The sequence below is a fragment of the Cervus elaphus genome, chromosome 22 (assembly GCF_910594005.1).
Source record: "Cervus elaphus chromosome 22, mCerEla1.1, whole genome shotgun sequence".
Taxonomy (NCBI): domain Eukaryota; kingdom Metazoa; phylum Chordata; class Mammalia; order Artiodactyla; family Cervidae; genus Cervus; species Cervus elaphus.
Window position 1 is genome coordinate 220,456 of NC_057836.1, and position 140,279 is coordinate 360,734.

Consider the following 140,279-nt stretch of genomic DNA (forward strand, 5'->3'; position numbering starts at 1 on the left):
GCATTGTTCTATATCTATATAGAAAACTTCATCTTAAAAAAATTCAAACTTTTTTAAGGTAGAAAAAGAAAACACACAAGAAATGCTAACTCTATTCCTTTAGGCCATGGTGACCTGGGCTGGTATCACATCCCTGGAGCCAGAGCAGGCTTTGGTACCAAGGCTAGAGTGGAGCTGAGGAAGCTGGGAGGATGAGGCAGGCAATGTGTCCTCATGATGGACCTGGAGTGCTTCTTACTTTGAGACTGAGTCCCCAGTCTCTGGATCCAGGCGGGCCCTCTGGCAGAGAAACCAAGCCTACTGCATCCAAAGAACGGTGGAGCCTCTGGGCTGGAAGAGCTTTGAAAAGTTCCCTGGGATCCATGTGCCCTCTGGGCTGGGGATCCCCCCGCCAGCCCCCTTCCTTATGGTCGCCCCACCTACGGTGATAGCACCCTCCACAGAGTGGTGTTCCAGGAACTGGGATGTGCTTTGGGGAATAAAGGGGAAGGGGAAGAAAGAATGAGATGAGACACAAGCCTTGAGCGTGTCTTCCGTCGCGCTGCCCTCCACACGATCGGGCCACAGGATCTTCCTTAAGGCTCTGCCTGCGAGAGGAGCCAGTTGGGCATGAAGAAATGCTGCCGCCTAGTGGCCACTCTTTGTAACAACTTTAAAATCTCGATGAAAGTGAAAGGAGTGAAAAAACTGGCTTAAAACTCAACATTCAGAAAATGAGTATCATGGCATCCGGTCCCATCACTTCATGGTAAATAGATGGGGAAACGATGGAAACAGTGACAGACTTAATTTTCTTGGGCTCCAAAATCACTGCGAACGGTGACTGCAGCCATGAAATTGAGACACTTGCTCCTTGGAAAAAAAGCTGTGACCAACATAGTGTATTAAAAAGCAGAGACATTACTTTGCCCACAAAGGTCTGTCTAGTCAAAGCTATGGTTTTTCCAGTAGTCATGTATGGATGTGAGAGTTGGACCATAAAGAAAGCTGAGCGCCAAAGAACTCATACTTTTGAACTCTGGTGTTGGAGAAGACTCTTGAGAGTCTCTTGGACAGCAAGGAAATCAACTCTGAATATTCATTGGAAGGGCTGAAGCTGAAGCTGAAACTCCAATACTTTGGCCACCTGATGCAAAGAACTGACTCATTGGAAAAGACCCTGATACTGGGAAAGATTGAGGGCAAGAGAAGAAGGGGACGACAGAGGGTGAGATGATGGACATGAGGTTGAGCAAGCTCTGGGAGTTGGTGATGGACAGGGAAGCCTGGCGTGCTGCAGTCCATGGAATCACAAAGAGCTGGACATGACTGAGTGACTGAACAACAAGCCACGCAGTCAATGGTATTTTGTTACAGCAGCCTCAACAGTCTCTGACACCCCAAAGAATTGAAAACTGCTCATATAAGCACCAATGAGTATATATGCACATGTATAAGCATGTTCATAGCAGCATTATATACAATAGCTAAAAGATGGACACCACAAATATCCATCAACAGATGAATGGACAAAAAACCTTTGTTACATAATACAATGGAACACTATTCTGCCATAAAAAGGAGTGAAAGAATAAGACAGATACAAAAGGTCACATCATGTTTTATTCCATTTATATAAAATATCCAGAATAGATAAAATCCATAGATACAGAATGTAGATAGTATTTGCAAGGGGCTGAGGGGAGGGAATATTGGAAACTACTTACTGAGGAAGGTGTTTTAATTCAGAGTGATGGAAATGTTTTAGAATTAGAGAGAAGTGATGGTTGGGCTCCAAAATCACTGCAGATGGTGATTGCAGCCACGAAATTAAAAGACACTTACTCCTTGGAAGGAAAGTTATGACCAACCTAGAGAGCATATTAAAAAGCAGAGACATTACTTTGCCAACAAAGGTCCGTTTAGTCAAGGCTATGGTTTTTCCAGTGGTCATGTATGGATGTGAGAGTTGGACTGTGAAGAAAGCTGAGCACCGAAAAATTGATGCTTTTGAACTGTGGTGTTGGAGAAGACTCTTGAGAGTATCTTGGACTGCAAGGAGATCCAACCAGTCCATCCTGGGGGAGATCAGTCCTGGGTGTTCATTGGAAGAACTGATGCTGAAACTGAAACTCCAATACTTTGGCCACCTCATGCGAAGAGTTGAGTCATTGGAAAAGACCCTGATGCTGGGAGGGATTGGGGGCAGGAAGAGAAGGGGATGACAGAGGATGAGATGGCTGGGTGGCATCACCAACTCAATGAACTTGAGTTTGAATAAACTCTGGGAGTTGGTGATGGACAGGGAGGCCTGGTGTGCTGCGATTCATGGGGTCGCAAAGAGTCGGACACGACTGAGCAGCTGAACTGAACTGATGGTCGCCCAACAATGTAACTGTTCTAAATGGCACTGCCTTGTGTACTTTAACAGATAACTTTGTTATGTAAGTTTCAGTTCAGTAACATATTAAAGAAGATTCAAGGGTGGTGTTCCTGTGTGTCATAATGAAATGACCTTTAAGAGGCAGGTGGATCTGAGCAATGTGGGGCTATGTGGCCATGGATGTTGTTGACACCCCACCTGAACACTTTTCCCCTACCTGCTTTGAGTGTTGAACTCATAGCTGCCTTTTCCCCAGAGACCTGCCCTTGCTAAAACAGGAGCCACTTTGAGCTAGACACCACACCTCATCCCTTCTACCTGTTCCTCTTCACACACTGTGCTAACTGGCACAAAAATCCCCCCGGTCTCAAAGTGGGATCAACCCTGCGGAACAGTCTGCCCTCAGAGTTCCCTCAGGGAGACGCAGGCTGAAGCTGGTCCCTAGCAGAGACAGAGAACTGCCCCAATAATTCATCTAACCAAGATTTGTCGTCTTCTCAGGCTTTGCTTCTATGAGAACTGACTCAAAATGGTTATGTAAGCGCAATACTCATGGTGAATCTTATGGTATTTGAATCATATCTCAACGAAGCCATTATTTTCTAAACACATTATTCATTTATAATAAAGGTTTTTTTTGTTGTTGTCCTTGTTTTTAAAAGCCCATCTCACCAGGGTAACACATTCCTGAATTCAGGTTACATTTCTTAAGTTGAAATTGTAAGCATCAATAATTTAAAAATGTTTGTTCTTGATCCCCAAACAAATACCCATTCTTTTAAAACCCTAAATTCCACTGAAATGATCTCTGTGTCAATAAACACAGTGAACCTGGTCACCCCTGCTTGACAAACACAGCTGTCTCCCCCATCAATGCGGCTGTTGGTCCACTCATTCCTTTGTGACTTTTTGCTTAAAAAAAGAATCCATACCCACAAAGCAGGCACATTGACTCAATGTTTCTGTAATTCAATCTTTACTGTAAAAAAAATTTTTAATGAAAACGATGTACAAGATGATCATAAAAGCATTCTAGTGAGCGACAAGTCCTGGAGATAAATGGAAAAGGCAGCACAACAGTTCTCAGCAGCCCTTGCCACCCAAGGAGGTTCAGTGCCCACACTAGTCCTCAGAAAAATTAAAAGCCTATGTTGAAATGTGGATTTTAAAAGCTTCCAAGTCAATTTCTTATCATGCATGCCTTGTGATGTGGCTGTATTGACCCTTGATGCTCACAACAATGATGTTTGTGTTACTGTGTGGCCAGACCGGTAACCTGCTTTCACTTGATGTTAACAGCAAACTTGGGCCTGTGATCTTAGCCTCACTGTTCATCAAAGTACTGGCCATATCCAGAAGAGCTCTAGAAAAACTTATGGAACAAACAGCTCTCTGCTCAAAATCATTCTTAAAATGACTTGTTTAGCTGGGAGCCTAAAGAGGAGAAAAGTCAGGAATTAGAAATCATCCTCTTGGTGGAAATGCAATGAATAGGCCCTGACATCAGCTCTTGAGGAGGGGGCAGGGGGAGACACCTAAATATCCTTGATGAGACAGACAGAGAATATTCCGATTCTCTTTACTGTCCCATATGACCTGGAGGGTCCATCCCTAATTTGGCTTCAGGGTCTGGTATGGGCCTTACACCTGTTAGTGGCATGTATTGAAGGATCAGGTTTCCCGGGCCATGGTTGGAGGGTGCAAATGGGACAGCTGGGTTTGTAGGTGTAGCAGGGGACGGCCTGGGAGAGTGCCTCCACTGAGAGTTGAAGGGCTGCCAAGGGAGGTGGGCCGTGGAGAGGCCTCCCGTGGTCAGGAGGGAGACGGGCTCTGGATGCGGCCAGGCTGCTCTTTGTCCGGTATCTCCTCCTCCTCCTCCTGCTTCAAGTCGATGTTCTGTGAACAAGGCGGCAGATGAGGCCTGGCCTTGCATGTGCCCAGCTGAGGCTCTGACACCTCTAGGGACCGTGCCCACGAGAATGTGCTGCCTGCCAAGTCGGGTCTACTGGGTTAGCTCTGCACCCCTATGGAGAGAACCCGTTTTCTCAATGCCACCTACCAGATGCCACCTCGATGCCAGACCTACCTCAAGCTCCTGCAAAACCTCATCCATGAAGTCCCGGGAGTTCTGTTTGTAAGATACAGCTAATCGAATTGCATCATTGAAGAGCTGGGGTGGTGGGAAGGAAAACAGGGCTATGGGCACCGGTGGCTGGGCCTCTGCCTGCCCTGCACCACTGGCCCATCAGCATCACGTGTCCACACAGTACTCCACCCTAGAATCATCACCTCCCCGTCCCCTGACCCCACGCTGGTCAATATGCCTTTTCTTCACCAAGCCCAAACCATCACCTCCCCTACCGTCAGCACTCACAATGACCCCTTCCTGTTCACCAGGGTCCCCAGCAATGCTGTCCTCACCAACAGCCCTGCAGCCAGCCCTTCCCTCCACCACTTCCCCAGAAACGTCAGGCCTTCCCCACCTCACTAGACCATCTCTGCAGTCTCCTATTACCTTCACAACGTTGGTACCATCAGCAGCTGAGACAAAGTACAGAGGCAAGGAGAACTTCCTGGCAAAATTGAAACTTTTTTGGGTCATCTTCATGTCTGCTGTAGAGAGAAGGTAGGACATTGGCCTGTCTACCAAGGAAAAAGGAGAGTTTTGAAGGGTAGGTCACTGGAGGTCCCCATTCCAGGAAGTGGGACAAGCAGGGACAATCAGCAGACAAGTCATAGAAACAGCTCATTCAACTGGGATCTGTGTCTCAAGGAGGAAGGTTGGCTCACGTGGATATTACTGGAAGGGGAGTGATGGCAAGCTGCCAAAGGATCTATTTTGGGAGGAACAGATCACTGATGGTTTGATGGCCCACGAAAGGAGGACGACACGTGTGATGGTGGGTTCCCCCATGATTTGCTGGCACCCAGATGTAGGGGTGGCCTCACCATCGATTTTATTGGCCACCACAATGCACGGAATCTCTGGCCTGAACTCCCGAAGCTCTGTATACCAGGTGCTGAGGTTCTTGTACGTGATTTTCCTCTGCACGTCAAATACCTGAATCAGCAGAGGAAAGAAGACCGCCCAAGTGCATCGACGTCTCTTCACACCCCCCCACCCCCAGGTGACACACATACAAGCAAGCACACACAGGCTTGGGAACTCAGACCACGAACCACTCTGAGCTGCGGCCCCTCTAACCACAAGCCTCACCCACACTTCTGAGCATCCCTCCAGAACCTTCAGCTTCTCACCTAATTTACCTGTTTTAACCAGAGTATCATTTTACTTATTGTACCATTGATAAATCTGTGAACATTTAAAGTTTTTTGGTTTTTTTCTTAGTCTAATTACTGCCTATCCATTTTTTTAAAACTCCTTTATGATAATCTTAAATGTTTGTAGAATACCCTTTCAGTTGTTTTACCTTTAATTATAAACTTTTAATTTTATATTTTAAACTTTTAAAAAGTAACTTTTATCTATTATTTTGCAGCTTATCATTTTATGAACTGTTCATAATTTATACTGCTTACCTATTAAAATATCAGCAAGACGCATGAACACTGACTCGCTCTAAGGACGAGCAGGCCAGAAGCCCTAAGATGCTTCAAGATGCCGCTACAAGCATCCTTCCAGCTCCTCAGAGGAACTCCCCAGAGGTCAGCTGCTTGCCGCTAAGCCATCTCCCAGGACAGACTCGCAGGTCCAAACTGCCCCAGCACAACAGTGGGTTGAGAGGGATGGCCATGTACCCTGCTGCAACGGCAAGTCTTACTTCAAGACAACGCAGCCCTTTGTGGGAGCAGCTGTGGCCAGGACAGGGGCTCCCCCTGCACAGCTGCGGGCTCCAGTCAGCAGCTGACCCGCCTGAGGCAGCAGCAGGTCTACTGAGAGGCTCTTGTGTGGTATTCCCCAGGCCCAACTTCAATAAATGACCATGTTTTATTGAATGCCCAAAAAAGACTTCTTCTAAAATATGCTTGCAGTGAAACCTTTGGAATCTGCTTCACTCCTGCCATGATCACCATCAGACCTTTTACCCAGGTCTAGTTTCCTGAGCTTCCTTTTCTTGTTTTGAGCTGAGGAGGAGCTGGTTAGGCTGAGCAGCACAGCCTTCGCTGTTTCAAAGTAGCGGGCAGACGACCTCCCTCCGGGGCGATCAGGTCCCCACGTGGCCAAGGCCCCTACAGCAGGCTGGGGCTGGTGAGAGGCGCAGGCAGACACAGGTTCGTGGGCAGGCTGACAGGACAGAAGAGGGCCACAGGGGCTGACAGATGCGCGTCACAGGCCAGAGGCCACGCCCGCGGGCGCCAGCCCGCCCTGTCTGCCTCACCCTCACCCTTCCATTTCATTTCGTCCATGTACAGTTTGTTGCTGTTTAGTCACGAATCATGTCTGACTCCTTTGCGATCCCATGGACTGTAGCCCAACAGGCACCTCTGTCCATGAGATTTCCCAAGCAAAAAGACTGGATTAGGTTGCCATTTCCTTCTCCAGGGAACCTTTCCGACCCAGGGATCAAACCTGAACCTCTTACACTACCACTGGGCCACCAGGGAAGCCCCCCTGTATAGGTACTAGCATTAAATTCTGGAAGGTTTGATGAGACTTTGTACCTTAAGCACAAGGGCAGGACAGGAGCACCTGAAAATGCAGTCCGTGGCTCCACTAGGGAGGGGCAGTGTTTGGCTCTGAGACGGCTGACGGGCCCTGAACCTGCTCCTCCTGAAGGAATGGAGGCGCCACAAACCCCCTTCACCCTCACCCCAGATGAGACGCTGGCCCGGGCAGGCTCTCACGCAGAACCTCTGCAGTCTGAAGCCTGCCCTGATCCTTCCCCCGGCACCCAGCCCTGGTCAGGAGGGCTCAGGCCCCCATCCCTTCACCCCTCAGGCCAGACCTGCGCAGAGCCTCTGCCTCCCGGCTGGTTTCATACCATGATGCAGGCGTGGGCCTTGTGGTAGTAGGAGGCGTGCATGCTCTGGAACCGCTCTTGGCCTGCTGTGTCCCAAAAGTCTGCAACATGAACACAGCTCTGACTGCCTGACGGGGGCGGAGAGGCAGAGAGCCCGGACACTGAGCATCTCTGCAGCGGCGGGGAGGACGGCCGAGGGAGACGGGGGCCAGGAGGAAGGAGAACGCAGGCAGGAGACCCCACGAGGGAGAGGTTCAGCGCCCGGCCTCCCCCACCCAATAAGATGCAGGACCCTCCGAGGTCAAAACCAGACCCAATTCCCATGAGTGCTGGGCACAGAGACAGATGCGTGGCCTGGCCAAGGAAAAGGCCGTAACCCCACTTAAAGCCAAACCTTTGTGAAAGACAACATTTGGACAACACCTGTTATTTTCCTGACTGAAGAGAACTGGAATAGAGCCCTGCGTGCTTCTTTCCACCTACCCTTGCTTCTCGGCTGTGGGTTGCACCTACCACCCCTCACCTGAGCCTGACTCTCCCCCCAGCCCCTCTCCTCCCGCTCGTGCGCCGCTGCAGCTCAGCGCTGTGCTGCTCACCCACAAGGACGGTCTTGCCATCCACCACGGCCGTGTGCTTGTACAGGGTCAGGGCGTATGTGGACAGCTGCTGGGGCTGACTGCATTTGGGTTAAGGAAAACAATGAATAAAAAGAAGCATAAAAAAGGTGCTAGGGGGTGGTTGCTGGTATGACGGAATGGAGACTCTCTCTCCTTCTTTAGAAAGTTATTCAGATTTTAAATTGAATGAGTGTTGCAGACAGAGGACCAACCTCAACCTCAAACATCACAGGCACAATCTCCACGGAAAGTGAGGGGCAGGAGAGGCTGGGATTATGTCCTGGCCACCTGAGTACAAGGGAAAACGTGGAATGGACTTTTACAGAGCAGCTGTCCGAAGCAGCATCACGTAGTCGGCAAATACCACTGTGGTTGCCCCAGCTCTTTATGGATGGGGCTCTTGCAGACATAGAGCAAACCCAGTCATAAGAAGCAACATAACAGTTCCAGGGAAAACAAGCCTCCTTCTTAAGACAGCTAGCTGACAAGCTGTTTATGAACTGCAGTTTGTCTGTGTATGAAACCATAACAAAAAGCATGGGGAATACGACTTTCTGAAGTTGCAAGTTGTCAGAGTTGGGACAACACAGGTGGGTGAGTGCAAAGAACTGAGGAGAAGGTGAAGAAAGTTAGACTCTGCGTGGCAGGCTGAGGCCCAGGGCTCTGCTGACCCATAGTTCTCAATGGACTCACCTGGGAAGATTTTTACAAATCATCCCAGTTGTCTCATTCCAAACCTGCGTAGCAACGACAATTCAGGAAAGGAGGGTGGGGCTGGCAGATCCTTCTTCAGAAAGTTGATGCAAACCAGAGAATTTTTAAATTGTAGAGAGTTCAAGCTCTGAGGTCAGAGATGTTAAGTGACTTAGCCACTGCCAGAGCTACTAAGGAGGAGGTGAGGTGTCAGTCCAGGCATTGGACGAGGTACGGTTAGCCATTCCACTGCCTTCCTAATATAAGGCAAATCCAGATGTGAGTAACCTTCAGAATATACTGCAGCATGCCATGTGGGTCAGCTGGTAAGAAACCAGCATGAATGAACCGTCTGCGCGCGCTCAGCTGCCCCTCCCTGGACCCCTAGAGCAAAGCAGGGGCAGGGGCGCTGAGTTGGCATGGGAGTGGAAAGGGCCACAAGGAGCATTTCAAATTTGAAGGATACAATCCATCCATGAGGAACCTCTCCATGAGTCTGTAGGGAGAACATGCAAGGTGGTCAGCCGCATCCCTGAGCACTCCTGCTTCTTCCTCGCCCTGCTGAGCCACCCAGGGGTGGGACACTCGGAAGCCAGCTGTGGCTACCCCTCTAGTTCCTTCCTCAGCTACAAGCTTCCTTTCAAAGACAATGCCCAGGGACCACCCATCCACTCTCCTCATGACTCGGGGTAAGTTCTTGACACCCTTTGGCTGTAACACTGACCAGCACCCACAGGTGCCTTTCCTGTGAGCAGGGACCCCAGTTTACTCCTTTTAGGGAATAAACAAACTGTGGTAGTCTACTACAGGAACTACCACCCAGCAATGAAAAGGAACAAATTACTGATCTACCCAACAGTTTAAATGAATCATAAGGGTATTAGCTGAGTGAAAAAGGTCACATGTTATATAACTCCTTTTATACAGTGTTGCCAAGATGACACCACTACACACATGGAGGATGTTAGCGGAGGCAGGGCTGGGCTGGTAGAGGACGAGGTGGGATAGGCGTGGCTACAAACGCGCAGCACGACCTCGGCCCCCGCTGTGCGGGGACAGCTGTGTATCTCGACTCCAGTGATGCTACACAGGTCTACACATGATGAAGTGACACAGAATTATACACAGGCATTGAACAAACGCTGATTTCCTGCACTTGATCTTGTACTCTGGTTATTTAAGAGAGAACCAATGGGGACACACAGGAGGTGAGGGATACACAGGCCCTCTCTGTATTCTCTTTGCAACATCCTGTAAATCTGTTATTTCAAAATGAAAAGTTAAAGAAAAAACAAACAAACAAACAGAAAAATCCCCTCACAGACTGGGAGAAGCCATGGGCAATGCCAATCACTGACAAAGAATCAGTATACAGAGATCATGAACAGCTCTGATACATAAAAGAACACACATACAACCTGGTTCTAAGAATATGAATAGGCAATTCAGATGAACAGCTAACAAACATGAAAAGATGTTCAATCTTATAATGATTTTATGCAAATTAAATAAAATGAAGTAGCACACTCATCCGTTAGAGTAACAAAATTGAAAAAGTCACATGATAGGCATAAAGTTAGGGACTTTGTGAAGCAACAGAAATTCCTATACTGTGCTGTAGGAGTGAGAATCTACCATACTACTTTGGAGAGAAAACGGGATAACTCAAAATTTGAGCTAATGCTAAAACTGGGCAGTTTCACCTCAGCTCTTAATAGAATTTGTGCCCAAGATGATAGGCATAAAATATTCACTGCAGTACTGTATCTAATATCATAAAAATGATAATTTTCATAACTGTTCTTCAACAGGACAGATAGTTTAGTACAAAAAAGTAAAAAAAAATTACTGAGTGCTTGCCATATGCTAGATGCTAGGCTAGGCACCAGGATATAACACTGAACAAAACAGATGAAAATTCCTGTCTTTGTGAAGCTTACATTCTAGTGGGGAAGACAGACAGACAATAAACACACTCTTAAAATATGTATAGCCACATGTATGGTCAATGGATTTAGACCAAAAGCATTACTGCAATTCAGTGGGGCAAAGGATTGTTTTTGAAGAAAGAAATGGCAACCCACTCCAGTATTCCTGTCTGGATAATTCCATGGACAGAGGAGCCTGGTGAGCTACAGTCCATGGAGCTGCAGAGTCGGACATGACTGAACAACTGAGTGCATGGACACACACAAAGGACTGCTTTATCAACAAATGGTGTGGAGACAACGGAATACCTGTGTATGGAAAAAATGGACCTTGAGGACATTACACAAAATGGTGGGGTAGGAAGTTCAAGGGGTCACTCCCTCAACTGGTAACTGGGAAAAATGATCAGAATCAACCATTTCAGAGCTCTGGAACCTGACTGGACTCAACAACCAGGAGAGCGCTAGATGAAAGGAGAGTGTTGGCCTTGTGCAGAAGAACACCACACACAAACCAGCAACAGCTACACACACCACAGGCCCACCGAAGCCATACAGTGAGCGGTGTTCCCCATGTCTGGAGGGCAGTGGAGACACTGTCCTCAGAAAGTTTGTCTTGCAATTTGTGATCAGCTGGTAGATCCCCAAGGAGCCAGATCTGAGCTCTCTCAGGCTTCAAAGGCTTCCCCTGCAACTACTGGAAATTTAACAGGATAGGACTATCCCTTTTTTTCTTTCCCATTTTGGAGCCAAATATTGAAAGAAATTTTTATCAGGTCACTGTCTGACCACAGATGATGGAATAGAAATATCAATGACCACACACAAGGAGGAATAAGCACTTTGTAAAAAGTATGGAAAAGTTACAAGTAGACACTCCAGCCCTAAACAGGCAGAAATCAGCCATACCCAAGGAATGGGAATATCTGAGTTCCAAAGTCACCACTGCAGAAGGAAATGGCAACCCACTCCAATATTCTTGCCTGAGAATCCCATAGACAGAAGAGCCTGGAGGGCTACAGTCCACGGGATTGCAAAGAGGTGGACACGACTGACTGACTGACACACACAAAGTCACCGCAGTAAAACACTCAGAACGTCTAATTCTAAACCAGAAAATCACAAAGCATACAAAGAAAACAGGAAGGTATAGCCTATTCACACGATAAAAAAGAACTCAACAGAAATAATACCTGAAGAAATCCAGATACTTGACTAGTCAAAGATGTTAGATCAATTATCTTAAATATGCTCAAAAAGCTAAGGGAAACCAAGGCCAAAGAACTAAAGGAAATTAGAAAGCAACACATAAACAGAATGAGAGTATTAATAAAGAGACAGGAAATATGTAAAGAAACAGATATTCTGGAGCTGAAAAGTACAATAATTTAGGTGAAAAACTCACTAGAGGGTTTCAACACCACTTGAGAAGGCAAAAAACAGTTTATCTTCAGCAAACTTGAAGTTAAGGCAACCGAAATCATCCAGTCTGAGAAGCAGAAAGAAAAGCAAGTGAAAATGACCAGTGCCTAAGGATCCACGAGACAGCATTAATCATCCTGACACAGGCATCATAGATAGAAGACAGGAGGGGGCAGAGAGGTTATTTGAAGTAATAACGGCTAAAAACTTCCCAAACCTGATGCAGGACATGAATATACACACCTGAGAAGCTGAACAACCTCAGGCAGGATAAACTCACACTGTTCCACATTACAGGCAAATTGCAGGAACTGAAAGACAAAATCCTCAGTAAAATAAACAGCCGATTTCTCATCAGATGCCACTGAGATCAGAAGGCAGTGGAAATATATTTGAAGCTGAGGGGAAAAAAACTGACAACAAAGAATTCTATGCACAGCAAACTATCCTTCCAGAATGAAGGCAAAATTGGGACAACTCCCAGATAAACATAAGCTGATGTGGCTCATAAGCAGATCTGTCCTAGAAGAAACAGTGCAATGAGTCCTCCAGGTTGAAATGAAAGGGCTAAACAGTAATTTGAAGCCATATAAAGAAATAAAGATCTTCAGTAAAGGTAGTTACATAGGCAAATATAAAAATAGTACTCTCATACTTTCAGTTTATAACTCCTCTTTTTTCTCCTATGTGATTCAAAACACATAAAATTATGGCTATAAATCTATGTTAATGAACAATTAATGTATAAAGATGCAATATGTGACAAAACAATATAAAGGGAAGGGACAGAGTGTTTGTATACTATTATAATTAAATTGATATTCAAATACGCTGTTATAAATTTTAGATATTAATTATAATCTTCAAGGTAACTATTAATAAAAAATTTTTAAAATTATACATGAAAGGAAGAGACTCAAAACAGTATACTACCAAAAATCAACTTAAAAAAAAATGTAATGGAGTAACTGAGAAATAAAACAGGAGACATATAAAACAAATAGTTAAATGGCAGAAGTAAATTCTTCTTTATCAGTAATAACTTTAATTACTGTTGTTGTAAATGGGAATAGATAAAACTCTCCAATTAAAAGTGAGAGACTGGCAGAGTATATTTAAAAAATATGTACCAAGTATGTGCTAACTGTAAGACACTTGCTTTAGATACAAGGTCAAAAAGAGGCTGAAAAACAAAAGGATGATAAAAGATATTCCATGCAAACAGTATTCAAGAGAGAACTAGGATGGCTATACTACAACCAGAGAAAACAAACTTTTAAGTGACAGATGTTACAAGAAATGAAGGACATTATATATCGATGAAAAGTTCAATCTGTCAAGAAAATAGAAAAGTTAAAACATATATGTGAAGAACAAAAGAGTTGTTCCAAAACATATGAAGTTGTTCGAAAATATATGAAGTCAACATTGACACAACTAAAGGAAGAAATAAACAGTTGCACAGTAATACATGAAGACTTCAACATCCCACTTTCAGTAATGAATAGAACAATGAAACAGAGGACTTGAACTACACTATAAACCAAACAGACCTAACAAACATATACAGAATACTCTATCTAACAACAGTAGAATACATATTCTTCTCAAGTGAACTCAGCTTAGGCTACAAAAAAAAGTCAATAAGATTTAAAAGACTGAGATTATACAAAGTATCTTCACAAATAAAATGGAATGCAACTAGAATAACAAAAGGAAAACCAGAAAATTCACAAAACAGTGCAAATTAAATAAACAACGTAACTGTACATTTTAAAGTAGTAGATATGAAAGACCAAACTAAACTCAAAGGTAGCAGAAGGAAAGAAACAATACAGATTAGAGTGGAGATTAGCAGAATATGGAATAGAAAGACAACAGAGAGTATCAGTGTAACCAGAAATTAGTTCTTTGAAGAGATCAACAACGTCAACAAACCTTTAGCTAGACTAAGAAAAGAGAGAGGACACAAATGATCAAAATCAGAACTGAAAGCTGGGAGAGTAACATCAGTCTTATAGAAACAAAACAATTACCAGTGAACACCATGAACTACTGCACACCAATAAGCTGGATAACCTAGAGGAAGTGCACAAATTCCTAGAAACACATGAACTACCAGATTCAAAATGAAATAGAAAATCTGAGTAGACCTATACCAAGTAAGGAGATTACATCAGCATTGAAACACTCCCTGTAACTAAAGGTCCGGGACTGAATTACTTCCCTAGTGAATTCTACCAACCATTTCATAAACAAATACCAGTTCTTCTCAAACTCTTCCCAAAAACTGAGGGGGGAGCACTTTATAATTCTTTCTATTATTTCTACCACAGGCCAGTGGTACCCTGATTCCAAGACCAGATGACACTATCAGAAAAGAAAACTACAGGCCAATATTCCTCATGACTTTAGTTGTAAAAATCCCCCCAAAATCCACTAGCAGACTTCCCTGGTGGTCCAGTGGTTCAGAATCCACCTGCCCATGCAGAGAACACAGGTTTGATCCCTGGTCCGGGAAGATTCCACATGCTGTGGGACAACTAAGCCTGTGCACCACAATGAGCCTGCATTCTAGACCCCATGCTACATAACAAGAGAAGCCACCGCAAGCAGAAGCCCGTATACCTCAACTAGAGAGTAGCCCCTGCTCGCTGCACTAGAGAAAGCCCATGCACAGCAACTAAGACCCAGAACAGCGCCAAAAAAAAAAAAAAAAACCCACTAGCAAACCAAATCATATTAAAGGGACTATACATCATCACCAAGGGAGATTTATTCTCAGAATATAAAGGTGGTACAACTTAAGAAAATTAATCAAACATATATAAATAGAATGAAGGAAAAATTCCACATATTCATCTCAATAAATGCAAACAAAGCAACTGACAAAAACCAAACACCATCTCATGACAAAAACACTCTATAAGAAGAGAAGGCAATCACCTCTAGGATAAAGGCCACATATGAAAACCCCAATGCTGTAAAGAACAATACTGCCTAGGAACCTGGAATGTCAGGTCCATGAATCAAGGTAAACTGGAAGTGGTCAAACAGGAGATGGCAAGAGTGAACATTGACATTAGGAATCAGTGGATTAAAATGGACTGGAATGGGCGAATTTAATTCAGATGACCATTATATCTACTACTGTGGGCAAAATCCCTGAGAAGAAATCGCATAGCCCTCATAGTCAACAAAAGAGCCCAAAATGCAGTACTTGACTGCAATCTCAAAACCGACAGAAAGATCTCTGTTCGTTTCCAAGGCAAACCATCATCACAGTAATCCAAGTCTATGCCCCAACCACTAACGCCGAAAAAGCTGAAGTTGAATGGCTCTGTGAAGACCTACAAGTCCTTCTAGAACTAACACCAAAAAAAGAAGTCCTTTTCATCATAGGGAACTGGAATGCAAAAGTAGGAAGTCAAGAGACACCTGCAGTAACAGGCAAGTTTGACCTTGGAGTATAAAATGAAGCAGGGCAAAGGCTAACAGAGTTTTGCCAAGAAAACGCACTGGTCATAGCAAACACCCTCTTCCAAAAACACAAGAGAAGACTCTACACATGGACATCACCAGATGGTCAATATCGAAATCAGATTGACTATATTCTTTGCAGCCAAATATGGAGAAGCTCTATACAGTAGCTGACTGTGGCTCAGATCATGACCTCCTTATTGTCAAATTTAGACTTAAATTGAAGAAAGTAGGGAAAACCACTAGACCATTCAGGTATGACCTAAATGAAATCCCTTACAATTATACAGCATAAGTAACAAATAGATTCAAGGGATTAGATCTGATAGACAGAGTGCCTGAAGAACTATGGACAGGGGTTAGTGACAATGTACAGAAGGCAGTGATCAAGACCATCCCCAAGAAAAAGAAATGCAAAAAGGCAAATGGTTGTCTGACGAAGCCTTATAAATAGCTGAGAAAAGAAGAGAAACTAAAGGCCAAGGGAGAAAAGGAAAGATATGCTCATTTGAATAGAGAGTTCCAAAGAACAGCAAGGAGAGATAAGAAAGCCTTCCTCAGTGATCAATGCAAAGAAATAGAGGAAACCAAGACAATGGGAAAGACTAGAGATCGCTTCAAGAAAATTAGAGATACCAAGGGAACATTTCATGCAAAGATGGAACAATAAAGTACAGAATTGGTATGGACCTAACAGACGATATTAAGAAGAGGTGGCAAAAACACACAGAAAAACTACACAAAAAAGATCTTCATGACCCAGATAACCACGATGGTGTGATCACTCACCTAGAGCCAGACATCCTGGAATGTAAAGTCAAGTGGGCCTTAGGAAGCATCACTACGAACAAAGCTAGTGGAGGTGATGGAATTCCTGTTGAGCTATTTCAAATCCTAAAAGATGATGCCATGAAAGTGCTGCACTCAATATGCCAACTCAGCAGTTTGGAAAACTCAGCAGTGGCCACAGGACTGGAAAAGGTCAGTTCTCATTTCAATCCCAAAGAAAGGCAATGCCAAAGAATGTTCACACTACTGCACAATTGCACTCATCTCACATGCCAGCAAAGTAATGCTCAAAATTCTCCAAGCCAGCCTTCAACAGTATGTGAACCGTGAACTTCCAGATGTTCAAGTTGGATTTAGAAAAGGCAGAGGGACAAATTGCCAGCATCCGTTGGATCACTGAAAAAGCAAGAGAGTTCCAGAAAAATATCTACTTCTGCTTTATTGACTATGCCAAAGCTGTTGACTCTGTGGATCACAACAAACTGTGGAAAATTCTTAGAGATAAGAATACCAGACCACCTCACCTGTCCCCTGAGAAATCTGTATGCAGGTCAAATAGCAACAGTTAGAACCAGACATGGAACAATGGACTGGTTCCAAATTGGGAAAGGAGTACGTCAAGGCTGTATATTGTCACCGTGATCGTCTAACTTCTTTGCAGAGTACATCATGCGAAATGCTGGGCTGGATGAAGCACAAGCTGAAACCAAGACTGCTTGAAGAAATATCAATAACTTCAGATCCGCAGATGACACACCCTTATGGCAGAAAGCGAAGAACTAAAGAGCCTCTTGATGAAAATGAAAGAAAAGAGTGAAAATGTTGGCTTAAAGCTCAACATTCAGAAAACTAAGATCATGGCATTTGGTCCTATCACTTCATGGCAAATAGATGGGGAAACAATGAGAGACTTTATTTTCTTGGGCTCCAAAACCACTGCAGATGGTGACTGCAGCCATGACATTAAGATGCTTGCTCCTTGGAAGAAAAGCTATGACAAACCTAGACAGCATGTTAAAAAACAGAGAAACATTACTTTGCTGACAAAGGTCCATCTGGTCAAAGCTAGTTGGACCATAAAGAAAGCTGAATGCCGAAGAATTGGTGCTTTTGAACTATGGTGTTGGAGAAGACTCTTGAGAGTCCCTTGGACTGCAGGAAGATCAAACCAGTCCATCCTAAAGGAAATCAGTCCTGGATATTCATTAGAAGGACAGATGCTGAAGCTGAAACTCCAATACTTTGGCCACCTGATGCAAAGAACTGACTCACTGGAAAAGACCCTGATGCTGGGAAAGACTGAAGGCAGGAGGAGAAGGGGACAACAAAGGATGAGAAGGTTGGATGGCATCACCGACTCAATGGCCATGAGTTTGAGCAAGCTCCAGGAGTTAGCGATGGACAGGAAAGCCTGGCATGCTGCAGTCCGTGGGAGTCACAAAAAGTCGGACATGACTGAGTGATTGAACTGAACTGAACTGATGAAAACCCCAGAGTTAGCACCATACTCAGTTGTGAAAGACTAAAAGCTTCCCCTCAAGGTGAGAAATAAGAGGATGCCTGCTTTTGCCACTTCTATTCAACACAGCACTGAGAGTTCCAGCCAGAGCCCTGTGATGAGAAAATCGTTAGTTTGAGTTCCTTCCTAGGCATTTTACAGTGACAGCCCTGCTCCCACCTAAAGTCTGGGCACTGAGATGAGGCTTAAGTTTAGGACTCCTGCTACAAGTTTCTGCTTTGCTTTTCCCAGGGCATCTTTTAAAATAAACAGAGTTGAGGTTGAGAAAAGTTAAGTTACCACTGTGCCAACCAGCAAAGCCCCTAGGGAATTATTCACAGCTCCCTGATTCCAAGGATATGTTAATAAAAGATAAAAGTGGAAAAGAAGGTGGAACTGGGGCTCCTGGGATATAAGACTAAACAAGGTATCTGGTCAGGGGCAGAAATGGATGAGTGCCCCACAGCCCCAGAAACTGACAAACAGGCTCACACCTTGTGGAGATAGGCTGCTGCACTGCAGAGCCTCCCTTAGAGTCTCAGGGGAGTCCCACCTGTGCACAGAGGCACTGCAGTTATGATCGAGCCAATCTTTATGCTGATTACAGTCAGTCATCATTTCTATCCACTCTTCTCAGTGAGTTCTTTGAAGAAAGTTTCCTCACCACCTTTCTTCAACATGCTGCTGGTTGTGCTAGTCACTTTTCACACCTTCCTTTCCCCGTTCCCACTGTCTGCACCTTGAAATCCCAGCCCACACACCACACACAGGAAAACACAGCTTTCACCTCACCAGAACTGCTCCAGCAGTCTCTGCCAGGACTCACATGTAAAGCTCACCTCTCTCAGTCCTGACTCAGCCCTCTCTGACCCTCCTCCCCAGACACACACAGCTGCTGATGGGAGGCTCCCTTGTTCCCCCACACCTGGGCTCCCTCACCACACCCACAGAAGCCATGCTCCTCTGTGCCTCTGGAGGGTTTCTCTAAGACCCCAGATCTGTTCTGGGCCTGGCTTTGCTCCCCTAATCCTCCAACATACTTGGACTTGCCCACAGCACTGTCTCCCAGGCAGATGATTTTCACATTGTCATCAGCATCGTATTTCTCCTGGTCCAGCTCACAGGGTTTGGCTTTGTCCCTAGCCATTGGCTTCTGGCTATAGAAACGGCATCAGCTCAGGGGAGGGGGGATCTTGTCACTGCAAAGATCAAGAAGAGGCTGTTGGTAAAGAGATGAGAAGTGCCCTCAACCAAACTCCCTTCCTCTTCCTGGACAGGGGAGACTGACCTGATGAGAGAGGAGCCCCAGGAAACACTGATATCCTATTCTATTCACTACCAACCTGGCTAGCACTTGCTGAACCACAGCGTTGTAATCTTGTCCCCAACAAGATCTTCTTAGAGTGGTTTACCCTGCGTCACCTCTTTACTACAGCTATGCTCAGGACCACAACTCCCACTCCCATCTGGAGAGACTATTCTAAAACCATGTTGAAGTTTTACAAGTTTATGTGCAAACATTTGCTCACTTGTAAAGCAGGGGCAAAAATCAGTGCTTATACCACATAATCAATTTGAGACATTGTGTGGGCCTGAATTCTCACCGCTGAATGATAGACCACACAACCAAAGATGTCTCTTCCCAATCCTCTACCTCATGCTTCTCACCTCCACCTCATTTTCCATCCTACTGAAATCAGTAGCTGTTTTTTCCTTTCCCAAACCTGACATTCCCAGGCCCTCTTCTCTAGGCCCTCTTCTCTAGGGTACTTTCAACCTCTACTAGTTTCAAGGATCTCCTAAATGCTGATGATGCCAAATCTGCATCTCCACAGAGACCGCGCAGCCTTCAAGTATGCAATTGCCTACCAGGTTTTGACTAGCAAACTACTGCACACAGGCAAAAATGACCTGTGAAACCTAAGCCCCGCCCACTCCAAACTCACTCTTCACATCCCTTGTCTGTACAAGACATCACCAGACACCCAATGCCAGCATCGAAGTATAACATAATCTTTAGATCTATTCCACTATCCTCACGTCATCACGCTCAAATATATTAATAACTTCACAAACATTACTGAGAATGTGCCACAGTCCACACACTGAGCTCAACGATGCAACAATGCAGCAGCAGAGCCCGCACTTACTGAGCCTTAAGTACGGGCAGATCTTGCACCAGGACACAAGACACGAAGGAAAACTCTGCTGTTGCAAGAGCTATGACAGAGATGCACACAAGGGTGGAAAATACCAACAGGACCCCTGAGTTTCCCTGGCCGCAATGCTATTGCTTCTGCTCAGGAAGGGAATCAGCCTTATTCACCGAGGCACCCTCAGCCTCAAGAGCAGTGACCGGGAAGTGGCAGATGCTTGCTAAGCATAATAAGGGGCTGCCCCTTCCACCTCCACCCTGCAGCTGGAGCCAAATCTATTCTCGAAGACCTTCAAGGCTTGTCGATAGTCTCGCGACCCACTGGATAAGCTCTCTTTCACTCAAGTAGTTTTCGAGCACCTCAACCTCTTTGCCAGAATGGGCTGCCTTCACCTCCCTCCTCCCACCGTTGCCAGAACCACTGTCTCGTTCTTTCCCCCCACCGGGCCCTCCGTCCAGCTGAGGGCCCGAGGACAGCCTTGAAGGGGCGCTTCCCACAGGCGAGGCCGCCACTCGCGCGGTTTCGTCATCTCGGCTGTTACCGAGCGAGGACTGGAGACTAGCGGCGCCGCAGGTCGGTCCGCCCATGGCCAGCCGCCCTCAGGGCCCCCAGTCGCCCTCAGGGTCCCCAGCCGCCCTCGGAACCCGCCAGTCCCGGATTCCCTCCAGTGTCGGACCCCGACAGTCAGCCCAAGGCCCACCGCCCCTCAGTCGGCGTCCAGCTCTGCCCGCGTCCCCGCAGCTGCTACGCAACCGCTCAAGGACCTCAGGAGGGCTGCCCGGCCGAAGGCCTGAAGGACCTCGGGAGGCTGGCTCGTGCGATGCCGGGCCGGGGTACCGCCGGTGAACGAGCATCCGGATCAGGCCGGCCTGGGGTTTCCAACTGCCAGAGTCTGCGTGGGCTTCGCCTGGGGACTGAGCCAGGATCCAGGCGGCTTAAGATCCCGGGAAGTTGCTGGAAAGCGGGAGTCTGGAGTCTGGGGAAGTGGGCCTGAGGCGCGGGGCGGGGCCTGAGTCGTGGGGCGGGGCCTGGGGCGCGGCGCGGCGCGGCGCGGGGGCCAATCGTTGGCCCCTGGTAGGCGGCTGAGGTTAACAACCGGAGTCTCCTGCCTTGCAGGAGGACTCTTTACCACCTGAGTTATCAGGGAAGCACTAAACAACCCTAGAATCTCTATATCCGTATAGAGATGACATCTCATATACATAGAGGACTGATTACACAATGGATAATGCAAGAGACAATCTTATAAAATGGGCAAAATAAATGATACAGATCAAAACAATGATTAGTATAGCTAGTTGTCATCCGGTCGAAATAAACCATCAAGTCCACAGGAGAGCCAACTGGAGAATCCAAATTCTGGAAGGATCAGGTAGTTAGAAAAACGTTTCATCTTTGTTTTCGAAAATATACTGTAGCGATTTGTTGATACCTACTTAAGTATGTATTAGCCTATACATACTCATGTGCAGGGGTCTAGCCTATTTCAAGTCCAATCATTCCAAGCATAACCCTCCAGTTTGCTGCAATTCTATCTAGTCATTTGTCTCAGTTTTATAGCAAAAGGACAGAAGCCCTAGTGCATTCATATAGACCAGTCAAAGATGCTAGGATGGCTCAGTCTAATGGGTTAAAAGTACTTATTTTGTCCAAATTTCACAAAATTTTATGCCAGTGTCCATTATTTGTTTTCATATCTTATTCAAGATTCCGTATTGTATTTAGTTGCATTGAGTAGCCTCAGCTGCATGCAACAAGTTCTGATAAATGCTTTTTTCATTTTTATTCTGTTACAAATATTTTCTAATTTTCCTTGTTATGGCATCTTAGATACACCCATCATTTAACAGTGGACATTTAATTTCCAAATACATGGGGTCATTTTGGTATTTATTTCTCATTTAACTTCTTTCTTCTCTGCAGTCACTCTCTGTGTTTTTTTAGTCTTTTAACTTTATTGAGACTTTCAATGGCTGAGTCAAAGATCTCTCTTGGTAAATGTCACCTTGCACTTGAAAATATGTGGGTTGTTTTCAAATATCTTTTGACATTAATTTATAACATAATTGCACCATGATAATAGAACAGACTTTATATGATTTCAATACCTTTAGACCATGAAATTTTTGCGCCCGACTTTATGTCCCTGTACGTTCCAGCGTCTCCTGGTTTATAGTCTTTGGGAACTTGAATAGAGTTTGTATCCTGCTGTTGTATGCATGCATGCTAAGTCGCTTCAGTCATGTCCAACTCTTTGCAACCCTATGGCCTGTAGTCCGGCAGGCTCCTCTGCCCGTGGGATTCTCCAGGCAAGAATATTGGAGAGGGTTGCCATGCCCTCCTCCAAGGGATCTTCCTGACCCAGGGATCAAACTCCTGCATTGGTAGATGGACTCTTTACCACTAGCACCACCTGGGAAGCCTGAAAATTTATCTGTCTGGGTGCATCAGGTCTTAGATACAACATGTGGGATCTTTAGTTGCAGCATGCGAACTTTTAATTGCGGCATGTGGGATCTAGTTCCCTGACCAAGGATTGAACCCAGGCACCCTGCATTGAAAGCAAGGAGTCTTACCACTGGACCTATAAATCTTAATTATGTTGAATTGGTTCATAGTGCTTTTCAGGTCTATTGTATCCTTCTACTTTTCTGTCCATGCATTCTGTTAAATTTTGAGAGTTTGATATTGAAACTCCAAATAATTATCTACTTTAAAAATAATTTTAATATACTATGGAATTGTGTGTAACTTTGTTCTGTATGTTCCAAGTCTCCTGTAAATGTGTTTCATAATTTAAAACATTTAAAAAATACATTTACCAAAAAAAAGCAATTGAAAAGTGGGCAGAAGAACGCAATAGACATTTTTCCAAGGACAAAACGCACATTTAAAAACTGCCATCAGGCATGTAAAAAGATGTTCAACATCACTAATGCGGGAAATGCAAATCACAACCAGAGTGAGAAATCACCTCACACAAATCAGAATGACTATCATCAAAAAGAACACAAATAACAAATGTTGGTGAGAATGTGGAGAAAAAGGAACTCTTATACACGTAGGTGGGAATGTAAAATTGGTGCAGCCACTGTGGAAGACAGTATAGATCTAAAAAACCAAAAATAAACCATATGACCTAATGTTTTTTCTTTTATGAGCCTTCTCTGTTTAGCAGCACAGTCTATGCAAGGACATACATTCTTGGTTTTACCGTGAGAATGGTAGGTCTCATCTCAAATTAGTGACTTGCCTTTACAACTATACTTATATTTATTTTATTTCCATATAAGGCACTTTAAAAATGACCTTTCTAGTGATATATTTTAGAAAATTTTGAAAGAGATTTTAATATAATACACTAAAATTTTTTATTTTTAAAGATAAAGTCTTTTTAATAATAGCTCATGATGAATTTAACTTGACAGTTGAAGCATGATGTGGTAACTACATTATACTGTTTAATTCACAGATTTAGGAAAATGTTTGATTTAAAAAAATATAACTAAGGTGAAAATAAAATTAAATATAACCAGGTGAGATTCATAGTTATGAGCAGTAAAATACTAGGAAACAGTGACTGAAAACATAAAATTATCTCTCACTGGTGGTCATTCATTATTTTGCTTTCAGAAGCCTAGAAGAAATTGTCTTCATTGTTTCACATCTAGTCTGGTAAATCTCGGCATTTCTTAGCTTACTCAGTATAACCTTGAATTGCTGAAATAAGTGAATCTAAAGAGCCAAAGGAAAAAAATAAATAAATAAATAAAGAGCCAAAGGTTTTTTCCTGTCTGAGACAGCCAAAGATGAACATATTGAGGATTTCCCCATAGAAGTCTACCTTGATAGACTATCAGGTATGCCTGAAATCAGTTTCCATGGGCATTTTATATTCTTGTAATATGAGTTCCAACCTATGCTCACCACTGTCTAATGGACATCTCGACTTCCAACACTGGTCCAATACTGACAAATGTCAGTAGATACATAAGAATGCTGCTTGTTTAGGAAGGTTAACTGTGGAGATGCCTAGCTACCTGGGGCTGCAACCAAAGTCCCACTCTACTTAACCATGGCAGAAATATGACAAGCACCTCAGAACACCTCCTGCTCAGTGCTGGGGCCCTGTCCCACATTCCAGACTAACCCGGGGACACATTGTGTGGAGCTTGGCCACGAAACCAAGCCAGCAGTGCCAGTAACAAGCCGGTCTTGTACTTTTCTGCCCCTGCTTTTCTCCATTCCTGCATTCTTTTGGATTTAGCTGATTTTTTTGTACTATAATTTTTTTTCACTTTTTAAATGTTAAAATGTATATAACAAAATTAACCATTTTAACTCATTTCTAAGTGTGCAATTCAGTGACATTAGGAACATTCATATGTAACCTTCACCACTGTCAATTCCAGAATTTTTTGTGATCCCAAATAGAAACCCTAACCATTAAGCAATCGTTCCCCATTCTGCCCTCCCCTAAGCACTGGTAATGCTAAAAAAGTAATGTTCAAAATCCTTCAAGCCAGGCTTCAGCAGTATGCGAACAGGGAACTCGCAGATGTACAGGCTGGATTTGGAAAAGGCAGACGAATCAGAGATCAAATTGCCAATTTGATCAACTGGACCATAGAGAAAGCTAGAGAATATCAGAAAAACATCTGCTTCTGCTTCACTGACTACACTAAAGCCTTTGACTGTGTAGATCACAACAAACTGTGGAAAATTCTTAAAGAGATGGGAATACCAGACCATCTTACCTGCCTCCTAAGAAACCTGTATGCAGGTCAAGAAGCAACAGTTAGAACTGGACATGAAACAATAGATTGGTTCCAAATTGGGAAAGCAGTATGTCAAGGCTGTATATCATCACCCTGCTTATTTAACTTCTAGGCAGAGTACATCATGCGAAATGGCAGGCTGGATGAAGCACAAACTGGAATCAAGATTGCCAGGAGAAATATCAATAACCTCAGATATGCAGATGACGTTACTTTATGGCAGAAAGCAAAGAGGAATTAAAGAGCCTCTTGATGAAGGTGAAAGTGGACAGTGAAAAAGCTGGCTTAAACCTCAACATTCAAAAAGCAAAGATCATGGCATCTGGTCCCACCACTTCAAGGCAAACAGATGGGGAAAAAATGGAAACAGTGAAAGACTTTATTTTCTTGGGCTCCAAAATCACTGCAGATGGTGACTGCAGCCATGAAAATAAAAGACTCTTGCTGCTGGGAAGAAAAGTTATGACAAACGTAGACAGTGTATTAAAAAGCAGAGACATTGCTTTGCCTACAAAGGTCCATGCAGTCAAAGTTATGGTTTCTCCAATAAGTTCAGTTCAGTCGCTTACTCGTGTCCGACTCTTTGCGACAACATGGACTGCAGCATGCCAGGCCTCCCTGTCCATCACCTACTCCCAGAGTTTACTCAAACTCATGTCCCTCGAGACGGTGATGCCATCCCACCATCTCATCCTCTGTCATCCCCTTCTCCTCCTGCCTTCAATCTTTCCCAGCATCAGGGTCTTTTCCAAAGAGTCAGTTCTTCGCATCAGGTGGCCAAAGCATTGGAGTTTCAGCTTCAGCATCAGTCCTTCAGTAAATATTCAGGACTGATTTCCTTTAAGAAATCTCCTTGATGTCCAAGGGACTCTCAAGAGTCTTCTCCAACACCACAGTTCAAAAGCATCAATTCTTCAGCACTTAGCTTTCTTTATGGTCCACCTCTCGCATCGATACATGACTACTGAAAAAAACTATAGCCTTGACTAGACAGACCTTTGTTGGCAAAGTAATGTCTCTGATTTTTAATATGCTGTCTAGGTTGGTCATAACTTTTCTTCCAAGGAGCAAGCATCTTTTAATTTCATGGCTGCAGTCACCATCTGCAGTGATTTTGGAGCGCAGAAAAATTAAGTCTGTCACTGTTTCCACTGTTTCCCCATCTATTTGCCATGAAGTGATGGGACCAGATGCCATGGTCTTAGTTTACTGAATGTTGAGCTTTAAGCCAACTTTTTCACTCTCCTCTTTCACTTTCATCAAGAGGCTCTTTAGTTCTTTGCTTTCTGCCATAAGGGTGGTGTCATCTGCATGTCTGAGGCTACTGATATTTCTCCCGGCAATCTTGATTCCAGCTTGTGCTTCATCCAGTCCAGCATTTCTCATGATGTACTCTGCATATAAGTTAAATAAGCAGGGTGACAATATACAGCCTTGACATACTCCTTTTCCTATTTGGAACCAGTCTGTTGTTCCATGTCCAGTTCTAACTGTTGCTTCTTGACCTGCATACAGGTTTCTCAGGAGACAGGTCAGGTATTCCCATCTCTTTAAGAATTTTCCATAGTTTGTTGTGATCCACACAGTCAGAGGCTTTGGCATAGTCAATAAAGCAGAAGTCGATGTTTTTCTGGAACCCTCTTGCTTTTTTGATGATCCAGCGGATGTTGGCAATTTGCTCTCTCATTCCTCTGCCTTTTCTAAACCAAGTTCAAACATCTGGAAGTTCACAGTTCATGTATTGTTGAACCCTGGCTTGGAGAATTTTGAGCATTACTTTACTAGCGGTGAGATGAGTGCAATTGTGTAGTAGTTTGAACATTCTTTGGCATTGTCTTTCTTTGGGATTAGAATGAAAACTGACCTTTTCCAGTCCTGTGGTCACTGCTGAGTTTTCCAAATTTGCTGGTATACTGAGTGCAGCATTTTCACAGCATCATCTTTTAGGATTTGAAATAGCTCAACAGGAATTCCATCACCTCCACTAGCTTTGTTCGTAGTGATGCTTCCTAAGGCCCCCACTTGACTTCTCATTCCAGGATGTCTGGCTCTAGGTGAGTGATCACACCATCATGATTATCTGGGTCGTGAAGATCTTTTTTGCATAGTTCTTCTGTGTATTCTTGCCACCTCTTCTTAATATCTTTTGCTTCTATTGGATCCATACCATTTGTGTCCTTTATTGAGCCCAGCTTTCCATGAAATATTCCCTTGTATCTCTAATTTTATTGAAGAGATCTCAAGAAAATGACCTTACAGTAAAACAATCAACACAGAGGATGCACAAATACCTTGAGAGATGCTGAGAAACTTTTTCTTTGACTGTTGGAGTCAAGTAACTAGCAGTTGCAGCAGTCAGAGACTTCCTAAGCCCACTGCTGCAGACTTGCTTGCTAAAGATGTTCCTGTGTACCTTTTTTCAAAATAACTTCCTACACCTCTTATATACCTTATGCAGTCCAGGAGCTCAAAGCAGTTGGAGGTGTGATGATTACTGCCTTTCACAACTGCAAGGAAGACAATAGACAAAGGGTATTGGGAAACTGGTGTTTAGATCACATCTCGTGATAATGTGTGAGTGCTCACTGTGTCCGACTCTTTGGACCCCATGGATTGTAGCCTGCCAGGCTCCTTCATCCATGGATTTTTCCAGGCAAGAATACTGGAGTGGGTTGCCATTTCCTTCTCCACCTCGTGATAAAGAAAGTCCAAAATGTGTAGGGGATTGTTTGGAGCCCTGGAATGGTTCTTGGAATGATAACTTGGTGGATGCCAGCTTACTAGAGAGAGACCCTCTACAAGACATTTAGAAGAGACAAATGGGAGATCTGAAAAACGATGATTTTTCACAGGGAATCAAACTCAAAGACCACCTTGAAATTTTCACATATATCATTTCATCCGTCAGACATGACTATTTGCAGTTGACTTTGCAAGTGTTTGGTTTAAAGTCTTCAGTTCCATGACCAGAACAAAAGATCCTGATTCTAAATTTTCTACCACTTAATGCCCAAATAGGAAGAAGGAGGATCTGTGCTGGAAATTTCTCTGAGACTGGCAGAGAAAAAAAATGCTCAGATATGCTATCCACAGCTTCTGATGCAGACCAGCTGGCAGAGGCAGAACGTCGGGAGGATGGTCAATGGAAAGTTTTCACAGGAAATGAGTTAGCAACTTTCTTTGGGGGAAAGGGTGAATATTTGGTTGCTGGAGGAAAAATCAATCAAGAATCTCTGATGTGAATAATTATATATTAGCCACCACAGTCACCTCCAAAATTTTGAATTCAATTGCACTTTTTAAAAAATTTATTATGAAAAAACATTACCAGATTTTAAATGGATTAGAAGTAGGATAAATGAGCTAGAAAATGGGAAAGAAATCATTTTTTAACTTTAAGAGTCTTCTGGTTTTCTGTGTGGAACTTCAGTTTTCAATAAAAATGGAGTGAGTACAGCTGTTGTTGTTGCTGAGATGTTATATTAACTGGAAACCATAGCCATAACATTGAGCCAGTAACCGACTAAGGTTTGCGAAAGATAGTCATATTTCCAAAACTTCATATTTCTTGTGTTATGCTCTGACTACCAACAAAAGTATATTTGAAAGTCTTCACAATATTGATTCTCCAAAAGAATATCTACTATATTGCATACATGGGACATTATTTCTTAATATGACAGCAGCCAGACTAGTAAGAAATCTGTGCCGCCTGGGAATAAAAATAACCAAATGATTACATTTGTTACCAAACTCAGGTTCGGCCATTCAATGTTCAAAAGACAATAATCAAGAAGCCAGTGTCAGCAGACAAGGTGTTTTAAAGAAAAACCAGCAATTGCGGAGAAGATCTGCAGAGTGGACTCATGTCCCAAGACCAAATCCCAAGATTCTACTTGGCCATGACAGCCTTTAAAGGGAAAGGATAGTCTTTCCTGAAGGGGAAATAATCTCAGTGAGTCACTGAGGCAGGAGGCTGGGCTCCACAGTACTGAGTGCGGGCTGACTGACTCTGCCTTCAGCTCTTGTCTTGCCCACCTGATCTACCTGCAGGATTGCTCACGGAGTTTTTGGAGGTAGAGTTAGTCATTCTTTAACTACTTAATTCTTTATTCTTACTTCTCTTTATCTAGGAAAAGAATAAACAGGTTAATTAAGTGCTTTGCAGGTTAGAGGGGAACAGAAATGGGCAAAAGAACTGCTTTCACATTTGCTTTTCAAATGTCTTCAGACAAGGAGGAGAAAACCAAACGTTTCTGTGCAGAGAGGCGCACATCACCCAACCAGAGTGGCATTGCCTTACTGAAAGAAGTATTGGAGAAACTCATGGAGGCGCTTCAATTAGTTACTCAAGTAATCAATAGAAAGGGACAATTTTACTTGAGCCAATTTCAGGATTATAACCCAGGAGAGAGTCTTTCAGAAAGCTCAGAAAACTATTCTGCCTATTCGAGGTCAAAGAACAGTTATATACATTTTTGAGACTAAGGGTTATATATCAGATGATGTGTTCATAGTTTACACAATCCAGATCTGCCTGTACAAGGCAGTAGTGGGTCATCGTTACTCAGCCAAGGCCTGGTTAATGCAGGTGCACAGCACACACTAAAGGGGAAGAAGATGCCCAGACTGGGAGAAATTTTAACTTTTTTTCTTGTCTTACACCAAAATGTGAATTTTATTTCATCACTCTGATTAAAGATCTATTGAACCCAGTGAGAATAAACCAGCCTGGCACCCCTTTTAGGTGTGAACAGTTAGTCGCTGCTTTCACTGGCACAGGGGCCAGAGCAACAGAGACGCCTGGACCTCGGGTCAGCATTCTGTCTCTCTCTCATCTGGCTGAGTGTCTTTTTTCATGTTATTTTATTCTGTTTTGGTCAACTAACCAAACAAACTGTGTAAATTTGAAATGAAATGATCTGGAGGGAAATTATTTAAACTTTTCATAATCTTGAACAAGAGTCACTACATTTGAAGTATCATAATAGCATGTTGTTCTTCCTTTAATAAAAACGTAACAATACAAAAGTGAGTTACTAATTAAAGTATGATTAAGCTTAGTTTCAGTCATGTAATTGTGTATAGCACACTTTAAAAGAGGTATGTGTTATGTATTTATTTATTTTTATTTTTATTCTTTTTTGAATCTTGTAGCTTTTATTTCAGTGATTAAAAGATGCAGTAAATGGAAACTGCACTGATTTACATTAGGCATGCACCTCGACCTGATACTGCTGTTAGTTTCTGACGGGCCCAAATCTTAATTTTTTTCATTGAGGCACATCGTTAAATTTTTTTGAACTCTGATACACAGGGTAAGTTAACTTCTTCTCTGTGGCAGTTTAGTATGAAAATTACGTTCACTGGCTAGATTCCTTTAACTAAAGGCCTCTAGACTCTCAGGCAACCTGTACTAGCTCGAGATCATATGTCATATAGATATTTAAGTGAATCATGGTATAAGGGAGACAGAGAATCTAGAAAGTTGAAATATATTTTTTCCAGCACTGATAATTAAACACTAGATAAGGAGGCCTACAGTTGAGTACCAAATTACTCTTCCCCTACTGCTGCCATTTCTGAGAGACACAAAGATGTATACTGATCTCCCCCAAAATCTGAAATGAATCCACACAAATAACAGATTATTACCTATCTGGTCCCAGTATCAAATTATACAGCAATTCCACTATTAAAATTATAGGAAGCAGTTAATGGGACTACAAGAAAAGCATCATCCCACAAACAGTAATATGCATCTAGTAGAGTTTTTCATTCACCTGTCAATTGTTTTCACAAGATTAGCATTAAAAAAACACAACCCCAAATACATCTGACCCTCAAATCCCCCACATCAAAAATTGGTCTTTGTTCATTCTCAGATGACAGGATGTCCCAAGAGTGACAAAGGTGGGGGCCAATTCCCCCATAGCCTTTTCTTCAACTATCCCATCAACCGCTCTTCATCTCTTGAACTACCTTCCTTTTCCAAAGAGGTAATGCTGAGGTCAGTCAGAAAGGCTTTCTGAGAAGACTGGCTTGGATTTCTGCATCTGTTCCAGTCGATTCAAGATGAATTGGCTTGTGTCAATGAAGCGCTCAACGCAGTTCACAAAACAGGCCTCAGCCCGACTGTCCAACTTTGGCCCAGGCTTGTCCATGCACTTTTCCCAACAAAGTTCCGTCATCTGGTGCACCAGCTGCTGGAAGCGCTGCTTCTGAGTCTCCACCTCAATGAAATGCTGCAGCTGCGGGTCTACTGAGCCCAAACCCGCCGCGGAGGAAGAGGAAGAATCCATCCCAGCGCGGTCACGCGTGCGGAGACGAACTCCACAGCGACTCACCGACCTTCACGTGTGTTATGTATTTAATTGCAGAGTTAGTTAAGGAAATTAATCCAATTGGCAATTGATGCTTTTGAACTGTGGTGTTGGAGAAGACTTTTGAGAGTCACTTGGACTGCAAGGAGATCAAACCAGTCCATCCTAAAGGAAATCAGTCCTGAATATATCATTGGAAGGACTTGATGCTAAAGCTTAAGCACCAAAACTTTGGCCACCTGATGCGAAGAACTTACTCATTGCAAAAAATCCTGATACTGGAAAAGATTGAAGGCAGGAGGAGAAGGGGACGACAGAGGATGAGATGGTAGGATGGCATCACCAACTCGTTGAACATGACTTAGAGCAAGCTCCGGGAGTTGGTGATAGAGAGTGAAGCCTGGCATGCTGCAGTCCATGGGGTCACAAAGAATCGGACAGGACTGAGCGACTGAACTGACTGACTGGCAAGAAAATAGCACTGTTCCCAGATCACTGTGGAAGGGTGTTAATGTTACATCATAGGTATTTATTTACAAACGAGAATATCTACAATAGGGCATTTAGCATTTCTCTGTGTGGTTTCAGCACCATACAGCACCGATACAAAGCTGTATATTGTCACCCTGCTTATTTAACTGATATGCAGAGTACATCATGTGAAATGCCAGGCTGGATGAAACACAAGCTCTAATCAAGATTGCCAGGAGAAATATCAATAATTTCAGGTACGCAAAGGACACCACCCTTATGGCAGAAAGTGAAGAGGAACTGAGCAGCCTCCTAATGAAAGTGAAAGAGGAGAGTAAAAAACCTGGCTTAAAACTCAACATTCAAAAAACGAAGATCATGGCATCCTGCTCCATCACTTCATGGCAAATAGATGGGGAAACAATGGAAACAGTGACAGACTTTATTTTCTTGGGCTCCAAAATCCCTACAGATGGTGGCTGCAGCCATGAAATTAAAAGATGATTCTTGAAAGAAAAGTTATGACCAACCTAGACCACATATTAAAAAGCAGAGACATTACTTTGCCAACAAAGGTCTATCTAGTCAAAGCTATGGTTTTTCCAGTAGTCATGTATGGATGTGAGAGTTGGACCATAAAGAAAGCTGAGTGCCGAAGAATTGATGTTTTTGAACTGTGGTGTTGGAGAAGACTCTTGAGAGTCCCTTGGACATCAAGGAGATCCAACCAGTCAATAGTAAAGTCCTGAATATTCATTGGAAGAACTGATGCTGAAGCTGAAACTCCAATACTTTGGCCACCTGATGCGAAGAACTGACTCACTGGAAGAGACTCTGATGCTGGAAAAGATTGAAGGCAGGAGGAGAAGGGGATGACAGAGGATCAGATGGTTGGATGGCATCACGGACTCAATGGCCGTGAGTTTGAGCAAGCGCCGGGAGTTGGCGATGGACAGGGAAGCCTGGCATGCTGCAGTCCATGGGGTCACAAAGAGTCGGACATTACTGAGTGACTGAACCAACTGACTGAAGAGAATTTATTTCCTAAAATAATAATTTAAAAAATATAAAGTTTGACCTGGTTAGACTACTCCTTAAATCATGGTTTGGTTTGTTGCAGTTATCAGTTAATATTTGGTAGTATGCATATAACCCAAATATAATTTTCAAATTATTATCTTGCCACTATTGTTAGTTTTTTCCTCATAGTTGTATCTTGTATGAATCAGAAAATAGGAAGCTAGCCAAACATAAAACATAACTTGTCTAGTTTGTTTTCAAAGGCTTTGCACTGAAGAAGAAATATGTAGAATTTTTTGTTTTGTTTGCTTTTAAGAATGTAGACTGTCATTTAGGAAATGGCCTCCATTTTACAAAGTGGTATAATCCTCTATGGCTTCCCAGGCGGCTCAGTGGTAGAGAATCTACCTGCCATTGCAGGACATGCAGGAGACACGGGTTTGATCCCTGGGTCGGGAAGATTCCCCTGGAGATGGAAATGGCAACCTACTCCAGTATTCTTGTCTGGAAAATTCCATGGACAGAGGAGCCTGGTGGGCCACAGTCCATGGGGTTGCACAGAGTCTGACACAGCCAAGCGACTGAGCATCACCACCGTAATACTCCCCATGTGGAAACTGTGTCTATTGGGCTTGAATGTCTGTGTTTCAGTGCCTGAAGAGCAAAGGGGACGGAAACGACACGACAGCCCATTCATCATCGCTAAGCCATGTCTAGGTGGTCGTTATTAATGAGAATAGTTTTGAGTGCTTTAATATAATGCAAGATTTAAGTCATCTTAATTAATGTGAAAGTTATTGAAGCTTGGATTTTTACCTCAAAAATTTAAAAATCCAACATTAAAATGAACAAAATCTTACAGATTCCCAAAATATACAGACTGAGGAATCATCTGATTCAACCAAGCTCTGGAGTCTGTCTGAGCACAATTTTAGTATCACTTCATGGCAAATAGATGGGGAAACAATGGAAACAGTGACAGACTTAATTTTGGGGGCCTCCAAAATGACTACAGATGGTGACTGCAGCCATGAAATTAAAAGACGCTTGCTCCTTGGAAGGAAAGTTATGACCAACCTAGACAGCATATTAAAAAGCAGAGACATTACCTTGCTGACAAAAGTCCATCTAGTCAAAGCTATGGTTTTTCCAGTGGTCATGTATGGATGTGAGAGTTGGACCATAAAAGAAAGCTGAGAGCCAAAGAATTGATGCTTTTGAACTGTGGTGTTGGAGAAGACTCTTGAGAGTCCCTTGGACTGCAAGGAGATCCAACTAGTCCATCCTCAAGGAAATCAGTCCTAGATAGTCATTGGAAGGACTGATGCTAAATCTGAAGCTCCAATACTTTGGCCACCTTATGTGAAGAACTGACTCATTGGAAAAGATCTGCTGCTGGGAAAGATTGAAGGCAGGAGGAGAAGGGGACGACAGAGGATGAGATGGTTGGATGGCATCAAACACGAGTTTGAGCAGGCTCTGGGAGTTGGTGACGGACAGCCTGGCGTGCTGCAGTCCATGGGGTCGCAAAGAGTCAGACACAACTGAGCGACTGAACTAAACTTAACTGACATATTGCTCAACACTTGGCTCACAGGACAAATTCAGTACCCAGGCCAGCCAGGAGAGGCAAGCTATAGCTAGCAAGTCCCAGCCTTGTTTTGTTTATATTTTTCTCTAGGAATAACACCACGGGAATGAATATGTTCTCCTTGATTGTGCATATCAGAACTCAACTTTCTGGAATTTGGGGGACAGAAATAATGAATGGGGCAAGATCAAAGCATATGTTGGAAAGTTACAGTGAAAACAAACAACAGAAAGGTCAGTGAGGCCATACAGGATATGCTTCTTGAGAAGGGTAAACCTACCAATCACCCAAATGCAGGGGACAGACAGACTGTGGGCAAGTTGTTGACTTGTGCTTATTTATCATTATAAGAGCAGATAGTGAGTCAATTGCCCTTTATTAGCAACCATTAAAGAGAGACCTGGTTTTAAGGGTGTTGTTTTCTGTGGCTCAGTCACATGGTCGTGTCGACCCTTGGCAGCCCCACGGACGGCAGCATGCCAGGCTTCCCTGTCCTTCACCATCTCCCAGAGTTCCCACTGAGTCAGTGATGCCATCCAGCCATCTCATTCTCTGTTGTCCCCTTCTTGTCCTGCCCTCAATCTTTCCCAGGGTCTTTTCTAGTGAGTCAGCTCTTTGCATAATGTGGCCAAATTATTGGACCTTCAGCATCAGCAACAGTTCTTCCAATGAATATTCAGGGTTGATTTCCTTTGGGAGGTCAGAAATGACTAATTCAGTCCCTGCTAGCATGTTGTCTCTTAGGGTCCTATAGGAACTCAGAAGGAGATTTAGGAGAAATAAAAAGGAATGAAATACAGATTGTAAAATAAGATCTCTGAGAAAAAAGATCAAAAAGTTAAGACCATTTTGTTCTGGAGAGGAAAAAGCTGTAGATGTGGTTTAGTGTCTTGTTATTGAGACTTCTATTAAAGGACTCAGAGTGAGAAATAGTAAGATAAGCTGTGCTCTATCTCCTGTGAGGACAGAAAATGAGGGAATCAGGATCTATTTTACAGGGCGGGGGGCAGGGAAAGCATGAAAATTTGAGATTTTGCTTAAGCGAGAATTGTTATGAAGTCTTCTATTTGAAGTCTTTTTTATTTTAAAGACAAAAAAAAAGAAATAAGAACTTTCCAGGTTGTCCATTGGTTAGGAATCCGCCTTCCAATGCAGAGGACACAGGTTCAGTCCCTGGCTGGGAAACTGAGATCCCACAGGCCACAGGGCGACTAAGCCTGCCTGCTGCAACTACTGAGCCCACACACCACAACTAAGAACTGACAGAGCCACAAACAAATGAGTAACTTTCTTAAAAAGCAAATAAAACATTTAAAACTTAAGAAACATACTGAATGACTTTTGAAGTTTCCTTTCAACACTTGCTTTTTTGAAAACTCATGTGGGAACAAAGATGATGTTATAAAGAGCACTGAATGTATTAATAAACTTCTAGCTCCATATCTAGAAGAATTAACCCACAAAATAGGTTTTGTATATTTTGTGTAGTAGATGCATGAGTGTAATGAATTATGACCTGCTTGGATGTTATTTTTCATTTAACCTGGCAAACTGAGACTTCAACACCATTGTGTTCACCTTGAAAAATGTGTAGCATTAAAAGGACACCTGAGGATTTAGTTTTAAATATAAAGTGTTATTTGGATGTAGTAACATCAGCAGACAGAGGTTCCAAGAGGTTGGATATTTTGGAATATCTTTCTTTATAAGAAATGGACCCCTCATTTCTTAAGCAGGTTGCTTCTGAAATTAGTGTTGTACTATGAACTGCTCCTATCATTATTTCTTTCAGTTTTCCACTGATGTTTGTGATGCTTGAAATATCCAAATTCTTCTTGGATATATTTATTTTATGCCTTTTTCTACCTACCTCTTTCCCTAGGAGTCCTTCCATATTTTGCTCTAGTATCAAGAGTTATTGCCATATTACATTACTGATAACAAATCTTAGCTGTGTTCATTTGGAATGCTTTAAACTTATTGATAGACTACATTTGTTTATGGGAAAAACTCTCCAAATGAAATATTACTACACATCTCTCAGAATGCCTAGTGCTCGCTTCGGCAGCACATATACTAAAATCAGAATGCCTAAAATTAGAAGGACTGGTCATACTGAGAGAGTTAACTTATGCAAGTTAATAAGGAGTCCAAGCCTAAGACCCGTTTAAGGAGGAGGTAAACATTCTTTCTTTTTCACGTTCTTTGCCTTAGACAAGTAGGCATTGTAGGCAACAGTATCTCTTGTTCAAAGGCATGCCTTTTTTTGAACTTTATATATGTTATGGGAAAAGCTCTGGGTAAAAACTTTCACAGCCTCGAGCTTGGGGTTTACCTGTTCCTTCTGACTAGTCTCATGCTGATGACATCCCAGTATGTATATTACAGGAAAGGGTTTGAACAAAATTCTCACAACCTTGAAATATTTTTCATATATTCTCAGCAACTAGTTGAGAAGTATAAGCCACTTAAAGAAGTGAGGCGGGGACTCTCCTGACCCCTTCTGAAGTCTATGTCAAAAGCTTTTTCTGTCACTTTCACTTTAAATAAAATCTACAAAAAAAAAAAAAACTCTGAATGACCAAGAATGCCTTTGGTCCCAAAGTTAAATCTTCTCTTTCAGAGACCACAAATCCAGTGACACTGCTCACCATTCACCACTAAGCTATCAAGACCAGGTGTTGGTGAGGAGCTCAAAAGCTGAAACTCTCTCCCACTGCTGGTGGAATGTGAAATGTTTAAACCATTTTGAAAAAACTCTTTGGCAGTTTTTAAAAATGCTAAGCATACACCTACCATAAGATACAGCCATTCCACACACACTCGGCCAAGAGACATGAAAGCACATGTCCATACAAGGACTTGTATACAAATGCACGTCACTGATTATTTAACATGACCGAACACCCACCAACAGTGAATAGAAAAACTGTGGTATAGCTGTATGATGAAAAGGTTAGCAATAAAAAGGAATAAACTGGTGAACACACTGCCATATAGATGAATCTCAAAATGATTATGCTGAATGAAGCTAGACCAAAAGAACTACTTGATGTGTGATTCCATTTGTATAAAATCTTTAGAAATGCAACTTAATACATAATGAGAAAAAGCAAATTGGAAACTGTCTGGAGCCAGGGAGGAAAGGGCTAGAGGGATTACAAGGTCCCACAACGAAACTTTGGGGAGTGATGGATATGTTCACTACATTGATTGCACTGATGCCTTTGGGGGTGTAGTCATAGAGCAAAGCTTACACCTATCGTCCCCCAGCCATTCCACTCTGAAAGCACATCTCCATGCAAAGACTCATCTGTAACCAGAGGGGGTCATTGATGATTCTTTACCAAGAATGTAGTTTCTTCAGAAAACATCAATAAGCTAGCTTCTGTTTCTTGAACATATTAAAAATGAACTACCTACATTTTTTACACTTCCATTTAAAATTTACTACAATTATATTCATTGGCTCATTCAGCTTTTTCTTTGTAAATATTAGATTTCATGTACTGATCAAATTCACAGTTAGAACTTCTGCCCTTACATCTGTTATTCCTAACTTGCCTGGTTTTCCAGTGTCTGAGTTTTACCACGTGCAGGTTTAGCCATTGTGGAATCATTTTCTGCTATTCTTCCTAGCAGTGAGTTTCATTATGAATTCTAACTTTTGAGAATCTTGGTCATTTGCCTGACAATCCCATAAGGAAGTGAGCATGTTCCTCAGAGCCTGAACCGTCTTTGGCGGTTCTGCACACGGCTGTCCATTTCCTCCCTGCTTCTCCTGTCCCTGTGCAGAGGCTTCTGCTCTAGAATCTGTGAGCCGTTCTCAGGGCTGGAGTGTCCACAGGAATATGAAGGCGGATCAGAGAGTCTCACTTCACTTATAAACAGCTTCATTCATAAATGTAAAGATGAAAATTTAAGCATCAATTAGGTTGGCAAATTGATGAATTTGCTGTGAACCCGTGTTGGCTTAGATGTGGGAAAATGTGTTGAAAGACTAGAAGGGGAGGACGCTTGACACCACAGGCTCATAAATGCCCCTGCTGTGGAGCGCAGTTAGAGACAGGGGTCCACGTGTGCTAATGTGGAAATGTCTGCATTTGATAAATGGAAAAGGAAGTCAAAGAGTAATACGAACAAGGAAAATAGAAGAAGGGGTTAGGTTATATTCACAAGCACGAGAAGCTTGCACAAGGCGCACAAGAGCCCACTGCCTGGACTCTGCAGGCTCCCGTCAGAGCGTTTCTTGAGCTTAGCCCTGTCTCTCCAGGAAGGAGACCCAAGCGTCAGCTGCAGATCACAGGCCCAGGGAAAAATTTTCCACCTCGAGGAGGAGAGAAGAAACAAACTAAGGACAGATTCCTCTCATGGGTCTGTCTCTCTGCACCAGGAGAGCATGGCCTCCAGCAGACTTGGACGCACATCCTTGATTTTCAGTCAGCTCACCTCAAGGGAGCTGTGCGGCCCCTTGATTTAATATGCAGATATACCAGCATTTAATAATTACCTGGACTATGACCCCAGTTCATCTTGTTCTAGTTAAAAACCACAACTGACTTTGTCAACTACAAAATGGCACTTGCCATCCACCTCTACAAGAATGAAATCAGGTGCTGCTCCAGCTGCTGACTTTCAACACCCTCTGAAAGGAGTTCAGGGTGGAAAGCAGAATTGAGGCTCTTGGTGCTCCAGGAAAACTAACAGGACAGGTCTTCAGACAGTTAGATATTTTCAGGAGCTGGCTTTACGAACCTAATTCTTCAATCTCCTCATATCTAGAAAAGCACTAAAATCCTTCAGGATGATGTCTGCTTCTCATGACTAGCAGTAATCTTCAGGAGACCAGCAGAAACCTCTTTAAAAAAAAAATGTGCTTGATTGCATGTATTCCCCCTTCACCAAAAATCTCAGTTACTGACCTTCCCCCACTGCCTCTTTGGAGCAGTTTCTCAGAGCTATCTGAAGCGCTCTTTCTCATGCTAGAGTCTTCATTTTGCCCCAAATAAAACTTAACTCACAACTCACGTTGTGCATTTTTTTTGTTTAAGTCAACATCATTAATACAATACAAGGGTGAATGGAGGCAGGGTAGATTTGATGAGGGATTAAGTTGGGGAGGGCATATAGGAAGAAGTCCAGAAAGCATCTGTTAGTGTATATATATTTATATTTGTATTTATATCCATTTATTTCATCTTTTTTTCCCTCAGGAGTGAGAGCTTCACTGGGTCCGTTGAGAATATGTTCAGATCAGGAGGAGGCATGTTGTTCTGGAAGGTCTGTGGTTTCCATTTCATAATTGCTCTTTTCATTAAGAAAGGTCTTTCCCTTCAAGACCTCTATGAGCTGCTGCAGTCGCTTGGCAAAAGAGAGTACCTGGGGAGGCCTAGTGGAAGGCTGCGGTGGGGGTGGTCGTGGGCGTGGGGGTGGAGGTGGGACTGAGGGTCGGGAGTTTGAGGGACGTGGGGGCTGGGCCACGGCAAGAGCTTGCTGAGAGGGAGGTGGTCGAGGAACGTGTTGGAAGAACCAAGGTGGGCGAATGGAAGGCTGAACGGAGCCAGGGCTCGCTTGGGCTACTGGAGTAGAAGCAGGGGGAGCGGTGGGCAACTGAATCATGTGCACCGCGTTAGAGCCTATCTTGGAGGCAATCCAGTTCAGATAGGACCAGGTAGACGTGTAGACTCCGGGGCGCTTAGCTCGGGCACAGCCTACCCCCCAGCTTGTGATTCCCACGACCACATAGCTGTTTTCCACGCTGTCTTTGCACATGAGAGGCCCGCCGCTGTCCCCCTGCCCAGAAGGATACAGAAGTCACACTCTGCCTGAGCCACTTTCCCTGCCCAGAAGGGCCATAGCCTCTGGGAGGGTAATTTCTGCAGTCACATGGTCTCCTGCTGCCATAAACGCAGGCAATTATGGCAAAGTTTGAGGTGGTGCCAACAACTTCTTTGTGGCTGTGAGAAGGGTATGGATTTTCATGGGTTTTCTTGCACTGATAGGGAAGACAGACAAACCCATGTGTCTGTGTATATGGTTTTACATGGGTACATGAGCGTGTGTATACAAGTGGATTTGACCCTTTTGCAGTCTGGTGAAGAGAGGTAAACATTCTCTTCTGGGAAGTGTTTGGATGATATGATCTCTGTGTGAGGGTGGAAGAAAGCTCTAAATATGGTGACTAAGTCTCTGTTGGGCAGCTTATGTGTGTCACCACCCAAGCGCACAGTTACTATAGATAGTGGAAGGCAGGACCAGGGAGATTTGCTCAGGGATCCAAAAGGAAAGTGTCCACAAGAGCACCCGGTGGAGAGTTACCTGGCAGGTGTCAATCTTGCCTTCAGGGTACCCTGCGCACACGTTGGTTGAACGAATGCGCCCATTGTACCATCTGGTCGAGTTACATAAGTCGAGGTCGATAAGGTCCACGCGTGCTTCCTGCAGTACAGGTGATGTCCTGCGGGCTACAGCCAGGTGACTCAGTGGTCAGTAATTACAGAAGATGTGTTCTGGGAAAGCCCTGCCTTCCTCCCTCCACTGAACCCCCAACGTCCTGAAATGCTCTATTTAAACCTAAGACCCACGAAAGTCTATGCCCCCGGCCTCTCCTTATCCACTCCTGGAGGGAGTGGATAGAGCACACGAGCCTTGGGAGATGGAACTGGAGGAGACAGGAAGGAGGCAGACTGTGGACAGACGACAGATGGAGGGTGGTGGATGCAGCTGAAGAGTCATATACGTTAAGGGTGGAAATCATGGAAGTTTGCCGTGATATTAACAATTATAACAAGGACATGCTGAGCACTTACTTTGAGTCACACAGGCTTCATCTCATTCACTCCTCACAGGCACTTCATGAGTTAGAAACTGTTATTCCCCTTTTCTCCAATCAGGAGATTGGAATACCACTTACCAAGGTCACAGTAGGGAACCTTGGACTCACACCAAGGATTTTCCTCTCTAGACTCAAGTCCAGAACACACCTTTTATTCTGGCTATAGGTCATCCCCTGCATTCTATCCTCCATCCAGCTGTGGACGGGACCCGCAGGACTTGGGCGGATGAGTCCCTCCCATGTGTCTCATATCTTTATTCAGATATGGAGGCAACAGACCTATGGTGGTGCCTCCACACACAGGCAGACCTGTCAGGGGCACAGGTGGTTGAAATGACCACTGAGGCCAGGTCAGAACTTCCTTTATAGTCTCAGATGCTTGGCCATGACCAGGGGTTAAGAAAACCCCAGCCTGCACTGTGGCTGGAGCAGCCGACATTGCATCTGGCCTGGAGCCCAAGCCCAAGGCCAGGTACTAAAAGATGATGCTGTTAAAGTGCTGTACTCAGTATGCCAGCAAATTTGGAAAACTTAGCAGTGGCTACAGGACTGGAAAAGGTCAGTTCTCATTCCAATTCCAAAGAAAGGCAATGCCAAAGAATGTTCAAACTACTACACAATTGCACTCATCTCACACACTAGCAAAGTAACGCTCAAAATTCTCAAAGCCAGCCTTCAACAGTACATGAACCATGAAATTCCAGATGTTCAAGCTGGATTTAGAAAAGGCAGAGGAACCAGAGATCAAATTGCCAACATCCATTGGATCATACAAAAAGCAAGAGAATTCCGGAAAAACATCGACTTCTGCTTTATTGACTATGCCAAAGCCGTTGACTGTGTGGATCACAACAAACTGTGGAAAATTCTTCAAGAGATGGGAATACCAGACCACCTGACCTGCCTCCTGAGAAATCAAGGTCAAGATATGCAGGTCAAGAAGCAACAGTTAGAACTGGACATGGAACAACAGACTGGTTCCAAATTGGGAAAGGAGTATGTTAAGGCTGTATATTGTCACCCTGCTTATTTAACTTATATACAGAGTACATCATGTGAAATGCCAGACTGGATGAAGCACAAACTGGAATGAAGATTGCCGGGAGAAACATCAGTAACCTCAGACATGCAGATGACAACACCCTTATGGCAGAAAGTGTAGAAGAACTAAAGAGCCTCTTGGTGGAAGTGAAAAAGGAGAGTGAAAAAGTTGGCTTGAAACTCAAGATTCAAAAAATGAAGATCATGGCATCTGGTCCCATCACTTCATGGCAAATAGATGTGGAAACAATGGAAACAGTGACAGACTATTTTCTTGGGCTCCAAAATCACTGCAGATGGTGACTGCAGCCAAGAAATTAAAAGACGCTTGCTCCTTGGAAGAAAAACTATGACAAATCTAGACAACATATTAAAAAGCAGAGACATTGCTTGGCCAGCAAAGGTCCGTCTAGTCAAAGCTATGGTTTTTCCAGTAGTCATGTATGGTTGTGAGAGGTAGACCTTAAGGAAAGCTGAGTGCCAAAGAATTGATGCTTTTGAAGTGTGGTGTTGGAGAAGACTCTTGAGAGTCCCTCGGACTGCAAGGAGATCAAACGAGTCCATCCTAAAGAAAATCAGTCCTGAATACTCATTGGAAGGACTGATGCCAAAGTTGAAACTCCAATACTTTGGCCACCTGATGCGAAGAACTGACTCATTGGAAAACACCCTGATGCTTGGAAAGATTGAAGGCAGGAGGAGAAGGGGATGACAGAGGATGAGATGGTTGGATGGCATCACTGACTCGATGGACATGAGTTTGAGCAAGCTCCGGAAGTTGGTGATGGACAGGAAAGCCTGACGTGCTGCAGTCCATGGGGTCGCAAAGAGTCGGACACGACTGAGTAACTGAACTGAACTGAACTGGAGCCCAAGAGACTGTACCCTCTGAATCACGTGTTCCCACAGGCAGGAGAATCCCAACAGCCCTGCCACAGCAGCACCCACAGCCCAGTCACCACCCAGTGGGTTTGAACACCGTGTGCAGTACAGGTTGGAAGGGGCAGACTCAGAGCATAAGGCCAGCAGGGAAGCCCGTGGAGCACCGGGTCTGGGGAGGGCACCAGCAAGCATTCGGTGGATGGCTGCTGAACACATGTCTGCAAGGCTTCGTTTATGTTCCCAACCTCCTTAGCCCCCATTTTTCCTTCCCATCTAAGCAGCAATGAGGGTTTCATACATTCACTGCCCTTTAGGTACAGGTAGCATGGAACAAGCCTGGCTTGTTGGCCATTAAGATGACCCTTTAAATCTATGGCAGAACCTACAGCCTTGAAAGCCTTGCAATTCACTGTTAAGAGACAGGTGTCCTGAAACACAAAAGAGTTTTCTCAGTCTCAACACCTTAGCTTTAAATAGCAAATGCCCAAAAGAAACCTGTAGAAACTAAAAGTTTGATGGAAAAAGAGACCGATTCCCAAAAGTACTCTTCCGGCCCCAAAGCATCTGAGTTCAAGGAAGAGGTAGGTCAAGATAAAGAAAGGTCAGAAGGAGTATCACAGGAGCCTGGGGGTTTCTTTAAGACTTGGCCCTGGGAGACACAGGTTCAATCGCTGGGTTGGGAAGATCCCCTGGAGAAGGGAATGACTACCCACTCCAGTATTCTTGCCTGGCAAATTCCAGGAACACAGGAGCCTGGCGGGCTACAGTCCAGGGGGCCCCAAAGAGTCGGACACGACTGAGCGACTAAACACTTTCACTTTTTAGGAGATGGGTTTGCAAAAACAAACAAACAAAAAAGGATAGAAACTCCATTAAATTTAAGGTGATTCTAGAACTAAGAGGCCTTGTGTGATGTCCAGGATATAGATGGGAGCCTACAATTCTCCTGAGCAAAAGGATAGCAGAGGTGGGGTTGAGGGGTTGTTGGATGGAAACCCTGAGATCAGCCTCCCAGGGACTGCAAGAACCCCCGAAAGCTGAGGACAAGGTTAGACAAGTGGACAGAGCAGGGCAGGCCAGGGGGTGGAACAAAAAGAAAGTGTGTGCTTGCTCTAGGAACCACGGCAGAGCCATGGACACCAGCAGCCAGACAGAGGTTGACACCCCAGGTCAGGGAAGAGGTTGTGAGATACCCTTCCCCTAGGGCGGCACAGGTAGCAGTCCTACCAGAAACCAAAATCAACTTTCAGAGAGAAGAGTAGAAGACAAAAAAAAAAAAAAATACTGAGGTTTAAAGCCCAAATGACTGATCTGCCTTGAATTAGGAGGCCCAGATTTTCCATCAACAAACAGATGTTCCATCAATTAACAAAGGCGATTGACTGCTAAGTCAATTTCAATCATATGTTCACACCCCTGACACGACTGGTAAAAATTCACGTGCCCAACTACGGAAAGCTGAAAGTGCAGCTCAGGTACAGAGGCCTGTTCTACTCGATCTTGCCCCACTGGCAGAAACATGCTGCCCAGGTTGCTGACCCGCAGAAAGTCACACCCAGGAGCAGCCCCTGTCGCGGTCTACAGAGGATGCTCGCGGTAACATCCGGGTGGGACTGACTGCCCAGGGCGGGGAGCAGAGACGGCCAGGAGGGGCCCCGTGCAGGACCTGCAGAGCTTGGAGACCATGAGACTTACAGATGGGAAAACTGAGGCATGGAGAGGGAAATCCCATCCAGAGCCCTTCTCCAAGTGCTGCCTGCCTCAAGGCATGACTCCCACCTCCAGAGGCAGCCCTGGAGCTCCAGGCACAGCCTTGACCCTGTTCCAAAGATGCCGAGGCACTCTTCTGTGCCTGCCGCCCAGCCGCCCTTGGTGGCCACACCAGCCACTGGCGAGGGGCCCTGGACACGGAACTTCACTCTCAGTTTCTCTGGCTGTGAAAGGGGACAGTGACAGGATCCACTCACAGCACAGGGCTAGGGGCTGGGTGGAGCTCAGGCAGGCATCCACGTATTTCCCCTTCACCTAAGACCATATCGACAGGGTTTTCCCCGTCCGTACTCACCATTCTCTTGTAAGAATCCCCAGCCAGCCACCAAGCATGTCTGGGGAACTCTGGGTGGGCCTGCCCTAAAGTGAGGCAGGCAGCCTGGTCCAATGAAGTGCCCACAGGTAACAGGAGGGGTGATCTTAATGAGAGCAACGTCGTTGGACTCTGAGCTCGCAGAGTATTTCTCATGAATGATGATTTTCTCAACATATCTCTCCTGCAGAGGCGGCTTCACTGGCTTATTGCTCCCCCACTCAACTTCCTTAGCTCCAAAGATCAGCCTCCAGTCGGTTACTTTTCTGTGGGCACAGAGGTAAGCCAGGTCACACTTGCTGAGGACTGGCTGGTGACCATGACCCTTGGAGGGCCCCATCCCCAGCAGGTCTGGGTCAACCCCGCAGTCTGGTTGCCACTAGGCCCAGAGCCTCAGGGACCTTTGGCACTGAGACCCTTGGAGAATGCCCGGTTCTGAGAAGAGCCTTCCTTGAAGACCCCTTCTGCGAGTTCCCGCACATACTTTTTGATCCTGAAGCAGTGAGCAGCAGTGAGCAGCCAGTGGGAGTTCAGCAAGGAGCCCCCGCACACGTGGTACCGCCGGTTGTTGTGGTAGGTGAAGATCTGGAGGCTGACCATCCAGGGCCAGGACCCGTGGGCGGCGTCCTGCCCGCCGACGATCCGCATGCCCCCCTGCCGGTTCTGCCTGAACCGTACCCCACAGGGGCCACTGAGGAGAGACCACGGGCACGGTTCAAGTCAAGAGCAGGCCCCCCAGGCGCCTCCACAGCGCGGGGAGAGGGGCCTGAGGCTGGTCACGGGGAACAGCCATGGGGTCCGGGGCCAGCAGGGGCAGCCCCAGGGTAGGGGTCCAGGGGGGCGTGGTTGAGCAGCGGTGCTGGGGGCCGTACCGGGACAGGCGGCCACGGGCTCCAGCAAATGTTCAGAAGGGGGAGTTTCTTGGGTCTTGTGGTCACAAGGTAGGGACAGAGGGGCCACAGGCAGCTAGGACAGACCAAGGGCCCTAGCAGTGAGGAAGATCGCTAGGCAGGAGAGGGAGCTAACGTGGGCGTGAAGGGGGTGATCCTGGTGGAGGCTCAGGAAGGAGCCAGAGGGGCTTGGAGCTGCAGAGCTGGGCTGGGCGGCAGCAGGAGGAGAGCAGGGCAGGTGGAAGTGACTCGGGGGGAGGCACGCGGGGTAGGTCGGAGGTGGACGTTCAGGGCTCTGTGTTGCTGGTGAGAAGGAGGGAGTTTCTGGGATTGCAGGGTACCTCGGGGGCTTGGGAGTCTACACATGGAGTGGGGGTCCCCGAGGTGCTGCAAGAGGATGCCCTGGGATCTCTGGGGTCAGCGCAGGGCCGGGGGGAGGTGCTTCCCAAGGTCTGAAGGACTCGATGTTCAAGAGGCAGTGAAGCCGGTCACTGGTTGGGGGGCGGGGGTGGGGGTGGGGGGCGGTGGTGGAAACTGGCCTGTGCTTTGCAGAAGCCCCAGAGTTCCTCTTGGGAGGAAGCTCTAGATGCCAGGGGCCCTGGGGGCTCTGGGCTGAAGATGGTAGGAGCAGGGAAGGTCCGAATGGCAATGTGGGGCACGGGCACTGTGAGACCCAGAGGAATGTTAAGTCCCCCAGCTTGGCCTCCTGCAGAGCCCCAGACAGAGGGAGTCTGGGCGGGGTCTGTTACTCAGAAGACACCCTCCCCCCACCCCAAGTTGTCTGACACTTACTCACACGTGGTGTTATCTCTGGCGACCACAGATACTGCCAAGACCAGCAGAACGGCAGTTGGCAGCATCTCTGCCAAACTCCTGCCCCAGCCAGGCCTGGAAGCCCAGTGACCTCACAAAGCTTCATGGCCTTCCGACCAATCAGCAGGGTGACGTCCCACCCCCCACCCTCCAGAAATCAGGCCAGGTGGGAGCACTTCAGCCCAAGCGGTTCATGCTGAAGTGACTTCCCGACGTCTTGCACAGCCTCCTCCAGCCCTCATGCAAACTATAACTACGGTCCCGTTCCAACTCACAGACCGCGGGGCAGCTCAGCTCCTCTGTGAGAAGACGGTCCAGTACGTCAGCAGCTCAAGGGAGTCAGGCTCTACAGACTGACAGACCTTAATCCTGCAGGAGGCAAACTCTTTCCCTCTTCCAAGGGTGTGCTCTCAGCACATTTTCTGAAGACCATTTTGACTTTCCCTAGCTTAGAACTACGAAGCCCACTTTTCTGTCCACAAAGTCTCATATCTTCTACCTGGATATCTCCAGGTCTCCTTTCTGGGACCTACGCGAAGCAGAAAATTGTCTTCTGTACCTGAGTGTCAGGAATTCTCAGCACAGTTACCTGAATGTCATGAAATAAGGCTTCTTCTGATTGTCAGGAGACAGCATCTCGTATCCCAGAACAGAAAAATGCTCACCTCACTTACCTGGATGTTTAAAAGTTCTACCTTCCCTGCAAGAGCGTGATGAGGTCACATCTCTACCTGCTGGAGCAGCAGTCTTAGCGCCTGTGCCTGGGCACAAGGTCTCAGCTGGCCTATCTGAATGTCAAGGAGTCACTCCTCACTTATGTGAGGGTCACGAGGCACCACGTACCTCTTCTATCCAAGTGTCAGGACACCTCCTGTCCTCTTTCCAGGTACAAAGCATTTCAGATAGTCAGATGACCTCACTTCTTCTACCTGAGCCTCTTCTCTAACTGAATGTTCTAATTTCAAGATGGGTGGATGGCATCACCAACTTGATGGACATGAGTTTGAGCAAGCTCCGGGAGTTGGTAATGGACAGGGAAGCCTGGCGTGCTGCAGTCCACGGGGTCGCAAAGAGTCGGACATGACTGAGTGACTGAACTAACTGAATTTCTCATCTCATGTAACTTTCACATCACATCCCCCTCAACTGGACATCCAGTAGGTCGCATATATCTTACTTCCTGATGGAAGCTATCATCTCCTCCCCCTGACTGTGAGGATCTCTCTTTTCTTCCGGCTCAGGGCCAAAGACCTCAGACTGGAGAGTGCCTTTGTCCCATCTTCTCTACCTGAGAACCAAAAAGTCTGACATCCTCTGAGTGTCAGGAGGTTGCATCTCGCCTCTGTGAGTGCTCTGTGGCTTCAACTGACACGCTGAAATGCAGGGGTCCCCGTGTCCCCACCTGACTGCCAGGCAGTCTCCCGGTCCTGCTGGAGGAGGTCCTGGTCTCCCTGTCGGAATCATGAGTTTTCATCTTCTCTACCTGAGCACCACGAGGTCTCCTCTCCTCTATGTAAGTGTCCGAATCTCCCATCTCAACCCCCTGTCTGAAGTCTTTCTCTGCCCTTCCTGAGAATCTTGAGGTCTCATCTCCACCATCTGAGGGCCATGAAATCTCGTACCTCCCATTTGAGCACAAGCAGGTCTTACAGGCCCTGAGTGTTGGGGGGTCTTGTCTCCACCTGACATGCCTCATCTCTTCTGCTCTGTACCTGGAGGTCCTGCCTCTTCTCTCTGAGTGACCAAGGGGTCTCCTCTCTCCTGCTGTAGTACAAGCATGTCTCATCTTCCCTATGTGAGCCCTCCTCATCCCTGGGTATCAGGCATCTCCCTCTCTTTTTATCTAATTGTCAGGACATCTCATTTCCTCTCCAGTGTCTAGAGACATCCTCTCATGCACTTCGTTGTCAGGAAGTTACCATTTTCTCTACATGACTGTCCCCAAATCTACTCTCCCTGCAGGTCAGAAGGTCTTGTCTCTCTTATTACAAAGCCAGAACATGCCTTTCATCTTTATTTACTAGGAAGTGACAAGGACTTAACCCCCTGGTGAGGAGCAGGATGATTTAATTTCCTTACTTGAGTTCAGTATTCATTATTTCCCTTCCTGTCAGGCAAGAGGTTTTATTTCCCTGATAAAAATGCAATCAGATCTCAAGAGTATCAACTATTTGAGCGGGACAAGCTTTTCATCCCTGCTGCTGCATGTCACCCTGAGTGTGGGGGGGCGGATCTGTCTCCCCTCCACCGGTTTCAGGGCTCTCGGGTGCCGTGTCTGTTAGGGGCCTCTAACTCCCCACACCTGAGTGTCACAGGACTTGTGTCTGCTACTGGAGTTTCAGGAGGATTCTTCTCCCATACATAAGTTTCCAAGGTGTCTTTCTGTCTCTTTCTCATCGCAGGTGGCCTCACCTCCTCTATCCGAAGGTCTGCAATGTCCTATTTTACCTACCTGAGAACTTGCTTATTTTAACTCAGTAATAGATTGTGCCTGATAAAGTAATCAAAAAAGACTGATGAAAATATAGTTCAAGAAATGGCAGCAGGAATTCAATGGGTGATGTTACAGTTTTGATTGTTAAAGATTATCTAGGTGTTTTTACAGGATTTTGATGGGCATAAAATTGAAATGGTATTTAGATTCATGTGAATCATGTAACAGAATGATGTAACCATTTATTTTAAATGTCAACATGTACAATTTTCTGGAAATCATAACGTTTGCAAACTTGTTTGACAGCTTTTTAAAATATAAGATGAAAATGTAAGATAAAAGCTTCAAAATGGAAAGGGGTACCCAGATTTTCAAAACATTTAGGCGTTATGCAATAACAAAGTTTGAAGATCCAGTGTCTAGATTTTAGAAGAAAACTATTGTGTGACTCTGCAGAGCAGCAGCCACTTCTGACTGTTAAACAGGTTCCAGTCCCTGCTCCCAGCCACAGGGTCAGACATGCAGAGCAGCGGGTTTAGTTGTGTCGTTAAATCTAATGGAAGAGTGACTTCGTCTGCCTTCTCCACACTGTTCTGAAGAGCAAAGGAGAGACGTGAAGGTACAGGACAGTTAGGCTTCTGGGACCACAGGATGGGGTCTCAGTGGCTCCTGGTGGCTTGGCTCAGGCCAAGGTGGAGATCCCAGCACGGGGGGCAGGGCAAGGGGTCTCCCCAACCTGAGGCTCCTTCTCCCAGTTCTCGAGCTCCACCCTCCCCAGTCCCGCGAGCCCCCCTAGCTTCCCCAGCCTCCTTCCCGCCCTGGCTCCCTCTGCACGCCCCACCCTGGGCCAGCCCATGCCCACCCCCAGCCCGGCCCCAGCCGGCTCCCACTTGCCCTGCCTCACTTCTCCCATCCTGCTAACTCCCACCCACCCTGTTATTCTCCAGCATATGATTCTCCCTGCAGAGCAGGACCTTCCTCATCCACCCAGCCTCAGTGCCCTGAGCTGCCCACAGGACCTGAAGGGTGGTCAGCAGTGAGGGCCACCTGCAAAGCGCTCTCTGCTCCAGGCTGCAGACAGAGTGCTGGTGAGATGCTTAGGGCCCCTGAGGGGATAAAGCTGGGACATTCTGAGGTCATGAGGGGGCAGGAGGAGGCAGGGAGTCCACCGATCTGAGTGAGAAAGTGTCTGCCCAGAGGCACTGGGAGGCTGCAGCTCACTCAGCGCCATGACCCTCTGCCATCCCACCACCTGCTTCTCTGATCAAGGCTTCTCTCGCCAAACCCAGGTCTTGAAGGTTCTGACTCATTTTCTGAGGCACTGAGGTACCTTGTGACCCGTAGGATATCCATCTTCTCCCCAGGACCCGGGGCCAGCATGGCAATGCCATTTCCATGCCATGATCCCGCTGCCATGCCTGCTGGACTGGCCCCAAGTTCCAGGCCCGGTTCCCGGACACGGGGTACCACGTGCGGCTCAGAGGAGACCGACCCCCAGGTGCCAGAATGCTCGGGCACGGAGGACTCAGAGACCCCCCTCTGCCTCCACATTTGGACCCTCCCAGGTCCCCACTTCCTTCTAGGCCACTTCTGTGGGACAACCACAGTTTCCAACTCAAAAATGAAGCCAAAAACGTGAAAATATGAAAATTAGAAATTGTGGGGTTTTCTAGACAGATCTCAAGCCTCTCTCAAGGTGCCACTGCCAGTGGTCACCATCTCAGTCTCACAAGGGCCTCTGCCTTCCTGAGCAGGCCTTCCTGACATCCACCAGCTTCTCAGAGCTGCTCTGCCTTCCTGCCCGCCCTGGGTAAAGACACCCGAGTCCACTCCCCTTCTGCACACAAGGCTTCACTCCATCCACCGTTCTTATCCTTCCTGAGATCTTCTCGCTTCCCTGGAGGCCTCACCCAGGCCCCATCCTAAGTCGAGGTCTACATTTGCCATGTGCGATGTTCATACTCCACCTTGACCCAGAGTGGAATAGCTCTGCATGCACTGCCCTCCTAGAACACTACCAGGTGCCCAGCTGGTCTGATGGCCCATTTCATGGCTCCCTCTGGGTCTCTTTTGTCCACTCGCCTCACTATGCCTCCCCCGTCACTGTTTGAGGTGCCCCTGCCCTTCCTGGGAGCTACTACCCTGCCCACCAGGTACCATACAGGATTTGCCACATCAATGGCTGGTGGCAGCTGGCTCAAGGGGAGAAGATCTGAACTTGGGCAGAAGCTGTTGGGGCAGGGGAGCACAGGTAGACAGGAGAGGGTTCAAAGGCAGGAGCAGCAGAATTCAGTGACACCTGGACACGAGCAGGAAAAGTGGACAGAGGCTACAGAGGGTACGCAGACTTCTAGCTCAGGAGGGTCACTCACTGGGCTGATGATCAGAAAGAGAGGCTCCCAGTTCAGGAAGCACGGGCTCAGGTCCAGCACGACTCAGAGAGAGCGAGGCACAAAGAAGCCAGGCATGTGGACATGGAGGTCAGCAAAGAGACCGGGTCAGAGACAGGATCTGTAGGTCATCAGTGCAGGCAGCCAAATGCCTGCTGAGGGCCAGGGAGGTTTGTGTGACCCGTCCAAAGGAGGGCAAAGTCTGTGCTTCCAGTAACTCCTCAAGTAGGCAACTGAGAAATGGTTTCATTTCTTATAAATTTATTACATAATATTATAATTATTATCAATAATAATAATATAAGAAACATAGATCTCTGTGGGGTGTATCACAACGTCAGGGTCAAGAGGCCTCGGGGCTGGAGCAGGGGGAGAACCCCCCACGTGGAGCTCCGTACAAAAGGAGGGGCGAAGCAGAACTGACCCTGTAAAGTTAAAAACCCAAACTGAACGGAACCAAAACCCACAGGTGAGTGAGACGAGTGTGTATGTGGCAGTCTGTTACAGTGACTGCTGCTGTGTGTGTGACCTGGTCTGTTGGTGAAAGGGTTACTGGGTGTGAATCTGCCCAGGGAATGGAGCCGGTGGGCCGGGGTGCGGCGGGTGGGCACAGACCGGCGTGCCAAGCCCCTGGGCTGTGAAAACTTCTGTTTTCTGGGTTTTTTAATTTTTATTAAAAAAAGCTAGAAATATAAACAGAAACTCGTGAGTGACGTGGATGGAGCTTAGTCCAGACTCCAAACCCTAGGTTTAAAAACATCCCGGGCCCCCCACCCCACAGGTCATTGCTGAGTGTGAGGAGTCACAGTAAGGGGGGCTGGGGTGCCCACTGGGGTCTTTGCCTCTCCCCAAGGCTCGCAGTGGCCTGACTCTAGGGGTGCCCCTATGATCCCCCCTAGAAGCCCAGCGGGGGCGGAGCATTGCCTCCAAGGGCCCTTGGGGGCCTCTCCCAAGCAGCAAGGCTTCACCAAGAAGGCCCACTCAGGCTCCGCGAGGCTCTGGAGGGACAAACTGGGCAAACAGCAGGTCCCAGGGTGCAAGACGACCTCTGACTTTCTTTGGAAGTGGAGACGGGGTGCTTTCACAGGCACACACCCATGCACGCACCCTGTGCAAGCTTCCGAAGCCCCCACACTAGTCCAGAGTGACCCCTTGGGACCACCCTCCAGTCAGGCACACAAGGGGCTCCAATGCACTCAGTCGCACCCCGAGTTTCACACACTCGCACATGTGCGCACACACACACAGGGCGGAACTGGCGACTTCAGGTCTGAGGCAGGGGGGCGTCTCTGCTGTAGTCGCCCAGCAGCGTGGACAGGAGGCTAGACCCCTGCTGGAGGGGGGACCCTGTGAGGGAGCCGGCCGGGGGCAGGTGCCAGGGGGCCCTGCGCCCACACCGCCCCCGGCCGGCTCTCCCGGGCCGCGTGACCGCGTGAGCGCCCGCAGGAGTCGCTGCCTGCCGCCCCTCCTCCACGCAGCACCTGAAGGGTCGGTGGGGAACACCATAGCTCAGCGAGGGGAGGGGGCCCAGTGGGGCCCCGGGGCGGGCACGAGGACCCTGGCCAACCCCAGACCAGCTGGAGCGTCCCCTGCCCCATGTGGGGTGGCAGTGGCAGTTGAGGGGCCAGAGATGGAAGACTGGGCAGCCGCAGCGGAACCGGGGGCTGGAGGGGAGGGGAAGGGAAGCTATTAAGGACAGAGATATTTGTTCCTTTTCTTGTTCCAAATATAGAGTGGATTAAAATATGCAAAACAGGGGGCTCCTTGGCCCCCAACCGAGAACCCCAATGTCTCCCCCCTCCCCCCGAGTCACCAAGGCGTGTCTTGACCTCGCATGCTGGACTAGGTCACCCCCTCTGGGAAAGTAGCCGCCGGGAGCTCAGCGGGAGATGGCCAGGCTGGAGCGCCCCGCCCCCGCCCCCTCCCGCTCCAGCCCCCCACGGCCCGCGCCCTTCCCGACCGTGTGCTGGGTGGGGCTCGACGGCCTGGGAGGGCGCTAAGCAATGTACAGGGCAAGTCTCCGAGCGACAGCGAACAGGACGATTCATGCAACATTCCTGGCCCGGGCGCCGTTAGGGTAGGGGCTGGGGAGTGGGCCGAGCCCGCAGCCCGGGGCGGGGATGGGGAGGCTGAGGGGGAGCCCTGCCCGCAGGGCGCGGCCGGGGCGTGGGGAGGGGGCGGGGGGCGTCAGCTGCCGTCCAGCTGCCTGAGCGCGCGCTCGATGTTCATGCGGTGGCCCACGCGCGTGACGCCCAGCTCCACGAAGTCGTCCTTGGTGAGCGCCGGCAGGTGCGCGCCCTCGATCTCGTGGTCCTCGAAGCGGTCGCGGTGCTCGCCCAAGTGGATGCTCTCCAGCCAGTCGCCCACGTCGAACTTGCTCCAGAGTTGCAGGGGCTTTTGCTGGAAGGGCCGGCGGGGGCTGGGGGCCCCGGGGCCCGGGCCGGGCGCTGGCGAGGGCAGCGGCGAAGGCGAGGGCGAGCGGCTGCGCGCGCTCACGCTGCGCACCACAAAGCGCACCTCCTTCGGCTCGTGGGGGATGGAGAGGCTGGACGACTTGAGGATGGTGGGGGGCGTGAGGCCGAAGGGCCGCCCCGCGCCCCCCGCCCCCGCCCCCAGCCCCTCCACCCGCTCCAGCGACGCGGGCTTCACCGGGCTCGGGGCGCGCCGCGCCACAGGGTAGCGGCCGCCTGGCCGCACGGGGTAGGAGGGCCCGCCGCCCGGGCCCCCGGGGCTGCGCTGCTGCGCTGAGATGGTGCTCAGCTCACCGAGGCTGCTGAAGAGCCTGCGGAGGGAGAAGGGGTCAAGGCCAGGTGAGGGGTACCAGGCAAGGTGGGGCCGGGCGGAGGGGCGCGGGGCCAGCGGCCAGGAGGACGCTGGGGGCGGGGCTGGGACTCGGCGGGGTAGCCTTAGGGTCAGAGGGAGAAAGGAAGATAGGATCCTGTGGTTACTCTGGCCTGGCCCCCAGAGTCAGAGTCAGTGCCCTGCTGGGGGACGGGGAGCCCTAGACTGAATGGCCCCCTCTACTCCATGGGGGTTCGGAGAGCAGGCTGCCTGAGCAAGGACAGCCTCTGGGGCAAAGGGCTGACCCTTCCATTTCTGACAGCGTGAGACACCGGCTCTGGACACCGCCCCATCCACCCATACCCCAGAGAGCAAGACTGGCAGTACCCCTCACCACTCCCCACTCTGTTATCATGAGACCCAGAAAGACCTGGGCCGGCTGCAGGGCTGGCTGAGTCGTGATAAAGGCTGGTGGCAGCACAAGACTGAACAGTCCATGAGGTCTGAGACAGACACCAGGCGGCGTTCACACCCACAGAGGGCAGCAGCGCGTGCAGGACAGGCGTGAGGCAGCGGTGCACCCGTGACACGCAGCCTCGCCGCAGAGCAACACGCAGCAGCAGCCACGTATGTCACATACATGCAGCAGCAGCGGCAGACGCGGCAGCGGCCTGCCCACGACAGTGACAAGCAGCATATGTGCACAAGCAGCACACACTCACACACACGCGCGCAGATGGTCTTCACTTCCCAGCATCACCTGACAGGACCCAGGCCTTCAGCCCCTCCACCCCCCAGCATGGCCGTGGTGGGAGGCCCGACGGGGAGGACTCCTCCGGAGAAAACCCAGTCCTGCATCCCACATCGCCCCCGCCCACTTTCTCTCCCTATCCCCTGCTGTGGCCAAGGGAAGCCTGGGGGAGGGGGTGGCGGCAGCGGCACTGGAGCCCCACGAGGCCAAGCACAGCAGAGATCCAGGCTGGCAGCGCACGGAGGGTGAGAGGCATGGGATGCGCATGCTCACTTACACAGCCGGCGCTCGGGACCACCGCGCAGCTAGACAGAGCAGCCACATGCAGATGGGCAGGAGAGAGCGATGAGAGAGAGAGTTAGCGCCGGGGCGCGAGCAGGGCGCAGCCCAGCAGGACCACAGTGCACGGCCAGCCAGGCGCAGGGGCCCGCTGGCCAGACACCCAGGGAGGGAGGCCCCGGGGCAGTGGGCCGGTGCAACGGGAGGGAGCACGCTGGAGCTGCAGGGCGAGGGGAAGTCCAGACCAGACGTGGGCGGGTCTGGGTGGGCTTCTGGCCCACCTGTGACCTGTTCCCCGCCTGGGGCCCTCACCCACAGGCTTTACTCAGAGCCCTGAGAGCCAGATGCCAAGCTGACACCTGACTCTTGGGGTGCGTTGTGACCCCGTGTGCTGCGCCGGCCTAAGGGCTTCTCTCCAGCTGCCGGCCCACCTCCCTGTCTCTGCCTGAACTGGGCTAAGGACCCCTCCCCCGGGTTCCCCCACTTTTGTGCCATCCTGACTGGCGCCTGCCCCACATTGCGGAGGGCATCCTGAGCATCACTCCTTCCCTGAAAGCAGGTCTTGTCTTTTCCTCTCTCACCGGTGCAAGGTCAGCCTCTCCCAGGAGATCCAGCTCTGTCCTACTCGACCTGGTTTCCGCTGCCTGGCTCCCTCTCCTCAGCCTCTGTCCCCGCTGCCTCACCCAGTTGCTCAGATCCAGAGCAGAGCCTCTTGAAGAGGCCAGACCGTGCTCTCCCCACCCCAGCAGAGAGGGGCTCCAAGAGCACCTGGGTGATGGGCTCAAGGAACAGGCATTGATCATTAGAAGAAACCCTCTTCTCCCCCACATCTGGCCTCCGTGGTACCCCCTGGATTTCAGAGCAAAGTAGGGCGGCAGTGGAGGGGGAAGGACGCCAAGGGGCTGGAGGGAGCCCAAGCGGCAGAGATTGCTAGGGAGGGCAAGGGAGCGGTGCTGGGGACAGCACTCCCGTCCCCCCGCCCAGGCCCCCACACATCCCACCCTGGCCCAGGGACCTGCGTCTCAGGATGGAGTCCTGTGTGGCCCACCCCAGGCGGCTCCTGGAGCAGGGTCAGGAGCCCTCGCAGGAGGTGAGCTGGAGGCCAAGGATGAAGGCGCATTGGCTCAGAAGCGCCAGGGAGACCCTGCCAAGGGGAGATCCTGGGTGTGGAGGGGGGCACCTGCCAGAGGCTAGGGCTGGCGCCAGGAGGTGTGTGAGTGAGGGACTGAAGGGCCACGATCCCCTGGAGCCTCGGGGGGAGAGGGCTCGTTACGCTCCGACGGCCTGTCCCCCGAGGCCCCAGGGCCTGGCAGGAAGTGTCCAGGGACGCCACGGCCAGGGGTCTGCTCCTCCTCCCCTTCCCCTTGGGAACAGGGAACGGCCCACATTGTCCCAGGCCAGGACCCCCAGTGCGTCCCTGGTTGAGCCCACGTTTCCACACCACCTCTGCATAGCCGTCACTGTCCGTCACCACTCTCAGCGTTCTGAGGGCCTCCCTGCCAGGCCCTGACCATAGCACGGCCCAGTCACAGCCCCGCCAGCCTCCCGGAGGGCTTCCAGCCACACAGTCTCTAACACGTGTGCCTCACTAGGCACCTGCACCCCTGGGTGCCTCCTGGTCTTTCTCCAGACAGCTTAGCCAGGCTCCACGGTCCTCAACACCTTTCTCACCAGTGTCTGAGTCTTGTACTATCTGGCTCACTCCTGACGCCTGGACCAGTTAGGTCTGCTGTTGTGCTTCCCCTCCCCTTCCCCAGCCCCTGCAGTTGCCAAGGATGTCAGCAGAATCCCCTTGCTGACCTGTCCACCAGTTTCCCTCTTAGGTGCCCTTCCCCTTCCCCTTCCTTTCTAGATGGATCCCCCAGTTAGTTCGCACTTTCTCCCAGGCCACGTCATCCACTTCCACCCTTTGCTGTAACCAGTGTGTCCACGAATGCCACATGTCAGGCCAAGCCAGTCTCTCCTGAGCTCCAGACCTCTGCTGGGGTCTCCACACATGCTCTCCTCCCCCAGTCCCTCACACACCAGAGGCCTTGGAGTCCCCATCAGCTGCTCCATCTTTTCACCTGCATGGCTCACACGTCACCAACTCCCAGCATTAACCCAGGCCTTTCTCCTCATTCCCCAGCTACCTCTGATCCCAGACCTTTCATGGTCTTGCTCAGGACCTCTTGCCTGGCTTCCTAATTGTTAGCCTTGACTCCTGGTACCTAGCTCAAAGCCAGGAACACAATATGCATGGCGGAAAAAAATGCTACAAAACAAGAGCAACGTGATGTGTCACTCTCAGGCTTGACTGCCGGTCAACCCAGTGGTGCCAACAGGCAAGAAAAAGCCCACCCCAGCCCTGGCCTCTGCCTGGAACTTTCTGCCACTACACTCACGCAGGGCAGGTCTAGGCCTGAGGCCTCCTGCAATCTAAGAGCCTCATAGAGGGAAGTGACCCTCAACAGGAGCACAAACGACACAGGCTGTGAGCATCATGGGGCACCCTCTCTGCTCTCACTCCAGCCCTAACTTCTCACTGCCCGCACTAGCTCACGGCTCCAACCTTGACACACTCCAGACACCCCTGGGCCCCTCCTCTGTGACCCCTTCCCACTCCTCCAGTGGAGTTCATGGCTCCTGAGGCCCTGATCACGTCTCCCACAAACACACTTCACAGGTCCACAACCAGTGAGGACCTCCTCAAGGACGGAGCACATCCTGGCCCCTGTGTCCTGCACTGGCCAGCACACAACAGGATCCAGTTTCAAAAGGGCAAGTCCTGTTGGCCTTGAGGCACCTGCAGTCACGTCAGGCTCCAGCCAGACTCCTGGATGTGAGCAGGACAGGGCTCACAGCGGGTCCCCCAGGCGGGGTTTCTCCATCGTAGCAGAAATGTGCATCTTCTGTGGGATGATAACTAGTGATCCCCTAAAGAAACTGTCTGAGACCACAGCACACCGCACATCAGAAGTTCTGAGAAGTACTGCTGAAAAGAAACCTTGTCAACTTTGTGTCCAAAGCTATTTCACCATGAATCTTTTTAGGTAAAATCAGATGTGCGGGGTCAGACAGGAATAAAACTGAGAGCCAGATCAGAACTGAGTATTGCTGTGGGGCTCAGAGACAGGCAGCCCTGAGGACACAGGCGGGATTCAGATCCAACCACGGGGTCTGGAAGACAGAGGGAGCTTAGAGCGGATGTGGGGCTCTGCAAAGATGCTCTGCTTGTCAGGCTAGACTGAGAGCTAGAAGCATAGAGACAGAGCTGGTCTGGGATCACAGTTTCAAGCAGCCAAGTCCATGGGCCTTCCGGATGCATTTCCACAAGTTACCAAGCTTCAAGGCCTTGACGTAAGGGATAACCTCTCCTTCCCCTTCTGAGATCTCTTTAGATCTCCAGGCCACAGAGTGTCTTGTGGCTAAAGGGACACAGAGCCTGGACTGAGCTGTCAGTGGAGAAGGTGGACAGAGCGAGTACTTCTTCCCTTGTGGTGTCTCTCTGGTGAGGAGACGGGCAGGCCTGGGAGGGAACATATGGGGGCCAGGCGACAAGGCTCGGGGGTGTGACCCACCAAATGGCTGTGGCAACTGCCCTCGAGCTTCAGCTAGGATCAGTCCCAGAAGGAAATAGCCCCACCTGGACCCCAGAACTTCCTACATTTGGGACATGTCTCCAACAGACAGTGTCAGCAGCAGTTTTGTTATGACGTGAGAAATGAGGGCCACACTCTAGCCACTGCTGGCTGCAAAGCAAGAGCTGCCGAGCAGCCCCAGTAGGCAACACAGCCACTGCAGCCACACAGGGGGCTGACTGCATGTGGCCACAGCATCTCCTGCTCAGCCACCCGCCAGTGGCCGGAAGTAGAGGGCAAGGCAGTGGGCCCACTCCAGAAGGCCGTGGTTTCACCCAGGGCTGAGGGCAAGAAGGAGACACAGGAGGGAGGAAGGAAGTGTGATCAGGAGCAGAAGGGAACACAGAGGGAAGTGGGGAAGGAAGGGCAGGGCACACAAGGGGTTAAGGCCAGCGGGCCGGCCAGGTGGCACTGACTGGGCTCAACTGTAGTGACTTCAGAATCCATATGCTGTTTGTTATACACCGGTTGATAAACAAAGGTGCTGGTCTATAGAACGAACACACGTGCATTTCTGCATGAGGGAAATCATTGTTCAGTTGTGACCCCATGGACTACAGCACGCCAGGCTTCCCTGTCCTTCACCATCTCCTGAAGTTGGCTCAAACTCAAGTCCATTGAGTTGGTGATGCAATCCAACTATCTCATTTTCTCTCACCCCCTTATTCTCCTGTCCTCAATCTTTCCCAGCATCAGGGTCTTTCCAGTGTGTTGGCTCTTCGCATCTGGTGGCCAAAGTATTGGAGCTTCAGCTTCAGCATCAGTCCTTGCAGTGAATATTAAGGGCTGATCTCCTTTAGGATGGACTGGTTGGATCTCCTTGCAGTCCAAGGGACTCTCAAGAATCTTCTCCAGCAATACAGTTTGAAAGCATCAATTCTTTGGTGCTCAGCCTTCTTTATGATCCAACTCTCGCATCCACATATGACTACTAGAACAACCACAGCTTTGATTATATGGACCTTTGTCAGCCAAGTGATGTTTCTGCTTTTTAATACATTGTCTAGGTTGGTCATAGCATTCCTTCCAAGGAGCAAATGTCTTTTAATTTCATGGCTGCAGTCATCGCCCGCAGTGATTTTGAAGCCCAGGAAAAAAAAAAAATCTATCACTGTTTCCATTTTTCTGTATCTATTTGCCATGAAGTGATGGGACTGGAGGCCATGATCTTCATTTTTTGAATGTTGAGTTTTAAGCAAGCTTTTTCACTCTCCTCTTTCACTTTCATCAACAGGCTCTTTATCGCCTCTTTGCTTTCTGCCATTAGGGTGGTATCATCTGCATGTCTGAAGTTGTTGACAGTTCTCCTGGCAATCTTGATTCCAGCTTGATTCCAGCCAGCATTTCACATGATGTACTCTGCATATAAGTTAAATAAGCAGGGTAACAATATACAGCATTGACTTACTCCTTTCCCAATCTGGAACCAGTCTGTTGTTCCATGTCTGGTTCTAACTGTTGCTTCTTGACCTGCATACAGGTTCCTCAGGAGACAAGTAAGGTAATCTGGTATTCCCTGGTATTCCCATCTTTTTAAAGAATTTACCATGGTTTGTTTTAATCCACACGGTCAAAAGCTTTAGTGTAGACAATGAAGCAGAAGTAGATGGTTTTCTGGAATTCCCTTGCTTTCTCTATGATCCAATGGATGTTTGCAATTTGATCTCTGGTTCCTCTGCCTTTCCTAAATCCAGTTTGAACATCTAGAAGTTTTTGCTTCACGTACTGTTGAAGCCTAGCTTGAATGATTTTGAGCATTACCTTGCTAGCATGTGAAATGCGTGCAACTGTACCGTAGTTTGAAGATTCTTTGGCATTGCCTTTCTTTGGGATTGGAATGAAAACTGACCTCTTCCAGTCCGGTGGCCACTGCTGAGTTTTCCAAATTTGCTGACATATTGAGTGCAGCACTTTCACAGCATTATCTTTTAGGATTTGAAATAGCTCAGCTGGAAGTCCATCACCTCCACTAGCTTTGTTTATACTAATGCTTCCTGAGGCCCACTTGACTTCACACTCCAGGATGTCTGGCTCTAGATGACAAGGCAAGAATACAAAGAACTGTACAAAAAAGGTCTTAGTGACCCAGATAACCACAATTATGTGGTCACTCACCTAGAGTCAGACATCCTGGAACGTGAGGGGAATTACTGCACATTAACACTGTGTCTGTCACCAGAAGGGGTTTAATGACAGAGACTCCAGATTATAGTGGACAAAGAGCAGGGCTTGAGGTCAGATGCCACCATTTACTGGCCGGAATGGACCTCCTTAGAACCTCAGTTGTATTGTCTGGAAAATGGAGGTTACATTAGTATCCATCTAACAGAAAGGCAGTGAAGACGAAGTAACATGACTTGGTCTCTTCCAGTGCAGAGCATGCTTATAATTTTCCCATAAGGACTCTAAGAGTCCACCTGCTGACCTGACAGAGTACCTGGTCACCCTCACTATTTCACAAGGGATGAACTGAAGTTCACTGAGGCTAAGTGGTTTGTCCAAGACTACAAACTCAGATGCAACCTGCTGAGGGTTGATATCCAGGGCCATCTGACCCAGGCCGATGTCAGGGAACAAGGTGAGTTGCTAAAGCTGATGAATGCCGTGGCACGAGGGAGTCCCCTATTTCAGGCTTGCTAGCACCTGGTACCTCTAGGAATATCACCCGAGTCCCCTTTGGATACCACCCCACCCCCACTTTAGCACCTGTCCAGTAGCTGGGCTGACCACAAGCCCTGACCTCTAAGACAGCATATGATGCAGGCCTGGCCAACAGCAGCCCTACATCTCCCTGACTCGAGTGACCATTTCAGGGGACACAGGGAACCCACATGAAGCCAATGGGAGCCTGGGATTTTGCAGGAACTCCTGAGAGAAAGAGGCTCACTCTGCCATGGGCCTGTAGAGCAGATGGAATATAAAATCTGGAACAGCTGGCCTTGCCCCAAACCCCACATCCAAAGGAAACACACACAGGTCCTGATGCAACCCGGAGCCACTGGACGAGAGAGCCTTGCCACGACAAATGGAAAATGCTGAAGACGATCATGGGAGGCGTGGCAGGAGGTTCAGCTGAGAGACCACGTCCTTCAGCCCCACGGGAGCCCACGGAACAAAGATGGGACCTGGGCTGCCCTGAGCGCAGCTCTGGGTCTCAACAGCCAGCAAACCTCAACCAAGTGTCTCTCCTGTGGCATCTGTCCTAAGCTGCCTGCCTAGACCTCAGATCACAAAAGACAGCGCTTGCATTTGGCAGATGTTTTATTAAGGCCTGCATTGTGCCAGGCATGGTGCTACCCACTGTCAATGGCCTTAATTTTCATCAGGACCAAGGGGCACAAAGGAGTGGAGGGGCTGGTGGAGGGAGGAGAAGCAGAGAGTGAAGATGGGGGCTGGTCCAGGCTGCATCAGGGAACCCCCACCTTCAGGGGTCTATTCCTGAGAGGCCTGGGCTGCTCACTCCAACTGGACACCCCAGGCCACACCCGTAACACCCTCTCTAAGGGCACTTTAAACATTGTCCTGGTAGGAATAAGGCTTTCACATTCAACTGGGAGTTGGAAGAGGTGAAAAGTGGGGAGGGCCCCAGAGCCAGCCCGGGATGACAGGAGCTGGAGGGTAGCTCCCCAAACCACTTAGGAGAAGCATCACTAGTTTCCCAAGCCCCCACCTATCTTTTGAGTCCTTAGCCGGGAAAAAGGTAGATTGGACAAGCCCTTGTGAGTAAGACCTGGATCCCCTCACTGCTTTGTGGACTCTGCCTTCCAAGGCTGGCAAGAAAGACTCACTAGGTTGGTCACATGGTGGCAAGGAGGAGGAGTCAGGAGGTGGTACCCGACGTGATACCACAAAGCTAGAAGTGGGGGAGAGCCGCCAGGGCGCAGAAGGCAAAAGCAGACAAGGGTTGACTGGGGGTGACCAGTTCTGACTCAGACCAGCTCTCCTACCAGCATCCATGGAGCCCACAGCCCCAAGGAGGTCCTCTCTGGGGTAGACTCCTGGGAATGAGGTCCTCAAGGGAAGAGCCAAGGGATGAGCCTGGAGGCTGTGACAGCTGACTCCGAGCCAGAGCAGCCCCCCAGCCCCTCCCCCATGCCCAGAGCACCACGTGGCCTCTCTAAGTCCCCATCTTGTGTAGGCGGTGGGTGGGGAGGCCAGAGGAATGAGTAAGGTACAGGGAAGAAGCAGATGGAGGTGCAGAGAGAGAGGATGCTTTCCATCTAATAATGGCTTCTTAATGCACTCTGAAAATCACGCACAGGAATCGGTATTTGAGGGACTCTGAGGCAGTGCTGAGAGACAGAAATGTTTCTGAGGCAGAAAACAGGAAATTGGTGGTGAGTCTTAGCAGGAAAAGGATCCAGTGTACTCTTAAGTCTCAAAAGATGGTACCAACTGCATGGGACAGCCACATGGCCACAGAGAGGATGGAGGGGTTGGTAGTGGTTTGCACAGGGCACCAAGAAGTCAAACAGCTGGGGTTGGGGGGCAGCGACAACTTTAGAGTGGACCACAGGAGGACCCTTAATGGTAGAGGCACCTATGGTCGAGAGAGAGTCCTTGGGGGTCCGGGGGCACAGAGCCTCAGGGGGCTGTGGAGGTGCTCACGCCCAGCCTTCACTGCCAGCACCAACAGGGATGCAGAGAAGAGCACCTCTGACATCTCAGGTCCCTGAAAGAGCCTTGGGTCTCAGACAGACAAGGCCAATAAAGGACAGAGGGGTGGACAGGAGAGCACAGGGCAGGGTGTCACGGACAGGTGACAGAGGGGACGGGATGGGCGGCGGGGGGGACAGAGCCACAGAAGGACGGGAGGAGGGCGGGGCGGGGCGGACGGGACAGGACCCTCCCCACTGCCCTGCTCACCGAGCTGCCGCGATGGGAGACTTCTTGGCGGGGTCCAGCAGGCCGCCCAGGCCGCCGGCCGGCTCCTCCCCCAGGGAGCGGGTGTCTTTGTTCAGCTGCTGCAGGCGCGAGCTGAGCTCAGTGATCACAGTTGGCTTGTCGTCTTCGGGCCCAGGGAGCCCCCGGCTCTCGACGGGGTCCCCCCACAGCTTGGACCTTCTCTGGAAGAGGTAGCGAGGGCGAGCAGGCCCGGCAGCAGAGGCCAGCCCGGCGGTGGCGGCGTGGTGCTGCTGAGCCATGAGCTCACTGTCGGAGGACTGCTTCAGCAGCGGGTCCCTGAAGGTCACCGGCCCCTTCCCCAGCGGGGACTTGAGCTTGGGCTTGGGAGGCACTGGTGGCTTCTCGAGTAGAAAAGTATGTCCGTCAGCGAAGGAGGTGTGGGTGTCCGTGAGTTCCCCACTCTCCGAGCTCAGGGTGGACATGCTGGACACGGTGGAGATGGTGCTCGTGGTCTCCAGGTGGGGGTCGCTGGAGCTGCGCGTGTCGGCCTCCTCTACCCCCGAATCCGCCGCGGACTCCGGGGCGGGCGGCGGCTCGGTGCTCGGCTTCCCTGAGGCCGGGCCTGGCACCGTGGTGGGCGAGGGGCCTGGGCCGGGGAGTGGCGTGGCCAGCAGGACCCCGTTGGCAAACTCTTCGGGAGGCGGCACAAGTCCGATGCGGGCCAGCTCCTCTCTGGTCTCCTCGTCGCTGGAAGACAGCTGGGCTGGCGGCAGGTTCACAGCGAATACCAGCTCCGGCTCCTCCTCGGAGCTGCCCTGGCCGGGCCCGGAGTCAGCGGGGGCACTGCCGGGGGGCTGGGCCCGGGGGCTCGGCAGGGGCTCTGTGACCACAGCGGACTGTGTGGGGGCCGGGGCCAGCTCCGGGGTGCCAGGGCGCTGCTCTTCGGCCCCCAGCCCACTGGGCTCCTGCCCGTTGCTGGTGGCGTGCACGACGATGAGGCCGGCGGGCCGCTGCAGGGACGTGTCCAGGACGCTGAGGATCATGGATTTCTTGTCCTCCGGGGACTTGCGCTCCTCCCGGGGCACCTTCTCGGGCTCCCTCCGCGCAGGCACAGGAACCCAGGCTGGGCTCCTGGGGGAGAAGGCTGGCGAGGCCAGAGGCCCTCGCTCCGAGTCCCGGGCCTGCACATCTACAAACAAGGGCCCGGGCCGGTCGGTGTCGGGGCTGTGCACAGGTGTAGGGGACCGGGAGGGCGCCTGGGACGCCAGAGCCCGCTCGCGAGCCGCCAGGGCCAGGGCCAAAGGCGAGCTGGGGTCCAGAGGTTTGCCGGTGAGCGGGTGGATGAAAGTGGAGCCGGAAGGCCCAAGGCTTGGGCCGCTAACCAATGGCTTCAGAGCAGAAACTGGGGAGGGCAGCAGCAGGTCACGGCCGGTGGTGGTGGCGCCGGTTCCCAGAAGGCGCTCATCGATGGAGCGGGAGGGCTGCAGGGAGGGCATGTCCGCGGTCGGAGCGCTGCCCTCGATGGCACCCACAGACAGGAACACGGTGGAGCGCCGCCGCTCCTCCAGCCGCCGGTCCTTGCTTGGGGCCGGGCCGCCAAACGCCAGCCCGGGGCCGTCTCCGGGGCCGTAGTCGAGACCGCTGGGCCGCGGCCCGCGGTGCGTCGGGGAGGGCTCCCTGGCGAAGCTGCCGACGCCCGGGCCGGGGCTGCCCACGGCCAGGGCCGCGCGCTCCTGCGCATCCTCCACCTGCAGCTGCTTCACCAGAGGGCTCTTGCGGCGCTGAGGTTTCGACGGCGCAAAGAGGCTGGCGCTGAAGGCGCCCAGGTTGGCGTAGGGGCTGTCGGGGCCCGGCGGCCGTGGCCGCCGCTTGGGGCGTTCCGGCGGGGTGGCCGCTGGCGGGGGCCGAGAGGCGTCGGCCGCCTCGGGCGCCGAGTCCTGCAGGATGATCATGGAGCGCGCGCGCTTCTGCCGCTCCGGGTAAGGCAGCGGACCCAGGGCCGCGCCTGAATCATACAGGCCCGGGGCGCCCGCGCCCAGGCGTGCCTCCAGGCCGGGTTTGAAGCTGGAGCGCACGGTGTCGTAGGCGCGGCCGGGAGGCGGAGGTGGCGAGAAGGCAGGGGGCGGCCCAGAGTCAAAGTAGTAGGGGGCGGGAGGGGGCGGCGGCGCGGTCTGCGGAGGGGGCGGGATGCCACGGCCCTCGCGCACCGTGTCCTGCATCGACGTGCTCCTCGGGAAGCGCCCCTCCAGCAGGGACGCCAGCTTCTCGTCCTCCCCTGCAGACAGAGGCCCTGGTGAGCCCAGCCGTGGCCCCGAGGGCCAAGGCCTGCGAGTAGGCCCCTCCGGACCCGGGGGCCTGCCCTCCCCCCACCCCCGGGGGCAACCCAGATCCCGGCGCAAAGGCGTCTTCAACATCTGCTAGAGCTGCTGGCCTGCCCGCCGGAGGACGGAGTCAGGGTGGGCGTGGGCACTAGGGTTACAGAGCGGAGGGAGGCTCAGGGAGACACGGAGAGCCCAGGGCAGGGGGTCTGAGCAACGTCCTCAGTCTGGACTGGTCCCGGAAGGCCAGGCTCTGCACCTCAAGCCGGGTGTCGGGTTGGTAGGGCTCCTGCGGACTGGGGAGAGGGATGGGTTCAAATACAGGGGAGAGGAGGGCCCAGCGGCAGAGGCTCTGAGAGAAGACTCCAATTCTGACCCATGGACAGGGCCCAAAGACAGCAGCCCCGCGCCACCCCCACCCCAGCAGTGGGGACAGAACTGCAGAGAAGGGTGAGGGGTGGTTGGAGCAGGCCTTCCTGCCCAAGACTGAGCAAGGCCTCCTCTCAGAGCCACCAGCAGCGGAATAAGCAGGTGTCACTAGGAGGCCCTGGTGGCACCCGGGGTTGGAGGAAGGGAAACAGTCAGATATGAGGGGGAACTCTCCCAAGCAGGAGTGATTCACTGCAGGCAAGGGGGCAGCAGGACTGTGGCCAGGAAGAGGGAGCTGATGCCCGGGTGAGTGGTGCTCTGTGAAGAGACAGGTCCAAAGAGGCTCCATCCTAGCGACCGATGGGCACTGGGCTGGGGGAGGCTGCCAGGAGGTCACCGCCACAGCCCTTGTCGTTCAAACACTAAGTCGTGTCCAATTCTTTGCAACCCCGTGAACTGCCATAGCCCTAGTGGCAGAAATTCGGGAAGGCTGGGCAGAGGAGAGATGGCAGGCTGAGCGCCTGACCCACGTTCCAGTCTGACTCCTTACTGGCTGTGTGACCCTACGCCAGGCCCTGAGCCCCTCAACGCCCCAGTTCTCTCATGGGCAACACAGAGTTAAAATGAACCCTACCTCCTGCCTCACTCCGATGTCATCAGGGTCTGTGCAAGAGCAGGGCTGGAGCACGCTGGGCCCCCACTGTCCTGCCGCCTCGCTAGAACCTGGCAGGACCTCCCAAGTGCCCCGCGTACAGTGTGGACACGTGTGCCGCAGGTGTGCTCAGTGAGGCTGCAGGCGTAAAACAGCCCAGTCCAAGGAGAGTGGGAGAGCGGCCCTCAGAGCTGACACACGGGGCTCTGGGAAGACTCCTTGGGAATCTACACCTGGCCTCGCTCAGGGCTCTGCCACTTCTGTGCAGACCACCTGCTCCCCACCCACCGCCCCCTCTGGCCGCCTGTGGCGCTCTAGCAGTCCTCCCACACAGTGCTATCCGCCTGTGTCCACATGAGAGCACAAGGGGCGTGGGGTGGGGCTGGGGGCTCTTGTGTACGATAAGGCTTGAATTCCAGCTCTGCCAGTTACTGTCTGATGTTTCTTAACCTCTTGACACCTCAGTTTCCTCATGGCTGGAGATCTGCCCGCTCCCACGGAAGTGTGACGTGGAGCCATTTAAAGCTTATTGCACAGGGCTGAGCACCCCCAGAAGCACCCCAGGAAGGCAGCTAAGATCGTCATCACCATCACCATCATCATTTTTAGGTCTGCCTTCCACCCCCACTGCTGGACACAGATTCTGGGCCAGGTTCGGCCTGGGTCTCCTCCCCGCCACATTTCTTGTGTGGCGTATAAACGCAGCTCAACACCCACCCACTTGTGCACGAGCTGGAGCCACGCGGGACAAGCTAGTGCTCCTGGAGGATGCAGAAGGCTTGGCACACCACGTTCTAACCCAGGGTGAAAACAAGTCACTTGCCTTGGGGTGAAAATGGGACTCTGTTCTGATGCAGAGCAGGTGGGGCCCTCTGCCCAAATAATAACGGCAGGCATTTCTCCAGCATTCTCTGTGCACCATCCTCATGATGCAGGACCTACAGCTACTATCTGCATGTGAGTACAGCCCTCTGGGTGAACCTCAGAGTGGCCTTAGGAGGTAGGTACTAGAAGGTCCTCATGTTTACGGGTCAGGACCCTGAATTTCAAGGACTGAGATGTGTGCCCAGGGTCACATAGACAGGACAAAGGGTTAGGAGCCCCAGAGTCTTGACACCTCAATCAGTGTTCAAGTGAGTGACAGGTGGCAGGCTAGGGCATGGAGGATTAAAGACAAGCTCCCTGTGGACTGAGTTCAGGAGTGTCCAGGAAAGGAAAAGCTGGCAATCTCCACTGAGAGGTTCACAGCCTGAAGGACAGGCACTTAGATCTGGACCTGCGGGGGTCAGTACTGGGACTGAGTGGGGCTGAGGGACAGGTCATCCAGCCAGAGTGAGGGTAGGTGGGTAACAGTGCGTGTCGGAGCCAAGTCAGAAGGAGACAGAGAAACATCCCCAGATGAAGCAGCAGAGGATGGACTAGGGCCGGGAGGCAACGCGGAGCCCACAGAGGATTAACGCTAGCAGATGCGAGGTGATACCCCCTCTGGCCAGAGAGGTGGACTAGAGGGTAAACAAAGGGTGAAGCTGGGGCAGGTGGTCAAGGGGAGACCCAAGCTGCGGTCTTCAGAGACTGAGGCACAAGACAGTGAGGCCTGGCCAGGTAGGGCTGTAAGGTGTATGAGGAAGCACACCACTGCTAATTTGGTGGGGCATCCAGAGAATAAGGAGGAAAACACAGAATGCCCAGGGAGGTGAGGGGGATGTGCTTCTTGGCTCCAAAATAGCTGCAGTCTCACGTGCCCTCTTCTCCAACCTTCCACCTACAGAAACGACCACAGCAGTCTCTGAAGGACCACTGCCATCAGCAACTCATCCCATTACCTCCCAGAAACCCCCAGGCGTCCTGCATGTCTGAGCCCAAACACATAATCCCCAGCCTTCCTTAACACACAAGCATGACTGGTCCTCTCTAGTAAATATGCCTGCATACCTACCATGCAACTGCTGAGCTGGGCTGTCTGCAGACATGTCACCTCCCCCAACTGAGTCCCCAGACCCTGCCCAGCATCAGCTTAGAGTATTATCAGCAGGGGCCCTGGGGTGAATAAGGGACTGGATTTGCAATCAGTTTGCAGCTGATTGGCCAGATGAGTGAACAGAAGACAGGCAAGGCAGCTGTGTGACCCGGGTCACGTCATTTTTCCTCTTTGCCTCAGTTTCCTCACCTGCAATCTAGAGGTACTGAGAGTGTTATCTCGGGAAGGCTACTGTAAGTATTAAATGAACCAGTGCATGTGAGCCCAGTGCTGCAGTAAGTACTGACGAGGCATTTGCTCTGCTGGGGACTGTGAGGTACACAGGAACAAAGGGATGGACAAGTAGACAGGTCAGTGGGTGAACAGATGGATAGAAAACTGGACATGTTTGTAGGTGGATGGATGGACAGGTGGGGAGGTGAGGGGGACCAGATGCCTAGAAGGAGGAATGGTGGGTAGGGCTTCTTAGATGACCCAGCCCAGGGTCAGGAGAGGAGATGGCCAAGGGTGATGGGAAATGAGACCCCACGGGGACAGGTGCCGAAGGCAAAGAGGCTGACACAGCCTTGAGAAAGACCCACACCCTGCAGGGGAGAGATGGAGACTGAAAACTGAGGGGGAGACGGCAACTGTCCTTGAAGTCCTAGAGAGGAAAGTTTCAAGGAGGAGGGAGCAGGAAAATCAAGTGTGTCCACTGGGAGGAATCCCCTGGTGGGAACAATTTCAGTTTTAAGTATGGACAAGGCTGGCCTGCCTCAGGCCAACAAGCAGGTGGGGAGACAGGGACAAGTAGGGGGACTTCTGGAGAAAACTGCCGTGAAGGAGAAGAGAGACGTAGAGCAGTAGCTGAAGCCCTGGAGATGGGGAGGAGGTAGGTTCAAGGGGAGAGTAGCTTTAGCATCAGAAATGTGACATGTGCTCGGGCTGCAGGGGGCACAGCCAGGCAGGATACAGGACAGCCCGGGACAGGGACGCTGGCGTCTGCGGGAGGGCCGGACGGGGGTGCCCGCTGGCGGGGAGGGACAGGAAGAAGCCTCAGGGGCATCTTTCAGCAAAGTGTCTCTTGGTTGGGTGAAGGACTAACACCCCCTCACCCCCATATATGTCCACAAACAAATGAGATTCCTGGGCTGCTGCCAGGGAGAGGCAGGACTTGGAGAGAAACGGTCAACCTCAGCTGAAGGGTGGGGAGAGACAGGGGCCTCCGGCCCAGCACCCACTCCAGCCCCCACCCAGTCCTCCAGCCCCATGCAGCCCCCAGCCCAGCCGTACCTACAGACTTGGTCCGTGGAATCCCCTTCCGCAGGGAGCCTGGCAGCTTCTCCGGGCCTGGGAGGCCCTGGCGCTCAAACAGTGACTGTGAGAGTTGGAGGGGGCAGGGGTATATGGAGGTTCTAGAGCACTGGGGTCCCTAGTTCCCCATCCAGCCCCACCCATCCTCCTCCTAAGCCTGAGATCAGACCCCCCCATGTGCTAATTCCAGCAGCCCTGGTGCCCTTGGTGGCTGACACAGAAGCCAGAGCCAGGTCCTGCCTCCGAGGAGCAGGGGCAGAGCTGTGGGACCCAGGCAGCCCTGGGCAGGGTTCTTGCAGACGGGGCCAGAGCAGGCAGGGGGCCTCGGTGAGGCTGGGGCAGGGGGGTGCGGGTGGAAACAGCCCAGAAGTGGGCGGTGGGGGACAGAGACATACCATGCTGTGACCTCAGCTTGGCTGGGGTCCTTGCTCTAGGGGGCACAGAGCATGCCTAAGGCAGGAGGCATCAAGCACCACAGCCAGAAGGGTGAGGACTCAGCACGCGTTGAACTGTGGCTGTTCTGGGGGCTCAGCTGGCCCCCAGTGTCTTTGGAAGAGGCTTTGGGGTCCTTCACTCCCACCCCTGAAGAGTGGAGTCCAAATGAGGGACCCTCACCCTCCAAATGCACAAGCAGCGGGGAGGGGACACAGCCCCTGTGCCCCACCCACGCCCCTGCCCCCGCTGCCGGGCGGGCTTACACTGATCTCAGCAGGGGTGATCCTCCGACTAGTGGGCCGCTGTTTGACGGTGGCCGCTCTCGAGTCCGCATCCGCGATGTCCGGCCTCAGTGCCGGTTCCGCGGCGGCCGCCAGGATCTCGTCCAGCTTCTCTGCACAGCCAAAGAGGTGCCACCTCAGCCGCGGGGCCCCTGAACCTGCCACAGCCCTCTGCAGCCCCAGACACAGCCTCCCCCAAAGCTGGACCTCCCGGGGCTGCTGACAGAGGCCACCTGGCCCGGCCTGGCCTGGCCCTCACTCCCCAAGGCATGCATTCCTGACCCACGACAGGAGGCCTGGGACTTGTGTCCCACCTAAGCCCCGCACACGCCAGAACCAGCCCCCACTCCAGCCTGGCCTCTCCCCTCAGGGACGCTGCAGGTGACCCCATGAATGCCACTCCAGGAAAGCCTGGCTGACCATGACGGGGAGAACCACAGCAGGGGCAGTACTGTTCAGAGCCAGAGACTTCCTGAGTTTCCCAGTTTCCTGTTGCCCTTGCGTTATTCCCGTCTGTACCCTCACTGCACTGAGAGAAGCAGCAGCTCCAGATCAGACCCTAGTGCACAGCCGGCATCCAAAAGGAATGTGCACAAACCAAAACCAGGGTGGGGGTAAGGGGTGGTTCACTGCCCCAGGCTAGAGACCTAAAGCATAGCTCTATGCAGAGGAGGAGGCCCCAGAACCTACAACTCAAAAAGCAGCTCCATCTAGGGTGGGAGGTGCTAAGAAGAGGCTATTGGGAAAGGCAATGCTGAGGGGCTTCCAGCAGCCCCTCAAAAAGCTGCCCCAGAAGCTAGGAGGGAGAAGGACCAGCCTGGGGCTGAGGCCTAAAGCAGGTGCCCTCGGGAGGCATTCTTTTCAAATCTGTCATGAAAGAAAAGCGTTGCTTGCTCGTTTTTCTTAAAGCTATTTAATGTTTTTGAAAGCGGTAGTTTTGATTAACAACATGACTTGGAAACTGTTAAACAAGTGTGTCTGAATGATGGCGGAGGGTCCACATAGGGCCAGGACGCGGGACACAGCAGAAGGGAAGGCAGCGCCACTGTCTACCCCGCTGCCACCTGGCCTGCCTGTCCGTAGCCCCGCTGAGGCACACCTATCACTCGGCCTCCAAACCTCCGAGCCCCAGCCCCCATACAGGAGCACACACCTGGTTATGACTAGTCCGCTGATGCCCCAAGGGCTCTAGCGGGAGCGCGGTGGTCAACCACACCGCCTCCCAGCACTGCTCAGCAACTGCCATAGGGGCGGAAATAAACTCCTCTGAGACGTCCAGTTCCATCCTGTATACTGACTGTCCTGACCTAGTCTCTTTGTCACTTGATTTCCTGATCTGATAAAACAGGCATAAAAAGGTACCCGCTTCAGCGTCTGCTGTGAGAATTAGCACATACGGCCGAAGTACTGCAGCTGTGCCTAGCTCAAGGCAAGCACTAAGGATATACTCTCTACAATCCTTCTTGTCTCTGTACCTCACCTCCCCAAACAGCCCGTGGGGAGAAGAGAGCAAATAGCCATCCGTGCCTGCATGCATCCAGCCTAGGCCCCAAATAACATGGAAGTTCAACAAATGCTGGAGTCACCAGCAAAACACACTTTTATCTGCAGACCAGCCCACTAGGCCTGTGCACAGCTCTCAGCATCCCCAGGGGCAGTGGGGGTCAGAGGGGCCTTCCTTTTGCTTCTGCAATGAATTGAGTGATTTCCCTTTGGAAGCTGAATCCCCATCACCACTATTTGCTAAGTCCCTTGAGGCTCAGCTGGTAAAGAATCCAGCTGCAATGTGGGAGACCTGGGTTCGTATCCCTGGGTTGGGAAGATCCCTTGGAGAAGGAAAACAGCTACCCACTCCAATATTCTGGCCTGGAGAATCCCATGGACATGGGTCGCAAAGAGTTGGACACGACTGAACGACTTTTACTTTCACTTTTCACTTGGTGACTTCCAGGGTGAGAAGAGACTACATCCCGCAACAACCACAGGCAGAAGACACAGCTACTGTCTCCACTTCACCAGGAAGAATCTGAAGCTCTGGGGATAGGAGGTGCCCCAAATCATAGATCCAATAAGAGATCAGACATCACAACCAGATTATCCAAAAACCGCAGACATAACGACATGAGCAGAGAGAAAATATTTCCATGTGACACATAGGGCACATCCCTGAGCTGGGTATTTACAGGCTGCATCTCTAGGTCCAGAAGAACTCAGTTCCAGAGACACAAAGCAAGTTAGCAAAGCAAAACCACTGCCGGCCACCAGCAAGGGGGCCCGAGGCCAGACAAGACTTATTTTCAAAAGGAAAAGAACCAAGAATTCTGCAAACTACAAGCTGGTGAGGTTGACCACAATCCCCAACAAAATGAGAAAAAAATATATTCTTAAATAAATTACTTTAGATTCTTAAAGAAAAAAGAAATGAAGACCATTAGGAAACAGGCCCGCGGCCCTGGAACTGCTCACACCCACCGCCCACAGGCACACTGGGTGTGGGGACCGGACACGGCAGGGACACAGCTGGGGATGCATCTCTCTGAACCAGGACCCGAGATGGGATGAGGGGCCCTCGGAGCTGACAATCGCCACCACGTCCCCTACAGCTGAAAGCAGCACACAGGCCACACCAGAGCACCCTGGGAGCCCCGCTAATGAGCTGAGGGCAGAACCAAAACATTCCTAAAATAGCGTATGTGTCTGCCTCAAAGGTGTGAAGAAAAATGTCCCCAGATGAGACCAGGTCATCTGTTTTCTACCTGAAAATACCCTGGGGAAAGCACTTCACCTGGGACTGGGGCAAAGACAGCAGGAAAAGTCAAGAAGGCAAGATCACTGGTCACACGGAGAACCTGGGCTGAGACAGGTGAGTGCGCCCCAAGCACAGGGAACGCCCAGCAGACCCAGGAATGGGGGAGGCGGGGGCACACACGACCAAGCCCTCGCAGGCTCCGTCTAGCACAGATGACTGCGCCACAGACGGAGGTTCACGTCCACCTAACAGGTGGAGCCGGCAGACGCGGGAACTCAGTGCCCAGGCCCAGCCAGGCTGGGTACACGGACGTGCAGGAAGGAGGCTCAAAGGATGGGGGGGGCGGGGGGGGCACCCTGATGGGAGGAACAGGGTGCTGAAGGCCACCCAGCTGTGGGGCCCAGATCCCTGCCCTGAAAGGAGGTCAGCACTCGCCTGAACCCCACAACAGATCAGGGCAGAAACAGGCACAGGAGCCCGAGAAAACCACCCAAGCTGGGGCTGAGTGCCCCGCACCCTGCCCCCACCGGCCCAGCCACTCTGTCGCCCCAGGGAGCTTCTCGGCTGGGCCCCCTGAAGCCCCTCCTCCACTCCAGGCCTGGCACAGGCCGTGGCTTCCCCTGGGGGCTCTTCTGTCTCAGACTCCCATGCCCTCACACCGCCGCCCAGCCCGCCTGAGCCCCCAAGGCCTGTGGCTACGCTCACCAGCCCAGCCCAGCCGTCTGACCCTTCCCAGGTCCTTCTACTGTGCCCCTAGCAGCTCCCCAGGGAGAAGGCCGACAGGAGGGTACAGCGCAGGCTTCCAGACCCCCTGACTTGACACACCTTCCCTCGCCAGGGGTCAGGCAAAGCTGGGCCTGGGGGCACAGCAGATGACTCACCCCCTTTCCTTCTCCGAATGGAGGCTTGGAATCAAGAAACAGAGTAAATGGGGTGAGAGGCAAACTCTGTCCCTCAGCACCTGGGCTCCACCCCCCATCGCACCCCCTTCCCCATCCCCTCCCTCCCAGCCCATATCCCCGTCAGACTGTGAGTGGCACATCTACCCAAATGCCAGGCTGGTACAGGAAATTCAAGGTGGGAACACAAGCAGGGACAATGCTATGTGCATGCACACACACACGTGCTCACAAACACATGCTTGTGTACATCCACACACACATGCAGACATGCACACGTGAATGCACGACTAAATCATACTTGGTTGAATCAAACACTGGTTCAGAAAAAAGGCAAAACCTCATAAAAACCCACTTCAGACACCAGCAATGGTGCAATGGTCGCCCATGAGCATTCCTGAAGTATGTTTCCAAAACGGGCAGGTCAGTGTGTTTGCTGGACCATGGCCAGTCAGGGAGCATACCCTGGCACGGCACCTGCCCTGACATTCTCATCCCAAAAGAAAAAGGAACCCAGAAGTCCCAGGTTTCTCATGAGAAACAGGATGAACTGGAGGTGCTCCGGCCCCTCGGGGCCCCTCTGGCCTGGGCCCCCACTGACCTCTGCTGCCCCAGGATGTCCTGGGCCGGAGCTAGGCACTAACCACGTGGTGACTGAGAGGCCCTGCCCTCCTCCTCCTCCTCCCTTCTTCTCACAGGGAGAGTCCTTGCCCTACCCCTTCCTCTTAACCCAACTTCCACCAGCCTCCTCAGCCCCCTCTGCTGGGACAGCACCCCCAGGACACACCTCCCTTCCTCTTCCTCCTGAGGACCCTCTGAACAGCAAGGCACCACCTGGCCTGGGCCCCATCCTTGCCACCTGCTTCTTCTGCGGCCTCATATTTTCATTTCTTTCCATGTGTTCAGTCATCTTCTCAATAGTTTGCAGGACACCTAAGGGCCCTATCCGCCCTTGATGTTGTGACATAAAAGTAATGTGTTTATGCTGGCAAGGAACCCATGGGCCTTATTTCTACCTTTTAAAAGCACAGTGAATCATGGGATGATTGCTTAGGTACCTGAGAAGACCCTGATGCCAGCCTGGCTTCCTCAAACCATATCTGTCTAGAGAAGGTCAGCAAGTGGGCTGGCTCCCCAGAACACCTGTCTTCTGGGGCAGGACTGGTCTTCCTGTGCTCCTGTCCACCCAGGCCCTTCTCGGAATAGAACCACAGGAAGGGCCTGGGTCCAGTTCAGTTAAAACTGCGACCCCTCACTCAGCAGTGTGCATGGAGGCTCTGTGCGAAGCTGTCCCTTCCCCTTCCCCAGACTCTGTTCAGGAAAAGCTGGTGGAAGGATGCTGACCTCAGGCCACAAGAGTGAGCCCCTTCCCTCTGGAAGACGGGTCTACGGAGCCACCCTGTCAGAAGGCAGCAGAGGAAACACCCAGACCAGAAAGGAAGGAGGCTCTTCTTCCATGCACTGGTCTCTGCAGACAGCAGCAGCCCAGAAAGCAAAAGACAGTTCTTCTGTTTCAGCAGGGCAGAGTCCCTGAGTCCCTGGATGATAGACCTCAGGCTGTCTAAGCACCTCTTTGTGCAAAGCGGGGAGGGTCCCTTCTGAACATGCAGCTGACCAGGGCCTCTGGCAGGAGACTTCTGGGAACCACCCACCAAAGCCTAGTGTGGGGTCTAGCCAGATCCACTGCTGACTGGCATTGGTTTATTGATCGGTTTGGAGCCTCAAACAGTGTGATGGATCAGCTCCCCATGACTAGTCTCAGACCCTGTGACCCTGGGGCCCAGAGTCTGCCCACTTCTCTCCCTTACTCTTGAGTGAGTTTACTGGACACAGAATTCCAGGTGGAAAAGCATTTTGACTCAAGACTTTGAAGTTACTGTTCCACTGTCTTCCAGAATCTGCTGTTGCTGACGATGACTCTGCTGTCAGCCTGACCCCTGTTCCTTTCTAAGTCATCATTCTCTGGCAGTTAAGATTTTCCCTTTCATCTATGGTGCTGTGAACTTTTACTACCAGAACTTGTCACTTCACTGCTTCAGACTTAGACTCCTGCAAACTGGAGTCTCATATCCTTGTTCGATTTTAGAAAATTCTTAGTCATTTACTCTTCAAATATTGCCTCTTCCTCAATGTTTTTACCCTTTCCCCCTGGGACTTCATTTAGGCTGTCTGGTTTGTCCTCCATATCTCTTTTCTGCTTTTTGATAATTTTCATCTCCTTATTTTTCTGTGCTGAATTTTGGGTAATCTCAGATTTATCATTTAATTCAGTTTAAATTTAATTTAGTTTCTTCCTTCGGGTAGGTCAGTATACTTGTTCCCCAAGCATGGATTTTTAAAATCTCAGTGGCTAAACTTTGTTTCAGTAGAAGTTCTTTAGGAATCCTCTTAAAATCTGCTTATTTTTCTCACTGTCCTATTCTTGCCTTATGAGTTCCGTTGAATTTGGTGTTTAAACAACTTGAATTGTCTCTTTCACATTATTCTATGATTCCTAGTTTTTCTGATGCTAATTCCAGTTTGGGGCTTGGTTTTAGCTTTTCCACATCTCTTGGGTTTTGCAGGGGCATCCCTTGCCCTCGGGATCTGTATCTGTCCCAAGACCTCATGGATTATGGAAGCATCAGCTTCCTCTCACACTCTTAGCTCTGATTTCTCTCTTCATTTTTGAGAACTGGGAAAATTCCTCTCCCCTTCATTTTGAGTTGGCTATGTATTTTTAAAGTTTTGCTTTATTCAGAATATTTAGGGAGAAGGTCCTGACCACATCAGCTCAATCTATCTTGGTGGCCGTCCTCCACACTGAACTAAACTGCAGTCAAGAGTACCTGCTTGGCAGAGGGTGGCTCAGCAAAGGACTAGGGTCAGGGATCAGTCCATGAGGAAAGTTAGAAATAATTTTCGGGGACAGGTAAGGGCTCTTTCTATGGCTGGGGCAGAACCAAGCCTGAAACCAGGGCTGGGGCTCAGTTTAGAACCATGATCAAGCCCCTTCCTGTGCCCAGCACTGGGTCTCAGCTCATGTTAGGACCAGAGTGAGGGTCCTGCTATGGCTGGAACCAGACTAGGATTGAGTCCAGATTATAGAAGGATAGAGCATGTTAGCAGTCATGTATATTGGACCATGCGATGATGAAGATATTCATGGCCATATAAGTCAGGGCATGACCATTATTAACTGTCCATATGTCAGGACATGGTCATGTATTATCTGAACATGCCAATGATGAGGCTACTGATGGTCATCCTGGGACTGTGGCCCCCACACGCCCATCAAAGCCCCAACACACTCTTCTTTGCCTCCGGCCACTCATGAGGGCCTGTTCCATCATTGTAACAGCAATGTTCACGCGGCCCTGTGAGGTCAGCAGCTCACTGTAATTACCCTGCTTAGCAAATGCATAAGTAGGTGCTAAGAGGGTTAGGGAGGCACAGACAGACCACACATTTAGCTCCTGGAGCAAAGCTCAGGGCCCCCTTCTCACTTGGATGAAATGAAGGAGCAAAGTCACACTGGAGGCGTGGGAGACCAGGGGCGGCACATGCACATGCAGGCAAACACAGTGGCGGCCAGGCCCTGCCCCCCTGCCCCCAGACCTGGGCACCCCACTGTCCGTCTCCAGGCCTGTCACCCTGCCCCTCGGCCCCCAGTCCAGCCACACACCACCTCCCTCTTCAGCCCAATTCCCCAAGCACTCCAGCACCCACACATTTACCTCTGACCTATTCATACATCCGTCTGTCCATCCGTCCTCCCCTCTGTCTCTGCCTGAGTTTGGCCAGCTCCCCCCCGGCCCCCCACCCTGGGCTATCTGCCTTCCACCTGCCCCGCCGCTCACCAAGCTCCTCAAGCTCTGCTGTCATGGACTTGGAGCGCAGGGTCAGCGTTGTGCTGGGGGCTCTCTTAGGGGGCGGCGGGGCTGCAAAGAAGAGGGAGGCCTTGGACCTCCTGTCTAGCAGCAGGCAGCGTGGCGTGGCCAGGTGCAGGTGCCACCTGCGCTCCACCGCCTGGATCTCCTCGTACTCCCGGGAGGACGAGTCACACTGAGCCAGGATCTTGTTGAGGCTGCGGCTGGATGCAAACTTCTTCATGGTGCTGGGAGCTCGGCAGGGCTGAAGGTCAGGCTGGGCCAGGGCCACTGGGGCCTCAGGAGGCAGTCAGGGCCCCAGGGAGCTCACAGGCCCGCCAGCCCCGGCCCGGGACCCAGGCTGCAGTTTCAAGGGCTGAGCAGGGGACCCCAGAGCCATGGGGTGGGGGTTGGGAGGGGTCTCCCGCGAGCCGGGCTTCTGCCGCTCCAGGGCTCCCCCAGGCCCCGGAGGCCACTGCCCCTCAGGGGGCCGGGGTGTGGGCAGCCAGGCCAGGGCCTGGGCAGGGGCGGCGGGCGGCACAGCCCGGGCGGCGCCGGCGCGGGGAGAAGACGCTTTTCCTGTTCCCGCAGGTGCCGCCTCCCCCTTCCCTCCGACAATAAGCGGCGGCGGCAGCGTCAACCTCACAGTTGCCATGGCAACCCCGGCCTCCAGGCAGCTGCTGGCAGCGTTAGGAAGGAGGGCTCTTCCATGCCACGGGCTGGGGGGCACCGGGAAGGACGGGGCAGGGATCTCAGGAGGGCAACCTGGGGTCAGGGGTCAGAAGCTGGGACAGGGCTGGCCGTCTGACATCAGGGATGTGCGCCCAGGCCACGCACGTGGGTGTTCGCCTAGGTTCAGGCCCCTGAGGTCAGCAGCCTTGGCTGAGGAGAGGAGCGTAGGCCTGGGATCAAAGGTCTAAGGTCAGGGGACAGAAGCGGAACCCCAGCACTCACCTCTGCGTCGAGCCCCGTCCTCTTCCGGCTTCCTTGTCACTGACACCACCTTCATGACGAGGCGGTTCCCGCCCTGGCGGATCAGAGCCACCACCTGCTTGTGTCCGACTTTCACCACGTTCACGCCATTCACCTGGAACGGTCAGGGCCAGGGCAGGGAGGGGGAGTCCAGTGGGGCCTCTTGGGCTTGGAGGCCAGTACCCACGGGGCGCTCGGGGAAGGCCCAGCCTCACCTCGATGAGGAAGTCTCCCGTGCGCAGCCCTGCCCTCCAGGCCACGCCCTCCACATCCACCGACTCGAGGTATTGGAGCGCAGGGAAGGCCGGCGTGGGCGTGAACTCCTCGATGGGAGTCTCTGCTGTGGGACGGGGCGGGGGCGGTCAACGCTGGCGCCGCCAGGGCGGTCCAAGGGGAGGCGGCGGCAACACAGCAACCTCCCATGGACGGCCTGGGCCGGAGGGCCGCAGACAGGGCTGCCCAGGGCAAGAAGAGCCGGCCCAGCAATCCCGGACGCACCTCTCTGAGAGGCCCACCCCACACCCCACCAGAAAGGCCCCTACTCCATTAGACACACTCAACAGAGGCCCCGAAAATCAGGAAGGGAACAGAACTGCTGCCTCCTACCAACATCCCAAACCCAGAATAGAGAGTCACGGCAGGGAGACAGGAAGGGAGCGGGCAGTGGAAGGGGGGCAGGGGCCAGGCAGGAGGCAAGCAGAGGGGCAGAGGCCCCGCTCCAAGGACACCCTCGCCAGTGGGACACCCCCCTCGTCATTACCTTTGGCCCCCCGGAGCACAAAACCAAAGCCTTCGTGGTCCCGTTTCTGCAGGACAGCCACCTTGTCGTCAATGACATAGTCGCTGATGAAGGAAAGTGGAGAGGTGAGAAGAACCCTGCCGAAAGCACTCGGATCAGGCTGACCCCACACGTGCCCCAGACAGGGTCCGTGGGCAGCGCCTGCTCTGGGAGTCGTCCCTGCACTGACGGGGGAGGCAGCAGACGCGTGGGTTGGGCACCACCCCTCCCCGTTGACTGCTCCCCACCGGGGCCTCCCCCCCCATCTGACTCCATCGCCCGCCTGCCCACCCGCCCCTTCTGTACCTGTGTGCAGAGAGGCTGTCGTAGGAGCCCACCGTGTAGTGGCGGAAAAGTCGCTTTGTCCGGTCCTCCCGGGTTTCTGAGGGGAGGTTGAGGAATTGACGGAGGGTCTCATCCTCCAACTGGCCTGAACCCCCCCTCACCTGTGCGGGCCACCAGCCTCTGCCCACACACATGCCCCTGGCCTGGCTGTGCCCACATGGAAATAGGGGTCCAAATCCTGGGGTACCGGGCCCAGCGGTCCTAAGGTAAGAAGGCTGAGGGGACCATGCAGGAAAGGGTCCAGGGTCCAGAAGGGGCAGGGGCTGTGGCTCACCCTTCTCCTGGCTGCACAGAGCAGGCCAGACAAGGCCAGGGCAACTACAGAGAGAGCCAGCAAGCCCCGAAGCTCAGGGCAGAGAAGGTGAGCACGCGCACGTGTGTGGCCTGGAGCCGTGTCCAAGCGCTGCGTTCAAACTGGCCTGTGTCTGTGTGACCCGCAGTCACGTGCAGGTGTGACTCAGACGCGTGACTGTGCGTGTGCAGTCTGTGTGTGCAGGTGTCACACTGCCTGCTCTTACGCTCTGGCATGCAGGCAGCCTTGTGTCTTAGTGTGTCCCTCACCACAGGGGTGCTCGCTCTCACGGGGCTTTTGCTCCAGATCATTTCTCTGAGTGGGCAGGGAGGGGTCCAGGTTTGGGGGGCAGGTCCCCCTGCCTGCTCTCACTGCCTCCCACAGAGCTTTACCCCATCATGCTCTCCCTGCAGAGCTGGCCAGCTACCTGCTACCCCACCTCGGCCTTGCTGACGTCCTGCAAGCCAGCAGGTCCCAGTCCACACCTCTAGTCACAACCTCTCTGCTCCAGACTGACTTCTCCCACGGCCTGTGCACTGGACTCTCCAGCACCCTTGCACCCACTCCTTCCTCCAGCTTCCCAGGACCTCTGCTCCAGCTCTCCAGCTCCACCACCACCTCAGATTTCATCCCTCAGCTCCTCCTTCCCTCTCTACCAGCTTAGCATTTCTCAAGAGTAACTTATTCATTAAAGAACTATGTACTGAGCTCCTACTATGTGCCAGGCTCTGCGAATACAGCAGAGAACAGAAAGAAGCCTCTACCCTGCGCAGTTTACAGTCTAAACTGTACAGCTGAAGAGATAGAGGAGGCACACACAGAACATGTCGAACGCTGGTGAGCAGTGAGAAAAAGCAAGCAGATGGGGACACGGCAGCTCTAGGTGGTCACGTGAAGGCCTCACCGTGAAGGGAGAGTTGAACAAAGCAAAGAGGGCATAAGGGAGTATCTCCTTACGTGGGCAAAGGGCCTCCTAGGGGTGGGGGTGTTCGGGGCAGAGTCACATGGCAGGTGCCAGCTCGGGGCTTTCAGGGAACAGTGAGCAGCCTGGGCGGCTGGGGCAGAGGAGTAAGAGACAGTAGTGGGGAAGGAGAGCCGAGAGGGAACCTGTGGTTCTGACAGCCAGTCTCCTCCACTGACTGTGAGCTCCCTGCAGGCAAGAACTATGCCACGTTTCTCTCTGTGGTCCTAGCACCAAGCGTGGCACCTGGTGCATGACAGGTGTTCTGAGTGCTAACTGGGAGGGCAAAGCGGTAGACAACTGACTGGCTGGCTGGTGGACGGCTGGACGGAACAAGGGACAGACAGAAGGATGGGTCAAACGGTAAATGCATATATAAGTGGATGGAGGGAGAGAGAGCGGGGTGGGGGCTTGCTGGGGGGTTGCTGGATGAGTAGGTGGACGACAGGATGGGTGGGTGAGTCAAAGGACAGAAGGAGCAGTGGCTGGAGAGGAAGAAGCGCTCCCATTACCGTCAGAAGACAGACATCGGGAAAAGCACTGATCTGGATTTCAGAACCCACAGACGTCGGGAAAAGCACTGATCTGGATTTCAGAACCCACAGATGTCGGGAAAAGCACTGATCTGGATTTCAGAACCCACAGATGTTGGGGAAAGCACAGATCTGGATTTCAGCACCCTTCCGCTAACTTGTGTGATTCTCTGCACATTGACAGTCCCTTTTGGCCCTCTCCTCATAGAGCAGGAAGATTCCCCTTGGAAGCCCCCTCCGGTCTGACGGCCTGTGGTTTTATCTCACTGGCTCCCTCCCAAGTGCTCTAGTCTCTCTCCCCTCTGCAGCACGCCTGCTCCCACCACCCTGCTGTCCCCAGGCCTCGCCCGGCTCTGGTAGGGCCCAGACCACTCTCCCCTCCACCACACCGTTCTCCACACTGACCCAACTCTAGAAATGCTCACAGTGCCTGCCTGCAGAAGAACCGCCCCCACCCCCCAAAAAATAGAACCTCTGCAGATCACTGGCCTCCTATTTTTATATTTATTGACCAAACACAGTATATTTATTACATAACGCAAACTCATTTTCCAGTTTTATTAATCAGACATGTAAAAGCCAGCTAAAATGAAAACGCAGAGCATGGTCTCCCAAGTACTGGAAGGAAAGGGGGGAGGAGGGAGGAACCAGCGATGTCCCACACCAGCCTCCAGAACACCCAGGGCCGCCCCACCCTACCCACCAGCTCACCCTCCCTGCCTGCACCTGCTCCCTTCACCCAGATGGGCACCGTGGGAGCCATGCTCTGCTGACCATGGGTGTCGCCTGGCCCACATGTGTTGGCAGTGTCCTCTCCTTGGCCTCTAAGTCCCTGCTCCAGTCTCAGAAACAGATCTTTCTTTGGATCTGGGCCTGTTGGAAGCAGGTTTGTGTTCCTGGGCCGCCCTCTCACCTCTGGCAGAACTCAGCCCTTGGGTCCCAGACCAGAGACTCGGTCCAGAGCAGCTGGGCCAGGCCTGCAGATGAGGACAGAGGTGATTCCCACCCACCAGCAGGCAGCCTGGCAGGCCTGTCTCCCTGCCAACCTATGAAACGCTCCCACCTACCCAGTACCTTCTGACATGTTCAGATTGCAAAGCCCAGAGCCCCAGCCCTCCTCCAGGGGCCCCACAATTGCCCAGAGGCCTAGAGCCCCCTCAGCAGGTTATTCTGTGTCCTCTCCCTTCTCCATGAGCCTGGCCCAGCCCTGCCCTCCCCGGCTCCACTTCCTTGCTTTGTCCTGCCTGGACCATCACCTAACCCTAAATGAACGGCACAATCAGGACAGCAACCCCCTGCCCCAGACTCCTCCTCCTGTGACACCGCCACGAACTAATGCTCCTGGTCCCAGGACCCCTGACTCCAGCCCCACCCCTGCCCCGTCCAGGTTTACTCACACCAGAGCCTGTCAAGTGTGGCGGTTACAGCACAGACCCGGCAGCCCGCTGCCTACCCTGCAAACAAGACTCTGCTCCTCGGACTGTGGAACCCATCCTCTTAGAGACAGACTAACAACAACTGTCCCCACCTCCCAGGCCTGCTGGGACGAATCAGTGATTTCTTAAATGTAAAAGAGCGAAAAACCAAGCCAGGCATCCTGACACTGCTCGGAGCACACTGGGTGCCAGCACGTGCGGATGCAGCCGGCCATGCCACACTCTGGCCAACAGGCTCTGCCTCACCCGCCAGCTGACCCCCTGGTGGGCCCCAGCCACCCTTCAAGGCTCAGTTCAAACAACCCTCTGCTTGGAAGCCCTCTCTGACTCCTTCAGCCAAATCAGGGAGCCTCCCTGGGCTCACGCCATCATAGCCACACGACATGCCTGCTGGAGCGGGGCGCACACCTGCTCCTCACTCGGCGCAGAGCCAGCCCGTGATCCCAGCTCCCAACACAGCATCCAGCACATGCCGAGCACCTAAGAAACGCTAGCTGTTCTCAAATTCTGAGTCCAGTCCAGACCTCTCTCCCTTCCTCCCCAGCTTTAGACTCAACTCCAGCTGCTCCTGGACCCACACAGCTCTCAAACCAGAACCTTCATTCCCCACCCTATGGGGGAGCAGAGGGCTCCTCCCTAGGCAGGTCTGGAGGCTTCCTCCCCCCTCTCCTATCCAGTTGGCACCAGCACCCAAACTGCTGAAATCATTTTCCACCTCAACACACCACCCCACCTGCCCACCTGGGCAGACTAGAAGGGGTCATGTCCCTTCCAGGCTCCTAGCCACAAGGAGAGCCAGCAGGGCAAGGTGGTGAGCAGCCAAGGATGACAGTAAAGGATCCCGCCCAGGAGTGGATCAGCGGCCACGTTCCACCCAGGGCAGAGGCCCAGGCCACAAGGGGTGGGCTGCCCTGGGGAAATTCTCAAGTCAGGATAAGGAAGCATGGCAACACTGGGTCTGAGCCCCTCGTGTGCAGAAAGATAGATGTGTGCACCCTGGGTCCAGCCACACCATTAGTGACCACCACGAGCCACCACTCAGGAGGGGACTCCCTTGTCCCACTAGCTCTTGGGGCCAGAAATACCTATGGGTTGAGCAGCCTCCAGGGCTTGCAGTCAGCTCTGGCTGAGGTTTGAAAGGACCAGTCTCTCCTCTCTACTGGCAGGACCACCTCAGATCCCAGCACCCAGAGGGCTCCTTCCTGGAGGTACAGGTGACCAGCCGGGTCACATGGAGGCTGCTGACCAGCCCCAGGAGCCAAGGCCCTTGCCCCCACATCCTCCCTGCCGGCTAAGGATGCAGTCATCCCCCACCTGCTGCCTTTAGACCATCCTGGCCCCAGGGCACCCATGACAGCCCCTCTGGGCCCAGCTGGCCTCGTTTCCTCTTGGCTGGCCCAGGCCTCCCTGCACTGCCCACTTGGACAATCTGTCCACTTTGGAATGACGCCTCTTTTCTCACACTGACCTCTTTACTTGCTTGCCAGCCACACAGCAGTCACACACTCCAAGTATCCAGCGTTGATGGAAGAACCTTGTCTAGGGAGGATTGTGGTCATGAGAGCCACATGGGGGATCCCAGACTGGTGCACATTCACACGAGTGCATTCTGTGGGCATGTCACAAGTGTCTCCACAGCTGTCCAGGGTCCAGATGTACACATGTGTGTTGGTAAGTGTGGGGTATGTGGCATGTCTGTCATGTACATGAGTTTGCATCTACTTCTGTGTGTTTGAATTTGTTCTAGTCTTTTCTCTGTGAATATAAAGTGGATGTGCCTCCAAGCAAGAGCAATGGGAAGCTGGAAGAAGAGGTACCCTCAGGAGCCATCCAGGGGAAGCAGGGGTCACTCACCATGCCGGGTGTCATACTGTCTCATCTGCACCTCCTCCACGCAGTCAGCCGGGAACCAGCCCGTGCGGCCTTTCACGGTCCCCTCCCAAAAACCGCCCTCCCCAATGCTGAGCACTGGGGGGACAGAAGCCAGACAGGCTGTCAGGGCAGAGGGGCGCAGCCAGAGCCCACCTGGCCGCCCTCCACCCCCGACCACCATCTCCACTATCACCACCCAACCTTCACCTCTCTCTCTTTCTCTTCCCTTCCCTCCCTTCATCTGCCTGGCTTTTTCCCTGGGAAAATTTTGGGATCCACACGGAAGAGAGAAAAGAACAGATGGGCACAGCACAGGATGGGCATGTGAGGGACAAAGAGATGCACAGATGGACACACTCGAGGGGGGACAGGAGGCAGAGGCAGGGGCCACAGTCCTGCTTCTGCCCGCTCTCCTCCCTGCTCTTGAACCAACTCTCATCCTTGCTCTGGTACCCATCCCAGGGGTCACTGCCAAGAGCTGAGGGTCACTGTGCTGTGGCCAGGAGATTGGGCCCCATGATGGACCATGGAGAGCTGACCAACACAACTGCTTCTTCCTCAGGCTCCCTGGACAGAGGGCACTCATGAGGGGAGGACCCCAGTGATAACGGAGACCCCGTAATGGGAGGAGCTTGTCACAGCACAGGATCCCCTCATTACAGGCACCCACATGACTGTCAGAGATACCCCTTAGAATGGCAGAGAATTCCACACATCACAAGCGTTTCCAATGAAGAAAGTCCCAGAAGTGACACAGGAACCCCATAATTCAAGGAAGCTCTGTAACAGGATAGGGTCCTACGAACATGAGAACCCCAACACCACCAGCCCCCAGAACGACACAGAAACACCCCCATGAGAAGAGGCGCCCCTGTGGTGACATTTCGGGGAGCCCAAGATGACAGAGGATGGAGAGAAACCCACATGACAGAAGCCCCGGAAAGACAAACAGCCCTCCCTTCACAGTGACACAAGGGATCCCCAGTGGCACAGATATCCCATAATGACCGCGGCGGCTCAGAGTTCCCAGGGACACCCCTGATGACAGACCCTCCACGGTCGCCGAGAAGCGGGGCGGGCGCCCAGAGTGGCGCCCGCGAACCCCAGGAGGCCCGGCGCCGCGCCCCCCGCGACCCCGCCCCCCGCGCCCCCTCACCCTTCACGGCCTCGCCGCGGTGCAGCGGGATCTCGCCCTCGCCCTGCGGGCTGTGCGCCTTCACGGCGATGAACTTGCGGCCGGGGACTGCGCTGTAAAGTTTCCGCTTCGGGCCCCGGGGCGGCGGCGCGGGGGGCGCGGGGGGCGCCGGGCCGGGGCCGGGCGCGGGGCCGGGGCCGCCCGGGCCGCCGGGCCCGCTCGGGCTGTAGACGAACACGTAGGTGACGGACGCGATGCCGGGGGGCAGCGGGCACGCGAAGCCGGCGCCCGGGGCCTCCATGGCGCGCGGCCCGGCCCCGCCGCCGGCCTCACCGCAGCCGCCGCCGCAGCGCCCGCCGCCCGCCGCCCGCCGCCGCCCGCCCGCCCGCCGGGGGCCCGGCCCGGGGCCGCTCCATGGGCCGCGCCGCCGCGCCCGGCCCGCTCCCGCCAGCGCACGAGCCGCGCCCGCTCAGGGCTCCGGGGCCGCGGGGCTGTGCTCCCGGGCGCGCCGGGCTCGCTCCATGCCGCGGCCGCTCCGCGCGCCCCGCCTCCTCCGCGGCCCGGCTCCTCCCTCTGCGGGCGGCGGGCGGGCTCCCTCCTCTCCCCCTGCGGCCCGGTCGCCGCGGCCCGGACGCGGGAGAGGCCACCGGGCCGAGGAGGACTACGGTGCGCGGAGGAGAAGGCTGGGGAGGGGTCGGTCCGACGGAGGAGCACCGGGAAACCGGGAGGCGAGGCCGGCCAGGAGAGGAAGTCCGAAAGGGCTTCGGACTGGAGAAGAGCGTCTCAGAAACGGTTCAGGGTTCGCCTAGCCTCCAGGAGGGGCTCCCCCGGCGGGTCCGCGCCCCCCCACCCCACCCCACCACCCCCGCCTCCAGCTAGGGCCTTGGCCACCTCACACTGTGACCGCCGCGTATGCTGGGCGCCCGAATCCCCCTCTGGACCTGGCTCCTCTCCTCCCGGACATCCGCCTCGGATGCTCATGCCCTCTCCACGCTGACCGCCTGGGCACCAAGCCCGAGGCCTCAGTCCTCAGCCTTTGCCTACTCAGAGGCCTGCACCGTCTCCCTAGCACCTGGGCGGACCACGTCCACAGTCTTCGCCAATAGCCAGGCTCTCGGAGGCGAGAATTAGCTGCACTTCAGTAATACGTTGGTGCCTTCCTTTCTCTGCCCTGGCCGTTCTCAGCACCTCAACTATCCCAGTCCTGCTCCTCTGGCCAACTGTGAAGTTACCCCTCAGCTTCGAACACAGCCTTCTCTGCCCTGCTCTGTGATGCGGGTGGGGACTCTTGACATTTCAGGCCAGGCTTTGCCAAGAGGGGGCGCCACCTCCCCCACCTCTATGCCACCCCCACCGACAGCAGCTCCAACTCAAGACACTTCCTCTCCTGCAACCAAAGGTGATCTCCCACTGAGGCCCTCTCCCTCCAGAGTGCGCCAAACTTCCTCAGCCCCCTCCTGGCCGCTCACTGGGAGGCTCCCTTACCTGGATCACTCCCCACTTTACTGCTTCTGAGCCCTGGGCCCCAGCTGTCCCTGTCCTGAGACTTCGAGAACTCCCTGCTATTAGCCCCCACCACAGCTGGCACCCTGCTGCTGCTGCTGCTAAGTCGCTCCAGTCGCTTCCGACTCTGTGCAACCCCATAGACTCTGTGCAACCCCATAGACGGCAGCCCACAAGGCTCCCCCATCCCTGGGATTCTCCAGGCAAGAACCCTGGAGTGGGTTGCCATTGCCTTCTCCGAGTTGGCACCCTAGGCACCTACTAAATGTTTGTTGAAAAAGAGAGTAATAAAAATTCTATTCTCCCCACAGAGCAGTGAGCTGGAGCCCCACCCAGAGCAAGTCTTAGTTTGTGTTTGCTAAAAGGATGAGTGAATATACAAAAACCAAATGAAAGCAGAGCTTCCACACAGCTCCAACTCAGGAGTAGCCTCTGCGGAAGTGAAACATAGCAAAGTTTGTTCTTTTAGCCACAGGGCTATGCAAAATTTGGGGGGAGAATTGAAGTGATTCGGGGCAGGGCAAATAGCCTTGCAGTCTGGGTAGGGACACAGAAAGACAGAGAAGACATCACAGGTCAAGACTGTATGAGCAGGGACAACAGCAGAGGAAGAAGTGGCTTTTATAAGCTCCTGTTGCAACCCAAGCCCTCTGCTGAATGCTCACACTTAGCAAGTTTGGGAATGAGGTCTACCTGGGGGCAAGTTAAGCTGCTTCCTAGCTGTGTGGCCTTGGCCAAGTCATTTACCCCACCTGAGTGTCAGGACCCTCATCTGTAAAATAGAGCACAGCCTCATACACGGTCAAGGTTAAGTGAGATGATACACACTATACTGTTCAGCCCAGCTGTCATTGTGAAAACAAAGTGCTATTTATGTAACTCTTCCATTCAACATGTCTCTGGAGCACCTTGTATGTGACTGGCTCAGGAGCAACTGCAGGAAACAAGAGAGACAGCTCCTGCCTTGAAGGTGTGGGGAGGAGAGAGGCCTTCATCAGCAATGCTGGCTTGTGCTGTGGGCCAGGGGTCCAAGTAGGGAGCCTTCACTGCCAGGCTCCAGAAGTCTTCCCAAAGGAAATGTTTTGGGTAGGACCAGTCATGCCTAAATGATGAGAAACCCAGGCACAGAGTGGCTGGCTAATGTGCCCAAGGCCACACAGGCAGTGGATGCAAGGAGTGCACTGGACTCCGACCGTCTGTCTGCAGAGCCAGTAACCACCTTTCACTCCCACTGCTCGGCTCAGTAGGGTTCCAGCCCAAGAGTCTAGTGGGGCTCCTGCCCAGGCTTTTTGTTATAAGTTCTGGGAATGACAAGTCCTTGGTTCTCAGGATCCCAGCACTCACGGTGAAGGGTAAAGAGAAGAACCATGGAGACCTGTGGTTATACAGGGCCAGAGGGGTTGGGAAAACACCAAGACTCTCCTTTGGGAACAGGGTTGGGGTCCACCTATGGATTTGGAGCCCTCATGGACAGGACGCGCCAGCCCCTAACCTCTTAGCACAGCTCACCCAGCCCTGCCTCATCCCAGCCCTCGTCCTCCTCCCTGGCATGGCACGAACCTTTCTAAACCACAGGTCTGACCAGACCCTCTCCTCCCAGCATCCTCCCGCAGCTGTCCACTGCCCTCAGCACAAGTCTGACTCCAGAGCTCAGTGTGGGGGAGCCTGCCCCAGGCCAGGGGACCTCACCGTTTTCCCTTTCCCACCCGGGGAGGCCCCCACCCAAACCTCAGCTCAACCCTGCAGAGCCACACCAGCAGGCCTGTCCCTGCCACTTGCCCGCCCCGTGCTGGCTCTTCCTGGGTCAGGCCCGCCTCCTCCTACCTGATCTTGCTCTGGCTGCCCCTGCCTGTGGCAGGGCTGCCGTCATTCTGCTGGTCCCCATCCCGGTCCCGGTCTTTCTCCTCCTGCAGTCGCTGGAGCAGCAGCTGGTGGGGGAGGCTTCTCAGTGAAGGTCCAGGAGAAGCTGCCGGCTGCACCTCGCCCTTCAGGTTGATGTCACTGGCTGAGCGCTGCAGGGGCCGAGGCGAGGCCAGGGCGCTCGGGCCGGCCAGCCGCCGCCGCTTCGCGTAGCTGGGGGTTTCCCTGAATGGCACTGGGGTGGGGGGGAGGGGGAACAGGTGAGACTCTGGGCGGCCAGATTAGGGAAACAACTTGTCCTGTTTTGCCTGGTATTTCCAGATTTCAAAAGGAAAATCCTCTGTCCCAGGGACTGCCTCAGTCCCAGGCAAAACAGGTCAGTTGATCACCCTATGGCTGAAGCTGGGATGGGCGGGAGAGGACAGGGTCACAGACCGAGCTGCCTCTAACTCTAGCTTCAGAGGTAAAAGCCTGCCCTTCCTGTCAGACAGATGAGGTCTCGGGACTGCTTAGATCTGCTCTTGGAACTGCCCATCTCACAGGCTTCCAGAGAGACAAAAAACCGGCCACACGTGACAAACCTCACCAGACTACCACTGTATGGAACTATTTGCAGTTGACTATCACCAGAGAAACTGTAAAAGAGATATTCTAGACCAGGGGTTGGCAAACATCTGTAAAGAATAAGATAGTAAACATTTCAGACTTTGCAAGCCATTCAGTCTCTGTTGCAAGGACTCAGCCCAGCCACTGCAGTGTGAAAACAGTCTCAAATAATATATATGAGCAAATGGGTGTGGCTGAGTTCCAATAAAACTTTATTTAAATAGCAGATGGTGATTAAAACATGATCCGACTATATGCTTTTACAAAAGAGTCACTTTAGATCCAAAGACACAAGTAGGCTTAAAATAAAAGGATAAAAGAAAATATTTCATGTAAATAGTAACCAAAAGAGATCTACGTAGCTACATTAATATCAAACAAAATAGACTTAAAAAGTATTAAGAGAGACAGAGGACATTATATTTGATAAAAGTGTCAATTTGTCAACTAGATTAACAATTATTAACATATATATAACAAACAACAAAGCATCAAAATATATAGAAACAAACATCGATATATTTGGAGAAATAGACAGTTCTACAATAATATTTAAAACTTCAACACCCTGTTTTCAGTAATGGATAGAGCATCTAGAGAGAAGATCAGTAAGAATATAGAAGACTTGAACCAGTTAGACCTAACAGACATACACAGGACACTCCACAAAACAAACGCAGAATACACATTATTCTCAAGTGCACGTGAAACATTCTCCAGGATAGATCATTTGTGAGGTCACCAAAAAAGTCTCAATAAATTTAAAAAGACTGAAATTATACAAAAGTATATTCTGCAGAGACAATGGAATGAAGCTCAAAATAAATAGCAGGGGGAAAAAACCTGGAAAATTCCCAAATATGTGAAAACTTAAACACTCTTAAACAACCAATATGTCAAAATAGAAATCATAAGGAAAACTGAAAACATTTTGAGAAAATGAAAACAAAAATAGAACATACCAAAACTTATGAGATGCAGCAAAAGCGGTACTAAAAGGGAAATTTATAGCTGTAACACCTACATTAAAAAGGGAAGTCTCAAAAAAAAGGGAGGGGGAGGAACCTATTTAAAGAACTAGAAAAAGAGAAGCAAACCAAACCCAAAGGAAGGAAATAGTAAAGACTACATGAGATAAACAAAATAGAGATTAGAAATACACAGGGAATCAATGACACCAAAATTTGTTCCTTAAAAAATATCAATAAAATTGACAAACCTTTAACTAGACTAAGGAAAAACATTAGAGAAGGGGACACAAATAAATGAAAACAGAAATGAAAACTGAAGTGTTACTACCTGATGTTACACAATTAAAAAGGAATATAAGAGAATACTATGAATAATTGTATGCCAACAAATTAGATAAACTAGATAAGATGGACAAGTTTTTAGGAAAATGCAAATTACCAAAACTGACTCAAGAAGAAATAGAAAATCTAAACAGACCTATAAAAAGCAAGGAGATTGGATCAGTAATCACAAATCTCCCAACAAAAAAAAGTCCAGCATCAGATGGCATCACTAATGAATTCTTCCAAACATTTAAAGAGGAATTAGCAAAATCCTTCTGAAATTCTTCCCAAAAAAATAGAAAAGGAAGGAACACTTTCTAATGTATTCTATTAGCAATTTAAAAATGATCAAAGAACTTGACATTTCTCCAAAGAAGATATGCAAACATCCAATAAGCACATGAAAAGATGCATCAATAGCTGTTAAGAAAATGCAAATCAAAACCTCAATGAGATACCTCTTCACTTGGACTAGAATGGCTATAATTTTTTTTTAAGGTAATAACAAGTACTGGTGAGGCTTTGAAGAATTTGGAACCATCATGCATTTCTGGTGGGAATGTAAAATGGTGAAAAACAATTTAGCAGTTCCTTGAAAAATTAAATATAGAATTATCATATGACACAGCAATTCTACTCTAAGTATGTCCCCAAAATAACTGAAAATAGTATTCAAACAAATACATTTCACACATGTCCATACAGCAATATTCACAATAGCCAATGGGTGGAAACCACTTAAATGTCTACCAAAGGATGAATGGATAAACAAAATGTCACAGATACAAACAGTGGAGTATTATTCAGCCATAAAAAGTAATGAAGTAGTGATACATCCTGCAATATGGATTAAGTTGGAAAACATGCTTCAGTTTGTTGAAGGAAACCAAATACCAAGCATCATTCCACTTACATGAAATATCCAGAATAGGTAAATCTATATAGACAGAAAGTATGTTAATGGTTGACAGCGGCTGAGGGAGAGCGGAATGTGGAATAATTGCTTAATATATACAGTTTCCATTTGCGATGATGAAAATGTTATGGAATTCAATAGAGTTGGTTGTGAATGTCTTAAATACCACTAAATTATTCAATTTAAAATAGTTAATTTTATGTTACATGAATCTGATTTTAACTGAAATTTAAATCTTTGATTTTAAAGCCTCAATTAAAATAAACGACAGACAGAAGGCTGGATTTGGCCTGGGGGCACTGTTTGCCAAGCCCTGTTCTAGACTCCGGTATGCAGACCAGCAGTCTCACCTCCAGCTCCTTAGGAAATCTCAGGCTCCACCCAGACCCTCTGAGTCAGAATCTACATTTAACTAGATCCCTGGGTGACTCAAATGTACACTACAAAGTGAGAAGCACTTTCCTAGGGCACTCTTCAAAAGCACTCTGGGACAAGTCAGTGAGAAGTGTGCTTCAGAGTGTCCACAAGAGATGGGCGGAGGGCCTGAGGACACAGAGGCAGCCCGAGGCAGCAGGTGAGGAAGCAGAGGTGGCTGCTCCCAGGCAGGGTCCCTGCTTCCTGCGGGTCAGTCTAGGGGTGGCAGGGGGGCTGCCAAGAGGCTTCCAGGTGACCTGTCCCCTGAAGAGTGACGACAGGGCTCAGCCTACAAGATCCCTCCAGGTGGCTTCGTGCCGGAGGAAAAGGAAGGATGGCTGGGCAGAGCCTCCCTGCTGCTCCTCCTCTGTGCACAGGGCCCACCTGGGTCCCCAAGCTGAGGTGAGACGTGACCACTGACTCCCAGAGGGAGCGTGTGCCGAGGGAGTGGGGGAGCAAGGGTAGATCTCTGGGGCGCTCTGGTCTGAAGACAGGCTCTGCTATTAATCCCTCTGTGCCTGGGGTTTCCTCCTCTGTAAAAATGGACTAACAGCAATCACTCACTGGGGGCTTGTTGAGAGGGTTATCATAAATGCTCAGAATATACTCCCCTGTAACTCAGGCACATCTGGCTGTGTCATCTGAGTGTATGCGTGACTTCTGAGCAGGTAAGGGTGCGTGGCCAGCAGAACTGATGCCAACAATGGGACTAAACGATGTGACCTCTCAGCTCAGCCACAAATGCCTGACCCCAGCCAGGTAAGCGCACCCTGGATCAGCCAGACAGAAGCTGATAATGGTGACCCCAGGAGCCCCGGCATCTCTGTCCAAAGATGAGGGGCAGCTGAGGCCTTCCTGACTCAGCCTGGACCACAGACAAGCCCCTACCCTCCATCCAACCAGCTGGACCAAGGCTACCTGCCAGAGTCCAGACCCATGGAATCTAATACTGCATAAGGTCAGTGAGGAAAGGAGTAAAGAACCACAAAAGACTTTATTTTACCTAAGGAAACTGAGGCACAGAAGTCCCAAGCCACTTTCCCAAGGTGACATCACAAGCAGAAGATAGAGCCCCACACATCCAGAAACCAAGCTTGTCCCAGGCTGACGACCTCCTCCAAAACAAGCAGTAGCCCCAACCACACCATAACTGGAGCCCCTGCTCTGCCTCTTACCCCAGTTCAGACCTCAGGCTTCACCACAGTTCTCTCCCAAGCAGAACCTGGACCGCAAGCCAGCACCATTTCATTGGCTCAATTACGTGCTCAGCATGCATCAACTGCTGCTGCTAGAGGGTACAGGGTCTGCCCACTGTCGCAGACCCCTGACCCTGCTTGGAAACAAGGGGCTCACAACCAAGCCTCACTGCCGGCAGGTCTGTTCAGGGGAGACTATATACGAAGATTCCTTAAACATGAACTTGACCTTATCCTAACCATAGCCTACCATAACTTCACATTAGAACAAACAAGGACTCAGACCCTGGGACCAGCCTTAGCCCTTTGCTGTCCACTGTCACCTTAAACTTTGTAAAAATGGAGGCATCAGATACTGCAGTCCCAACAGAGAGGGAAGCCTGGGAGTCTGTTCCCAGGAGAGCTGTGGGGAGAAAGCCTTGTCTGCCCAGGACAGAGGGAGCAGAGACAGGGCTCGCTCTGTGGCCAGGTGGCTGGAAGGGGCAGCCTCTGGCCAGAAAATACTCTTTCCAGGAGGAGAGGCCCACCCCCAGCCACTCCACATGGGGAGGGGAGGCTCAGGATTTGCAGGACAGGTTCCTGGGCAGACCCACAGCCAACACTGCCCTGGGAGAGGGTGGCCCCTGAGGCCTGAGGTTCAGACTAGACAGCAGCTCCTGGGTTCCCTCTGCGGCACGTGCTGGGCCCCCCCGAAGCACTGGCTGCCGAGAGCTCAGAGCCCCTTGCCTGAGATGGCTGCCCCCTTCCCCACACGCATCCCTACCACTTCGTTTTGATGTCTTCACACACGCATACAGGTGGTCTTGTCATGCAAGGAAGCTGGCTATGGGCCACTTAAACTTTTTACGTTTCCAGCTGAAGTGAAATGCTGAGCGTCTGCGGTGGAGCTACACTGCCACATGTCCCCTGCTGGCCCTTCACACGACCTCACAGGAAAACAAACCTTGACCTAACTCTACTCCTGCTTCCAACCTAAGTTGATCCCTAAATCCACAGTGGTAACAATTATGACTGAAGGCAGGAGGAGAAGGGGACGACAGAGGATGAGATGGCTGGATGGCATCACCGACTCCATGGACATGAGCTTGGGTAGACTCCGGGAGTTGGTGACGGACAGCGAGGCCTGGCGTGCTGCGGTCCGTGGGGTCGCAAAGAGTCAGACACGACTGAGCGACTGAACTGAACAATTACAACCATACCCTTAATGCTGACCTGACTCTAACCGCGATCCACAGCCTTCACCTAACCGTGACCCTAACCTGACTCTGTCCACCTGCACAGGCCCTCCCCTCAGCACATTCCCTATGCCTGCAGAGCCCACTAATGGGACCACTGGGACCACTCCCAGTTGCACTGGGAGAATAGGAGGAAAAGGCTCCAGGTCAGGGGCTCCCCTGTAACAACCCCACTCACTCTTGCCCTAGTGGGCCCCGACAACCCCCACAAATCCACATCGGCAGGGCCCTCGGTGGGCAGAACTCACCAACGTCCGAATCTTTGTGGGTCTTGATGACCTCCGCGAGCTCAAAGTTCCCCGCTATGATGGCCACCTGGGGGGGGGGGGGGCGGGGTGGAGGAGGGAGGCTCAGCAGCACAGACTCACCTCCCCTCAGCCCTGGGGGCTCCCTGAATGCCCGAGCAGGGCCGTCCTCAGTTGGGGGCCCCAGGCTCAGACCTTGGCCCCTGTCTCACCCACCACCCCAGTCTGTGTGGGACTGAGGGGTCTCCTGGGACACAAGACTCTCAGAGCTAAAGCTGGAACACACTGGCCACCCTGCCCATTCTCGGAATGGCCCCTCCACACACCTGGTCTCCCTACGTGACCTGTGAAGGCCCCTGAATGGACAGGCACAGCCCACACCTGTTCTCCCCTAGCCCCAGAGCCCTCTGACCCTCCTCTCTTCTCCCTGGAAGGGGGACCGAGGGAGCCATCCTCAGTGAGCACCCCTCATAAGAGCCGGGCACTGCCCTGGCTCACCCCCTTCCCCCACCTCACCCTGGGATGACCCTGGGCCCAGAGCTCCCTCACTGCTTTATAGGGAATAGACCAAGGTCCAGAAAGACCAAGCCACACAGAGATGGAGCGACGTGCCCCGGGGAGCCCCACGCTCCTGCATTCACGTACCTGGAAGGCTGTCTGGCTGTTGTAATTGCGGACATCCTTGTTGGCTCCGCGGAAAAGCAGGACACGGGCACAGCTCTCCTGCGGGAAGATTGGAGGAGGGGTCACAGCTGGGTGACAACACATGCACACACAGGGCCCAGGGCTACGTGTTCAACACACACACGTGTAGCATAGGGAGGGCAGGTCAGGTGTAAGTGTGTAGGTCCTAGCTAGCACAGAGGGTCCACATGCATACAATGCACATGTGGTTGTTCAGAACACCCATGTGTGACACATGTGTTCAGGGAAACGATAGGCACACATAAACCTGCAAGGCCACAGCTCGCTGCAAGAGGCAGAACACGCAACTGTGGTGTGACACATAGGTCAGACACGCACACACACGTAGTCACTGTACAGCGTCACCTGTGTGCACACACGTGTGCAAGCGTGCAGACCGACCTGGTTGTAGAGGGCGCAGATGTGCAGGGCTGTGTTCCCAGAGGCATTCTGAGCCCCCATGTCAGCTCCGTAGAACAGCAGGTGCTCCAGGTGCTGCACGTGCCCGAAGCGGCAGGCCTGGGGGAGGGGAGGTTACTGCTGGGCCCTGGGCACAGCCCAGACCCACAGGCCGAGCCCGGGGCCCTGCCCCCGTGCCCCCGCCTACCTGGTGGACTTCCTGCCAGCCGTTCTCGTCGGTGGTCCCCAGCTGAGCATGGTCGTGCAGGAGCAGCTCGCAGCAGAGGGCGTCCCCCCCGCCCAGGGCGCTGTGGTACAAGGGCGTCAGACCGCGGCTGTCCTTGTAGTCCGGTGAGGCGCCCAGGTCCAGCAGGGTCTGAGGGCAAGAACCTCAGTATTCATGCCAGGCCAGCCTCTTTCCGCGCCGGAGTCACACGACGCTCCAGCGAGGGCTGGGCCTGCACTGACCGTCAAGGCAGCCGCGTTCCGCTGGCGCGTGGCACAGTGCACGGCCGTGAGCCCGTCTCGCGTGCGGAAGTCCAGGTGAGCGCCGCCGTTCCTCAGCACCTTCAGCAGGTCGGTGGCGTCGTCCAACTGGGCGGCAAGGCTCAGCGGACACTCTAGGTGCAAGGGACAGGCGGAGGTCACAGTCCTGGCCATTCCTAGACCATGCCCCTCCCTGATCTGCTTCTCACCTCCTGAGTCAGGATCGTGGAAATTGGGGTCCAGCCCCTTGTCCAGCAGGCGGGCCACCTTGTCTGTGCTGTGCAGCTGGACGTATTCCATAAACTTCTTCAGGTTCGCCTGGAAGAGCCAGCCATCCTGATCAGCCCACACTTGACGACCATCATCTGACCATCACCCACGTCCCCCAGGGGACTACCACACCCCTCAGTCTGACCCATCAGCCTCCACCATGACCTTCTCCCTTTCCCGTGTTACCCTAACCTTGCACTCCCACCGTGGCCTCAATCCCAGCTCCACTGGATCCGCATGCTGCTCCAGATCCTTCCTCGCCCCCAAGCCCAGCTAAGTGAGTTCCCTCCCTCAGCTTCAGCCTCTGCCCTGGCTTCTCTTCCTGGCCCTGATGCCCCAACCTGTCCAGCCTGGAAAAGCCTGAAGCCACATGGGCAGGAGGCAGCCTGGGGCAGCCTGCACCTCTGCTCCCCAGGTAGCCTGCTCCTTCTCCAGTGCATCTTTCTCACGTGCTCACCCCACGACAGATTCCAGCTCCAGGGCCCTCCTCTCCTGCCAGGTGTCCCCTCCTGTGACGTGACTCTGACTGCTTTTCCTTCACTCACCCAGTTATGCATCAATTCACTCAGCAAAACCTCACTAAGCTCCCGCTGGTGCTACAGTGCTGCCTGCAGCAGGCAAGGTACCCTGGTCTGAGGTCCCAGGTACCCAGGCCCTCTAGAAACAAAACGCATCAGAAATAGGACAAGGTGCCGTGGGGACAACTCCACGCGAGGGGGCACCCTCTGGCGGGTTAGGACAATGAGACAGAAGGAAGGATGTTCAAAGCTGAGAGGAAAGACCTCGGCCCCACCAGTGTGGGGGTCGGGGGGGGGGGGCGGGGGGAGGCCTAATGTGGTGCTGGGGGGCGGTCAGAGGCCAGGCAGGCAGAAACACAGGACTGTGGCACGGAGTTGAAACTCATCCTAAAAACAAGTGAGACTCACTGAAGGTCAAGAGTCATTGGTGCCCTGCAGGTCACTGAGGTCAGCTTTGGAGGAGAGGTAACTATGGGAGGAATCCAGGTGATGGGTTATACCAAGACCAGTGAGGGAGTCTCTGCCTAGCCACAGAACCAAGGCAGCAGAGGAGTCTGGCACAGAGACTCCAGGGTCACAAGGGGGTCACTGGGGCACAGGGGTGAGTGCATAAATCCCTCTCTTAGGCCCCAGAGACTGTCAATGAAGTGTCCAGCAAGCAAATGTCCACTGGCCCACAGGAGCCTGGGGTGGGGACTCAGGGAGTCTGCCTATGGAAAGGGCCAGGGTACCCACCCTGCCCCTCCTACATTCAGAAAAGGCAGGAAGGTGCCCCCCAAAGAGCATGTGGGGTCAGACCCTCCTAGCAACAGTACCCAGGAGTAAAGACCCCACAGGTATGCCTAGGGGCCCAGAGTCAGAAGATCTGGGTTCAATCCCAACATCACTGGATGCAGAGCTGTAAGCAAGTCACTTAAATTCTCTGCGACTCAGTATCTTCATCTATGAAATGGGTTAATAATAGTCTGTCCCAGAAAAAAAAAAATAACAAGATGCCTAATTTCAAGTGCCTAGCACTGGATGACCACTAAGTCCTGGATGCCCTGTTCTCCCCACCCCAACCCAGCTCCCCTCAACAACCACATCCGCTCACATAGCCCCCACAAAGACACTGCGCCCTACTGCACTCCACCCCTTAGCCAGGGACCCACCAGAGGGGTCAGTGAGAGTCTGACCTGAGTGGAACCCATCACCAGGCCAACCACCCCAAAGTCATGGTGCCCAGAGTCTGCATCCGGCCCTCTAGCCACCCCCAACACCCACACTGGGTCCCTGATGACAGGAGAAAGCAGCCTGAGCCAAAGCTGGCCAGCCCAACCAAGCTGGAGTGGCCGTTCTGGGAAGGCCTCAAGAAGGGAATTTTTCAAGGACATTTTTGACATCACAAAATCCAGCTAAGGCTGAGCTAGGGGAGCATTGGCCATGGCGGGGAGGGGACTGGAGGGAGTGCAGAAGGTCACCTTGGAGTCCCCTCGCTGTGGCTGCCTCCTTACCTTTGTGTGAAGCTTTGCAAACTGCTTATCATCAATGAGGTTCTGGGCATAAACTCGCCTCTTGTATCGAAACTGCTCAGGTAAAGACAAGGCAGAAAAAGGCACCCACCTGGACTGAGTAAGTGAAAGCAGGCACAGAATGGAGTCCTGCCCACTGCTGTGTGGCCAGGGCCCCACTGCTCATCGCCCCCACAACAAAGCTCCTGCCGGCCGGCCTCACCAGCCCATGCACACACCATGGACACGACCTGCACCGAGGACAGGTGTGCTGCACGCCCAGCAGTCCCTCTGCCTGCTGCGCCCTTCCTATCTCACCCCCACCCCCAGGATTCCCTGGAAACCTCAGTACTCTTCCAAGACCAGGTTCCAGGCCTACCTTCCTAGACACCCCTCTCTGGACAGAACTGTGCCTACCTTCCTGTGCCACCAGGGAGGCCCAGTCAGCTGAGCTCAGAGACCATAACGCTTGTTCCAAAGCCCACTGCACTTGCCACCCCCACCTCCAAACTGAATCTGGCCCCCTTGCTCACAGGGTGCTCAACGGCCTTCACATCATGAACAGGTGAGCAAAGAGGAAGACTTAGACTGTCCTTAGGAAAACTGCACGGGCGGTGGCAGGAAGACAAGACACAGATGTGCACACAGCCCGCGGCGGGCGTACTCCACGCGGCGCTCTGGGCAGTCACGCCCGCTCACACCCCGTCGCACGTGCTGCTGACCGCGCGCCTGCACGCGGCTCACTCCTCACTCGCCCCGCATACACTAACTCCCCGCGTCCGTGCCCCTCGCTGCCGCACCCTCTGGAGCCCGGGGCTCTGCCCGTCCCCGGCTGCTGCTCACCTCCAGGTAGGGCAGGGGCGTGTCTAGGTTGGGCGGGTATTCCTGCAGAAGCCTCTCCTCGTCCAGGAACTTGCCGGCGCGGCCCCGAGAGGGCGGCTGGAAGAGCCCGTAGTTGAGCGCGTCCTGGAGGCTGTGGTTGAGGGCGCAGAGCACGCGCTGCTTGGCGGCCCAAACGGGCGCGGCCGGGTCCAGGCGCAGGCACTTCTGCAGCGGAGCGCGGTCGTGAGCTGATCGGGCCGCCGGGCCAGCGCGTGGCACGGAGGCCCCGGGCGCCGCCCGAGTCCCGGCGCGGGAGCGGAGGCCGCGGACCCCCGCCTCTGCGCCCCGCTCGCGAGGCCTCGCCCCGGGGGCGGTGCTTCCCCGGGCCCCGCCCCCGCCCGGCCGCGGGGAGGGTCCGGGCGGAGGCGGCGGGGGAGGGGCGAGTGGCCGGGGCCGGGGTCTCCCGCGCACAGCTCGCGGCGCGCGGGTGGGGGGCCGCGAGAGCGGGGCGAGGGTGCCGCCGGGACCCGGGCGGCGAGGCTCACCGTCTGCTGCAGGTCTGGGATGCCGACGCGCACGATCACGGCGCTGGCCCCGGGGCCGTCCATCCCCGCGCCCGGGCCGGGGCCGCTAGCGGCCAGGAGCTGGGCGCCCCGGGGCTCCTCGCCGCGCCCCGGCCCCCCCCCGGCCCCCCACCGGAGCCCCGTCGGCCGCGCTGCGCGGGAGGGGGCCGGGGGGAGCCGGGGCCGGGGCCGGCGCCGGGGACAGCGGCTCCGAGGGCTCCGCAGGGGCGGCGGCGGCGGCGGCGGCGGCGCGGCTCAGCTGCATCGGCCCCGGCTCCGCTCGGCGCCTGCCTTCCCCGGGGGCGGGGGCGGCGGGGGGAGGGGGCCTGAGCCGGGAGGGAAGCGGGGGTGGCAGGGGGCTGAGCCGGAGGCGGGGGCCGGGACGCTCAGGGCCGGCGAGGGCGAAGGGGACTGTCTGGGGTCCCGGGGTGGGGAGTGGGGTCCGTGCGAAAGGCGAGGGCCGCACAGCAGGGTGGGGACCCTGGGGGCTGTGCTGGGGGTGTGGGGACTCCTAGGCCTCGGTGTGGGGGGAGTGGCTGAGCAGTGAGGACCGCGCCGCCCTTCGGCTGCGGAAGAGCATCCGTGGACCACCGGGGAAGATGCGGCGAGGAGGGGGTCTTGGAGCTGGGATGGGGGCCGCTTTGGGCACTGAGACCAGAGGCAGGGCAGGAAGGGGAGAGAAAAACTGGAGAATTAATTTCCGGGGGTGGCAGCTTCTCCCCACTCTACCGACCCCCTCTCCCCACCCTACTCAAGACCCGGGGATGACAGGGACCAATCCGGTCCCAATCCTGGAGGTGGGACGGTAGGGACCTCAGAGCCCCGGGGTCTCTCCCACAGTCAGAACCATTTAACCCTCCAACTTAACCCTTAGGACCTCGCCGAACTGTGTTCAGCGCGGCTCACGGCTCCCGCATCTCTAGCCGAGTTTGGGGAGTTCGCTCCGGACTCTGAGGCCCGCCCCTCCTCCAGCCCCCTCCCCAGGTCCCCTGGTTCGCCTAGCTCTGACGCCTGTCACCCCCTCCCGGTCACCTTAGCGACAACAGGATGGGGGCGCGACCTAAGAGGAAGGGCTTAGGGGAGGGGGCGCTACTAGTCTCCACCTGCAACCGGGAAGTGAATTTTAGTTTTACGCGTTGTCGTGGCAACGCGGGAGGGGGTGATGAGTAGGCGGAGAAGAGGGGAGCGCAATAAAGAAACTAGCTCAGGCACCACCGCCCCATTGGAGCACGCTAGCTCCCCCCCCCCCTCCCCAATACTCGTCAGCCTCACAGAACTACCCCAGAGCTGGGAAACCCGAGCCCTCAAGGTTCTTAAAAAGCACGGAGCAGTCCCTTCACGTTGAAATAGCCCTGATTTCCCGAGAAACAGCTTCTGACTCCCACAAAGCTCCCCCACCGTGCTGGACTCCTCCCCAAAGAACAGGCCCTGACCCCCATGGCCGCTCCCCTTCTCACAAGACACACTTGCTAACCTTCACAGAACCCAGCTTGGGAACACCTTCTGGTCCTGGTAGAAAATACCCCAGCCTCACCCACCTTCTCCAAGAGCAGCCCTGGATCCCCTGAGCCTCCCAGGAATAAACTTGAATGAACCGCACCCCCCACCCCCCCACCCCCGCCCCGCAACACACACACAGAAAACCTCCCTACCCTTCCCTGACATCCTGGAAGCACCCTACCCCTACACAGACCAGTTCTTGACACCCCGTTGGAGAACAGCCCCCACCCCAAAGAGCCCCACAGTACCCGCCCTTCTGCCCCTGGAACAGCCTCTGGTCACCCCAGAGCGAGACCCACTTCCCCAGGACCAGCCCTGACCCCTGAGGGAAACCGGGCTCTCTCCCTCCCCAGCCACCACCCCTCCAGAAAAAATCTCTGCCTCCCAGGACTCCACTGACCCCACTGTGTCCAGCGCTGTCTGCAGTCTGCTCCTGCTTTCTTCCCAGGCCTGGGCGGACCCTCCCTGCCTGAGTGTGACCCCAGGATGTTCAGGCTCTTCCCAAGGCCACGGGCCTGGCCTGAGTGAGGGAGCTGAGGGTCCCCAGAGGCTGGGGCGGATGGGAGGGGTAGGGGAAGTGGGGAAGCAGGAAGGGGCTGTCGGAAGCCCACTTATCTGCAGGAAGCACCTTGGGAAGCGTGTGGCCCAGCCCTGGAGAGAGGAAACGAGTGCTTCCTGGCCCCACTGTCTCCACCGTCTTCCTGCCCCTGGTCTCCCCTCCCTGAGTCACCCAGAGCTGCCCCTCCCCGTGTCCCTACCCCCTCCTGCTGTGGCAGCTGTGTGGCCGTGGCCACATTCACCAGAGTCCCCAAGTCGTGATGGGACTGAAGAAGGAGGCTGCATCTCCCCACAACCAGCCTCAGAGCAGCCCCAGGCCTCTGGGCTCTGCCTACAACCCTGCCCTTGACCTGAGTGGCCAGACACCCACCTGTCCACAGAGACGACCTCATGGGGACCCCTTCAGCCTCCCCAGGGGCCCACTGTACTTGGTACACCCAGCACCATGAATGCTGCGCTTTCAGGAGAAAACCTCACGTCTGAGAAGCAACCAACACCCTGGTCTCCAGGCTCAACTGGGCCTGCCCTGCCAGGGCCAGGTCTACGGAGCACCCAGCCCAAAGAATGGGCACATGAGGAACAAATTTCAAGCTGGCACCACTCCGCAACCCACCACCACTCTGGCAAACGGCAAAAATCCCAACCCCCAGAAGCACCTTTCCCACAGAATGTCCTCCTGGCCCTGCAGCCTGATGGGTTGATGGAGCAGGAAGCCCAGGGACAGGCTATTTTGTTGAGAATAAAAGACACCAGGCTCCTCAGCACCTCCTAGCCCAGCCCTGCCTCTCTGCCCTCCTGTCTTAGTCCTTGAAGGCAAGGAGTCCCCAGACCCCACGGCCCTTCCATCAGGGCTAAGATTCCAGAAAGACCCATGGTTCTCCCATCCCTACTTCCTCCCAACACAGGTTCGAAAGCCCAGGGCCTGTGGAAGCTCATGTGGGCAAAGCATCCGGAACGTGCCTGGCACAGGGTCAGACCTCTCCGGTGGAACACTGCCCACCACTCCGTGGCCCCCCAGACCCCCAGCCACTGCAGAGGCCGGTTGTGCCCGCACCCTCAAGGTCCTAAGCACCCCCCGCCCCGCAGCCAGCAGAGCACCCCCACCTGCAGCATCCTGGCGGCCCTTCCTGGTGAGGCTGCATCCCCCTCCCGCACCACGCCCTCCTTTCACACTCCTGGGCCACTTCCTCACCCACATCCCAGCCTTTCCCTCCCTCTCGAAGTCAGCCTACAGAGGCCTGGCCCACAGCCCCCCTCTTACTGCAAACCCCGCAGGCCTGCTGTGTCTCCTGCCGAGCCTCACGCCCTGGTTTCCATGACGGGGTGGGGTGGGGGGGCAGGGGGCGTCCTGCTGTCTGACCCTCCCCCGGGGCCCCCGCTCTCCCACCGGTACTATTCCTCTGCCCCGACTCTGCTCTTTCCTCCACAGCACCCTGGTGTCTGCCTGCCCTGAAATCACTTGTTGCTTATTGTCTAGGACCTGTCTTTCCCCCCAGGATGCAGGCTCCCCATGGGGAGGAAGCTTTCCTGATTTGGTTCAGTGCTATGTCCAAGGCCCCAGGCTTAAGTCCATGCTCAGTGGACATTTGCTGAAGTTTCATCTACAAACTGTTCACACCCAACTTTCTCTGTTCAGGGCAGACCCTCTCCAAACTCAGAGCAGCTTGTAGGGGCAGAATACCTGAGTATTCTGACTGTCTAGGCCTGGTGCAATTTTTCTGGGTAGGGTTTTGTTTTGTTTTGTTTGCTTCTAGTTATTTAACATCTATCAGTGTTTTTAGGTTCAATTTCATCCTAAGACTGATGTTAAGTTTTATTTTTCTAGGAATACAAATCTTTTTCTAAAGAATCAACTTTTCATTCTGCTAATCTATTTTTATTTTGTTTTTTTCTGTTTAATTCTTTCTACTGCTTTGATTGTTGTTAGGATCCTTTTTCTAATTTCTTCAGCTGGGTACTGAATTCAATTTTTAGTCTTTCTTTTCTCTGACAATGAGTGTTTAAGGTTATACATTTTCAAGTTCCACTTTAGTTATGTCCGTTAAGTCGGGTCTTAGTTGTGGCATGTGGAATCTAGCTCCCTGAAGGGATTGAACCCAGGCCCCTACATTGGGAACTCGGGGTCTTGGCCAAAGGACCACCAGGGAAGTCCCCCATTAAGTCTTAATAATAGTATTTTTAATTTCACCTTGTTGATTTTCTGATATCCATTGTATTGTTTGCTTTAGGGATTACTGAAAAGTATGCTTACTTTAAGCTTTCAAATGTATACTAGGTTTCTTTCTTTGTATTTATTTATTTATTTTTGAGGAAGGACTCACCCTTAGCTACTGATTTCTTTATTATTTTGTTATGGTCAGAGAAGATGATCTGCATAATACTGATCTTTGAGTATATTTGAGTACAAATACAAATATAATTTATTTGTAAAAAATAAATATAAAAAATACAAATATAAATACATTTGAGTATATTTGAATAATATTGATTTAATAAAGACTTTCTGGTTGCCATGTATGTGGTTCAATAGGAATTATTGGATACAAGGAGATATGTATGTGTGTGTGTATATATATACACACATACACACATATATATATACACATATATATATATACACACATATATATATATCCAACAATGTACACACATGCATAAGATCATACCTCCATTGTATCAAGTTTGTTAATTGTGTTATTCAAATATTCTGTCTTTTCTAATGTTCCCTTTGCTTGATTTATAAGTTACTAAAAGAAGTGGGATAAAATTCCCCTTTAGCAGCCTCTCCATGAAATTTTGCCAATTTGGGATTTATATGTCTTTTCAGGCTTTATTTTTAATGCTAACAGATTTAGAATTATTATAGCTTTCTGATAAATTATTCCTTGTATCATTATATGGTACCTTATTTATTCTTAATGATGCTTTTTGCCTTAATTTTTTTCAATGTTTAGTCTAGGCATAGCACTATTTTGTGAGTATTGACCTCATATATCTTTTCCCCTCATTCTCCTTTTATTCTTTCTACATTTTATATTGTTAGGTGTGCTTCTGGTAAATAGTCTGTGTAGCCGTTTTTAGATTAGTCTTTGATGGTGTTTTGTTGCGAGTACTGAAGTGCTTTACCTGATTTTCGCCTCTCACTCTGGTTGTCAGTCAGTATTGTTTTGTTTTTTTGTCTAGCTGCTTTTTTCTCCCTTTGGGCTATTCCTCTGATTGATCATGTTATCTTTACTCCTCTTTCCCTCAACTCCCTTTGTTTTTGGAGTTAAACATTCTTTCTATCTTTTTCATAAATAGACTTAAATTTGTAACATGTGAGATTAACACAGCCTAAAGTAAAACTGCCCCGCCCGCCCGCCGCCCTTCCCTGCACTAACGGGAGTTCAGCTTTAGCCTCAGGCCTGTGTCCACATTGTTCTCACCTCCAGTCTGTGTGGTTGCTCGTGGAGTCACATGTCAACCCACCCTTCACTCACTTTCCTTCTGACTTGAATTTTCTTCTCCCGAAAGTAGTGACAAAGTAGTGACTTTGAAATGTCTTATTTCACCCTTATTTTGAGTGATAATTTAGCCAGTGTAGAATGCTAAATTGACAAAATATTTTTTTCTCAATACTTTGAAGATTTTTCTCTCTGTGTGCTGTATTCTGGGTAATTTTTCCACTTCTGGCTTCCATCTCACTGATTCTGTTTGAGTTTAATCTACTATTAACCTCATCCGTAGGTTTTATTCCCCCCCCCCCCACCCCCTGTAGAGGTTTTTTTTTCTTTTTTTTCTTTTTTTTTTACTTCTTTCTTTTTTTCATTTCTTTTTATTAGTTGGAGGCTAATTACTTTACAATATTGTAGTGGTTTTTGTCATACATTGACATGAATCAGCCATGGATTTACAAGTATTCCCCATCCCAATCCCCCCTCCCACCTCCCTCTCCACCCAATTCCTCTGGGTCTTCCCAGTGCACCAGTCCCGAGCACTTGTCTCATGCATCCCACCTGGGCTGGTGATCTGTTTCACCATAGATAATATACATGTTTCAATGCTGTTCTCTAGAAACATCCCACCCTCGCCTTCTCCCACAGAGTCCAAAATTCTGTTCTGTACATCTGTGTCTCTTTTTCTGTTTTGCATATAGGGTTATCGTTACCATCTTTCTAAATTCCATATATATGCGTTAGTATACTGTATTGGTCTTTATCTTTCTGGCTTACTTCACTCTGTATAATGGGCTCCAGTTTCATCCATCTCATTAGAATGGATTCAAATGAATTCTTTTTAATGGCTGAGTGATATTCCATGGTGTATATGTACCATAGCTTCCTTATCCATTCATCTGCTGATGGGCATCTAGGTTGCTTCCATGTCCTAGCTATTATAAATAGTGCTTCGATGAACATTGGGGTGCACGTGTCTCTTTCAGATCTGGTTTCCTCAGTGTGTATGCCCAGAAGTGGGATTGCTGGGTCAGATGGCAGTTCTATTTCCAGTTTTTTAAGAAATCTCCACACTGTTCTCCATAGTGGCTGTACTAGTTTGCATTCCCACCAACAGTGTAAGAGGGTTCCCTTTTCTCCACACCCTCTCCAGCATTTATTGCTTGTAGACTTTTGGATAGCAGCCATCCTGACTGGCGTGTAATGGTACCTCATTGAGGTTTTGATTTGCATTTCTCTGATAATGAGTGATGTTGAGCATCTTTTCCCGTGTTTGTTAGCCATCAGTATGTCTTCTTTGGAGAAATGTCTGTTTAGTTCTTTGGCCCATTTTTTGATTGGGTCATTTACTTTTCTGGAATTGAGCTGCAGGAGTTGCTTGTATATTTTTGAGATTAATCCTTTGTCTGTTGCTTCATTTGCTATTGTTTTCTCCCAATCTGAGGGCTGTCTTTTCACCTTGCTTATAGTTTCCTTTGTTGTGCAAAAGCTTTTAAGTTTCATTAGGTCCCATTTGTTTATTTTTGCTTTTATTTCCAATATTCTGGGAGGTGGGTCATAGAGGATCCTGCTGTGATTTATGTCGGAGAGTGTTTTGCCTATGTTCTCCTCTAGGAGTCTTATAGTTTCTGGTCTTACATTTGGATCTTTAATCCATTTTGAGTTTATTTTTGTGTATGGTGTTAGAAAGTGTTCTAGTTTCATTCTTTTACAAGTGGTTGACCAGTTTTCCCAGCACCACTTGTTAAAGAGGTTGTCTTTCTTCCATTGTATATTCTTGCCTCCTTTGTCGAAGATAAGGTGTCCATAGGTTCGTGGATTTATCTCTGGGCTTTCTATTCTGTTCCATTGATCTATATTTCTGTCTTTGTGCCAGTACCATACTGTCTTGATGACTGTGGCTTTGTAGTATAGTCTGAAGTCAGGCAGGTTGATTCCTCCAGTTCCATTCTTCTTTCTCAAGATTACTTTGGCTATTCGAGGTTTTTTGTATTTCCATACAAATTGTGAAATTATTTGTTCTAGTTCTGTGGAAAATACCATTGGTAGCTTGATAGGGATTAACACACAGAAATCCCTTGCATTCCTATACACTAACAATGAGAAAATAGAAAGAGAAATTAAGGAAACAATACCATTCACCATTGCAACAAAAAGAATAAAATACTTAGGAGTATATCTACCTAAAGAAACAAAAGACCTATACATAGAAAACTATAAAACACTGATGAAAGAAATCAAAGAGGACACAAACAGATGGGGAAATATACCGTGTTCATGGATTGGAAGAATCAATATTGTCAAAATGGCTACACTACCCAAAGCAATCTATAGATTTAATGCAATCCCATAGAGTTTTAAATTTCAGTGACCATAAATTTTATTTCTGCAAGCTGTATTTGGTACATTAGCAAATCTGCTTGTTCTTTCTTTATATTGACTCTTTCTTTTTATTTAATGCAATGTTTAGATTTCTTTTGTCTTTAATTATTTTTAAAACATTTACTTTAAAGTTCTAGTCAATAGTTCACATATGTGAACTTTTGGTGGTCTAATCCCATTTGTAGTATCTACCAACTCACTCACTGTAGGGGGACTGTAGGTTCTTTCTGTGACAGTTTTGTGACTTGGGGTTATGAACTCAGCTGGGCCTGGGAAACCTAGATATGTCCCTCAGAGGAGTATAACTAGCCCAGGAATTGTTTTATGTTAATTTCTTGGCTTGGTGGTCCTGGGGACTACAAAGAGTAATATAATTAAGACTCCAAACTTTGGGGGACCAACAGTGGTTACAACTTCATATGGAGACTTCTTCACAGAGAGACCACCACAGAGCTTTATGAAAATTGCTTAAATAAAAGATAAATATATAGTAATAATTAAGAAAATAGATTACTCCCCAGATTTTTGAGCACTACATGTCATCCCAAGTGTATGAGGTGTATTAACTCATTCAGTCATCACTAAATCACTGAGCCAGCCCATTACTGTCCTCATGTAACAGACAAGGAAACAGAGCAAATTAGAGCAAACAAGCAACTCACCTTGTCCGAAGTTGCTTGTGGTGAGTCAGTGGAGAAACCAGCACTTGGAACACCATAGTGGGCATGTGACCCAAACAGGGCCAATGAGAATCCTGTTCTGGAGTGTAAGGCTCGTAACTGAGGGAAGAAACCCTTTCTCCAGGCTTGGGACACACAGGAGAAATGAAGCTTGATAGATACCAGTGACCAAGATCACAGTCTTGGGAAGAAAGCAACCCTGGGAGGAATATAGATACAGGAGACAAGGAAGGTTCTGAAGAGGCTTTGAATCTCCAAACTTAGTCCCTGAAATCTGCTTTTCTTTCTTTTGGCTTCAAGAGCCAAGGGTACCTGAAAGTCCACACAAAGGAGAGGGGAAAGGCCTCTCTAAAAGGGAATGTGACTGTAAGAGAGGTGGAAGGGCTGGCCTTAGGGCAGGGCCTGAGCTGGCATCCCAGCTCAGCCACCAGGATATCTGGTGGCCTGAGAAAACTTCCTGGCTTCACTCTGCCTCCCTGTGAGCTCTGGTATGTTAGGGACAATGGTAGGATTTTCTTCATTCCCTCCCTCATTCAGGCCACATGCCAGGCACCTGCTTTTGGGCTGACGAGGTGGCTCCGGCTCCCCCTGGGCCCTGGTGAAGGTTAGGAGAGCGCGTGGGTGTGACATGCTCACCATGTACCTGGTACCTAGTGAACACATTCTAATATAACCATAGAGCTAGTTCTACGGAGACCCCCAAGACCTTCTAGAACTAACACCAAAAAAAGAAGTCCTTTTCATCACGGGGGATGGGAATGCAAAAGTAGGAAGTCAAGAGATATCTGGATGGAGGAGGGCGTGGCAACCCACTCCCATATTCTTGCCTGGGAAATCCCATGGACAGAGGAGCCTGGCGGGCTTCAGTCCACGGGGTCACAAAGAGCTGGACATGACTGAATGACTACATAACAGCAATATATGCATACATATATATATGTGTACGTATGTATGTATTATAACTGAATCAATATGCTGTATACCTAAAGCATTGTGAATTAACTATACTTGAATAAAAGATAATTTTTAAAAGAAAAAAAAAGAGATACCTGGAATAACAGGCAAGTTTGGCCTTTCAGTACAAAACAAAGCAGGGCAAAGGCTGACAGTTTTGCCAAGAGAATGCACTGGTCATAGCATGCTGGTCTGCCAACAAAAGAGAGGACTGTACACATGGACATCATCAGATGGTCAATACTGAAATCAGATTGTTTATATTTTTTGCAGCCAAAAATGGAGAAGCTCTATATGGTCAGCATAAACAAGACCTGGAGCTGACTGTGGCTCAAATCATGAACTCCTTATTGCAATTTCACATGCTATCAAGGAAATACTCAAAATCCTTCAAGGTTCAAACTTGAATCCTTCAAGTTCTTGATGTGAATCAAGAATTTCCAATGTACACACTGGATTTAGACAAGGCAGAGGAACCAGAAATCAAATTGCCAACATCCATTGGATCATACAAAAAGCAAGAGAGTTCCAGAAAAACATCTACTTCTGCTTCATTGACTGTGCTGAAGCCTTTGAGTGTGTAGATCGAGACACCCTGGAAAATTCTTGAAGAGCTGGGAACACCAGACCACCTCACCTGCCTCCTGAGAAACCTGTGTGCAGGTCAAGAAGCAACAGTTAGAACTGGACATGGAACAACATACTGGTTCCAAACTGGGAAAGGAGACCGTCAAGGCTGTATGTGGTCACCCTGCTTATTTAACTTCTATGCAGAGTACATCATTCGGAATACCCGGCTGGATGAGCCACAAGCTGGAATCAAGATTGCTGGGAGAAATATCAACAACCTCAGATGTGCAAATGATACCACCCTAACGGCAGAAAGCAAAGAGGAACTAAAGAGCCTCTTGATGACGGTGAAAGAGAAGAGTGAAAAAGCTGGCTTGATATTCAACATTCAGAAAACTAAGATCATGGCATCCCTTTCCATCACTTCATGACAAATAGATGGGGAAAAAATGGAAACAATGACAGATTTTATTTTTGTTGGGCTCCAAAATCATGTCAGATGGTGACTGCAGCCATGAAGTTAAAGATGCTTGCTCCTTGGGTCAAAAGCTATGACAAACCTAGACAGAGTATTAAAAAGCAGTGAAAGTGAAAGTATTAATCACTCAGTCGTGTCCAACTCTTTGCAACACCATGAACTGGAGCCCGCCAGGCTTCTCTGTCCATGAAATTCTTCAAGCAAGAATACTCGAGTGGGTTACCATTCCCTTCTCCAGGGGATCTTCCCCACCCATGGATCAAACCTGGGTCTCCTGCATTGCAGTCAGATTCTTTACTGTCTGAACCACTGGGGGAAGCCTAAAAAAAAACAAAAAGTAGAGACATCACTTTGCTGACAAAGGTCCATAGAGTCAGAGCTATGGTTTTTCCAGTGTGCAGGTGTAAGAGTTGGACCATAAAGAAGGCTGAGAACCAAAGAATAGATGTTTTCGAACTGTGGTGCTGGAGAAGAGAGTCCCTTGGACAGCAAGGATATCAAACCAGTTAATCCTAAAGGAAATCAACCCTGAGTACTCATTGGAAGGACTGATGCTGAAGTTGAAGCTCCAATATTTCGGCCACCTAATGCGTAGAGCTGACTCACTGGAGAAGACCCTGATGCCGGGAAAGATTGAGGGCAGGAGGAGAAGGAGGAGTCAGAGGATGAGATGGTTGGATGGCATCACCGACTCAATGGACATGAGTTTGCGCAAACTCTGGGAGACAGCAAAGGACAGGGAAGCCTGGCGTGCTGCAGTCCATGGGGTCGCAAACAGTCGGACACGACTTAGTGACTGAACAACAAGAGCAGCATTTCCAAGTGTTTTACAACAGGCGTTTCAGATTGTGTTGTTGGAAATCTGTTTTTTGTATTCAGTCACAGCAGTCAGCACATAGAAATGCTTAATGATGGTTGGATGGATATTAATGAATGAATAAATGAAAAAAAGGACATCCTGCATTTGAAATGTTTATTACTCACAAACATACACACCAAAGTATGAGGGTGAGGCACTAGGAACATAGCAGTGGTCAAACAGTCCTCCTTGGCTAACCACGTCTTCTCACTCACCAAGAACCTTGGTGACAGGCTGTCTGCTCACCCCGAGTTCTGACATCATCCATGTCTCTCCAAGGGATCCCTCACACTGTGACCTCCCAGTTCCTCAACCTCTCATCTCACTAACTGTAAAAGTCAGGGTTTAGGTATAGATTATGGACCCATGTATAACTGCTTTGAGCTGAAAGGGATTTGATACATGGAGTTAGTGCCTGCAGAGTCATCGGAAGTACTGAAAGAAGCATCCAGCCTGAGCTCCTAGAGATACACTCTCCCTCAGCAGTGCCACAGAACTAGTCCCCAGGGATTTACTTGTTCCCACATTCAGCAAACTGAGATGTCCGAAAGCTGATATCCCACCTGCTGACTCCAACACACCACGCTTCTGAGCCTGTATTTCCCAACCCCTTTTGCATCTAGGTAGGGCATGGCAGTGTCAGACTTTATCTTTTGGGGGCTCCAAAATCACTGCAGATGGTGATTGCAGCCATGAAATTAAAAGACGCTTACTCCTTGGAAGGAAAGTTATGATCAACCTAGATAGCATATTAAAAAGCAGAGACATTACTTTGCCAACAAAGGTCCGTCTAGTCGAGGCTATGGTTTTTCCAGTGGTCATGTATGGATGTGAGAGTTGGACTGTGAAGAAAGCTGGGCACCGAAGAATTGATGCTTTTGAACTGTGGTGTTGGAGAAGACTCTTGAGAGTCCCTTGGACTGCAAGGAGATCCAACCAGTCCATCCTAAAGGAGATAAGTCCTGGGTGTTCATTGGAAGGACTGATGCTGAAGCTGAAACTCCAGTACTTTGGCCACCTGATGCAAAGAGTTGACTCATTGGAAAAGACTCTGATGCTGGGAGGGATTGGGGGCAGGAGGAGAAGGCAACGACAGGGGATGAGATGGCTGGATGGCATCACCAACTTGATGGACATGAGTTTGAGTAAACTCTGGGAGTTGGTGATGGACAGGGAGGCCTGATGTGCTGTGATTCATGGGGTCGCAAAGAGCCAGACATGACTAAGCGACTGAACTGAACTGAACTGAGGGCCAAGTCAAGAGTTCTGGAATCGCGGCCACTCCTAGGCCTAATCAGTAAATACCTCCTTCTTATCCTGCCTGCTCTCTATTCAGTCTTCTGCATCCAGGATGACCTTAAATCCATGAGTCAAAAATGGCAGCACTTCCTTAGCTACCAGGGAAGCCCCTACTTCCTCTTCTATGGTTCCCTACATGCCTACATGGAGCAGAGACTCACCCACCCCTATTTCCGCTTATATTGCAAACTGGATTTTCTGTGAGCAAGGAGTAAATATCTGTTGTGTTAAGTCACTGAGATTTGGGGGTTTATCTGTTAAGGTAGCTAGTGTTTCCTCAACTGTTCTAGGAGGGGAACCCTAGGAGCCTCGCTTTGGGCTTACTACCTTGAGTCCTTGTCTAGGTCAGCAGGTAGTGTTGCATTGGCCTGCTGCTCAATACATCTATTAGAATGATATGCTTAAGAACCAGGGAAATTAATACAAAATAAATTCACATAATCACTGTATCCACGGTGAGATGGACTGTAGCCCCATACACTTGTCTTGTGTGACCTCCAAAGCCTTCTCTGATCAGTGGACTATGGGGGCATGAAAATGTCTGGGAAGTGGTATGTCTGGTAACTCTCTCAGAGTTAGTGGCCAACAACCCCTGAGAACCCTGACTGTCCCTTCCCCTAGAGCATGGCCATCCTGGCTGAAGGCCATACCTCCCTCAAGGGAGGCCAGGAAGAAGAGTTAGTACAGCCTTGGGTGTTTCCGCCAGGTCTTTCCCTCTGGCAGCTCCAGGTCCGTGAGTGACTCATGTCCAGGAATTGGAAGAGGAGCTGCATTGTGAGTCAAGTCTGGGCCACGATCCCAAAGCCTAGGGTCTTTCCAGCACCACCCCCACTGCCACTAGTGCTACCTCTGTTGTTGTGCTGGAGGATGACTCTATGGCCAGGGATCCAAAAATCTCTGAGGCCATGCCATTCCGCCTGGCCCTGAGGCCTCTGCTGCCCTACAGTAGCCAGCTCCCCAGAGTCTTAAGTGTGTCGCTACTCCCCTCTCTACTCCAGAGTACAGCTCGCTGTCTCAAAGAGGGCATCCTCCAGACCCTCACCAAGGACAGTTGGGGGGCAACTGACCAGGTCAAGCACAATACACTTCTATCTCTCTCTGTCTTTGGGTGCCTTTTTCTCTATTAAACCAAAGAGGTTTCCAGCAGCTTAGCTTCATTCACTTGGGCTGTTGTGAACCCTGGTTTTAAAAGCCAGAGCACAGTCAGCACCATCCAAGCCCCTGGATCTGAATCCAGAACCTGTGCTCCCTGTTAGATCTGACTGATTTAGGATCTTTTGCCTCCGATATCCTGGGGTTAGGAATGATGGTTGTTGAGGCCAAAGAGGAGGGAGCAGACCCAAGGGGGGAAATGGAGGCCTGCACACAGGGCCCTTAGTGTCCTGGATCCCTGACATCAGCTGTTCCCAGGAACCACCACAGAATACCTTCAAATGGGCCACGTACTGCATGCAGTTCACCCACCCACCAGCCCCAGGCAGGCCCAGGAAATGGAGGCCCCTCCCTTGTTCGAGGTGTAGAAAGACCAGACCGGCACCGCTCACAAGGCCCCTCTCCTAACTGTGGGTGTTAGTTCCAAATTAGCAGTGTCCAGAGCCACTTCCCGCACCCTGGCAGGCTGCCTCCCACCGGGGCTCTGTCCCAAGTTGACCCTCCTGCCGGCTCCCACAGCAATGCCAAGAAAGGCTCACAATCGCGGAAAGACTCTGATGCCCGCAGAGCTCAGCTTTGAACAAACATAGATGGAGGCACACGCACCCTCTCCCCACCCAGAGGTCAGGGCTGCCTGCCGTGGGCACACACCTGAGCAACCTCCAGAGTCTGCAGGGGAAAGTGTCGGCCATTTGCATAACATTACAGCCTCAGGCCGGCTCTCCTGGAGAATAAGGGTAGTTCCCAGCTTGCAGCTGAAAGGGAAGAAAGGGCCTTTGGCTGATTCCTTTTAAACTCCAATTCACAGCGCCAACCAGCTGTGATAGTTCCAATTACAGGTTCAAAGATTTCTGGGCCATGGAAAAACTTTCTGTCCTGGCCACCCACCCCATACTGCTCCCACGCACAGGCACAGAAGCGGTACTGGAGTGTGACACCACGGGGCTGGTTCACAGGAGCCCCTTCCATTCCCGATGAGGCCGGCAGCAGCCTGGGGCCCAGCCCCGTCTCAGGGAGTCCCTGCCCTTCAAATTCTGCTCCTTCCTACTGCCTCTAGTCGTAGCTTTCATCTTTCACCAGGAAAATGCCAGATCCACAGCTGGGCTTCAGTGGGAGCTCTGTCTTGGCCGCACCCCAGTGACCAGAGGCCTTTCAAGGACTCTGTCCACGCTCCCACTGGCTCCAGGGGCAGGAAATATGAGAAGCCCTCCGCAACAGCAGCCCACATCCTGCTGGTCCTGAGGTCCGACCCTGTTGGGGAGCCTGAGGCCAGAGAGCTGCCCTGGGGAGGGTTCCAAGGAAGAGATGTCCTAGGGGAGCTGCTGTGGGGAGGCACTCTCAGGGAGGCACTGATCTTGGGGTGTTTAGTTGCACTGAGTAAGATACCCACCTAACCGCCTCCTGGGGCGCTCTCTTACTTTGAAACAGATAAACAATCTGGGGACCAAAACCGTGAAGTCATTCGTACAAGGCTGTCCAGTGATGGAGCCACCGCCGTCATCTCTTTGGATGAGCCCTTCCCATTGGTGTGACCCGGATGCAGAGAAGATACCACCCTCCAGATGCCCCACCACACCCCCCCAACACACACACAACACACACTACACCTCCACCACACACACACCCCACACACACCCCCCACACACACACACCACACCGCACACACACACCACAAACACACCACAAACACACCACACACACACACCCCGCACACACACACACCCTGCGCACACACACACACCACAAACACACCACACACATACCCCGCACACACACACCACACCCCCACACACACACACCCCGCACACACACCCCGCGCACATACACACACCACAAACACACCACACACACACCCCGCACACACACACACCCCGCGCACACACACACACCACAAACACACCACACACACACCACAAACACACCACACACACACCCCGCGCACACACATCACAAACAACACCACACACACCACAAACACACACACCCCACACACACCCCGCACACACACACACACACCACAAACACACACCACACACACAAACACACGGCCCACCACACCCCCACCACACACACACGAATGGAGGGGGAAAAGTTGGAAAGAATTTTTGATCTGTCTTAAGAAAACACCAAACATAGCGTTGAAGGAAAAGCCAGCAGCCCGCGGACTCCACGGTTTCCGTTTCGATTTGCTCATTCGACACTCTCCAGGCTCAGGGCCTTTAAGGAACACTAGCGCGCCGAGCCCCAGCACTAGGATCCGTCCTGCGCGCACCTCACGCGCGCGCCCGCCTCTAGCGCCAAAGGCCTCGGGGCGCAAACTCGGGCGCAGCCGCCACCTGCCGCCCAGCCGAGACCCCGCGTCGCTCCAGGTCGGAACAGGCCCCGCCCCCCCAGCGCCGTGCCCCTCCCCTTCCGCGCGGCCCGCCCTCTCAACCTCGTGCTCCGCCCCTTCCGCGCGGCCCGCCCCTCCCAGCGCCGTGCCCCGCCCCGGGGCGGGCCGCGCGGGAGTCACGGGTCAGGGGGCGGGGCGGGGCCGGGCCGGGCCGAGGCGGAAGCGCCCTAGGAGGGCCCGGCTGCCCGGTGTCCCGCACTTGCCTCCTCCTCGGTCCTGAACTGCTTTTGTTCCGCTTCTTGGGCCCCCGCGGGTCAGTGTGCTGAGATTTCTGCCCCCTGACCACGAGCCTAGGCGGGACCTTTAGCAGAAGAGGGTCAGATCTCCGCCTGAGAGTCTGAAGGTGTCCTGGCCCTTGAGGGTCTCCAGGGAGTTAGATCCCAGGCTACAGGCTCCTGGGGAGCCTGTTTTGTTGGGGTCGAGGGTCTCCGGGTGCCGAGTCAGCTGGAAAGGAGTTGTCTCCGTCGAGGGAGTATTTGGGTCTGGGGTTTCAGCGGAGGGTGGTGCCTGAGCCTGGTTTCTTCGGGGAGGTTAATGTTCGGGTCTGGGGGTGGGTAGTGCTCGGATCTGGGGTCTCGGGGTTAGAGCTTGCGGGAGCCAGTTTGCCTTCTCTCCCAAGGGTCTCTGTTACAGGCCTGTCTGTGCGGTGAGCCATGGAGGCTCTGTGGACCCTCACTCTGGCCTTGGCCGCAGGCCTGGCTGCTGCCAGCCCACCTAACATCCTGCTGATCTTTGCTGATGACCTAGGCTACGGGGACCTGGGTTCCTATGGGCACCCCAGTTCCACCACCCCCAATCTGGACCAGTTGGCCGCAGGGGGTCTTCGGTTCACCGACTTCTATGTGCCTGTGTCTCTGTGCACACCCTCCCGGTGAGGAAGGAAACCGGCAGCCCTCACCCCTGACCATTTGGTTCTTCCCAGATTCACTCTGGAGTGCAGAGGGAGGAGCAGGGTTTCTGTCTCTATGGAGAAATTCATATCTCTCTGTTTTTTCTCCTCTCTCCCCTTCTTGTATGCATCTCGGTTTTGCTCTGTCGCACGGACTCTGACTTGCCCTGTAGGGCTGCCCTCCTGACCGGCCGACTCCCAGTTCGGATGGGCTTGTACCCTGGAGTTCTGGAGCCCAGCTCCCGAGGGGGCCTGCCCCTGGAGGAGGTGACCTTGGCTGAGGTCCTGGCTGCCCAAGGCTACCTCACAGGGATAGCTGGCAAGTGGCACCTTGGGGTGGGGCCTGAGGGGGCCTTTCTGCCCCCCCACCACGGCTTCCATCGATTCCTGGGCATCCCGTACTCCCATGACCAGGTAGGAACCACCAGGATCCTTCCCCTTGACCCCAGAGCCCCACCCCACAGTCTAGACCACTAAAGGAGCTGCTCCCTCAGGGCCCTTGCCAGAACCTGACCTGTTTCCCGCCGGCCACCCCCTGCGATGGCACCTGTGACCAGGGCCTGGTCCCTGTCCCACTGTTGGCCAACCTGTCGGTGGAGGCACAGCCCCCTTGGCTGCCTGGACTCGAGGCCCGCTACGTGGCTTTTGCCCGTGACCTCATGACTGATGCCCAACGCCAAGGCCGCCCATTCTTCCTGTACTACGCCTCCCATGTGAGTGACTGTGGCCCCTCCGCCTGGGCTCCCCATGAACCCTACCTGGTGCTAACTCCAGTCTCCATCCCCAGCACACCCACTACCCCCAGTTCAGTGGGCAGAGCTTTCCAGGGCACTCAGGCCGAGGGCCATTTGGGGACTCCCTGATGGAGCTGGATGCGGCTGTGGGGGCCCTGATGACAGCTGTGGGGGACCTGGGGCTGCTCGGAGAGACGCTGGTCTTCTTCACTGCGGACAACGGGTACTCGGCAGAGGCAGAGGGGTGCTGGTCGACCCCCACAGGGCCCTGGGTCTTCCCATGTTGACGCTGGCCAAGAACCTAGTGGGCTAAGGGGGTCTCGGGAGTTGTTGGCCACATATGGTGGCACCCACGCGCATGTGGGAGGCTGGCGGCTGTGAGTCCATGGAGGTGCTGGTCTTGGGAGGACAGGGAGTGGGCAGGCACATGCTGGCCATTTCTGGGCAAAATGTGTGACTTATCAGTCTGGGGCTGGGGTCCCCGAGGCAAGCTGGAAACCCTGGGCTTCTCATTGCTGACGTCCTCCCTGTGTGTCCCAGACCTGAGACGATGCGGATGTCCCACGGTGGCTGCTCTGGCCTCCTGCGATGCGGAAAGGGAACCACTTTCGAAGGGGGCGTCCGAGAGCCTGCCTTGGCCTTCTGGCCAGGTCACATCGCTCCCGGTCAGTTTTCAGGCCTTCTGCTCCTGGACTCTTGGTCTCATCTTCCCGGCCCTAATCACAAATGGAGTGACTGTACAGCCCTCTACTCCCAGGTGTGACCCATGAGCTGGCCAGCTCCCTGGACCTGCTGCCTACCCTGGCCGCCCTGGCGGGGGCCCCGCTACCCAATATCACCTTGGATGGCGTTGACCTCAGCCCTCTGCTGTTGGGCACCGGCAAGGTAGGGCCCGTGAGCACATAGCCACAGCTCCCTGACCCCCATCCTGACCTCCCTTCCCCCCACCCCCACCAACCACTCACCCTCCCCAGGAGTGAGTGTGGGCAGCCCCTGAAGTCCCTGGGGCCAGGTGAACCCTCTGTCGAACTGCATCCTAGTGATGCCGGCCGGGGGCTTCTGGGTGGGCAGGGAGCCAGTGCACGCCCAGGGCCCAGCACGGAGCAGACAGTGCTGGGCACGTGCAGACCCCCTGACTCTGCCCCCAGAGCCCCCGGCACACCCTCTTCTTCTACTCGGCCTACCCGGATGAGGTCCGAGGGGTCTATGCTGTGCGGAGCGGGAAGTACAAGGCACACTTCTTTACCCAGGGTAACCTCCTCTGCCCCGGCCCCGCCCACCCCTCCCAGCCCCCGAGCCCAGCCCCCCTGCCCGGTGCACAGGTGTGTGCCCCTCCCCAGGCTCTGTCCACAGCGACACCACCGCGGACCCTGCCTGCCACGCCTCTAGTCCTCTGACTGCCCATGAGCCCCCGCTGCTCTTTGACCTCTCTGAGGACCCTGGTGAGAACTACAACCTTCTGGGGGGTGTGGATGAGGTCGCCCCAGAGGCGCTGCAGGCACTGAAGCAACTTCAGCTGCTCAAGGCCCAGTTTGATGCTGCCATGACCTTTGGGCCCAGCCAGATGGCCCGGGGCGAGGACCCCGCCCTGCAGGTCTGCTGTCAGCCCAGCTGCACCCCCCGGCCGTCCTGCTGCCACTGCCCCGAGTTCCAGCCCTGAGGGCGCAGACGGAGGCCAGCTGGGGCACTGATGGTTCCTGGCTGTGCTGTGGGAGTGTGGAGGTGGTTTGTACCTGAGAACGCTAATAACACCAGCTGACACTTGTATGATAATTCATGTGATCCTTGTGATAGCCCTGAGCTGGGTGTTTCTCTCCCTGTCACAAATGAGGAACCTGAGGCATGGGGAGACTTGCCTGAAGTCACCCAGCCCGAGAGAAAGCCACCTTCCTCCCCCTGATGATTGCTTGTGTCAGTGTAGACAAGCGTGGTGGCAAGTGTGGGCACAGCATTCACGGGAGCAGCACTAGGGGCTTCGTGTGCCAGGAGAGGGTGGGGAGGGGGCGAGAGAGTGGCGGAGAGCAGACCCTGAGAACACAGCACCCACAAGAGCCAGGTTTTCCCTGGCAGAGAAGCACAGGAACCAGACCTGCCTGGCTCTTAGAAGGCTGTCTGAAGTTGGGTGAGGAGCTGCACATCCCACATGGTGGAGCGGTCAGCCGGCGTGGTGACGTGGGCTGGGGGTCCGCACTCGGAAGGCGCAGCGGCAGCTCCGGAGACTTGCCCTCGGCCCCCAGTGTCTCCTCCACAGCTCCGTGTTCCCACCTGCACACACGTTTCCAATCTCCCGGCCTCACCTCTGCCCTCACAGGAGCCATTCTCCACCAGGGTAATCTCTTAAGAGACGTGCTGGTTTGGCTCCATCTGCTTACAACTGCAGGCTTCCCATTGTGCTCAGAACCCAGACTCCTTGGGTGCCCGGCCATGTCTCACCCATGCCCTCATCCCTTAGCCCTGGCAGCTGGCCAAGATGCCCATCTTTGACACTGTCTGGCACCTTCTCTGAAGAAAGCGCCCCCTGACTGCCCACTGCACGCATCTGCACAGTGGCGTGTAGCCCACATGGGTCACCTGTGTGTGTACTGATGTCAGGCCCCCCCGCTCCCTCATGGTTGAGTGAGAAGAGGACCGTGCTCAGGACCCTGAAGTGGGTGTCCTGTCTTCATGGTAGACCAAACAGCCATCCCCTTTCTACTGAGGGATTCCACCCTCTTGTTGGTGGGCTGAGACCCCTTGACCTCTCAGGTGCAACCTCTCCTAGTCCCAGGAGAGTAGTAGCCAGTCTTAGCCACTCACAATCCAGTGATTGGCCCGAGAAGCGTGTGTAACCGAGGATCCTTGTCAGAGAAAGCTCAGGGCATCTGCTGGAGCCCAGGGTCTTGTTCAGCATCATCCTCGGAGATGGTGAGGACAATGCTGTGTCATCGCTGGCCCTGACCAGACACTGTGCAGCCGCTAATCAGCGTCCCCAGCTGTGTACCTCTGGAGCTCATGGTATGAGAAGACAAACCAGCCTCCTAAACCACAGTTACTGGCTTGTCTGTTGCTTGCAGCCAGTAGCAGTCTTTCTGGTTGGACATGTGAATGGGACGTGTGAACATGTATCTAGGTGCAGGGGCCCCTTCTGTGTTCTCCATGTGACCCATCACTTCTCGTCTCACCTGGGCACTGCACTAACCATGCCCAAATCCCACTGCATCCTGGAACTGCCCCTCTGAGGCTGGCATAGGGAGGACCCACGTGCACAAGTGCTCTGGACGTGCCCAACCCCTGCAGCCTGCAACCTCTCCTCCAGGGGGCCTGCAGTCACCTCAGGGTGCCTTGGTTTCAGGATGAGGACGGAGAGGAATGGAAGCAGGTGCACGATCTCTGTATCACATCCAAACTCCAGCAAGACTGAACGAATGCCAATGCTCAGGCACAACCTGCAGGCACCTTGTTGCCCAGCTGGGTTTTGAGCATCACTTCATTAGTTCCACAAACCTTTACTGGCATAGGGCTGGGGTATGGATCAATAGAAGGGACTCACCCCTGCTCCTGTGGGTTTTTTTTTTTTTTTTAATTAAACATATATTTATTTGGCTGCACTGGATCATAGTTGCAGCACACAGGATTTTCATTTTGGTATGTGGGATCTTTATGTCATTTGAATTTTTAGTTGTACCATGCAGATGTAGTTCCTGCACCAGGGATCGAACCCAGGACCCCTGCATTGGGAGTGTGAAGTCTTAGCCACTGGACCACCAGGGAAGTCCCCCTCCTGTGGTGCTTAATGTCTCACAAAGGAGATGAGCATCTATCCTGAGCACCCAGGCAGAGTGGAGTTCAGTGCAAAGAAACCTAGACTCCCCAGGTTTTGGTGTGTGGGAATTGACTGGATACAACAGGAGGGAACCATCAGATGCTACTGAAGTTCCCCTCCTTGACTAAGGGCTAGAAACGTGGTGTGTACACATGCATAAAGCACTGAGGCTACACACTTGAGATTTGTGTCCTTATGACACCACCCTTATGGCAGAAAGCGAAAAGGAACTAAAGAGCATCTTGATGAAAGTGAAAGAGGAGGATGAAAAAGCTGGCTTAAAAACCTTAAAAAAAAAAAAAAATCATAGCATCCAGTTCCATCACTTCATGGCAAAGAAATGGGGAAACGATGGAAACAGTGACAGACTTTTTATATTCTTGGGCTCCAAAATCACTTCAGATGGTGACTGCAGCCATGAAATTAAAAGACGCTTGCTCCTTGGAAGAGCAGCTATGACCAACCTAGACAGCATATTAAAAAGTAGAGACATTACTGAAAAAGGTCCATCTAGTCAAAGCTATGGTTTTTCCAGTAGTCATGCATGGATGTGAGAGTTGGACCACAAAGAAAGCTGAACGTCAAAGAATTGATGCTTTTGAACTGTGATGTTGGAGAAGACTCTTGAGAGTCCCTTGGATAGCAAGGAGATCAAACCAGCCAATCCTAAAGGAAATCAGTCCTGATTATTCATTGGAAGGACTGATGCTGAAGCTGAAGCTCCAATCCACCTGATGTGAAGAGCTGACTCATTTGAAAAGACCCCGATGCTGGGAAAGATTGAAGGCAGGAGGACAAGAGGATGACAGAGGATGAGAGGGTTGGATGGCATCACGGGCTCAATGGACGTGAGTTTGTGCAGGCTCCTGGAGTTGGTGATGGACAGGGAAGCCTGTCGTGCTGCAGTCTGTGGGGTTGCAAAGAGTCGGACACAACTGAGCGGCTGAACTGAACTGATAACGTTGCAGCTGAAGATGGAGAAACTCTATACAGTCAGCAAAAACCAGACCAGGAGCTAACTGTGGCTCAGATCATGAACTTCTTATTGCAAAATTCAGACTTAAATTGAAGAAAGTAGGGAAAACCACTAGACCATTCAGGTATGAAAGTGAAAATTGCTCAGTCTTGTCTGATTCTTTGCAATCCCATGGACTGTATAGTCCATGGAATTCTCCAGGACAGACTACTGGAGTGGGTAACTGTTCCCTTCTCCAGGGAATCTTCCCAACCCAGGGATCAAACCCAGGTCTCCTGCATTGCAGGCAGATTCTTTACCAGCTGAGCCACCAGGGAAGCCCAAGAATATTGGAGTGGGTAGCCTATCCCTTCTCCAGCAGATCTTCCCAACCCAGGAATTGAACCGGGGTCTCCTGCATTGCAGGCGGATGATTCTTTACTAGTTGTGTAAATCAAATCCCTTATGATTATACAGTAGAAGTGACAAATACATCCAAGAGATTAGATCTGATACAGTGCCTGAAGAACTATGGATAGAGGTTATAATATTGTACAGGAGGTGTTGATCAAAACCATCCCCTAGAGGGGGAAAAATGCAAAAAGGCAAAATGGTTGTCTGAGGAGGCCTTAAAAATAGGTGAGAAAAGAAGAGAAGCGAAAGGCAAAGGGGAAAAGGAAAGATATACCCATTTGAATGCAGAGTTCCAAAGAACAGCAAGGAGAGATAAGAAAGCCTTCCTAAGTGAACAATGGAAAAAAGACTAGAGACCTCTTCAAGAAAATTAGAGCTACCAAGGGAACATTTCATGCAAAGATGGGCACAATAATGAACAGAAACAGTATGGACCTAACAGAAGCAGACGATATTAAGAAGTAGCAAGAATACACTAAAGAACTATACAAAACAGATCTTAGTGACCCAGATAACCACGATGGTGTGATCACTCACCTAGAGCCAGACATCTTAGAGTGCAGTCAAGTGGGCCTTATGAAGCATCACTACAAACAAAGCTAGTGGAGGTGATGGAATTCCCGTTGAGATATTTCAAATCCTAAAAGATGATGCTGTGAAAGTGCTGCATTCAATATGCCATTAAATTTGGAAAACTCAGCAGTGGCCACAGGACTAGAAAAGATCGGTTTTCATTCTAATTCCAATGAAGGACAATGCCAAAGAATGTTCAAACTACCCCACGATTGCATTCATCTCACATGCTAGCAAAGTAATGCTCAAAATTTGCCAGGCTAGGCTTCAACAGTACCTGAACTGAGAACTTCCAGATGTTCAAGCAAGATTTAGAAAAAGCAGAGGAACCAGAGATCAAATTGCCAACATCCGTTGGATCATAAAAAAAGCATAGAAAAGAATTCCAGAAAAACATCTACTTCTGTTTCATTGAGTACACTAAAGCCTTTGACTGTGTGGATCACAACAAACTGTGTAAAATTCTTAAAGAGTTGGAAATACCAGACCACCTTACCTGCCTCCTGAGAAATCTGTATGCAGGTCAAGAAGCAACAGTTAGAACTGAACATGGAACAACAGACTGGTTCCAAATTGAGAAAGGAGTGCATCAAGGCTGTATATTATCACCCTACATATTTAACTTCTATGCAGAGTACATCATGTGAAATGCCGGGCTGGATGAAGCATAAGCTGGAGTCAAGAATTGGGGAGAAATATCAGTAACCTCAGATATGCAGATGACACCACCCTATGTCAGAAAGAGGAACTAAAGAGCCTCTTGATGAAAGTGAAAGAGGAGAGTGAAAAAGTTGGCTGAAGACTCAGCATTCAAAAAAAGAAGATCATGGCCTCTCGTCCCATCACTTCTTGGCAAATAGCTGGGGAAACAATGGAAACAGTGACAGACTTTATTTTGTTGGGCTCCAAAATCACTTCAGATGGTGACTGCAGCCATGAAATTAAGACAGTTGTTCCTTGGAAGAAAAGCTATGACAAACCTAGTCAGCATATTAAAAAGCAGAGACAGTACTTTGCTGGCAAAGGTTCATATAATCAAAGCTATGATTTCTCCAGTAGTCATGTATGGATGTGAGTGTCGGACCATAAAGAAGGTTGAGCATCAAAGAATTGATGCTTTTGAAGTGTGGTGTTGGAGAAGATTCTTGAGAGTCCCTTGGATAGCAAGGAGATCCAACCAGTCCATCCTAAAGGAAATCAGTCCTGAATATTCATTGGAAGGACTAATGCTGAAGCTGAAACTCCAGTTCTTTGGCCACCTGATGCGAAGAGCTGACCCATCAGAAAAGACCCTGATGCTGGGAAAGACTGAAGACAGGAGAAGGGGATGACAGAGGACGAGATGGTTGGATGGCATCACCAACTCAATGGACATGAGTTTGAGCAAACTTCAGGAGTCGGTGACGGACAGGGAGGCCTGGTGTGCTGCAGTCCATGGGGCTACAGAGTCGGACACGACTGAGCGACTGAACAAAACAAAAGATTTTATAGTTCAATGGAAACGAAAATGTAATCATGACTGTCAGTTATATCAATAAAAAAATTACCCATTATAAATGCCACAAAGGAAGAGTCCTTGATCCCACGGAAGCATAACTTTGGGCTGAGGTAGTAACTGAAGCAATCAGGGCTGCCTCCCTGTCTGCCGAGATCTGAGGCAGGGCACTCACGCGTGTGAGCGAGGCTCTCCTCTCCCCTCCCCTCCCCTCCCCTCCACGCTGGGTTTGCTGTGATGCTTTGAGAGCAGAAAACCTTGTTTCTCATCATTGTAGCTGTGTTAGTGCGATGCACCCTTTTCATACAAGCACCGGTATGCGGACATGCACCCACAAACAGGCATGCATACCCGACATAGACACACACTCACACATTATACATGCATTTAACGGACCCAGATGCTGTCCAAAATGTCCCCGCTCTGCTGCTGTTGATTTGAAAAGCAGCTCTGGGCTTCCTTGGTGGCTAAATGGTAAAGAATTCACCAGGCAATGCAGGAGACGTGGGTTCAATCCCTGGTCTGGGAAGATCCCGCATGCCACGGGGCAGCTGAGCCACGACTACTGAGACTGTGCCCTACTGCCTGCGCTCTGCAGCAGGAGAAGCCGCAGCAACAAGAAATCGCACACCACAGCGACAGAGGAGCCCCCACTTGCCACAACTAGAGAAAAAACCTTCGGAGCAACAAGGACTCAACACTGTCAAAAACTAAAAATAATTTTTTTTTTTTAAAAAAAAGCAACAGCCCTTTCCCTGTGAGCCTAAGACCATCCACGCCCCTTAAGCAGCTTCCTCAGGGAGCCCAGGCCCCTCTGCAAGGAGCTACTTGTGTTGGGATGAACAGAACAGGCTGTGGGTGCCACGGTGGGAAGGAAAGGAGGGGTCCCGACATCACCAAGTCTCCCCCCACCCCCTGACCTTGACCTTGACCGCAGGGAGACCACCCTCCCATGGCCTTCCCATTGCTCCTCTTTGCTCAGGTGCTTGCTTGTCCCCCAAGTGGCCAGAAGGGGAAGCAAAAGGGGGCATCTCCATGGAATAGAATGAATTCCACCTCTTCTCTGAATGTTTTGTCCCAGAAGTCATGCGTCCTGGTTAGGGTGGCCAGCCAGGGCCTGCAGCTCACTCTGAGGGGGGCCTGACGACCAGGTGGGTGTGCCTGCCCCCCGCCGGGGTCTGTACTCACTGTGCCTCCTGCATCCGACCCTGACCTTCGTCACACCTGCACACCGCCCGGGACGTCTGGAGAGTCCTGCCAACCCCCCGACCACTGGCCTGCCGAAGGGGCAGCAGTAGCAGAGGGAGGAGGCATGCATTTGTGCCCCCAGCCTCCTGGGCTCCTCTGCGTGGAGAACCCCCTCAGGTGGTCACAGCCCCGGGGGCCAAGGCACAAGCCTGCCCCGCCGCCCCCCACCTACCCCGCCAGGAGGACGAGTGGAGTCCCTCTGCTCAGAGGAACAGACCCAGGGAGGGGGAGCAGAGGGCAGAGGGGACACGGGGTTGGGTGACAGGGCCCTGGGGCGGGGGGGAGTCTGGCTGGGCCCAGGTTCCTCAGCAAGGGTGCAAGCTCCCCCTGTCTTGCAGACCCTACAAGACTGTGGCGTGAGCAGCCTCACCAACTGGATCTCCAGAGCCTGCCCTCCCCAGGGGGCACCCGGGTCTCTGGGGACCACAGCCCCCTCCAGCCTGGAGGGACCATCAGTCTAGCCCCCTGTCTCGCCCAGAAGTGGATCTCCAGGTGGTTGGGGCCCAGAGAGCAAGGGAAGGGGTCAGCTCACCACCAGCAGAGCCAGCCCGGGGCTGGGGGCCCAGGGGAGCACAGGGGCTCCTGCTTTTGGGGTTCGGGTTCTCTGCGGGCAGCGGAGTGCGAGTGTGGTGAGCTGCTTCTGCTGAGGGTGGGAGTCTACACAGGGTGGGAGCCAGGCCCCTTCCTGCCAGGCAGATGCCAGGAGCTGGCTGCTCTTGTCTGCTCTAAATTTGCACAAAGGAAATAAATAAAATCAAAGTTGTCTTGTCATCAACCCCAGTGATGGCTGAGGCAGCTTTTAGGGCTAAATTGCTCTGTTTTCCTCCCTGCAAAGCTGCACTTCACTCACGGGGAGAGGGCGTGGGACTCGGTGCCGCTGACTGTGGACTCTGGATGCTGCCACAGGGCAGGAGCCAAGGCGGGAGACAGGCCTGTGTGCCGGGTCCTGTGCTGATTCCGGAGCACAAGACCCAGGCCGGAGCGGGGACACATCGGAGGAGAGACCTATGCTGGGCACCAACTCCCGTCTCACACGCACCTGTGCTCACACCTGCACACCAGGTGAGGCCAGCTCAGGGCACTGTCTCAGGAATGGGGGGCCTGGTACCACTGCTCTGCTCAACACCAAGGCCGTGCTCCTTAGTGGCCTGTCTTTAGGGGTGCCATTCACCTCTCAGTCACCCTCAGCCTGGGGGGAAGGTGGACCTGGAGACCCCTCAGCAGGCTTTGCTCTCTGTGCTTCTTTTGACAATGTCAGGATGGCTACTCAGCTGTAAAGGATAAGAAGCCCAGGCAGGGGTCCTGAGCAGGTGGTCCCGAGGGGACTTGCTTCTTCATTCCGCTCTCAGCCCTCGCGTGAGACGCTCTGAAGGGCAAGGGGTGAGCCTTCCTGGGGTGGCCCTCAACCAGCTAGGGCCCGGAGCCAGCAGGTCAATGTTCTAGCTTCCCACCTTTGGGAGATGCATCAGGGAAGGGCACCCAGCCTTAAGGATGGACCTTATGCTGCTTTTGCTCCCTCTCTGCCTCACTCTTGCCCACTCCTCACTACAGCACACAGTGGGGCTTTTACCAAGCCAGCTGCCTGCCCTTCTGCCTTTGCATGTCCTCCTGCCTGGAACTGAGCACAGTGAGCACAGACACAGCAGCCTCAGGGAGCCATGAGGACCAAGACCACACACTAGGGACGCAGGACCAAGAGGTGCCCGATGCCCTCCACGTCAGCCTCCAGACCTCCTGTGGCACAAGAAATGCCCTGACTTATTAGTCTTCCTGGGGTTTTCTCTTAGAGCTCAATACTTTGCATCACACCTAACCCCCTGTTGAAATATTCCCATTAACATCCAAAAAGAATGTTGCTAGTGACATGAAGAATATAAAGTCCCAGTTGTGCATGTATTTTTTTCTTTACCTTATAGATTGTATTTTTAGATCTTATTATGTTTTTCTCCTTTTCTTAACACTTTGAATCATGAACTTCTTGGCCAGTATTTCATAACTAGACTCTGAGCTGAGACCACCGTTCTTTACTTTATAATGGTCTTGGCTACTCTGCCTTAATTTTTTTGCTTTAAATTATACCTTGATTGTCCCAATCTCCTTCTAGCCTCAAGCAAAAGAAAATAAAACTCACATATATGGAGGAAACTGGGGAAAGAAAAAAACCAAAATTTTAGCAATCATTTTTAAGTTGGAAAGACATAAGGATTTTTTAATATTCCTTTTATTTTCTACAGTATCCACATGTTCTATAATAATCATGTACTACTCTTTATAATGGAAAAATACTGCTTAAAAAATAAAATAGAAAAATCCCACTCCATACGGTGTTGATAAACGGGACTAGCTCTGCTTGCTGAGTGCTGCTGTCAGGCACCTGGCCGAGCTCACCGAATCCTCCACGATGGGTACTTTCATTGTGGCCAAAATAGCTTTTTATATTAGAGTTTATCTTTTTTATTTTTAGTTTTTGCGTGAGTGTTTCTATTTGCATTTGGGAGTCCCTAATAGCAACATATAATGCTTGAAACAACTAGGACATGTTCACTGCAGGGAGAAAAGAACAGAAGCCATCCGCCTCACCTCCGGTGGCGACTGCAACCTTCATGTCTCCTTTGTCTTTTTCAATGTAGTTTCTAGCATAGATTCTGCATATTTGTTTTTCCTTAACAACATAACGAATATTTTCCGTATTATCTGTAAGCAGACTTTTTTTCAAATCAGCCCAATATTCCAATTATTTATTTATAGCCTAAATCAGTTAACCCTGTTGGTCAATATTTAGATTATTTTTATGCTTTCAACTTTTTAAAAATTTACTTATTTCTGGCCGCACTAGGTCTTGGTTGCTGCGTGCAGGCTTTCTTAGTTGTGGGGAGCGGGGCTCCCCCTGGGGTGCACAGCCGTCTCACGGTGGCCTCTCCTGTTGTGAGCACAGACCCTAGAGCCTGTGGCCTCAGGAGCTGTGGCACACGGGCTTAATTGCTCCACGGCACGTGGGATCTTCCTGGACCAGGGATCAATCCTGTGTCCCCTGCATCGGCAGGCGGATTCTTAACCACTGGACCACTGGGAAGTCCCTGCTTCCCACATTTTAAACAGGAACGTGTATAAAGCTTTTCATGTAGGACGTTATCCTTGGCTGGATTTCCAGAAGGCAGAGTCCTGGCAGGGGAGGCTTACTCACTCCCCGCTCGGGGCTCTGAAGGTCCCCCAGCATGTGTGCCAGGCGCTGCCCCAGGCTCTGGGAGGACAGGGAGCATTAGCCATGTCCTGCTCTCTGGCTTCCCAGGTGGCGCTAGTGGTAAAGAACCTGCCTGCCAATGTAGGAGACATAAAAGACGTGGGTTTGATCCCTGGGTCGGGAAGCTCCCCTGGAGAAGGGCACGGCAACCCACTCCAGTACTCTTGCCTGGAGAGTCCCATGGACTGAGGAGCCTGGCGGGCTGCAGTCCACGGGGTTGCAGAATCGGACACGGCTGAGGCGACTTGGCACGCACGCATGCTCTTAGACTCACGGTTGGCATCCTCTGCCAGGGGAGGGCAGGGCCCAGAGCCCAGGGCTCCCGCATCCGGGAGGGTAGGAGATCACCCAGCCACATGCAGAGGACAGCAGATGCCCACAGAAAGCTGTTTCCAAGGGCGGAAGTGGGGTGGAGGGAAGAGGGGCTGGAGGGGGGCAGCTACAGGGCAGGTGGAGGTTCAGCTGAGAGCCACCAGAATTATGGCCACAGAATTAGGAGGGCAAGCGGCTTGCTCAGGTTTCTGTTTAAAGACTCTGCTCTGGTTGCAGGCTCTGGCGGACCTGCAGTGGCAGGTGGGGGCTGGGAGCCTGCAGGGAGCTGCTTGATGCCCAGAGACCCAGGTGGTTTGATCCAGGCAGAGGTGGGAGGTGAGGGGGCAGAGTTAGGGGTGATGGGCGGGGGCGAAGCTGACAGCAGGGGAGTCTAGGCTGGTTCCAGCTCAGGAAACTGGAAAAAACAATAAAGCACAGAATCTATTGGGACGGCTACAAAGTTTGTTCTGGTTTTCCGAACCAGCTTATGAAGAAACACCCGAACGAACCTTTCGGCCAACCCAAGAGGATGCGGGCACGTGGGGGGAAAGCTCATGTGAGTTCCGAGTGTCTGCGGCAGCCACCAGGCACGTGTTCCTGTGCACCTCCGAGCCCTACTCAGGGTCCCGGTGACAGAACGCCTCGAGGCCGCTGCCCAGGGGCCGGCAGAGGGCGCTCCCGGAGGACAGCTGGGCCGGTGCCCAGCTCAGGGAGGGCGCCGCTGAGAGGGAGCGCGGCGGAACCGGAGATGGTGAGCCCGCGGAGGGAACCAGGGCTGAGAAGCCCCGGAAGCTGGGGGGTGGGGGTGACTGAGGGGTCAGGAAAGGAGGCCAGGAGCGGAGAGCTGGGCGGGCGTGGGAAGGGCCCCCACAGGAAGCTGCTCCCCGTGAAGGACACCCGAGCACGTCTGGCTGCTGTCCCAAAAGCCGGCAGGTAGAGAGCCTCAGAGACAGAGAGGTGCGGAGGTGAGCTGGAGGAGGACGGAGCCCAGTGGCAGGGGGTGGGGTTGCTGGGTAAACGGAGCCTCCCTGGTGTGGAGAGGGGCGGTGGCTCAAGTTCCCACCCGGCTGAGAGCGGAGGGGAGGGCACGCCTGAGCCCGGCGGCAGATGGCCGCTCAGGCTCCGCCTCTTTCAGCTTCACTTGGTAAGAAGCTTGCTCACAGGTGCTCCGCTGGGTCTCCTGGTTCTGCGGGGTCAGGGGCCCTGGCCTGCGCCGCCGTTACCCAGATGCCGAGGGGTCACTCACTGACGCCTAACGCTGTGACTGTGTCCTCTGTGGGTTGGTTGCCCTTAATTGGAGTAGAGGCGCACGGTTTCTACAGACGGGTGTCTTTGACTTTCACATGTGACTCTATCTCCCTGGCCCTCCTCCTTCCATCCCCTGCACCTGTGGTCTTCCTTGTGCTGCTCTTGTCCTGGGGTTGGGGGGGGGGCAGGCCCACCCGGGAAGGCACTGAACACCACGCTGACCTCAGCGCCTGAGAGCGGGTGCTCCCAGAGCCAGAAGCAATGGAAGCCCTTTCCCCAGGAGGCAGAGCATGTGACAAAGAGTCACCTCTTGCCTTCTGGCTCTGTGTGGAGAATTTTTAAAACACCAGTCTTAAGACATAAGCAGAGTGACACCTGCTCCGTGTCACACACGCATTCACAAGCATGCGGGCACACTCATGAGCCTGCACACACTCCCAGCCTGGCACTCCAGCGCAGGCGGAAAGCACACGCATCTCATGACCTTCTCTCGGGCCTCAGCTTCCTCACTGACCGAGTGAGTGGAGGTGGAGGGCAGCCGCCACGCGCCGCACCGGGAGCCCAGCGGGGCTTCAGACGGCAGTTCCTGCACCCTGGCACCTCGCCCCCCGCCCCCGTGGGCTGGTCCCCAGCCCCATATCTGCTTCCCTCACCCCAGAAATAGCCAGGGTCACACCAAGCAGAGAGTTTATTGAGGTGCTGGACTGCAGGGAGCGTTTGCAGCGGCAAAGCAGATGCTGGTGTGGCTGGGGCCCGGGCCAGGGCCCCCTCCTCCTAGCAGCGTCTGGGTCTCGGGGTGAGCATCAGGGGCGACTCCTAGTCCCCACCAAGGCCCTCCTGGGGAACCCCTCCCTGTGTCCCCCGAGCGCCAAGTGGGGCAGTGTGGGGGCCCTCTCTTTGTCCCCATGATGAGGACAGGACGATCCCTTGATATTCACTATAAAAATTAAAACTCCTTTATAAATCACGGGGGACGAGCAAGAGGGGTCACCTGGCAGCTTCCTCCCCACGCCCCTCCCAGTTCTGGCCCCACAGTGAAGAGCAGAGGGTGAGTTCGAAGCACAGAGGAGCAGAGACAGACGGGGGGGGGGGGGGATGCGGGCAGCCCCGGGCGGCAGGGGGACGCGAGGGGGTCAGAGGCGCAGGGCCCCCCCGGACAAGGACGCCCGATCCCACACGGCCCCGCAGCCCCCCAGGCGTCAGGCCCCACGGGCCCCCAGTGCAGTCCTTGCCGAAGCTGAGGCGGCCTCCCAAGGCGGCCCCAGCCCTGGCTGCTCCCAGCGCAGGAGAGCGGGGCGGCTACTCCAGGTAGATGTCCTCTGTGGGGCAGGCGTACTCCAGGTGCTGCTGGTAGTACTCCAGGAAGGCGCGGCTTCGGGGGGAGAGTGTCCTCAGGCCTGCGGCCACGCTCCCCACACCTGGGCCCACCACACTGCCCCAGCTTCACCCCTCAGCCTCCTGGCCCAGACCTGGCTTCAATGCAGCCTTCCCGTACCCCCACGGGATGCTGCTTCCACACTCAGGACCACCCCCCACCCCCACGCCCCTCGACACCCTCCACTATCATCTGACCCTCCCCCATCCTGCCCCCATGCCCCCCAAACCTCATCCCCACCCTCCCCCAGCTGCGCACCCCAGGGCACCAGGTCAGCACGCCGCCCCAGTCCGGCCATCGTGTGCACTGGCCCACCCTCCAGACCCACTTACCCCACACTCTGGGCCACGGGCCTCATCGACTCCTGGGAGACAAAGACGTGGCAGGCAAAGCGGCTCAGCAGTGGATGTTTGGTGATGAAGCCAAAATAGCTGCGGGGGGGCGGGCAGCGAGCACACAGGGACATCAGGGCATGGCGCCCCAGCCCCGGGGGTCAGAGCGCGGGGGGGCGGGCAGCGCTGGGGAGTGTGGGGGTCACATGACTTCAAGAATCAGGCCCCTTTTGGGTCTCTGTCCAGCAGCTCAGGGCTGGGCACCCGTGAGGAGTTACTGATCTTTGTTAATCTGTCCACAAGGGCATCCAGCTGCATCTTCCTCCTCCAGAGCCAGTGCCCGGAGCCTGCCCCCAGGCCGCAGGGCAAGGCAGTCCCTTCTGGCTCTGCTGGGCGTCCCGGTGGCCTCTCCCCATTCTTCCCCTGACACTCGGAGCCTGCCTGGCTCCACCTCCAGTCCTGCACACCCACAGTATTTTTCAGGCTCCGATGTGGGCTTGACATGGGCCCTGATGTGCAAAAGCATTTTCCTGAAGGAGAAGCTTATACCCCAGCTCCGTGGCCCCAGCCCTGTTCCCTGTGTGGCTTTCCTGAACCTGCCCTTCTTCTTAGCAAGACATTAATAAAAATTATTGTCCAGAAGGAAGACCTGTCCGAGTCCTGCAGCAGGAGGGACCCTCACCCAGCTTCGGTCTGTCCAGTCCACCCCAGGGGGTCAGGGTTTGGGGGCTCCACCAGATGGGAATCCACAGGACGGCACCATCACCACAGCACGCACATGTTGACCACAAACACGTCACGGCCTTGTCTCAAGTGTCACGTTCCAATGACTGCATTCAGAGCAAGTGCCAGGCACCCTCCTAAGCAAGCTCTTTAATAACTGGCAAGCCTGCAGTGCCCTGGGCGCGCTCTCTGCCACCTGTGATCTCAATTACCACTCACTCCCACCTTGTCCAGACCCCGGGCACCCAGCAGAGGCTGACCCCACCCCTGCTTCCCCTGAGCTGCCTGGCACCGTCTCCCTGTGCCTCCTCCCTGAGGGGCCTGGGTTGGGTTCTGGAGCAGCAAATTTCGGGAAGCTCTGGGCCGGGACAGCAGCTGCTCGGTCCCCTCCCGGCCGCCGAACCTCACAGCTGCATGTGGCCAGAGTCTGGCCTGGAGGCCTGAGCCTGTGGCGCCCTGCCTCCCTCTGTTGTCCTTCTCTCATGAGTGCCACACTTGAGGCCACTGTCCACGTGGCTGCCGTGCACTCCAGTCCTCTTGGTACAGTCCACCCCGCAGCCTGGTCTGAGCCCTGGCCCCCTACCCAGATCTCCAGCCCATCAAACCATCTCCCTCTCAATGGAGAAGTGGCCAAACGAGGCTCTGCCCTGCTGAGGGTGGAAACTGTCGCCCAGCCCTCAGGCAGAGCACCCCCAGTCCCACCACAAGCGTGTAAACGGCGCACACCCGGCCTCCGCTGCAGCAACAGAGTGTGCTGCTCACGCTCGGCCTCCCTTGAGGACCTGTGGCCTCAAATACCACCGGCGCCTCCGTGTCCCTGCTGGGCTCCATGTGCCTTGAGGGTCAGCCCCCATCGCCTCATCTGGGGCACACAGCACTGTGCCACGCGGTGTGCCTCACTGGCACCGCGTGCAGAGTCCAGCTGGGCAGGATGGCCGGCCTCCACCCGCCAGTACACGCTGCTCGCTCATTCCCACCTCCTCCCTCTCTGCCTGGCCATCTCGTCTGCCTCATGTCCAAAGTTATCTGCCTGCTCCAAAACATCCCTGCCCCGAAGTCTGTCTTCCACACTACAGACCCCCAGTAACAACAGACACCGCAACCTCACCACGTCTGCAACTGAAGGCTGCACGGCCGGCCTGTCGGGCCCGTTCACGCCATGCCCCTTCTTCTCTTGGTGTGTGGGTTACCAACCGCTCAATGCCCAGATCACCCCTGATTCTCCCTCCAGATTGGCCTCTACATCCAATCAACTCAGTCCTGGCTGCCCCACCTCTCGGACACTGCCCGGACACGGCACCCAGAGGCCCCCGCGCCTCCTGGCTCTGGCCAGCAGCACTTGGGTCCTTCCACTTGCACAGTAGGCAGAGCCAGCTGGTCAGCCTGACAGCATCACCCACAGCCCCACTGCCAATGGGATTAACTACAAGCTCCTTGGCACAGTCAGAAGGGCACAGTCACTCTGTGTCCCTCCAGCCTCATCTGGCTCCCCTAAAGACCCCCTGGTGCCTCTCACCCACGGCCCTGGCTCAGCTGGCTCCATGCCAAGAAGACCCACCCTGTCACCCACTTGTCTTTCAAGGTTTATAGAGTGGTCTTCGATTGCCCCCCAAGTCCCAGGAGAATTCAGCCACGTCTCTGCTCACTGGAGCCCCAGAGAGATGTCCACCAGATCCCCACAGGTGCTTCAAGTACTTACTTGTCTGTGTGTGTGTCTCCCCACCCAGACCAGATGGGAGCCTGTCTGACCCATGTCTCCTGAGCCCAGAACAGAGTGGGTGCCATGTGGGGGCTCACCTCATGGAGCCACGTGGGTGGGGCTGCTGGACAGTGGGGCTGCGTGTGGGCGGCCCTCGGGTTTGCGGGGCCCACAGGGAGGGGCAGTCTCTTACCAGCTGTTGCGGGGGTGGCAGCCGCAGAACGAGATGTTCTTCATCTGGAAGAAGTGGCTGCAGTGCTGGAACTAGGAGAGACGGCAGAAGAGCGCCAAGCTGACAGAGGCGGCCCAGCCTGCCAGACACACCTCGTCCAATCCACCTGCTCCGCCCTTCCCAGCCTCCTCGGGGCCCACACCCCCACCTCAGGTCCTCCGCTGAGGCTCAGCTTGACACCCCGGAGAGAGATCTCAAGGTCACAAGAGGCAGGAGGACGCAGGTGGACGGTCAGTTTTCGGGCCGTGGCAATCTGCAGAGTCAAGAAGAAGGTCTCAGGGGCCTACAAGCATCAACTTCCCTCCTGGGGGAATATTCTCGATTAGGTCTGAAGAGCCCTGGCCCTGATTCGGGAAGATGTGAGCACGGTCTTGGCCGCTCCTTGGTCTCAGGATGGCCTGCCCCATCTTCTTCCCGGCCCTTTCCAAGACTACAGCCCCGGGCTCCTCACCACCCGTCCCGTGAGAGGACGGGGGCAGGGCTGCCCTGCCCCTGCTGCTCTCCAGCTCCATCTCAGGACCAGCAGACAGGCAGGCCCTCCTGAGTGTCCACCGAGGGAATAATGAGCAAGCAAATTGTATTCTTGGTGGCTCAGATGGTAAAGAATCCGCCTGCAGTGCAGAAGACCTGGGTTCTATCCCTGGATCAGGTAGATCCCCTGGAGAAGGAAATGGCAACCCACTCCAGTATTCTTGCCTGGAGAATTACATGGGCAGAGGAGTCAGACGGGCTACAGTCCATGGGGTCACAAAGAGTCGGATACAATTGAGCAACTATCAAATGAGACCCCAAAGAGGGCTCTGAGAGAGCTGGTCTTGATTTCCAGACACAACTAGGATGGGCTGCGGGGGGAGGTCAGTGGGATGGTGCCGGGAAACAGCCACTGCGCTGCCCTCAGCCTGTCTGCCAGGCCCCTCCGTCAGCGCTGGGGGTCCCAGGCTCGAGGCCTCCGAGGGCTGAGCCAGCCTGCAGGGCTCCCCCCACCCCCAACCTGACTGACCTTCTGCATGGCTGCACACAGGATGCCATTGCCCTGGTGACAAGGCACCTCCACGGAGCCCAGGAACTGGACGTCAAAGCGCTCCACCCAGCAGGGACCCCGCTTGCTCCCTAAAGGGTCACAAGGGGCCTGGGTTAGGTGAGCAAGAGAGGGTCTGGGTGACAAAATGCCCCTTAGGGAAGGGGCCTCACCCAGCAGGTCCTTGGCAGGCCCGGGCACCGCGTGGGCATAGAAGGCGGGGAAGACCCCGCGCTCGCCCGTGCGCATGTTGAAGCCACGGAACCAAAAGTCATCCTCCTCAGCTTCCACCAGCACCGGGTCGTCCACGTCCAGCTCCAGCTCATCGGGATGGCGGGGAATGAACCTGAGGTCGGGTCAGAGGTGGGAGGTCACTAGGGCAGGGGCAGGAGGGCAGGACTGTGTCCACCAGGGTCCCGGAGGGTCTGAGACTCGGGTGGAGGGTCAGCGCCAGCAAGGGGGGGCGGCTGTACCTGAAAACAGCCCTGTGCGTTTGCTCTCTCTCCTCCCCATTGACCAGGCACGAAAAGAGGCCGAAAGACTCGGTGCCTGAGAGACGGAAACAGAGAGGAAGACTTGGGAGTTGCTGGAAGCCCGACTGCAGCCCCCTCCCCGTGGCCCGCTGGTGCGTCTGGGGCTGGAGACAGAGCAGCCTCCCCTCACCACTCCCCGCCCCTGGGGGAGCCCGGGAAAGCCCCCACCCAGGTGCTGGGTAAGAGGGCAGTGCCCAGCGCTGACCACCCGCAGACCCTCAGGCTGTCCTGGCCCTTGGGGATTGATCTACGTGCGGCAGGCGGAGTAGCCAGCCTGCTCCCCTGGAACCACCCCCTTCCCCCCTTCTCACTCACTGGAAGATCGAGAGGTGCTGTTGACAAACACGTTGAGAAACTTCTTGGAGAAGGTGAGGTCCGGGCTGTCTGGGGAGGCGTCCCCGGGGCCCTGATCACGGCCCAGCAGCACGGCTCCCGCCTCCTCCTCGCTGGCCTCGCCGCTGTCCTCCTCGCTGTCCTCACCCAGGCCGGCGCAGCGCCGCAGGCTCACCAGCTCCAACTGCGTGTGCTCGTCCACCACCAGCGTGTACTTGACCGCGTCGTACACCAGTGAGGCGTCCAGCGCCGCGGGGCCCGCTCCCCGGCCCCCGGGGGGCGCCGCCTTGGCCTCAGCTTCATCCTCTTCTTCTTCGTCCTCGTCCTCTTCCTCATCCGAGCAGGCGGCGGAGCAGGCGCGGCCCGGGCGGGCGGGGCGACCCGGGGCGGCCCACAGCGGGGTGATGGTGTCGCGCGTGGGGTTGCTGAGGAAAAGGCAGGGCCCGGGCTGCGCGGGGCCGGGCCGAGGGGCGGGGGGCGCGGGCGGCGGTGGCCCACACAGCGTCTCCATGTCCACCAGCTCCACGCCGCCCGGCGCCGGCACCGCTGCCCCCGGGGCCTCGCCGGGGGGCGAAGCAGGCTCCCCGGCAGGGCGCGGCGAGGGGGACAGGCACTGGCCGGGGCAGCGGATGGGCGAGGAACCCTCGGAGATCATGCGGCTCACGAGGTTGCTGAGCAGCCAGGGCGAGTCGGCGTCCTCGCTGAGGTCCGGCTCCGACTCGGACCCGGACTCGTACTCGCTGTTGGTGTCCTCAGGGCCCACCGGCAGGAAGGCGGGGCGGCGCGGGGGCTCGCGCTCCGGCTCGGGCTCCGGCTCGGGCTCCGAGGCCGGTGACGAGGCCTCCTCGATGGAATTGGTGAGGTGCGAGGAGCGGCCGCTGCTGCTGCTGCCGTCGTCGCTGCTCCGCTCCAGCTCGGTCTCCGAGATGGACGAGATCATGCGCCCCAGGCGCGCGCCCCCCACGTCCTCGTAGTCGGAGCCCGGGGACGACAGGTCCTGGCTGCCGCGCCGGCCCCCGTGGCCTCCGCTGGAGCCGCTGCCCAGGTCAGCCTCGATACCCGGATCCGAGGAGGGGGAGGCCCCACCGGGCACCAGGGGCCCTGCGGGTTGGTTTCCTTCGGAGTCGCAGCCTGGGCGCACGGGTGGCTGCGCCCCGCAGGGGCCCGTGTCGGTGGGCGGGAGGGGGGCGGGCGGCTCTGCAGGGCAGAGGCTCAGGTCAGCCCCCCCTGCCCTCCCCCGCCTCCTGTGCCGCTCCCCCACCCCCACCGCGGCCCTGCTCACCTCGGACAGGCTCCTGTGCTGCTGGGCCCAGCGCTGTTTCCTGCCTGCAGGCCGGAGGCCCAGGAGCAAACCCTCCATTGTTGTTCAGCGAGTCCTGGGGTGGGGGAGGGGCGGGGGGAGAGCGGAGCTGAGCGCCCCGTCCTCGGGAGCAGGAGGGGGCAGGTGGCTGTGGGCACCAGAGCCCCCCACGCCGGGAAACAGGGGGAGCTCTGGGCCTGGGAGCTCACCTGGGCTCCCAGCG

At 52.4% G+C, this 140,279-nt stretch overlaps 6 protein-coding genes and 1 pseudogene across 20 annotated transcripts in view; 2 read left to right on the top strand and 5 right to left on the bottom strand.

Annotated features, from left to right (window-relative positions):
- Positions 1 to 3,325: 3,325 nt before the first annotated feature.
- RABL2B (RAB, member of RAS oncogene family like 2B) lies at positions 3,326 to 20,862 on the bottom strand. 14 transcript variants are annotated; one of them, XM_043881690.1, is made up of 9 exons: positions 20,568 to 20,862; positions 18,752 to 18,910; positions 9,061 to 9,090; positions 7,881 to 7,960; positions 7,306 to 7,385; positions 5,312 to 5,408; positions 4,878 to 5,005; positions 4,449 to 4,532; positions 3,326 to 4,258 (listed from the first exon to the last, which is right to left on the bottom strand). In XM_043881690.1, the coding sequence occupies exons 2-9, from the start codon at positions 18,856 to 18,858 to the stop codon at positions 4,175 to 4,177; spliced, it is 690 nt and encodes a 229-aa protein (XP_043737625.1). In that variant the 5' UTR covers positions 18,859 to 18,910; positions 20,568 to 20,862; the 3' UTR covers positions 3,326 to 4,174. The 14 variants fall into 14 exon arrangements, with proteins under 14 accessions (XP_043737625.1, XP_043737623.1, XP_043737622.1 ...); XM_043881688.1 differs by having other exon boundaries at positions 5,312 to 5,423; positions 20,667 to 20,861; XM_043881687.1 differs by having other exon boundaries at positions 5,312 to 5,423; positions 20,632 to 20,861.
- On the top strand, positions 19,837 to 28,434 carry LOC122680655 (annotated as a pseudogene).
- Positions 28,435 to 29,762: 1,328 nt separating this feature from the next.
- Positions 29,763 to 30,998, bottom strand: LOC122680236 (mitochondrial import inner membrane translocase subunit Tim8 A-like). Its single transcript, XM_043881387.1, has one exon. The coding sequence runs from the start codon at positions 30,945 to 30,947 to the stop codon at positions 30,657 to 30,659; it is 291 nt and encodes a 96-aa protein (XP_043737322.1). The 5' UTR covers positions 30,948 to 30,998; the 3' UTR covers positions 29,763 to 30,656.
- Positions 30,999 to 39,202: 8,204 nt separating this feature from the next.
- Positions 39,203 to 46,650, bottom strand: ACR (acrosin). Its single transcript, XM_043880575.1, has 5 exons — positions 46,574 to 46,650; positions 45,376 to 45,582; positions 44,874 to 45,157; positions 40,369 to 40,514; positions 39,203 to 39,843 (listed from the first exon to the last, which is right to left on the bottom strand). Exons 1-5 carry the CDS (start codon positions 46,639 to 46,641, stop codon positions 39,304 to 39,306), a joined length of 1,245 nt encoding a protein of 414 aa, XP_043736510.1. The 5' UTR covers positions 46,642 to 46,650; the 3' UTR covers positions 39,203 to 39,303.
- A 5,012-nt stretch (positions 46,651 to 51,662) lies between these two features.
- SHANK3 (SH3 and multiple ankyrin repeat domains 3) lies at positions 51,663 to 103,399 on the bottom strand. Its single transcript, XM_043882654.1, is given in 24 exon segments — positions 51,663 to 54,200; positions 63,716 to 65,969; positions 70,284 to 70,368; positions 71,003 to 71,133; positions 74,651 to 74,674; positions 78,508 to 78,588; positions 79,471 to 79,603; positions 79,704 to 79,828; positions 80,249 to 80,331; positions 80,573 to 80,648; positions 85,688 to 85,801; positions 86,862 to 87,064; positions 90,168 to 90,438; positions 96,114 to 96,180; positions 96,756 to 96,833; positions 97,197 to 97,313; positions 97,402 to 97,569; positions 97,662 to 97,813; positions 97,889 to 97,997; positions 99,961 to 100,032; positions 100,801 to 101,004; positions 101,325 to 101,415; positions 101,417 to 101,990; positions 103,243 to 103,399. Coding segments are annotated over 23 exon segments (5,424 nt in total). The 5' UTR covers positions 101,608 to 101,990; positions 103,243 to 103,399; the 3' UTR covers positions 51,663 to 53,605.
- Positions 103,400 to 117,710: 14,311 nt separating this feature from the next.
- Positions 117,711 to 120,996, top strand: ARSA (arylsulfatase A). 2 transcript variants are annotated; one of them, XM_043882107.1, is made up of 9 exons: positions 117,711 to 117,853; positions 118,234 to 118,471; positions 118,663 to 118,903; positions 118,984 to 119,202; positions 119,277 to 119,446; positions 119,764 to 119,888; positions 119,981 to 120,108; positions 120,372 to 120,474; positions 120,564 to 120,996. In XM_043882107.1, exons 2-9 carry the CDS (start codon positions 118,254 to 118,256, stop codon positions 120,881 to 120,883), a joined length of 1,524 nt encoding a protein of 507 aa, XP_043738042.1. In that variant the 5' UTR covers positions 117,711 to 117,853; positions 118,234 to 118,253; the 3' UTR covers positions 120,884 to 120,996. The 2 variants fall into 2 exon arrangements, with proteins under 2 accessions (XP_043738042.1, XP_043738043.1); XM_043882108.1 differs by having other exon boundaries at positions 117,778 to 117,853; positions 118,220 to 118,471.
- A 12,185-nt stretch (positions 120,997 to 133,181) lies between these two features.
- Positions 133,182 to 140,279, bottom strand: part of MAPK8IP2 (mitogen-activated protein kinase 8 interacting protein 2) — a 9,972-nt gene continuing 2,874 nt past the window's right edge. The window contains exons 3-12 of the mRNA XM_043881463.1: positions 140,266 to 140,279; positions 140,039 to 140,132; positions 138,739 to 139,953; positions 138,364 to 138,439; positions 138,064 to 138,236; positions 137,873 to 137,982; positions 137,021 to 137,125; positions 136,834 to 136,904; positions 134,219 to 134,317; positions 133,182 to 133,883 (exon numbers count right to left, since the gene is read on the bottom strand). The exon at positions 140,266 to 140,279 is cut by the window's right edge and continues 268 nt beyond it. Of these exons, the coding sequence (XP_043737398.1) occupies positions 133,811 to 133,883; positions 134,219 to 134,317; positions 136,834 to 136,904; positions 137,021 to 137,125; positions 137,873 to 137,982; positions 138,064 to 138,236; positions 138,364 to 138,439; positions 138,739 to 139,953; positions 140,039 to 140,132; positions 140,266 to 140,279 (2,030 nt within the window). The 3' untranslated portion in view covers positions 133,182 to 133,810. The remainder of the gene's footprint in view (positions 133,884 to 134,218; positions 134,318 to 136,833; positions 136,905 to 137,020; positions 137,126 to 137,872; positions 137,983 to 138,063; positions 138,237 to 138,363; positions 138,440 to 138,738; positions 139,954 to 140,038; positions 140,133 to 140,265) is intronic.

Coding starts and splice junctions, on each gene's coding strand:
- RABL2B (XM_043881688.1), bottom strand. CDS start 18,858: ATGGCTAGGGACAAAGCCAAACCCTGTGAGCTGGACCAGGAGAAATAC. Junction 5,006..5,311: donor GGTGGCCAATAAAATCGATG/GTGAGGCCACCC, acceptor TTTCCTTGGTAG/ACAGGCCAATGTCCTACCTT. Junction 4,533..4,877: donor ATGGTACCAACGTTGTGAAG/GTAATAGGAGAC, acceptor CCACCACCCCAG/CTCTTCAATGATGCAATTCG.
- LOC122680236 (XM_043881387.1), bottom strand. CDS start 30,947: ATGGATTCTTCCTCTTCCTCCGCGGCGGGTTTGGGCTCAGTAGACCCG.
- ACR (XM_043880575.1), bottom strand. CDS start 46,641: ATGCTGCCAACTGCCGTTCTGCTGGTCTTGGCAGTATCTGTGGTCGCC. Junction 45,158..45,375: donor CACTGCTTCAGGATCAAAAA/GTATGTGCGGGA, acceptor CTGTGCCCACAG/AAAAGTAACCGACTGGAGGC. Junction 39,844..40,368: donor GCAAGATTGACACCTGCCAG/GTAACTCTCCAC, acceptor CCTTCTGGGCAG/GGGGACAGCGGCGGGCCTCT.
- ARSA (XM_043882107.1), top strand. CDS start 118,254: ATGGAGGCTCTGTGGACCCTCACTCTGGCCTTGGCCGCAGGCCTGGCT. Junction 118,472..118,662: donor TCTCTGTGCACACCCTCCCG/GTGAGGAAGGAA, acceptor CTTGCCCTGTAG/GGCTGCCCTCCTGACCGGCC. Junction 118,904..118,983: donor TCCCGTACTCCCATGACCAG/GTAGGAACCACC, acceptor CTGCTCCCTCAG/GGCCCTTGCCAGAACCTGAC.